Source organism: Zophobas morio, unplaced genomic scaffold (genome assembly GCF_036711695.1).
Source record: "Zophobas morio isolate AGI-343-1 ecotype UQ-CSIRO unplaced genomic scaffold, CSIRO_AGI_Zmor_V1 ptg000049l, whole genome shotgun sequence".
NCBI lineage: Eukaryota > Metazoa > Arthropoda > Insecta > Coleoptera > Tenebrionidae > Zophobas > Zophobas morio.
In genome coordinates this window covers 1,867,687-2,011,865 of record NW_026972154.1, presented here as the reverse complement: position 1 = coordinate 2,011,865, position 144,179 = coordinate 1,867,687, and the positions used below count along the sequence as shown (strand labels likewise).

Sequence of the window (144,179 nt, the reverse complement as noted above, 5' to 3'; positions counted from 1 at the left end):
ACTAAACTCCGCCCTTCAACTGATGATGCAGAAAACATTCATCACAATTGAGAAGGGGTGGGTGGGCGGGCCTTATATTTTGTCCATTTTTTCTTAATATACGAAGTCTTCTTTTCCCAACAAGAAACTGAAAACATGTTTAACTTTCCTGTTGAAAGAAAACTCTAGATGTTAAAAAAAACAAAGATAACGTTATTATACCGTGCAATTGTTTTTGCGAAAATTTGAACGTTAAGCGAAACAACTGTCTAATAAAAATAGATACAGACAGAAAGACAGACAGACGGAAACGGGGGACTACTTTTTTCGTACTGTAGGGGTTATGAAATGTCGAGAAAACATAAAAGTGTCAATTCAACCGATGGACTCGATTACTATCCTTCCTTAGCTTACTTAGAAGTCAAAATATAATGGCCCGCCCACCCACCCTTTTTTATGGTGACATAAATAATTGTCAAATTGAAATTTATTGTGTCGAGTTAGTAGATACCATCTTCTAATCACAGTTATTCCATGATTGACAACTAGGATATGTGAATTAAAAGCAGTGGCCAATTTTCACCCTAAATGGCAGCACCCGGTTTTATATGGTGGCACACATGACTGCCAAATTGAAAAATAGTGGTGTCAAATCCAAGTCTATCTGCCATCTTCTAATCACTTTTATTTCGTAACTGAGGTGAATTTTCACCCTAAAATGGCAGTCGTCTCTATTCTTTTTTTTTGTAAGTTGGTACTATGCTGCTTTTGTAAAAAATATGGTGTCTCGCCCACCCACCCTGTTTTTTTATGGTGGCATGATTGTCAAATTGAAATTTAGTGGTGCCAAGTCTTAATCTATCTGCCGTCTTCTAATCACGTATATTCCATAATTAATGTGAATTTTCACCCTAAAATAGCAGTCTTCCCTATTTTTATTTTAAGTTGGTACGGTGCTATTTTTATAAGTAAATATGAAGCCCCGCCCACCCTCCCTTTTTTTATGGTGGTATACATGAGAGTCAAATTGAAATTTACGGTGTCCAGTCAGTAGATGCCATCACGTTTATTCCAAAATTGACAACATTGCCTCTAGTAATTCAGAATTGCCAACACAAAAATTTGCTTCAACCATTAATATAATAGTCGAATTATTATGGAAATCAATTCTGATGTACAACGAAATCCCGCGAACTTCAAAATAATCGTTACCAACTCATTATTTTCTTTGGGATTTAAAAACAAAAAGTCCTGTATTTGTCTCCTAATTTCCCTCAGGCATTCCACACACGCACACACTCACTCACCCTTAAGTGGTTTTAAAGAAACCCCTCACCCGAACTAAATCAATCCATTATAAATGAGTTTTTACCCTAAACATCCAGATTTTTTACATTTTATTGGACGAGAAGTGGATTTTACATTGATAATTAGTGGAATCTTAATAAAAAATGTAAAAATAACCTCGCCCACCTTCATATTTGAATTTTTTGAATTTCGTTGGATTGTTTTATTTACTATGGAATGAAAATTGAATTTTATTTTGTCAAGTGGTCGAATCAAGGCTTAAAAAAATCAAAGTGTCCCCGCCCACCCACCCCGTTTTCTTCTTGGTGGCTCATTTTATTAGATTAGATGATTAGTGGAATGCTGACAAAAAATGTAAAACTAACCCCCCATCCACCTCCACTTTTTAATTTCATTGGCTTATTTTATGCACTGTGAGATCAAGATTGAATTTTGTTTTATCAAGTGGTCGAATCAACGCTAAAAAAACTCCAAATTTCGAAACTTAACCAAAGACATTATTTTGTAGATTTCGACACCCAGTTATTGTAGTTTCGGCCTCATTTCTTCCATAAGTACTACCATATTTACAGAATCGCCCATTGAAATATTGCAATTTTTTGGATTTTGAAAAAATCATCTTCAAACCGAATATTTCTAAAACTGTTCCCCGGATCATATATTTTATAAAAAAGAATCAAAATTGTGTAAATAACATTTTGCAAACGTTTTAAAGTTATCGTAAGCATGATAAATCGTTAATCTTAGTCCAAAATATTGAATACATCAACACAATACTTTTTAAATTTTTATAAAATAACATTCTCCTGCACTTGTGCTTTATTAATCCATTCCGTTGTCCCCCCCCCCCCCATTTGATGACGCCAATAACTTTAAATTTTATAAAATAACTTATTGCTGCACTTGTGATTTATGTGAGTTTTTACCCTTGACATCTAAAAAATATAAATTTTATAACAACATTTCACGATTAACTTTGGAAGCGAAAAACTTGATTTAAATTTTCTCCGATAAATCCCATCAAAAATTCATTCTTTTTAAATTTCGATCATTTTTTTTAATGTGGTGTCATTTCTCCTTTTTTTAAATATTTGGATCAAATCCTTCTTTGATACACTGGTTAAAAAATTAGTTAATAGATAAACAATTAAATTTACTAGACATTTATATATAAATATATATGTATAAATGTATTAAAACTAAGTAGTGTTTTTACTTACCGAGCGTAAGCTAAAGTATTGTAATAGAGTCTAACGGGCGAATACCTACATTTATGTTTTCTTGACGTTTCATGACCCCTAGACGACGTTTCCGCCTGTCTGTCTGTGTCTGCCGTCTGTGTTGATTTTTATTAGACAGATAATCTCCGAAACTACCGAAGCGTCAAATATGTTACGAATATTGTGCAGATGGTAAGACGCTAAAAGTTATAAAATAACATACTCCTGTCCCTGTGGTTTATGAATGCGCCTCGATTTTTATCATGATTACTTTACAAAAATTTTTGTGTGATTTACCCGATACTTGAGTTACGCGCATAACGAGCGCAACACACGACATTTAATTTGTTTGAATGTTTACTTTGGGTACGAGGGAAGTCTAAAATAACTTTAGAACTGTTTATTTAAGTTGCCAATCAGATACATACATTTCTACTTATTTTAAATTGATTATGAAGAAAATTAAAATTGAGTCTTTTATACTTCAGCTCATCATTGAACCAACGTATATTTACCAGTGCGCTTTCAGAGAATTGGCAAGACTATACATTGATTTATAGAATTATTAGAAATAAAAAGTAAAGGTCAAAATTGTACGGTTCTTTGGGGACTGTAGTCTAAAATTATCTTTAATATAATACAGAGTGTTTTTTAATTCCCAAGCGTAAGTTAAGCTTCCACAAAATATTGTATAAGACATACTTTAAAAATAACTCTACTGCGATTTTTTGTGAACCCTTTCATTGCCAAAAAAAAGATGCAATAACGTGGCATTGAAATTTTAGAAATAAACTAATTATGAATCCTAGAAAGAAGCTAATGAGGTGTGTTTCATTAAAAAAAAGTGTTTAAAACGGGACACTTCGTATATAGTTAAAAATAACTGTAAATAAGTTTAGTCTTTAAAGAACCGTACAAATTTGGTCTTTGACTTTTTATTGTACGACTTAATAATAATTATTAAATACGTACTTAAATATTATTAATATTATACAGGATTTCTATAAATAATTATACGGTCGAAGTAGGTCATGGAAACGTGCCGCCTCTCAATTTCAGACTTTACTAAATGCCTTCACTGTATAACTGGTTGCCTAAATGCATCATATCTTATTTAAAAAAAATAAAACTATTTCATTAAACAAATTTATTGCGGTTAAACATCACAGTAAATATTGAAAATGTTCTGTAACATCCTTTCGTCAATACTTTGGACCCATTGTTCAATTTCATGTTGCAACAGGAACTCTTGACTGTTGAGGAAATCTTGTCAAAGATCTTTGCGGATTCTGCACAAGTCGTCTCAAATCATCAACAATTTGCTCAGATAGTGAAAGTCTTTCAGGGGATTTCTCTTTGGCGACACCGCCAGTTCGAAAAATCTGTTGATTACATCACTAATGTGAGCCTCTAACGATGTTTCTTGAATTATCAAATAACGGTATTTGGCCAGATATTCAAGTGTCTTGTTCAACAGAATAAACCCTTTTCACGGTCTTCGCTTCCTAGCACAAAAATAAAAATCTTACGCACACACCAGGGGTTCTGAAAACGAGTATTTTGTGTTTGGGCTTGGATAAACCAGATTTAAAAAAAAAAAAAAAGACAACTATAAAACAACATTTTCCAATTTAATTTTGAATCTGTAAAACCGGACGCTTTGAAATCTTGCAGATGTTTTAAAGTTATGATGAGCATAATAAATTTTTAATAAACATATATTTGCTTATCCCCTCCAAAAAATTGATGACGTCAACTCAAAATTTTGTCGAATAAATCCTGTCTAAAATGTGCAATTGCAATTTGCTTTTACAGGGTGACTCAAAAAAATTAGTGAATCAGTCAATTTATTTTATTGAATAAATCAAGAATTGCAAAACTGAATGCTTTGAAATCTTGGAGACGTTTTAAAGTCATTCTAAGCATGGTTAACCAAAATAAATCTGTTTATTCACCCCAAAAAATGTATGACATCTCAAAATTTTGCCGAATAACTTCTACCCAAAATGTGTAAAATATGCTGAGTTTTTACTTGTGATTCATCATTTCATTCATGTTTTTTATTGATCAAATTAAGAACGAGTCACCCCATTTTCCCGAAAATGTGAAAATACAAACGTCTTTATTTAATAAAAAATTTTAATAATGAAGAACATTTTGTCGATTGTAGCTTACTACTTAGAAGTTTTGATCCTTGATTTTGAGGGGACGAACTCATTCAAATCAAACTAATCTCTACGTGACATTCTTCCGATGTATAAACGTAAACACTTTCAAGTTTTTTTCGTATCGAGGATAACCTAAGGACGTACAGAAATGGGGTAATTTGGTACTTGCATATTTTTTCGATATTTCATAACAAGGCCATAGTTAGGGGGAGGCTAAAGGATGCTGAGCCTCCCCCAGATCTAGACAAGTTATAATGTGAATTACGACATCTAAAATCAAAATAAAATGTACTATTTTAAGTATTTAATAAGCGGAAATAGAGCAATAAAAAAGTCTGGACCGTCAATACTTTTATTATTAGTATTACAATGCATCTGTCCAAACTGTCCTCGCGATATTCAACTGCTTCCATACTTTTTAGCGACCCTGTATGTGTATATAGATACTAAGATAAACTCTTCTACTGAATAATAACTCATTCACCTCTCCCGCAGCGCAAGTCGTGCCGGGCCTGCTCGTCCTACTCATCAGTTACCTCGGCTGCGACATCGACCTCGTCCTCGTCGTCTGGTTCCTGGCCGTCACCTTAATCACAGCCTCCTACGCCGGCGCCATGGCCAACGTCGTTGACATCGCTCCCAATTTCGCAGGGCCGGTCTTGGCCTTCGCCCAGACCATCCACATGTCCGCAAGTTTCCTCAGCCCGCTCGCCGCATTCCAGATGCTCAACGAACAGGAACACCTCATGTCGGCCTGGCGCATGGTGTTCTACGTCACGGCTTTCGTCTCGGTCTCCACGTACGTCACGTTCCAGATCTGGGGCACGTCAGAGGTGGGTCGTCGCATAAAAAAAATCAACAAATCGTAACGCGCGTGTTCGCAGATCCAGCCGTGGAACTACACCGACGGCGTCTCCAACGACAAGGAAGACAAGCTAGAGCGGGAGGAGCTGATGACGGAGAAGCCCGACGTGGTGGTTGCCAACGGCAAGAGCGACGACACTGTAGCGTAGTCCCCTTACTGCACACGGCACAACTAACTTAGGAGTCTGTTCATCTCCAATTTCCTCATTGATATTGTGATAAGTTTAGAGTCAGGGCCTTTAGGTTAGTGAGTAGGATTGTTGGCAGTTGCCCCCACCATTACGACAATCAAAAAGGCGTGGCCTGCGCGGGCGTGGCTCTCTCGATTGGTGGGGGTGCTCTGATGACAATAGTATATTGACAGTATTTCATATTCTCTATTTTTTTAAACGGTGGGCATTTCTGCTGCAGCCGGGCATTAATGTCGACTACTGTTGCACATTTAGACTAAGACCAATTTTCGATAAGTGTTGATAGTGAGATATTTTATGACCAATTTTGTTCGTCCTATATATGGTATACAGTCTTTTGTGGTAGTGTAGTGTTCGTTGTCTCAATATCCATGCATTTAACTCATTACTACATAAGCGTGTACTACCACGATATTAAGAAAATGATATCTATATACTTAATGTAGTTGTTCGAGTATTACAAGTTTCAAGTGTAAAGAGTTGTGTTGATGGTACTTAAGTGCAGGAGTGCCAAGTGCCAACTGTAGATGAAATTCGCCATTCCTTTTTGTAATATTTTTTTATTTTCATTACGTTGACGTAGGTTTTGGAAACAATATATTTTTTTGTGCACTTTGTGAGATTATTTACAGGGTAAGTCAACCACGGATTTTAACAATCGTTGAAAATAATTTATTAAAGTATTAAAATATAATTTTTTACTTATTCACACTCTTTTTATAAAAAATCTTATGATACATCAAGCTATCTATACTTTCTCCACGGAAAATTCCACGCCTCATACTCTGCATCAAAAAAAGGAAATAAGAAAGAGATTCAAATATACAAACATGTATGTACAAAGGAAGACGTTTGATAAACTGATTAATAAATAACACAATAAAATTAACGTTAATTGAGCTTAAAATAACCAAGTTCGTTGTTATTCCTTGCAGAGCGTCCTGTTCACGCTGCAATTTCACTAAAACAAAGTTAATTTGTTAGGGGTGTTCACCAACAACAAAACTATCACTCGTACCTCATTAGCTCTCTCCCCGTTATTAGCCCTGACCTTGACCGAGACCTAACCAACTGCGCTCGTCGCTCCGCTAAAATAAGAAAAATCATAAGTATATCTATCTATATACACCTATCCCACTTATCCCACTTCTGACGTTAACCACCAAAAAAATAAAGTAGGATTTATAAACTTGCTGTTGACGTTGCAGTTGCTGTTCCCGCTGAACTTCAATGTTCAACTTTTGCCGCATTTAAAGGGGTTGTAAAAGAAAAGGGTAGGATTGAAGTTGATTACTACAAAAATTTACCGTTTTACACATGTTTTAAGTGTCTTGTTGTCGAAATAAGTCTATACATATTAAGAAAAACAGGCAAAATGTATGCAATGTGATGATTTTTTTTTATTCGTCGTGAACCAAGGAGGCGGAGCTTAACTACAAAATCCTTATTTCGAGTATCGTGTTCTTCAAAGAATACATTGTATATTAAGAAAAAAATAACGCCAAAGACTAGGCAAAATATAAGCCCCGCCCACCCGCCCTATCTCAATTATGATGATTTTTTTTTAATCGTCGAGAGCCAAAGGAGCGGAATTTAATTGCAAAATTCTTAGTATTTCTCTACAAAAAAATTACCATGTACCACATGTTTTTGAGTATCATGTTATTCAAAGAATACTATGCATATTAAGAAAAAAATTAAAGCCCACCCCTACCTGTCCTGATCTAAATAGTAATGAAGTTTTCATCCGTTGGCAGATATAGGGGCGCAGCCTAATTGCAAAATCCATATTTTCTTACAAAAATTTACCATCTTAAACGAGTTTTAAGTTTCTAAGAATAAAAAAAAAAATCATCACAATTGAGATGAGGTGGGTGGGCGGGGTTAATATTTTCCATTTGTTTCTTAATATACAAAATATTCTTTGAACAACACGATACGCAGAAACATGTTTTTAATTTCCTGTAAAGAAATGAGTATTTTGCAGTTAAGCTCCGCCCTATTGGTTCACGTTAATAAAAAAAATCATCACAATTGAGATGGGGCGGGTGGGCGGGCTGACATTTTGCCTTTTTGTTTTAATATGTGTAGGCTTTTTTTAACAACATGAAACTTAAAACATGTTTAAAATGAAAAATTTATATAGGGAAACATCGATTTGCAATTAAGCTTCGCCCTATAATTGCAAAATCCGCGTTTCCTTGCAAAAATGTACCATTTTAACCATGTTTTAAGTTTCTTATTGTGGAAAGATGGCTATGTATATTAAGAAAAAAAAAACACAAAATATAAGCCCCGCCCACCCACCCTATCTCAATTCTGATGATTTATTTATTCATCGTAAGCCAAGTGGGCGGAGTTTATGTTTTGCCTTTTTTGTTAATATTTTATTTCAAAATTAATATACATAGTATTCTTTAACGACACGATGCTCAAAAACAGGTTTTTAACTTCTTGTAAAGAAATTTGGCAAATGACATCCTCTGAGAAATAGGGGGCGGATGGGCGGGGCTACTACTTGGTAAGGTAAGACTTATTTAGGCAAATGACATATATTCTGAGAAAATAGGGAGCGGGTGGGCGGGGCTAGTACTTGCTAAGATAAGACTTATTTTGGCAAAATTTTCTTCGTAAAGCCTCTATCTCCTTGCGATGGATTACGTACTTCGATGGGGTACCAAATAACTGCCTCGTACTCCAGCCTTGATCTCACCAAAGAAAAAAATAGTATAAGAGTTCGCTGATTCACAGATTCTCTACAATTACGATAATGAAAACCATACATATATATTGTAAGCCTTAACAATAACAATAAAACAAAAAACAAAAGAGAAGAGGTCCACAAGATTTGTTTAAATTCTTCCAAAAACAGAATGAGAAGAGAAACGCATAGACCCAAAAGTCTTCCTTTTTTTTCAAAAACTATACATCAGAGCTACAGAAAATTTGAAAATCTTCAAAAGAAAAAAACATCAAGGATCTCAAGATTTTTCCAAATCCTCCAAAGTTGTTCCAATTTTTTTCAAAAACACCGAAGCTCCTCAAGATTTTTTCAAATTGTTTAAAAAATATAATAAGAGTCTCCAAATATGCTTTTAAAATTTTCAAAAAAAAAAGATACGAAGGGCACCCAGGTTCTTTTAATTTTTTTCAGAATAGTTCTACAACAAAACACATTAGACATTAAAGCCCCCACGATTCTTTTTTTTTCAAATGAAAACAGCAAGGGGCATGAGGATTCTTCCAAATTCTTTTAAAAACACAACACCAAGGATTTTCAATCTTTTTTTCAAAAAGACAAAAATTCCTCAAGATTCTTCCAGATTAATCCCGAAACATAACCAAAATCCCTCCGTTTGTTTAAAAAATGAGACAACAAAGCTACCCAAAATTCTTTGAAAAACTTCAAAAAGAAGACACCAAGGATTCAAGATTTTTCCAAATTATTTCAAAGACAAAACACCAAGGTCCCAAATTTTCATTTAAAATCTTCAAATAGAAGGTACTAAGGACTGTAGGGTTCTTTCAATTTTTTTTAAATAATAGTTCTAAAACAAAACACATCTTAAAAACAAATACACTAGGGACTTCAAGTCAAAAATCAAACAAATAGGATTCTTTTAAAATCTTGAAAAAGAAGACCGCAAAGGTTCCAAGATCTTTTCAACTCCTTTCAAAAACAAAAGATCAGAGATCCACAAGATTCGTTTAAATTTTTCCAAAAGCAACACCAGGAGTCCCTAAGACCATTTCATATATTCAAAAAAAAAGAAGAAAAAAAAACGCATATACCCCCTGAAAATTCTTCTCTTTTTTTTTTCAAAAACTAAATACCAGAGCTACCCAAAATGATTTGAAAATCTTCAAAACGAAGACATCAAGGATCTCAAGATTTTTCCAAATTGTTTCAAAACAGAACGCAGGCCTCCAAAGATTCTTCAATCTTTTTTTCAAAAAGACGAAGACGTTTAAGAGTCCATAAGACTGTGAAGACCCAGTCTTTTTTTATTTTTGAAAAGCACTAGTAAAACTTGGTTCACGGCGAATAAAAAAAATCATCACAATAAAGATAGGGGGAGGGGGGCTTATATTTTGCCTTTTTGTTTTAATACATGTAAGCTTCTTTTCACAACATTAAACTTAAAACATGTTTAAAATGGAAAATTTTTATAAGGAAATCCCGATTTTGCAATTAGGCTCCGCCCCATAATTGCAAAATCCATATTTCCTTGCAAAAATGTACCATTCTAACCATGTTTTAAGTTTCTTATTGTGAAAAGATGGCTGTGTATATTAAGAAAAAAGGCAAAATATAAGCCCCGCCCACCCACCCTATTTCAATTCTGATGATTTTTTTTTTATTTGTCGTAAGTCGAAAGGCGAAGCTTAATTGTAAAATCCTTATTTTTCTACGAGAAATTAATTACCAAGGATCTCAAGATTTTTCCAAATCTTTCAAAACGGCCTCTAAAGTTGTTCCACTTTTTTTCAAAAACACCGACGCTCCTCAAGATTTTTTCAAATTGTTTCAAAAATATAACAGGAACCCCAATATTCTTTTAAAATCTCAAAAAAAAAAAATTAATACTAAGGTCACCAAGTTCCTTTCAATTTTTTTCAGAGTAGTTCTACAAAACATTGCTAAAAAACAAAGACATTAGAGTCCTCAAGATTCTTCCAAATTCTTTTAAAACCACAACACCAGGAGTCCCCAAGAGTTTCAATCCTTTTTTTTTCAAAGAGTCCTCAAGATTCTTTCAGATTAATCCCGAAACAACCAAAATCCTTCCATTTTTTTTCAAAAATGAGACAGCTAAGCTACTCAAAATCTTTGAAAATTTTCAAAAAGAAGACACCAAGGATCTCAATATTTTTCCAAATTGTTTCAAAACAAAATAAAAAGGCCCCCAAAGTTCTTTAAATTTTTTTTTTAAACACCGAAGCTCCGCAAGATTTTTCCAAATTATTTCAAAACAAAACAAAAAGGCCCCCAAAGTTCTCTCAATTTTTTTTTAAACACCGAAGCTCCGCAAGATTTTTCCAAATTATTGCAAAGATGAAACACCAAGCCCCAAATTTTCATTTAAAATTTTCAAATAGAAGGTATTAATGACTGTAAGGTCGTTTCAATCCTTTTTTCAATCATAGTTCTAAAACAAAATACACCTTAAAAACAAAGACACTAGTGTCTACAAGACAAAAAACAACACCAGTAAGATTCTTTTAAAATCTTTAAAAAAAGACCGCAAAGTTCCCAAGATCCTTTCAATTCCTCTCAAAAACAAAAAATCAAAGATCCACAAGATTCGTTTAAATTCTTCCAAAATCAGAACACCAGGAATCCCTAAGACCATTTCATATATGTGATAAAAAAAAATCAAAATTTCAAGATTATGTGAAAATCTTCAAAAAGAAGACACCAAGGATCTCAAGATTTTTCCAAATTCTTCCAAAAACAGAACACCAGGAGTCCCAAGACCATTTCATGTATGTATTAAAAAAAAATCAAAATTTCAAAATTATTTGAAAATCTTCAAAAAGAAGACACCAAGGACCTCAAGATTTTTCCAAATTCTTCCAAAAACAACACCAGGAGTCCCTAAGACCATTCCATACATGTATTCAAAAAAAAAATCAAAATTTCAAAATTTTTTGAAAATCTTCAAAAAGAAGAGACCAAGGATCCCAAGATTTTTCCAAATTGTTTCAAAACAAAACAAAAAGGCTCCCAAAGATCTTTCAATTTTTTTTAAACACCGAAGCTCCCCAAGATTTTTCCAAATTATTTCAAAGATGAAACACCAAGCCCCAAATTTTCATTTAAAATCTTCAAATAGAAGGTATTAAGGACTGTAAGGTCGTTTCAATTCTTTTTTCAATAATAGTTCTAAAACAAAACACATCTTAAAAACAAAGACACTAGGGTCTCCAAGACAAAAATCAACACAAGTAAGATTATTTTAAAATCTTTAAAAAAAGACCGCAAAGTTCCCAAGATCCTTTCAATTCCTTTCAAAAACAAAAAATCAGTCATCCACAAGATTCGTTTAAATTCTTCAAAAAACAGAACACCAGGAGTCCTTAAGACCATTTCATATATGTATTAAAAAAAAATCAAAATTTCAAAATTATTTAAAAATCTTCAAAAAGAAGACACCAAGGATATTTTTATTCGTCGTGAGCCAAGTGGGCGGAGCTTAACTGCAAAATTTTTATTTTTCCACAAAAAATAAAAAACATGTTATTGAGTATCGTGTTGTTCAAAGAATACTATGTATGTTATGAAAAAAACAAGCCAAAATTTAAGCCCCACCCCTACCTGCCCTGATCTAAATAGTAATGAAGTTTTCATTCGTTGGCAGACTTAGGGGCGGAGTCTAATTGCAAAATCCATATGTATTTCCTTACAAAAATTGACCATTTTAAACGTGTACGTAGCTACAGTGTAAAAAATGATGGCAACTATTTAAAATGTGAAGGATTTTCCTTCAAGTTGATATCACTGCACACTACCGCGATTTGATTGGTTGAAAACCTAACCTTCAACGGCAACGTCAACGGAGGATATAAACGACGCAACGTCAGCGACAAGTGTATAAATCGCCTTTAATCCACTTAAACATACCCAAAATAGTTTCCTCAAAGCAGTCTGTTCATAAATTACTTTCATTACATCTACTAGATTCACACAATGCACTTACCACCTGCAGGCCGACAACCTCGTTTCCGCTTTTGCTCCCTACTGAAGGCACTTCCTGTAGATAACGCCTCCAACAAACTATCCATGACGCCTTCCTGTGTTTCCGACGGATTCATATCGATCAGCGCTTTCTTTCTCGCTTCTCGCTCTTTCCTCTCTCGATCCGCCTGTTCTTTCGCTAGTTTCGCCTTCTCTTTCTTTTCCTCCAGCTCTCTCTCTTTATCGTTGTCTTTTTTAGCTTCCTACAATCCGTACCGTAACACAAAATGACCCACAGTCACCACTACTTACAATAAAACTGTCCTTGAAAGTCTTCAGGTCGCTGAAGAACTCCTCCAGAGTATATTTTTGTTTGTCAAATACGTAGTACTCGGAAAGATCGGTATACAAACTGTCCATTTTCTTAAACATGTTCTGTAAGACATCACACTGCTCTCGAGCATCTTGTGCGAATTTCTACAACAAAAAAAAAAAAAAAAATTACCATCGTCAGGGTTTGAACTCGTGACCGCATCTACCTCCATAACTTCCAAAAATTTATCATCTTCGCCCTGAGGCACCCTGTTGTTATTAATATCCGTTTGTAAGTTCCTAATGTTACTATCCATCTGTTTTAGAGTTTTCTGTATGGTGTCTAGCGAAACCCGACTGGCTCTATCAATGTGGGGCATCTCATCGAAAAAGTTCAACAAATCGGGGAACTTAGTTTCAGCAGTTTCGACGATGTAGTGAAGCAGCGTTTGTTTATTATTTACGTCCTTGGTACCAGTCAACTGCAAAACCACTCTGTTATAAAAAAGTTTTAGTTCAAATCTCCCGCCAACTCACCTTCGTTAGAAAACTCATCTCAAACCCGTACGCTTGCGCATTCCGACTCCCCGAATTCATGTAATTACCCAACAAGAGTATGAGTTCCAGCATGCGCGCGAACTTCTTACTCTTCTTGACCTCCTCACACGCCGCCGTCGCCGCCACGATATCCTGAACAATTTTGCTTAGCAACGAGCAACGCCACCCAGGACCTTTTACTCACCGGTTTGGTGTCGTTGACCATCTCAGTGTAGTGGTGTTTGAAGCTGAGCGATTTCAACCTCGGCAACAATCGCTTCACTTCGGAGATCTTCACGCAGAACTGCTCGGCTTCGGTCAGCTCCTTGTACTTGTCCTTGAATTGTTGCAACTTTGACAGTTGGTCGGCCGGCGGCAAGTACTGGATTAATTGCTCGGTCACGTTTTCCGTCAGGACTTGATCATCGCATTGCAGTAGACACTTGGTGATGGTATCGTAAGACATGTGCTTGAGGGAACCCCCTAACAATATACTGATGTTTTGCGCCGCTTTTCCGTCCAGAACCTTCAACTCTTTGACCTTTTTCAACGTGCCGGTGTGCGCGGTGCCGTTCTCTGACAAGTCTTCGAGCTTTTTCGCCGGTTTCGAAGAGAATTTTTTCGCAAGCCCGTCTAGGATCTCGGCGGAGGCGAGTTGCTCTTCTTGGACTTGAACCCAGAAGGCCTTTTCGGACATCTTGTGAGGCGTAATCTAAAACAATACGTTGACAAAAAATTGACTTGACACTCTAATGACGTCATAAGTACCGTTTTCCAATTCGCCTTCTTCAACGGTCCGGTTATGTCCCACTTCTTTTTGGGTTTGAGGCCGTGCGGCAACACGTCTGTCATTCCCGGCAGCGCCACTCCTCCTCTGGGGGCGCCGAACGGTGGCGGCGGCGGTCCCATGCCTGGCGGGGGAGGCGGTCCCGGAGGAGGCGGTGGTCCTCCCATTCCTGGCATCGGTGGCGGTGGCGGGCCTCCCATTCCTGGCATTGGTGGCGGTGGTGGTCCGCCCATTCCAGGCATTGGTGGCGGTGGTGGTCCGCCCATTCCAGGCATTGGAGGAGGCGGCGGTCCGCCGGAACCGGGCATTGGTGGAGGCGGCGGTCCTCCTCCCGCTCCCGGCATCGGAGGCGGGGGTGGCGTGTTGAGGGCGTTCGCGACGTGGCTTACCATCGATGGATCTAATTTTCCGCCGGCCTTCTCCGGGTTGCGCATTATCAATTCGAGTTTAGCTTCGGCTTCGGCTTTCGCTCCCAGCGCTTCTTCGAGTTGCTTTTTGAGGTCTTCGATTTTGCTGTTCTCGATCTCTTGGGGTTTATCTTTAGGGATTTAAATGGGAAATGTTGTACAAAAAAAGTAGTGGATAAAATTGTAATTTTAAATTTTTAAGTTCAATTTAAATTAACTACTGTCAAATGACGTATGACATAGTGATCACCTCTGAATGTTAGACAAGTGTCATTTAAAAAGGTCAATTGTCAGTCAAAATTTTACATTCATTTGTACAGCCGTGAAGTTTTTCATTTTTTAAATGACTACATTCCAACAACATAATCTATTGGTACCATGAAGTTATTGTCGTACAAAAAAACAATGAATAAAATGGTAATTTCGATGAGCGCAAGTCGTCATTTAAATTTGACAGTGATTTCTTAAAAGTCAACCAACGTTGAAAAATTTTGTAAAAATTTGACATTCCACCAATTAACTGATTAGGCACTGATTATATTACAAGTTCGCTTTAAATGAGCTATGGTCAAACAACGTATGACATAAAATAACGACTTCTAGATGTTCGACATGTCATTCAAAAATGACAACTATCAGTCAAAATTTGACAGTCATTACTCCAGTTTTCAAACTTTTCAGTATTAAAAAACAAACTATATTATTAAACCTAGACATGTTGCCAGTTCACATCTATACTTGTCATATTAAACTCGAATTTCAATCAATAAATGACATTTATTTCATTAAAAATTTTGGTTATCAAATGACAATTTCTTATAACACGAAATTTCTTTAAAAAACTTCTGTGTAACTGCAACGAACCGAATAAATAAAACAAATGACACCACGTGAGTTGTCATTTAAAAATGAGTTTTAACTAAACTGTGACGCTTATATGTTGAGCACAAAAATTAATACCTTCAACATCTACTCACTGCTAGATGTAATTAACAGCTGTCATTTTTTAAATGACACCATTCCGACTGGTGCCATCAAGTTATTGTATAAAAACAAAAATGAATAAAATGGTAATTTCGATGTATGCCGTCATTTAAAGTGCCAATTATTTCTTAAATCTAGACCACAAATTAAACTTTTGTAAAAATTTGACATTCTCACATAATCTATTGGTGCTATGAAATTATTGTCGTAAAAGAAAACAATGAACAAAACGACGATTTTAATATGCGCAAATCATCACTTAAATTTGACAATAATTTCTTACAAGAATGGAAAAGTGTGTCAAAATTGACAAAACAAATATGGTAACCAATTAATTAGCTTGGGAGTGCATATTTTATAATTCCACTTCAAATTAACGACTGTCAAACAACGTATAACAAAAAATGACTTCTACGTGTTGGGCAAATGTCATTTAAAAATGACAAAACCTGTAAAAATTTGACACTCATTATTTCCAGTTTTGAAATAATGAGTGTCAACTTTATACCTCATTTTAAACTCAGATTTCAAACAATAAATGACAAATGCTATTAAAAATTTTTGCTGTCAAGTGACAATTACTGGATATGTCAAACCGGTGTAAACTGTTTCTACTTTAATATTACTACACGAAATTTCTTGAGAAAACTCATCCGTAACTTCGCAATGAAACAAACAATTTAAAAGAATGACAGCAAGTGACAGTTGTCATTTAAAAATACGTTTTAGTTAAAATGTAGCTTTTCTTGTTGAAGACGTAAAAACTAATATCTTACATCTGTTCATTGAGATATGTAAATGATACGACAACTGTCATTTTTTAAATTACTATATTCTAACCATAAAATCTATTCGTGTCACGAAGTTATTGTCGTATAAGAAAACAATGAATAAGACAATTTTGATGTGTTCAAATCATCGATTTCTTAAAAGTCAATCAACAGTGGAAAATTTTGTCAAAATTTGGCACTCCGTGTGGGAACCAATTAATTAACTTGGTACCGCATATTTTATAATTCCTCTTAACATTAACGACCGTCAAGCAACGAACAACAAAAAAATGACTTCGATCTGTTAGGCAAATGTTATTCAAAAATGACAAAATCTGTCAAAATTTGACCATCACTATTTCCAATTCTGGCATTTTCGGGACCAAAATATCCCAACTGAAAATTCTGAATGAAACAAGCAATTTAAAAATTACAACAGGTGACAGTTGTCATTTAAAAATACGTTTTAATTAACATGTAGCTCTTCTATGTTGAGGACGTAACAAATAATATCTTCAACATCTGTTCACTGAGAGATGTAAATGACAACCGTCATTTTTTAAATGACTATATTCTCACCACAACATCTATTTCTGTCATGAAGTTATTGTCGTAGAAGAAAACAATGAATAAAAGGACAATTTTGATGTGTTGTAGTCATCATTTAAATCTGACAATGATTTCTTAGAAGTCAATCAACAGCGGAAAATTTTGTCAAAATTTGGCATTCCGTGTGGGAACCAATTAATTAACTTGGTACCGCATATTTTATAATTCCTCTTAACATTAACGACTGTCAAACAACGGATAAGAAAAAAATGACTTCTATCTGTTAGGCAAATGTTATTCAAAAATGACAAAATCTGTCAAAATTTGACCATCATTATTTCCAATTTTGACATTTTTAGTACCAAAATATCCAACTGTAAATTCTGAATGAAATAAACAATTTAAAAATGACAACAGGTAACAGTTGTCATTTAAAAATACGTTTTAATTAAAATGTAGCTCTTCGATGTTGAGGACGCATCAAATAATATCTTCAACATCTGTTCACTGATAGATGTAAATGACAACCGTCATTTCTTAAATGACTATTCTAACCACAAAATCTATTTCTGCCATGAGGTTATTGTCGTAGAAGAAAACAATGAATAAAAGGACAATTTTGATGTGTTCAAGTCATCATTTAAATCTGACAATGATTTCTTAGAAGTCAATCAACAGTGGAAAATTCTGTCAAAATTTGGCATTCCGTGGGGGAACCAATTAATTAACTGGGACTGCATATTTTATAACTCCATTTTATATTAACGACTGTCAAACAACGTACAACAAAAAAATGACTATTATCTGTACGGCAAATGTGATTAAAAAATGACAAAATCAGTCAAAATTTGACACTCACTGGTTTCACTTCTGAAATGTTTCAGTATCAAAATGTCCAACTATAATTAAACGAAGACGTGTTGCCACTCTATTTTAAACAATAAATGACACGATGCCATTAAAAATTTTTGTTGTGAAGTTAGTGACAATTACTGGATATGAAAAACCAGTGTAAACTGTTGCTATTTTAATCTTATCACACGGAATTTCTATAGAAAACACAACTGTAAATTTGCAAAAAAATTTAAACAAAATGACAATAGGTCACAGTTGTCATTTAAAAATACGTTTTAATTAAAACGTAACTATCCTATGTTGAACACGTAAAAACTAATATCTTCAACATCTGTTCACTGAAAGATGTAAATGATATGACAACTGTCATTTTTTAAATGACTATATTCTAACCACAAAATCTATTCCAATATGCTATTAAAAATTTTTGCTGTCAAGTGACAATTAATGGATATGTCAAACCGGTGTAAACTGTTTTTACTTTAATATTATTACACGAAATTTATTAGAAAACTCAACTGTAAATTCGCAATGAAACAAACAATTTAAAAAAATGACAGCAGGTGACAGTTGTCATTTAAAAATACGTTTTAATTAAAATGTAGCTTTTCTTATTGAACACGTAAAAACTAATATCTTCAACGTCTGTTCATTGAGAGATATAAATAATACTACAACTGTCATTGTTTAAATGACTATATTCTAACCACAAAATCTATTCGTGGCACGAAGTTATTGTCGTAGAAAAAAACAATGAATAAGACGACAATTTTGATGTGTTCGAGTCATCATTTAAATTTGACAATGATTCCTTAAAAGTCAATCAACAATGGAAAATTTTGTCAAAATTTTGCACTCCATATGGAAACCAATTAACTAACTTACTGCATATTTTATAATTCCTCTTAACATTAACGACTGTCCAACAAAGGGTTTCAAAAAAATGACTGAAAATAACACAATGTGTCAAAATTTGACCATCATTATTTCCAATTCTGACATTTTCAGTACCAAAATATCCAACTGTAAATTCTGAATGACTCAAACAATTTAAAAAATGACAACAGGTGACAGTTATCATTTAAAAATACGTTTTAATTAAAATGTAGCTCTTCTATGTTGAGAACGTAACAAATAATATCTTCAACATCTGTTCACTGATAGCTGTAAATGGCAACTGTCATTTTTTAAATGACTATATTCTAACCACAAAATCTATTTCTGCCATGAAGTTATTGTCGTAGAAGAAAACAATGAATAAAAGGACAATTTTGATGTATTCAAGTGATCATTTAAATTTAACAATGATTTCTTAGAAGTCAATCAACAATGGAAAATTTTGTCAAAATTTGACATTCCACGTGGTAACTAATTAATTAACTTGGCACTGTATATTTTATAATTCCAATTTATATTAACAACTGTCAAACAACGTATATATAAAAAAAATGACTTCTACCTATTGGGCAAATGTCATTTAAAAATGACAAAATCTGCCAAAATTTGGCACTCATTATTTCCAGTTTTGAAATTTTGCATTACCAAAATATACAACTATAATTAAACCAAGACCTGTTGTCAGCTCAGACAGACGTCATTAAAAATTTCTGCTGTCAAGTGATAATTACTGGACACGTCAAACCGGTGTAAACTGTTTTTACTTTAATATTTATTACACGAAATTTCTCGAGAAAACTCGCAATGAAACAAACAATTTAAAAAAGTGACAGCAGGTGACAGTTGTCATTTAAAAATAGGTTTTACACAATTAAAATATTCCAACCATAGAATCTATTTGTGCCACTAAATTATTGTCTTAGAAGAAAATAATAAAACAATTTAAATTTGACAATGATTTCTTAGAAGTCCACCGACAGTGGGAAATTTTGTCAAAATTTGACGTTCCATGGGTAACCAATTAATTGACTTGGTACCGCCTATTTAATTATAATTAAACCAAAATGATGTCATTAAAAATTTTAGTTGTCAAGTGGCATTTACTGAGAATGTATAAACTGTCATTACTTGAATTGAACTGTCATTTAAAAACATGTTGAACACGTAAAAAATACTGTTTTAAACATCTATTCACTGTTAAATGAAAATGACAACTGTTATATTTTCCCTGAAAAGTCGCTTTTATGGTTATTTTGACAACTGTCACTTCTGACTTTGACGTTATGAGAATTAACAACGAAATTTTGACACACTTACCTTTTAATTCATCTAATAGCGGTTGTAAATCTAAATCGAAATGCTTCCTAGAGAAATCTGGATCCAATCCAGACTTATGTAAAACTATCTGCGATACACATTCTTCTATAATTTTGAAGTAGGCTGGTCTGAAAACAAACGAATAACGTCCTGACAACGACAACCACAACAAACAAAACCCTACCTTATATTAATGTCGTCCCTAATAAACAATAAATGCTGCAATATACTTAAAAAATAAGGCTCTGCGGCAGTCTCTAGTGTTGTATTTTTTAATACTTCGAAGCAGTCTTGGATATCGTCCATATCTAACCTCACTTTGTCAAAACGTTCGTGTAATTCATCCAAATCGTTGTCTTTATGAGTTTCGAAAATCTCATACTGGTTTTTAATCACAGGGTTAGTTTCATTTTTTAACTCAACTAAAAACCACTCAAAAATAGTCAAAATTCTCGCCGATTTTCGACTCACCTAAAGAATCGTATAGTCCATTCCGGACGATCTCGTTGCGTAGATGCATCCGAAACTCAAAATCATCGGTTTGGGACAAAAGTGCGTTAATAAATTGAAAACACATACTCTGAAAAATACACACAAGATTGACGAAAACACCTTCAAAATCACAAACCACAAATTTAAAAATTCTTTTTTTCGAAAACTTCATTTTGTTGAAAAACCAATAACAAACTAAACCAACTTTAAACGAGACATACAAACAAACGATTTCTACCGTGAATGGGTTCCTTATCGACGTGAAAAAACAAACAAAAAGTGCCACTTTTTACCTGTAAGTCTGCGTTATTCCCAGATTTGGTGATGGCGTTGACGATTGGCAAAAACCTCGGCATGTTCCTGGAATCGGAGACTTTCGTAATGGCAGCTAACATCTTATCAACGCCGAAAGTCCCGGAAGTCTTGTCTTCCAGAAAGCACAAAGCGGCTAAGATTTTCAGGGCTTGAATCATCACTTGCGGTTTCCTGTGGTCCAGGCAGTCGGCGACGACTTCGTGGCCTTTCTCGTACTTCAAAAAATTCTTCAGGCCGTCGGTGTTGTTCATGAATTTTTCCACGCAGCGGAGACATTCGTTCTGGATTTTCGTGTCTTTTCTGCGCAAAAATAAGTGGTGATTTAGCAGTAAGTAACGTAAATGAAAATGCAGACGTACTCTTTCAAGCTCAGGTCCAGGATTTTGAAAATTGACCTCATTCCGTGCGATCCGAATTCTCTGACCCAGCTTAGAGGGTTGTTGGTTAAAGCTATTCTTAAAGACTCTACGCAGGTAAGTATTTTGCCTAAGTTAAGCATGTCGGGTTTTGAATATTGCTCTAAATACGAAATGTAGTCTTGGGGTTTATCGAATTTGTGGCCTACGTCTTGGTTGGAGCCTTTGCATTTTAAGATTAGCATGTTCCTCTTCTGCTCTAGGGACATTTTAGTCAGAGGCATTTTTTTGTCGTTGTTCAAGTTCATATCGCTCTGAAACAAGTACAAGTGTTAAAAATCAAGTTAGAAGGTTAAAAAAAATACACGTGTGTGTTATTCAGCGTGGGTGGTTGAATAATTATCAAAGTTTTTAATAATCTAATGGTGGAAATCCTAAACTACTGGACAAAAAATTTCGGGGAATTTTTTTTTTTTAATCAATCTCTATTCAGGAAGTAAAAAATGTATGAATTTTTAATTTACAGTTACTGATAAGTTTTTATCAACAATTTTTATCGATATTGCTTATTAGCAGTAACGTAGATAAAACGACGCATTTTATAGCCCATGGAATAAAACATATGTTTATCACAAACATTTTTCATAAATATTTAACGTTGTGAACTAAGTTGTTAAAATTTCATATCTACATACGTGTTTATTACTTGATTCGCCATGCAAAAGCCAGTATTTTTCTAAACATGTTTAGTTATTATTGTGAATAAATGGCTAAATTTTATAAACAGTAATAATCTTCCAAGTATATAATTTTAAATTAACTTAAATTTTTTGGATGGAATTTTGAGTAAATTTTGTTTAGAAACATTTTTATGTTCTATGATCCGTGGAGTATTACGAAAGCAAGAATTTAGACATTTATTAAAATAAGCCTGTTGTAATATGTCAGCCCTGTACGCATAATTAAATTTTGAAGTGCTGCCAAAATTTTCATTGGCACAAGCATGACAAGAAGTTTGTCAAAATACACTTTTGTATGACGATGCACTTCTTCATGGTTCTTTGACCCCTCGAATGTCTCTTTAACTCGGGTACGCCTCGACACAAAAAAATCTCGAGCACCAATGTTATATGTAAGCTTTTACAACACATCTATAAAATTTGTCAAATTAATAATTTTATGTTACGTGTTCGAAATATTTTGTTTTATGGCAATATTTCACTCATTAATGAAGATATTGACATCGAAATGGCAAATTGTACAACAAAAAAGACTTTGAAAGTGTTATTTATAATGATTTTTTGCATTATTTGCACAAAGTAAAAAATAACTTCAAAAACTTAGTATTAGTATTAGTACATTAAATATTTTTTATAATCTTCTTTTTAGTGTTCATCTTACAAAATTTTTAAGAGTTTTCAACCTTTTTTGCCTTTTTCTTTAATTCTTAAGTTTTGAATTCACCTCCAACTTTCAATTGCAATTTTTGTAAATTTAATTTTTTTTATCATATTGAATTATTGAATTATTTTGAATTTTTCGAACATTACATTTATTTAAATCTATCCATAAAATATTTTTTAACTATTTTTTGTTTCATAGATTTTTTTTTATTTTTGGCTCTTTGAATTCAGGAAATTTGAAATGTTGTCAATTTATTTAATTTTTTTGTATTTCCAAGTATTAACTTTAAAGGAATAACCTGAATTCCAGGTTTTCAAAAATTTTGTAAAATTTTTCACACTTAGCGTAAGATCCAGTGGCCCATTTTCAGCACTGTCCATTAAAATAATTTTTAACAATATTTTTCTGATATTTGTTTCTAATTTTTTCCTTTTTGACTTTTTGAATAAACGAAATTTGAAAACGTGTCAATTTAACTATTTTACTTTTTTCTACCGAAAACTGAAGAATCTTGAAAAATCATAAAACCGAAATATTGGAAAATCGAAAATCCTAAAAAAAATCGAGAAATCGAAAACCTGAAAAATCGAGAAGTTGAAAAGTCTAAATATGAAATATGGAAAAAATAAGTCATCCACAAATTGAAAACTTGGAAAATCGAGGAATTCAAAAATTTAAAAATCAAGAAACCAAAACTGAAATATCGAAAAGGCGAAAAACTGAAAAAATCGAGATTTCGAAAAATTAAAACAAACAATTGGAACATTGGAACATCGAGAAATTGAAGCATCAAAAAATCGAGAAATCGAAAAGTCGAGAAGTCGAAAAATTGAAAAATCCAGAAATCTAAAAATCGAGAATAGCACAAAATCGAAAAATTAAAATTTGAAAAATTGAAAACTTTCAATTAAAAAAAAAACGAAAAATTGAAACATCTAAATCTGCATAGGGAGAAAATTTATAAAACTGAAAAATCGAAAAATCTAAAATTTAAAAAATGAAAAATTGGAAAATCGAAGAAAAATTGAAGAATCGAAAAACAAAAATCGAGGAATCGCAAAATCCCGAAAAATTGAACCATAAAAATCGGAGAATCGAAGAACTGAAAATCTGAAAATCGATAAATCGAGAAGTCAAGAACTCGAAATTTCGAAAAATCAAGAAATTGAGAAATGGGAAAATCAAAATATCGAAAAATCGACATACCTAAAAGTCGATAATTAAAAAAATCGAAGAATCGATTAATCGAAAATTTTAAAAATCGGAAAACTGAAGTATTGAAAAATTGAAAAATCGAAAAACTAAAATATCGAAAACTAGAGAATTCGAAAAAAAAAACAGACATCGAAAATTTGAAAAATCGAGACATTAAAAAATCGAAAAATTGAAAAATCCAAAAATGAAATAGCGATAAATTGAAAACTTGGAAAATCGAGGAATTCAAAAATTTTAAAATCAAAAAACCTTCCCAAAACTGAAATATCGAAAAAGCGAAAAACTGAAAATTCGAAAAATCGAGATTTCGAAAAATTAAAACAAACAACTGGAACATTGGAACATCGAGAAATTGAAGCATCAAAAAATCCAGACATCGAAAAGTCGAAAAATTGAAAAAAATCGATAAGTCGAAAAATTGAAAAATCCAGAAATCTAAAAATCGAGAATAGCACAAAAACGAAAAATCCAAACATCGAAATCTGCATAGGGAGAAATTGAGAAATCGAGAGACCGAAGACCGAAAATGTAAAATTTAAGAAATCAAAAAATTGGAAAATCGAAGAAAAATTGAAGAATCGAAAAACAAAAATCGAGGCAAAATCCCGAAAAATTGAACCATAAAAATTGGAAAATCGAAGAACTGAAAATATGAAAATCGAGAAATCGAGAAATGGGAAATTCAAAATATCGAAAAATCGACATACCTAAAAGTCCATAATTCAAAAAATAGAAGAATCGATTAATCGAAAATTTTAAAAATAGGAAAATTGAAATATTGAAAAATTGAAAAACTAAAATATCGGAAACTAGAGAATTCGACAAAAAAACAGAAATCGAAAATTTGAAAAATCGAGACATTAAAAAATCGAAAAACTGAAAATTCCAAAAATGAAATGGCGAGAAACTGAAAACTTGGAAACTCGAGGAATTCAAAAATTTAAAAATCAAAAAAACTTCCCAAAATTGAAATATCGAAAAGGCGACAAACTGAAAATTCGAAAAATCGAGATTATGAAAAATTAAAACAAACAACTGGAACATTAGAACATCGAGAAATTGAAGCATCAAAAAATCGAGAAATCGAAAAGTCGAAACATCGAAAAGTCGAGAAATCAAAAATCGAGAATAGCACAAAAATGGAATATTAAAATTTGAAAAACTGAAAACTTTCAATTAAAAAAAAAAACGAAAAATCCAAACATCGAAATCTGCATAGGGAGAAATTGAAAAATTTATGAAACTGAAAAATCGAAAAATGTAAAATTTAAAAAATGAAAAATTGAGAAATCGAGAGACCAAAAATCTAAAATTTAAGAAATCAAAAAATTGGAAAATCGAAGAATAATTGAAGAATCGAAAAACAAAAATCGAGCAATCGCAAAATCCTGAAAAATTGAACCATAAAAATCTGAAAATCGAAGAACTGAAAATCTGAAAATCGAGAAGTCAAGAACTCGAAACTTCGAAAAATCAAGAAATTGAGAAATGGGAAAATCAAAATATCGAAAAATCGACATACCTAAAAATCGAAGAATCGATTAATCGAAAATTTTAAAAATCGGAAAATTGAAGTATTGAAAAATTGAAAAATGGAAAATTTGAAAAATAGAGATATTAAAAAATCGAAAAATTGAAAAATCCAAAAATGAAATATCGAAAAATTGAGGAATCGGAACTTGAAAAATCGAGAAATCAAAATCTGGAAAAACCGAAAAACTAAAAAAAAAATTGTACAATTGTACAAAAGTGGAAAATCGAAAAATTGAAACATTGAGCATTTGGAAAATTGAAACATCGAGAAATCCAACTATCAAAAAAGAAATCGAAATGGCACAAAATCGAAACATTTAAATTGAAAAAAATCGAAAATCGAAATATCGAGAAATTTAAAACCCGAAAAGTTGAAAAATCGTGTCACAAACAACATTTTTTTTGTTAAAGCTCCCAAAAACACCTCTATAAAACTCTTAATACGCCTAATGTGACCATAGCAAATATTTATCGAAAATACGTAGTGGGCTGTCACCATAGTAACCACATTGACCAAAGCAATAGTTGCCATGATAACTTTTTGGGATCGAGTCCGAAAAAGACCCATTTTACGGACTCTTTTGAGTCCGTAAAATAGCTGTTTTAGCTGCATACAAAAAAATAATTGTGACCTATTTTATTTTTTCAAAATGTACGTTGGCTTTTGAGTTATTTGATATTTGTTTCCAAATTATTTCATTTTGTCTCCTCAAACACACATAAATCCATATTTTCGAAAATTTTTACTAAATCTCCGATCTTAATATGAAGCTCCAGTGGCCCATTGTGAGAAGTACGTATTAAAAAATTTTCTGACCATTTTGTTTCGAATTTACTGTTTTTTTTTGAGTTAGCCATTTCGATTTTTTTCCTTTCTATAAAACACGAAATTCGAAAAATTGTCAAGTTATATCATTTTAATCTGTGTATATCTCAAAGTACTAACTTTACGTCATTTATTTAAATAAATTATATGATTTTCAAAATTTCAAATTTTCGAAAATTTTGGGAAATTTTTCAAACTTAATACCAGAGAAAATTTTCAAACGTAGGTAAAATGTATAAAGTCCCATTTCAACACAATCCATTCAGACTTTCTTTTTTTGTTTGAGTTTTTTTTTAAGTTGATAATTTTTCTCCTTTTTGACTTTTTGAATATACGACATTTATTTTGAAAAGTTGTCAATTTAATTATCTTATTTTTTATTGTCTTAAAGAGTTAAATTAAAAGTACAAAACAAAAAGATAACTGTTATTTCGAAAAAGAATTTATATGATATTCAACGTACCATATTTCCGAAATTTTTGAGAAATTTTTAAACTTAATCAACCACCCATTTTCACTACTATCCATCAATATTTCTTATTTTTGTTTCAGACTTTACGCGGTTTTTTTTGAGTCTCTATTTTTTTCGTTTTTTGACTTTTAAAATGACATTTGAAAAAATGTAAATTTAATTATTTTGTTTTTTTATATCTCAAAGAGTGAACTGAAAATACAAAACAACAAGATAACGGTTATTTAATCAACCCATATTCCTTAACATCTTGAAAAAAATTTCAAACAATATAAGAAGCAGCGATTCATTTTCAGCACTATCCATTCAATTATTTTCTATTTTTGCTTCAAAATTTACGCGTTTTTATTTATTCCTTTTTGGGTTTTTGATTTTTTTTTATCTCAGAATGTTAACTCAAAGTACAAAATAACCAGAAAACTGTTATTTAAATTAATTACACGATACTGAACGTTCTATATTTTGGAAAATTTCGACAAATTTTTCAATCTTAATATAAGAGACACTAGTCCATTTTCATCACTATTCTTCATCCACTCAATTATTTTCTATTTTTGCTTCAAAATTCACGTGTCTGTAAAAAACTATCGATTTAATTAATTTACATTTTTGTATCTCAAAAAATGTTAAATTAAGAAACTAATTACACGATATTCAACGTTCCATATTTTCGAAAATTTTGACAAGTGTGTCAAAATTAATATCGGTTTCAGTGGTCCATTTTCAGCACACTTTTTTCAGAATTTACGTCTGTTTTTTGAATGATTTATTTCCAATTTTTTTCATTTTTGGCTTCTTAAACAAACGGAATTTGAAAAGTATTAAATTATTTATCAAAGTGCTAACTTTAACTCATTTCGATTCAATTCCACTTTTCATAGTTTCGAAAAATTTAAGAAATTCTCTGAATATGCAGATACAATCCCCAATTTTCAGCACAATACATTATCATACATATTTTTATTTCAGAATTTACATGCCTGTTTTTTTTTAGCGTCTTATTCCCATTTTATCCTTTCTGACTTTTTGAAAAATTCAATTAATTTAATTAATTTGTTTTATCGTATCTCGAAGTTTTAACTTGAATTACAAAACCATAAAACAACTACTCGATTATTTAAATAAATCCATATTCAACGTTCCATATTTTCGAAAATTTTGAAAAAATGTTTAAATTTAATATAAAATTCAGGGGTCCAATTTCAGCACTGTCCATTAAAATAATTTGTAACTATTTGTTGTTTCAGAATTCGCGTTCGTTTTTCGAGTTATTTTTTGACAACATTTTTTTATTTTGTCTTTTTAAACACACGAAACATGAAAAATTGTCAATTTATATTGACTTCATTTTTGTATTATTTTTATTTAACTTGGCTGTCAACTTTTTTCGACTACAGCACTATGTGATACGTCGAATTAAATCGTTTCTAATATACTGCCATCTGATATGAAAAATTAATTTTAACTTTTAACGTTCATTTATTTGTGTCCATTTCTGCAATAAAATTTTCTATTTAATTATTATTTTTCAATATTTTGAGAAATTCTCGAATCTTAATAAGATCCAGTGGCCCATTTTTAGCACTTCTTATTAAAAAATGTATAACTATTTTTTGTCCTAATAATTTAGTTTCTTTGAGTTAGGAGTATTTATTCAGATTTTTTCCTTCTAGAATGGACGAAATTTGAAAAGCCGTCAATTTACATCACTGTTTTTTTTATATCGCTGTCAGACATTTTTTTTTATATCGCTGTCAGACATTTTTTTTTTTTTCATAGAATTTAAGAAGTTGTCAATTTACATTATTTTTTACATCTCAAATGCTACCTTTAAATTAAAGAAAAAAACACAATCAGCACCTACCAGGAGCTCATCGAACTTGACGTTGACTTCCTTCTCGGTCATCTTGTTGACCTGATCTTCGAAAGCCCGAATGGCGTTATCATCTGCCTCTGGAAAATCGCTTTCCGAAGTCGGCCTCAGCATCGACGACTGCGACGTAGGCCGCGACCCCGGCGCTTTCTTCGCGCCTCCGCCCTTGAACCATGACTCCAACTGCGAAACAGACAATTTTTTACCTTTCGATAATAAAGATGACGCGAGTTATTTTCTCGCCCGGTGGGTGTACGCTGCTCTGCCTTTACGTATAAAAATAAATATTGTGTTAGCGGGACGCGTGATCTTTATTTCTGGAACGCGCTTCCTCTGAATAATAGCGGATGGACTTGCGATTACGGGATTTTTGGGTAATGGTTATAACGTGCAGGTGATAGTTAGAGAGAGAAAACGCGATTTTTATGCGAGTTTGCGATTTGATGTTGCGCTAAGTTCGACATCCTGCTTTCGTGTTCGTGTTAAAATTAGACGAGGTTTTCTTTGCGTTTGAGTGCGAGTAGGCACTAATATACCTTGGGGAAATATACACCGAACGAAAAATAATAAACGGAGTGTCTATATTTTTCGGGAACTGAATTAAGTGTTGGGGAAATCGCATATTTTATTTTTATGCAGACGCTCAAACAAAATAAAACTTTCTACAAACAAATTTTCGGTTTATTTGAATGAATTATTATTTTTGAAATCGCGAAATATATATTGTGAGATTATTAAATAATAATCAAGCAACCTGTATATTATCAACTCTCATATTGCTATTTATTGATAACTGATAAGCAGGAGTGTCTGCAAACGTTCATTCGCGATTTCCAGGAATAAATAAATAGATGGTGAGACTTGAATCCACAAACTGATATTTCTCTATAAATACATACAGAAGTGATTTTTCTATTTATGGTTTCAACGGTTAACAAATAGAATTACTTGGAGTTAAAAAATTATTTCTGTTCGTCATTACAACTAATTGCCTTCTTTTGTCATTCCCTCTCTTTTTATCCCACTCTCTTTCTTTGTGTGTGACACAGTTAAAATTAAATTTCGCTGAAAAGAAATAGGTTAAAAGTAAGTTAAAAAAACAAAAGACACGCAATATTTATTTAAAAACACCCCAGCAACGATTTTCATTTATAAGAATTACAAATTAAAAATATATGTGAAGTAAGTCTCTGACTTACAAAAATTCTATTTTTAAGATGACGTCATCAATATTGCGACAGGGATGACTGAATAAATCTTAGTTCGTGTTCAGTAATCACGACATTAATGTTGTGTTCAGAGATCTAATATGTTAATAGAGAAAATTTAAAACCTACATTTGCTACTTACGAGCACACTATGCTATACTTCAGCCACTAATGAAAAGGTCAAGTTGAACACTTAGTCATTTCAATATTCTGTTAATCATGAGCTTACAAACCGTGTAACCGCCTATTAATATCATAGAAAAAAAATTATGCGCACTCGAAAAAAAGAGCTGCTTTATTTATCGTGTGAAAACACTCACTTTTTGTACTGTGACGTTACGTAATACTTAATCGCTATTTTTTATTAAATAATTCTCCTCTTTATTTCTAGTGAAAATCGAATTTTTCAACGAATTGCTAACAAATTTTTTTTTAATGACGTCATCAATTTTATGGGAGGGATGAATAATAAATTGTAGTTATATTACACAATCTTTGAAGCAATGTTACCAATTTACCAAAATTTCAACGAAATAAGGTTAAAAATAGATGTGAGTTTCTCAACCTACGTTAAATGTTGTACCTTTAAAGCGTGATTCACGTAAACGTATGTTGAGATGGCGTCAGTTTTGAAAGAAGCGCACAAACTTTCGTTAGCCTCTATCATTTAAAATACCTCTAAAATGTCAAAATAATCGGTTCTATAGTTTCAAAATTAATGTGTTTAATAAAATCAATTAATAAATGAAAATTACAATTTTCTTTGGTTTTATACTTTCGATGCTATATTATATTATAGTCAAGTCGGCCAAATAGTGAACATTGACTTTCTATTTCCAAAAGTGTTTATTGGAAGCCCCTTATAAACAGCTCCGAATTATAATAGTCTCAGTGTTTACCTGCTTTTGTGCATGATTCATAGAACCTTTCTGGAATTAATAGGCTTTAAATCATAATTTACATAATTCTAAGCCAATTATTAGTGACTTCCAATAGACGGAAAGTCCATCTTCACTATTTAGCGGACTCTACTTTAAAGTCGGATTTACACATTATCAACTTTTTTTTAGGAAGGTAAACAAACATACTTCGCTTAGTCCTTTACCATTTAAAATTCCTCATAAATATCAAAGTGATCGGTCCTGGAGTCTCAAAAATTATATGAGTAACAGAATAAAATAAATAAATGAACTCACAATTTTCTTTTTTTTCATACTGTGTATCACATTCACCTTCGTCATTAAAAAAAAATCTGTAAAATTATTTTCACAAATCATCCCTCATCTTTTCAGCACAACAAACACCCATTTTTCAACATTTTTTTAACGCTGTCATTAATTTTCTAGAACCTAAAGTACGACTGATTTTGGCAAATGATATACTCTTTAAAAAAATAGAGGGTGGGTGGGCGGGGCTAGAACTTGTTAAGATAAGACTGATTTTGGCAGATGATATACCCTCCAAGAAAACAGGGGGCGGGTGGGTGGGGCTAGTCCTTGCATAACCCAAACCGATTTTTCTGAGTAAACCATCAACGAACAAATTTTAATACACAGCTAAGTACGTACGTAAGTTTTAATAGTTATTTATGTATTAAGGGCATAATTAGGGATATTATAGCAAGGAAATGTTTAAAGCCCAACGAACGAAGGCTTTTAATTTGCCGAGGATCACAATCGGTAATTATGCCCGTGGTACATACAAGGTTTTATTCTATTTTAGTTTTTCTAAAATATTTTTAACGAAAAATTGAGTATTTCCGGCAAGATTGTGTGAATTGTACCGATGCGAAATTTAATACATAGCTGGCTATTATTTTGATGTTGTTATGGATACCACGTTGTTTATTACATTTATAGCCGAATCCACCGAATAGTGAACATTGACTTTGTTTCCGAAGGTGTACATATATTGGAAGCCACTAATAAACAACTCAGAATTGTATATAATAATCTCAAAGATTACCTGCTTTTGGGTTGCTTGTTTGAAACATAAATTATGTTCACCTATGTCTGATTCATAGAACCTTTATTCCTTACGTGGAACAATTGGCTGTGAATTATTATTTACGTCATCCTAAGTGGTGTATTGGTGGCTTCCAATAGACAAAATGACAGTGTTCACTATTTGGCGGACTGTACTTTAAAGTCAGATTTACAAAACATTATCAATTTTTTTTTTTTTTGAGGGAAAACAAACATACTTTACTTGGTCTTTTACCATTTAAAATTCCTCAAAAATATCAAAGTGATAGGTCCTGGAGTTTCAAAAATTATCTGTGCATAAAAATAAATTAATATAAATGAACTCACATTTGTTTTGTTTTCATATTCAGAATGATGACAATTAGGTGACAGGCGGTAAATAAAAAAAAAACATCACATTGCATTCCGTAAAAAAAATTTCTAGTGATTTTCTCAAATCATCCCTCATTTTTTCAGCACAACAAATACCAATTTTTCAACATTTTTTTTAACGCTGTCATTTTCTGGGTGGAATCAATCATAAATTTTAATTCTATTATATAAGATAGACTTAGACATTTATAGTCGAATCCGCCAAATAGTCAACATTGATTTTCTTTCCAAAGATGTTTATTGGAAGTCCCTAATAGACAGCTCAGAATTATATATGATAGTCCCAAAGCTTACCTGCTTTTGGGTTGCTTGTTTCATACATTAATTGTGTTCACCTATGTCTGATTCATAGAACCTAAAATACGACTGATTTTGGCAGATGATATACTCTTTAAAAAAATAGAGGGCGGGTGGGCGGGGCTAATACTCCCTAATGTACGACTGATTTTGGCAAATGATATATGTATTACTTTTTAAGAAAATAGCGGATGAGTGGAGGGCGCGGGCTAGTACTACTTAAGATAAGATTGATTTTGGCAAATGATATATTACTCTTTACAAAACAGAGGGCGGGGGGCGGAGTTAGTACTTGTTAAAATTTTGGGAAATGATATACATTCTAAGAAAATAGAAGGTGGGTGGGCGGGGATAGTACTTGCTAAGATAAGATTGATTTTGGCAAATGATATACCCTCCAAGAAAATAGAGAGTGGGCGAGGCTAGTACTTCCTAAAGTACGATTGATTTTGGCAAACTCTTTAAAAAAATAGAGGGCGGATGGGCAGAGCTAGTACTTCCTAAGATATGAATTGGAAAATGACACTAAATATTTTTCATATCTTACCAAAATTTCACAGAAATAAACTAAAAAGTAGATGTGAGTTTTTAAACCAACATTATGCTAGACATTTACAGTCGAGTTCGCCAAAGAGTGAACACTGTCTTTGTTAGACACTTCACTTTTTGGCGAACTTTACTTTAAAGTCAAATTCACGCAACTTTATCAACTTTTTTTTTAGGAGAGCAAACAAACATACTTTGCTTAGTCTTTTATCATTTATAAAATTCCTCGAAAATATCAAAGTGGTCGGTTCAGTAGTTTGAAAAGTTATTTGTGTCATAAAATAAATTAATAAATGAACTCACAATTTTCTTTTGTTTCATACTCCATACTCTGAATGACGACATGATTACGTGACAAGCTTTAAATTAAAAAAAATATATCACGTTTGCATTTGGTCATTTTTCAAAAAAATGAGAAAAGTTATTTTCACAAATCATCCATCATCTTTGCAGCACAACAAATACAAAGTTTTCAACAATTTTTTAACATTTTTTTAACGGCGACATTAATTTTCTGGGTGGAATGAATAATATTTTAGTTACATTATATAATCTCTGGAACATTTAGTATCTTTGGTATCTTACCAAAATTTCACAGAAATAAACTCAAAAGTAGATGTGAGTTTTTAAACCAACGCTATGCTAGACATTTATAGTCGAGTTCGCCAAAGAGTGAACACTGTCTTTGTTAGACAGAAAATCAACGTTCACTTTTTGGCGAACTTTACTTTAAAGTCAAATTCACGCAACTTTATCAACTTTTTTTTAGGAGAGCAAACAAACATACTTTGCTTAGTCTTTTATCATTTATAAAATTCCTCGAAAATATCAAAGTGGTCGGTTCTGTAGTTTGAAAAGTTATTTGTGTAATAAAATAAATTAATAAATGAACTCACAATTTTCTTTTGTTTCATACTCTGAATGATGACATGATTACGTGACAAGCTTTAAATTAAAAAAAATATATCACGTTGCTTTCAAAAAAATGAGAAAAGTTATTTTCACAAATCATCCATCATCTTTGCAGCATAACAAATACAAATTTTTCAACAATTTTTTAACATTGTTTTAACGGCGACATTAATTTTCTGGGTGGAATGAATAATATTTTAGTTACATTATATAATCTCTGAAACATTTAGTATCTTTGATATCTTCCCAAAATTTCACAGAAATAAACTCAAAAGTAAATGTGAGTTTTTAAACCAACGCTATGCTAGACATTTATAGTCGAGTCCGCCAAATAGTGAACACTGTCTTTATTTCCAAAAGTGTTTATTAGAAGCCCCAAATAAACATAAATTGTGTTCACGTACATCTGATTCACACAACATTTATTCCTTACAGTAAATACTCGTCTGCAAATTATCAGTTTATTGGGGGCTTCCAATAGCCAAAAAGACAGTGTTCACTATCTGGCGAACTCTACTTTAAAGTTAGATTTACACAACATTATCAACTTTTTTTAGGAAAGCAAACAAGCGTACTTTGCTTAGTCTTTTACCATTTAAAAAAACCCCAAAAATATATAAAGTGGTCGGTTCTGTAGTTTCAAAAATTATCTGTGCAATAAAATAAATTAACAAATCAATTTTCAATTTTCTTTTGTTTCAAACTATAAAAAGCGACATGATTATGTGACAAGCGTCAAAAAAAAATTGAAGTCGTCCTTCACCTTTGCAGCACAACAAATACCAAATGCATGTCAAGTCGAATTTTTCAACAATTTTTTATGATTTTTTTTTAACAGTGTCATACATTTTCTGGCAACGATGAATAAAAATTTTAATTATTTTATATAAAATCTGAAACAACTTAATATTAATTGCATGGCGAAGAAGAACGATATCACAGCTGTATCAATACGGAAAACTAACTGTCAATAAACGATTTGTTATCTAACGTGTTTTAAAAAGAGGTGAGTGGCCGTATAAATTTCCAATGTTAAAGCTGCGTTTTACACTGGTACCTGCATGATTATTAATGAATTCACAATTCTTGTACTATATCTGATAATAATAATTAAACATTTACGAAGATCTGTAGCACAGTTATTTATAAATAATTCATTAAATGCAAATTAACTGCTTTTCTTTAAATTACACCCAATCACACCCAAAAGACTGCGTTCGACAGAGAAAATAAATACTGACATCCTTGTCTAATACATTTAAATTGTACTGTGATTTTTTAATGTATTCTAGATGAGTTTCTTGACACTTTCATGCTACTTGACTCGGATAAGTGTTCCATTTTTCTAGAGTAACTTCTTTATATATTTTTTTTAATAAGCCGTGTCAGAGACGTAAAAACAAATATTTACAGTTGTAAATTTTGCTCAATTTTACGGCGAATCGCATATTTTAAGCCCGTTATCAAGAAACTGCCAAAATGATAACCCTTCCCGAGAATTCCTGCTGTTCTCCAAATACTTCAATCAAACAAATTTAATCTAATCTGAATTGAAGCATTCCAACACCCAAAACGCAACTTCATTGAACAAAAAAAAAAATAACAACTATTTCCACCTGATGACTTAACACGAATAACTAACTACCTTACTCACAACCTACTATTACGTGTCATTAAAAACACAAAAATTCACCTCCAGCACAGACCGACCTTGAACGTCATCTTATCTACTCCCATAGGCGTGCAAGCCACACCGCAATGTTTATTTTTATCAACAATCCTACGAATTAATATTTCCCGCATGATTCCTCCCATTTAATTAATACGCAACGCAATCATAAATTCTATCTTTACAACCGCAGTTAATCTACCCAGTTAATTAATGTTCACAACGCATTGTTCTCGCCATCATAAACAAAAACTATTCGCTCATTATTCTCGTAACCTAGTTTCTTTATCGGAACCTCGATGAATTAAACAAAATGTGGAAACCTTGACTTTGCAAGGACCCGGCTTGAGCCCACGTCTATTTGCTTTTTGTCGGTGCGAGCGTAGTAAATGTTGCTGCGTTTGGCAACGACCTTTCTCTTTTTCCTTTGGTGCTAAACCGTTTGGCGACGTGATGCGAATTATGAATGGCGATTCGAATCGTTTGGTTATACAAAGTCGTAATTTAGGTGGTTAGGACGGATTTGGAAGGCATCATAATGCAACGGACGTGTTACGAGAAATTAATTCAAAGATAATGGAACAGTTATTTAACGCCTTCTTGCACTGATTGTGATTATTAAGGAGAAAAGTCGAGTTTCTCTGTGATTATGTTAAACGCCGTGTGTAATTATTTTCTGAATAATATTCTCGGTAGAATTAAATGCAAATACTTTGTATACGATTTAGCAACACTTTACAATCGTGCAGAATCTGGTAGAAATTATGTTTTGTTTGCACGAAAGGTGAAATTATGTTTCATTTCGTATGCAAATTTGAAATTTAAGAATCGTACAAGAATTACTGTCGCTGGAGGAAGTTTTTTCATTTTTATAATTAGATATTCAAAAATATTTTTAGATAATTTTTTAAAATCAACAATGATACAATGGTATTAAAAAGATGATCTCACTAAGCGTCGCTAATCTTGACTATGACGGTTTACTTTGACTCATTATATTTCCGTAAATGTAGTTCTTATTGCGTTTAAGTAGTTTTTATTTTTTTGTAATCCAATTGGAATTTTAAGTAGACTTTCTCTGATAAATTCAAAATTTTAATTTTCGATCTCTCACTCAAATGATACTTCTATTACAACAATTATTACAAAAAACACCCCTAACGACAAAGAACCGAATCAAATTAATGACGTTTGTTATGTGAAAGTATAAAAACTGTTAAGACAAAATAGGTGATAAAAGGAAAAATAAAAAGAGAAATGGCTTCACTAATGAAAATGGAAAACGATCTATACCATAATAAAACTAAATATAACAAACTGCTTTTATATAGATGAAAATATCCACAAATACGTCTGCACCCAACCCATAAAACAACTAAAATCAATAATCGATTATATTATTGTTCGGCAAACCCCAACTATAAATGATGGATATACCGGGTGTCTCGAAAATGGCGGATTAACTCTTGTACGGAGGTTTCGGGAGTCCCAAAAAAATTATAAAAAAATTCTTTGATGTGGATTACGAAAAAAAGGAACAACTAAATGACCTACTCTCTAAGAAAATGAAGGAGGAATGGATGAGGCTGGTACTTACTAAGATAAAACTGATTTTGGCAAATAACATACCTTCCAAGGAAAGAGAGGGTGGGTGGGCGGGGCTAGTACCTGCTAAGATAAGAGTGATTTTGGCAAATCAAATACCCTGTAAGAAAAGAGTGGGCGGGTGGGCGGGGCTAGTACCTGCTAAGATAAGAGTGACTTTGGCAAATGAAATGAATTTTAATTTGGAAAAAGTTCATATTTCCTCGGTAGCAAAAATAAAAAAACCATTTTTTAAAATTATTTTTTAAAAACCCATGCAGTCAACGAATAGTCATCTGATTTTACCTCCTTACTTTTGTATTTTCAGATCAGAAAAGAAAACCACCGGAGAGTAATAGTCATGGACAACACCCCATCACATTAAAAAAATCCAAATTGAGCAAAGAGAAAATTTAATTTTAAAAACGTTAATATTTTATAATATTATTATTAATATATGGTTTTCAAAGATTGAGAATACTTCCTTGCTTTAGTATTTTCGGGTCAGAAAAGACAAGGAATTTTCACCTCATCTCGGTTAACGAATTTTACCACCGGAAACTGTGATAGTCATGGACAACGGACCATTACAATTCACGGTTACCTCAAAAAAAATCCAAATTGAACAACGACAAAATCGGACACTATTAGTTTTTTTTTAATTTGAAAAGCGTTAACATTTCCCGGTAACAAACATGAGAAGAAGAATTTTGGAAATACCTTTAAAAAATCCATACAGTCGACGAATAGCATAATCGTCTGGTTTTCAAAAACTGAGATTATAATCTCCTTGATTTTGTATTTTTAGATCAGACAAGAAAAACAAGTTTCACCTCATCTCGATTGAGAAATTTTACTACCGGAGACTAACAGTCATGGACAACGCTCCATCACATTCACGACTACTTCAAAAAAATGCCAAATTGAACAAGGAGAAAATCGGATACTATTAGTTTTATTTTAATCTGAAAAGCGTTGATTTTTCCTCGGTAGAAAAAATAAAAAAGCGATTTTTGGAAAGAAATTTAAAAATTACACAGTCGACAAAATAGCAGTCATATGGTTTTCAAAGACTGAGATTACCTCCTTACTGTATTATGTTCAGGTCAGAAAAGGCAAGAAATTTTCACCTCATTTCGGTTGGCGAATTTTGCCACCGGAGACTGTGATAGTCATGGACAACGCCCCATCACAATTCACGGTTACCTCAAAAGAAAATCCAAATTGAACAACGACAAAATCGGACACTACTAGTTTTTTTAATTTGAAAAGCGTTAATATTTCCCGGTGACAAACATGACAAGGAGAATTTTGGAAATACCTTTAAAAAATCCATGCAGTCGACGAATAGCATAATCGTCTGGTTTTCAAAGACTGAGATTATAATCTCCTTAATTTTGTATTTTTAGATCTGACAAGAAAAACAAGTTTCACCTCATCTCGATTGAGAAATTTTACCACCGGAGACTAACAGTCATGGAAAACGCTCCATCACATTCCCGACTACTTCAAAAAAATGCCAAATTGAACAAGGAGAAAATCGGATACTATTAGTTTTATTTTAATCTGAAAAGCGTTGATTTTTCCTCGGTAGAAAAAATAAAAAAGCGATTTTTGGAAAGAAATTTTAAAACTACGCAGTCGACAAAATAGCAGTAATATGGTTTTCAAAGACTGAGATTACCTCCTTACTTTATTATTTTCAGGTCAGAAAAGGCAAGAAATTTTCACCCCATTTCGGTTGGCGAATTTTGCCACCGGAGACTGTGATAGTCATGGCCAACGCCCCATCACAATTCACGGTTAGCTCAAAAAAAATCCAAATTGAACAACGACAAAATCGGACACTATTAGTTTTTTTAATTTGAAAAGCGTTAACATTTCCCGGTAACAAACATGAAAAGGCGAATTTTGGAAATACCTTTAAAAAATCCATGCAGTCGACTAATAGCATAATCGTCTGGTTTTCAAAAACTGTGATTATAATCTCCTTGATTTTGTATTTTTAGATCAGAGAAGAAAACAAATTTTCACCTCGTATCAGTTGAAAAATTATAGCACCGGAGACTAACAGTTATGGACAACACATTCACGAAGTCTTCAAAAAATTCCAAATTAAGCACCGAGAAAATCGGATACTATTAGTTTTTTAATCTGAAAAGCGTTAATATTTCCTCGGTAGAAAAAATAGAAAAGCGATTTTTGAAAATAAATTTAAAAACTTACGCAGTCGACGAAATAGCAGTCATATGGCTTTCAAAGACTGAGATTACCGCCTTGCTTTAGTATTTTCAGGTCAGAAAAGACAAGAAATTTTCAGCTCATCTCGACTGATTAATTTTGCTACCAGAGAATGTGAAAGTCATGGACAACGCCCCATCACAATTCACGGTTCCCTCAAAAAAATCCAAATTGAGCTAGGAGAAAATCGGACACTATTAGTTTTTTTTAGTTTGAAAAGAGTTAAAATTTTCCCGGTAACACAAATGCAAAGGCAATTTTTGGAAATAACTTAAAAAAACCCATGCAGTCGACGAATAGCATAATCATCTGGTTTTCAAAGACTGAGATTATAATCTACTTGATTTTGTATTTTTAGATCAGAGAAGAAAACAAATTTTCACCCCGTGTCGGTTGACAAATTATACCACCGGAGACTAATAGTTATGGACAACGCCCCAACACATTCATGAAGGCCTCTAAAAATTCCAAATTAAGAACCGAGAAAATCGGACACTATTCGTTTTCTTTAACTGAAAAGCGTTCAAATTTCCTCGGTAGAAAAAATAAAAAAGCGATTTTGGAAATAAATTTAAAAACTTTATGCAGTCGACGAAATAGCAGTCATATAGTTTTCAAAAACTGAGATTACCTCCTTGCTTCAGTATTTTCAGGTCAAAAAATACAAGAAATTTTCACCTCATTTCGGCTGATTAATTTTGCTACCAGAGACTGTGATAGTCATGGACAACGACCCATCAAAATTCACGGTTACCTCAAAAAAAAAAAACAAATTGAGCTAGGAGAAAATCGGACACTATTAGTTTTTTTTAGTTTAAAAAGCGTTAAAATTTTCTCGGTAACACAAATGAATAGGCAATTTTTGGAAATAACTTTAAAAAATCCATGCAGTCGACGAATAGCATAAACATCTGGTTTTCAAAGACTGAGATTCTAACCTCCTTGATTTTGTATTTTTAGATCAGAGAAGAAAACAAATTTTCACCTCGTATCAGTTGAAAAATTATAGCACCGGAGACTAATAGTTATGGACAATGCTCCAACACATTCACGAAGGCTTCAAAAAATTCCAAATTAAGTACCGAGAAAATCGGATACTATTCGTTTTTTTTTTCTGAAAAGCGTTCAAATTTCCTCGGTAGAAAAAATAAAAAAGCGATTTTGGAAATAAATTTAAAAACTTTATGCAGTCGACGAAATAGCAGTCATATAGTTTTCAAAAACTGAGATTACCACCTCTTTGCTTCAGTATTTTCAGGTCAGAAAAGACAAGAAATTTTCACCTCATCTCGGCTGATTAATTTTGCCACCAGAGACTGCAATAGTCATGGACAACGCCCCATCACAATTCACGGTTACGTCAGAAAAATCCAAATTAAACTAGCAGAAAATCGGACACTATTAGTTTTTTTTAGTTTAAAAAGCGTTAAAATTTTCCCGGTAACACAAATGAAAAGGCAATTTTTGGAAATAACTTTAAAAAACCCATGCAGTCGACGAATAGCATAATCATCTGGTTTTCAAAGACTGAGATTATAATCTCCTTGATTTTGTAACCTCAGATTAGTAAAGAAAATCAAATTTAACCTCATCTGGGTTGACAAATTTTACTACTCGGCACTGTGACAGTAATGGACAACGCCCCATCACATTGACGACTACCTCAAAAAAATTCCAAACTGAGCAACGAGAAAATCGGATTCTATTAATTTTTAAAGTGAAAAACGTTAATATTTTGCACTTTTCTAATAAAAAGCGCAAACAAGGTGAACATTGCTTTCACAGTATTCAACAGTGTATTTTATGCACAAAAAGTAAAAAACAACTTTCACGAAAACAAACGCTAAAATATTTAAATCATAGTTAAATTTGCACCAGCTGCGTTAACATTGACATAAATGTATTTGCAATTTAAAATAGACATTGTTCAGTTGTAAAAGGCGTTAAGCTAATAGATATTGACTTTTGCATATTTATGCAGAAAAAAGTTTATAAAAGGTTATGGGGAACAAAATGTACGAAAGGGAGGTTACAGACAAAATAAAGACATGTGACAAATATAAATATTTTGGGGTGAAAACACAGAGCAAAAGAAAATTCCTTGGAAATAAATGAACGCTCGAGAAGCTATAATATATAAATTTAAAATATATATATAAGTGTTCACCATACAAAATTTTACATATCCAAACATTCGTAAATAATAACTTAGGGAAAACCATCCAGAACTTTAAAAAAACGTACATTCTCAAGAGTTCTATGCTAAGGTTAGAAAATAGTCAACATTTAAAAAAGTAGTAATTCGGCGAACAAATATTGACTAAAAAAATCTACTTTTGTGACAGTTATATAAAAAGATTTGTTTGATATTGCCGTAACGAGTAAAATGTGTGATTTTTTTTAATTCACAGACTACTAATAATCACTTCATTTTGGATCGTCTCTTAAACAAATATGTATTCTTAATAGATACGTTAAACCATGTACAAATTCGTCTCGATAAAAAACGTAATCGACACTGTCTAGTACGAAAAAGCGGTGCTCCAAACTTAATTCATCATTATTTAAATTTTTAACTATCTGATGAAACCAAATCTTGGTAAACTTAAATATATAAAAGGCGCAGATTTAAAAAATGATACAAATGAATAAAAATAAATTATTTTCATTACCGTTACTTTATTTTACCCCACTCACATCTCTCACAAAAAAATTGACATTCTTCGTTACTTTCGATCCCTCTGGCATTGCAAGTGCCATATTAAGGCACGTTGAAGGATGGGTTTACAGTTATTACGGTTGCAAATGCACTTTTGCATACAATTAGCTCAGGTAAAAGTGCATTCACTCGATCGCTCGTAGAAAAAAAAATGTATGTGGGTCAATCGAACACGCATTTTATCCTAGTTATGAATTTATGAACGCACGTAACGTAAAACTGCCATAAATCATGCTAAACGGTCGTATGTCAGCTATTAATGTACGGAAAAATTTAATTGACATCATTAGTTTACTTAGGAGCGATTCGCTAAATGAGCAAAACTTGTTTTTTTTTTATTTGCAAGTGGGTGTGCCGGCTTTTGTGATACGATCCACGACTGTATTTGACAAGTTTTTGACACTGATGACCTTCAAGATAGGTTTATTTTAAACAAATAATAGTTCGAATGTTTTTTCTGCAGCTGTCATCTGCTTATTGTTATCTTATTATGGTGGATATAGTGGCCTTCGCCAGATAAGTTCACAAACTAACCTTATTAAGTTACATATTTACAATATATACTCTATTTTTGTTATTAAAGCAAATATAAATTTAAAAAACGGTTGTCCTTTATGAACTCACCGTGATTTCACTGAAAAAAATGTGTAGCTACGAAAAAAACAAAAAAGTACGACGAACAAAAGAAATTAAATTTTTACAATACTTCAAATTGAGGTTATGTTCAAACAAAAGTCCGTCACAAACGATAACTTATCACTAATAAATAAAAAAACAAGTCCATCCACACGACCCGCCACTGCGCGATGACTCACGATAACAACAAATTCCTATTAATAATCATGACAGCGGCAATAAATCGCGATTTCGCAAAAAAAAAGCGCAAAACACAATCACAAAACCCTACAAAGCCACTTTCGACCCCAAAATACATACATAAGCATACATTTTGCTGCTTCGCTGCGTGCACTACTTTTCAAAATAAATAACTGACACAGAGTTGGGGAAAAAAAGCAAAAAAAAACGGGTCACATGTAAGCCACAAACACAACAAATCTATTTTAACACAACTCACGACGTCGACCGCAACCAAATGATGTTATGTGCTGTGATGTCACACTGTTATTGAAAGTACTGGATGACATCACTTATGGTAATGAAAGTTTGAATGTGGAGGGTCAAGCTGGAACAGCATCGGTTGCAGACAAATAGGACTTACACCAGCGCCTGTTAAATATCGTTTGGAGCGTCTCTTCGAGTTTCGACGCCTTTCGAAGTCCATTACTTTAAATGACTTGATCACTAATCAGTTGCCGTACGAATGAGGAGGCGCCAATTCGCTTACCTAGTTCGTGATAAGATAACGACATTTATTTAAATATCTTACAAACACGAGTCATAAACAGCACAATAAATTGCAACTGACTAGAGATAAGGCGGTTTACGAAACTTATTTCCATTTGAACAGCCCACACTTCGAGTACTTACAAAGCTCCCGGATTTGGCCTTCTCCTGTCGGGACATCGTCGATTCTCATTCGCCGCCTAAAAGACAATAAGGGTAACCAAAACAATCGATCGTTTCCAGTTTTAATCGCTTACACTTCGCAAATAAACATAAACACGGAAGTGTTGACATAACCTCACTTTTTCCACTCGATTCAAATTAGCACTTTTTAACGTTCATTAGATCGGGCTTCGTTGTTTGATTATTGTTTTAGTCACTAGTCATGCAACATTTTCGCATTTACACTTACTGGTTTAAAAATTTGACCGTTGATTCTTCGTTAACCTGTCATGGCGCTCTCTTCGCTCTAACACTAACTAAAGTTTAAACTGGTAAATCTACTTCCGGTTCGGTTATTAAGTCTATTTTTAAGATTTCGGTTAAGTTTGCGGTTTTCTGTTATCTAATGTACTTGAAAAACGAATTTGCATGGAACGCCCGCATTTACTACCGTATCACTTTTTTATGGTATGTGGGTTCATTATGGTCGTGATGGTAGACAGATAATCAAAATTATTATTACCGTTTATCAGTACCTGGGCGATAAACTATATGCAAAAAAAAAATACAAAAAACTACGTTTGGAATGGAATCAGTCGATTTTCGGGTTTTAACAAAATGGCGGATGTATAGGCAACCAACAATACACCGAGACGTTCTAATAAATAACAAAAATAGATAAAAGTGGAATTAATTTAAATACTATTGTAATCAATGTGTTTATTTTGATCGTCAGAAATTCATATACAACGTCAGCAAATTGTATTTGATACTTAAGACGCTATAGAAATATGGCTTTTTGTTACGCTCCGCCCCTCGGTCTGACAACGAATGAAAAATTCATCACAATTGAGCTTGGGATCGATATGGATGGAGTTTAATTTTTGGCTTGTTTTTTTCTTAATATACATAGTATTCTTTGAACAACACGGTTCTCAAAAACACACAATTGTTTTTTGTTAATATGTGTAGTCATCTTTTCACAACAAGAAACTTACAACATGTTTAAAATGGTGAATTTGTATAGGAACATATCGATTTCGCAATTACCTACGCTCCGCCCCCCGGTCTGACAACGAATGAAAAATTCATCACGATTGAGATCGAGACGGATGGGTGGGGCTTCTCTTTTGGTTTTCTTTTTTAGTTAATACATTTAGTTTTCTTTGTATAACACGATTATTTAAAAACATATTTCACATGGTAATTTCTCGTAGAAAAGTAAGAATTTTACAATTAAGCTCCTCCCCTCGGCTTACGACGAATAAAAAAAATAATCAAAATTGAGATAGGGCGGGTGGGCGGGGCTTAAATTTTGCCTTCTTTTTCTTAACATACATAGCCATCCTTACACAACAAGAATTTTAGGACATGATTAAAATGGTACAGTTTTCCAAGGAAATATGGATGCAATTATGGGGCGGAGCCTAATTGCAAAATCGATATTTCCTTATACAAATTTTCCATTGTAAATATGTTTTAAGATTCATGTTGTAAAACGAAGTCTGCACATCTTAAAACAAAAAGGTAAAATGTAAGCCCGCCCACCCGCCCTATCTAAATTGTGATGATTTTTTTTTATTCGCCGTGAACCAAAGGGGCGGAGCTTAACTGCAAAATACTTATTTCTTTACATTTAAAACATGTTTTTGAGTATGGTCTTGTTCAAAGAATGCTATGTACATTAAGAAAAAAAGGCAAAATATAAACCCCGCCCACCCACTCCATCTCAATTGTGATGATTTTTTTTTTAGAAACTTAAAACACGTTTAAAATGGTAAATTTTTGTTACGAAATACGGTTTTTGCAATTAGGCTCCGCCCCTAGGTCTGGCAACGAATGAAAACTTCATTACTATTTAGCTCAGGGAAACACGAGCAACGTACGGTAATTTCTTGTAGAGAAATAATAAGGATTTTGCAATTAAATTCCGCTAGGGCGGATTGGCGGGGCTTATATATTGCCTTTGTTTTAATATACGGAGTCGTCTTTTCAGAACTTACAATTAAACCCCGCCCCTCCATCTGACAACGAATGAAAAATTCATCACAATTGAGAATTGAGATCGAGGTGGGTATAGTTGGCGCCTAATCTTTGCCTTAATTTTTTTCTTACTATACATAGTATTCTTTAAATAACACGATAATCAAAAACATGTTTTTAATTTCTCTTATAGAAATATGGATTTTGCAGTTAAGCTCCGCCTTCTTGGCTCACGACGAATAAAAAAAAATTCATCACAATTGAGATAGGGCGGGCGGGCGGGGCTACATTTTGATTTTTTTCTTAATATACGTAGTTTTCTTTTCCCAATAAGAAACTGAAAACATGTTTAAAATGGTAAATTTTTGTAGAGAAATATGGATTTTGCAATTAAGCTCCGCCCCACGGCTCACGACGAATAAAAAGAATCATCAGAATTGAGATAGGGCGGGTGGGCGGGGCTTATAGTTTGGCCATTTTTTCTTAAAATACGACCTGTTCTTTCCACAACAAGAACTTAAAGCATTTACAAAATGGTAAAGTTTGTACAAAAATGTAGATTTTGCAATTACTCTCCACCAATCGGTCTGACAAAGAACGAAAAATTCACCAATGAGATCCGGGCTGGTATAAGTAGGGCTTAATCTTTAGCTTGCTTTTTGACTTAATAGATGTAGTTTTATTTGAACAATGCGATTACTTAAAAACATGTTTCACAAGGTAATTTCTTGCAGAAAAATAAAAAAATTGCAATTTGCAATTTTTGCCCTTTTTTTTCATAATACATAACGAAAGCAAATTAAACGTTCTGAATCAATGCAAATATTTGAAAATCACAAATTTAATACAAACAAAGCAAAGTAAAGTAACTGGACGCAAGTTATTACAGACGTGCCTGGTGGCAAATTTAAAATTATGGCAGTCAACAAAACAACAAAATTTTAATAAAAACCTATGCAAATTTCATTCTAGAGCACAACAAAAATACCCATCGGCCACGTTGTAGCACGAACGGCGTTTGGGGTTCCTGGTCGTGGCTGTTCTCCTATCCACGACGGTGATTCTATCTAACTCGCAGTTGGGTCCCGGCTATTGGGTGGAAGCCGACAGCGTTACGTCATCTCGAGCGCGTCTGAATTCTATTCTAACCTGCATCTTTTGTGCAGTTGGCGCGATAAATTCCGCCAGATCCACTAGGAACCGCGCACTCCGCTTCCGCCTCGTGTTTCTGTGTTATTTAACCTCAATTCCATTTATATGTTCAGTTCACGATATTATATTATGAATTCTGGTGCATTTTCTACGGTCTTTTTCTACAGTGGCGCAACGTTAGGTAACTGCCATAATTGAGCTGTTAGCAATCTTGTGTGAAGAATTAAGAAGCGTTATAAAGTAACACGTAAGTACTAGCATCCAGAAACTTATTCATAACTTTGTTAAACAAAAGACTGAATCCTGACTAAGTGAATTTCACGAAATCTCCTAGTAAGTGATTTATCTAAATAAATTCCTGATTGTTAAATTGTGTTAGCACCAGTCAACGACCAAACTCCTAATATGAATTGTGAATTTACGAACAACGAATTAAATTTACACGTGTTAGCGGCGGTCGAAAATTCACATTTTTCAGCTTCAAAAGCTGCAAGAATTAGCTACACGCGTTGGGGAAACTGAGGCGTCGTCGTCGTCGTCGTCGTTATGCAAATTAATTTAACCCTTCTAACTCATCGCATTGTTACACTCACAGCACACACACACCAAAAGTGCCACTTTCACCACCCTCCACCAAGCAGCCACCTTGTCCCTACTAACCTTCTAACTAAAAATTCCAAGCAGAACTACCAACTACCCAAAAAGCGCTAACGTGCACATGGTTGCCTATATCTAATGATTTTTTTATTGAATTTTTGTTCAAATTCAAATTATTCAAATGTGATTTGGCGCCGCTGTTAATTTTTTTCAGCGCGAAATTTTAATTCAAATTCGGTGACCACAATGTTTTTGAATTCCGAAAAAAACCGATTGTTTTTAACTTTGCGAAAGTGTGATGGGAATTTCGGAATTTCGATGCTACCGCTCGTCTTTGTGGTAGGCGATACAATTCCTTCTAACTAAACATTTAGAAAACTTGAAAAAAACTTCAGAGAAGTTGACCAACTTAAAAAAACTAAAGTTAGGCGTCGTCGCGTCGTACAGTAATAACGCCAGAAAATGAAGCTGCCCTGATTGAAATTATAGTCGAAGCGGCGGACATTAGACTGATCCGCCTCCTCACTGCGGGTTTCCATAATCTCTAAAGACTGACAGAATAAAGTGGACAAGCATCAAAATTTCCTGGGGTGCGATTTTGTTTCTCGATCGAAAAGAACTCGATAGCGATAAAATCTCGTTTGCTGATTGGTTGAGATGCTACATTTCTGTCACATTTCTCGATTCTGTCACGAAATCAAGTCTTCATGGAGTGACATTGTCTCGATAGCTCTGAGTGAAGTGATAAATTTTGGAGACATAACCTCGAAATTTATGTCAAAATAGAAGTTCAAAATCGTAGATAATTCTGAGTTATAAGTTCTTAAAATTAAGGTAACTGTAAACCTTTGAGCATTCAATAAGCTTATATGCAAAGAATAAATGCAAACTTTTGCATTTAAAAGCTACGCAATGACATTTATCGCAAGTGATAATTTATCACTTCGATCGAGAAAAACTCGATAGCGATAAAATCTCGTTTGCTGATTGGTTGAGAGGCTGAGTTGGTGAGATATTTCTGTCACATTTCTCGATTCTGTCACGAAATCAAGTCTTCATGGAGTGATATTTTCTCGATAGCTCTGAATGAAGTGATAAATTTTAGAGACATAACCTGGAAATGGATGTCAAAATAGAAGTTCAAAATCGTAATTCTGAGTTATAAATTCCTAAAATTAAGGTAATTGTAAACTTTTGAGCATTTAATAAGCTTACATGCAAAGAATAAATGCATACTTTGCATTTAAAAGCTACGCAATGACATTTATCGCAAATGATAATTTATCACTTCGATCGAGAAACAAAATCCCACCCCAGGTCTGATTACAGAAAATTTTGAATTCGAAAAGAGAACTTTTTGACACAATATTTTAAACCAAACAGTAGACTGATTTTTTTAAACAATAATGAATCTTTATTTAATAAATTTATTACGGGTATATTTTAGATGGGGACCAGTATTTTTTTTATTACAGATCAATCTGACCCTGTAAGCAATCGAAAAAACTGACGAATATGGACAGTTTGAAAATTACACAGGACGAAACTTCGGAATGAAATGTATAACAATTAACATAAGGTTTGCCAAAATCAATCTTATCTTAGCAGGAACTAGCCCCGCCCACACGCCCTCTCTTTTCTTAGAAAGTATCTCATTAGCCAAAATTAGTCTTATCTTAGCAGGTACAAGCCCCGCCCACCCACCCTCTCGTTTCTTAAACGATATGTCATCTGCCAAAATCAGTCTTATCTTTAAAAATTCTGCTAAGGACTGTGTCGAAGTTTGTATAAATGAATAAAGACCAGCGAACAGTAAGATAAATGTATATTGCTAGTGACAAGTGTTAGATAAATAAGAATAATAAGAATGGAATAGTATATGACCGTGCAGTCGAGATAGTTGAATGTTAGTTACGAATTGAGAATTGAGAATTGAATGTGTATGAATGAGCTAAGAATTAAGAATGAATGCTACCCTGTGTTCCAAGGTGGGGGTGGCTCTGGCTCCCACCCTTACGGGTGGGGAGGGGTGAAACAGGTCCCCGCCAGAGGCTCTAACATAACCCCCCGCCTTGAAACAATTACATTGTTTTAAGATCAAATAAACTATATGGAATATTAGAATGATAATATGATGTAGTAATGATAAATAATACAGATGAAAATACATGAATTGGATGGACATTGTTACAGAAGCAATGAACATGAAGAAACGCATTAACTAAAAAAGATATCTAAAACAAATTGCATGTGTACAATATCAGTGAATACACAATATTTACAATAGACCTAAAAGTAAATTTACAATAATTATAATGTACCAAATCAATGAATAATACGATGAGTAAATAATATGGCGAATGAATATAACAATGGTACAAATATGAATACATAGAACATAGTAAAATAAATCAACAATGAGATGTAACAAATTGACAAGATGTATGCAATATGGTTAAATAGAATGATAATGCATGCGATTGCGAAATTATCTTTTGCACTTCACCGACACTACACACACCACCACTTCCTTTCCAAAATGATGTTGGAGGGCCGCGTCCTAACCGCCACTGTAGACGCGGAAATTTCTCCTCCTTCACGAGGACCCATGTTGCCATTCCTGGAACGTTGGAAGATGGCCTTTGCCACCCTAACCTGCCTTTCAGTATGGTCAAATATTCGAGGTACCACGACTTCCAGAAGTGTTGCTGGTAAGCGTGGATGAGGTGCCAAGGGATGGCCTGTTGATGGGAACGACGGCGTGGTCTTTTTCTGAGGGACCTGTTGATGGCTGGCCGAAAGAGGCATTGGCCAGGTATAAATGCGACCAAATTATTGCGGTCGCTGGACAGAAGCTTCGAGAGGTGCGAATTCAGGACGGCTTTAACCCTGACAGTGAGCGCATACACGCCCTCGCCCTCAAGATGGTTTTTATCAGTAATTTCGTTATACTTCCGGCTATTCATATTTAAACTTTTTGAACTAAGATTTAAACGGTCAGCAACCACGCAGAGTTTAGTGGCAGAAATGTAAAGATTTAAAACATAATTGTGTTGCAGGTAAATGGAATTATTTAACGAATTTTCGTTAAGTACCTTCAGGTGCACAAGGTCTAGGTACTTCCTTTGAGAGACAATAAAACCCTCGTTACGTTTATGATTATGCCCCTCTGCTAACAATAGCAGTTGGAGAGCGAGTTCTGGGGAATTTCCTAATTTAGGTAGATTTTCGAAATAAGGGACTGTGGAATGCCCCAACTTCCTCTCGACTGATAATAGCCACTTTGGATGCATTTGTGTAAAATTCTCTAACCGCGGCTGATTTTCCGAAAAGGGGTGTTTGACCATGAAATAGCCATCGGGTGAATGGCCTGTGGTAGTATACTGAAAAGGGGTTGCACAGAGATCGCTTTTAAACCCTTTGCTTAATGACCTGCTTCCGGTTTTGACGGTTTCAGCCTCCAAGAACCGAGAAATAATTTGGGCTGAACTAATTTTGTGAGGATGGGAAGTATTATTTTTTAAATATGCAAAACTGCCGCTAAGAATCAACCCCAGCGCGGTATTTTGAAGCACCGGTGGGTTTTTACTGAAATGATTTTTTATTTTGGGTTTAGTATTTTCGGAATGTTTTTTGTTGTCGAGTATTGCTACGTTTAACGTATTGTCTTTAATATTTGAGTCTACGGATTTACATAAATATTGAGATCTACATTCAAATGGGTTACAGACTAACAATGAGTCACAGTTTTTCGAATTAACTGTAGGATTTTTTATTTTGTCTAGTGCGGTAAATGACTCTGCATTAGAAGTTTTATCTAAATTAATTTGAGATACGCCTTCGGAGTTGTAACAATCATTAAAAAGATGATTTTTATTTTCATTGGGTATTGAATTTGGGAATTTGGGACAATTCGATATTATAATAGGAGTTTTTGAATCAATGGAATCCGGAGGAGATTTTTTACCAATAGTGAACCGCAATTTACGTAGAGCATTGAAATGGGTTTTGTGAATTTTGATGGGTTCTCCATTTCTTAATTTGTGTACCTTTAAAGGCTTTAAATTTTGACAAGTTTTTTCCAGATCCGTGGTTGGTACGTTATTGTTTATCTTACATGAATTCGAGAAAGTACACAAAGGATTAGTTTTCTCAATGAGAGCCTTATATAATTCGGATATTTTTTGAATATAATTTAGCACGTCTCTGATATTATAAATTATAGGTTTGATCGTTTCCGTGTTACTCGTGTCATTTGGGACTACCATTGTTTCGGATTTTTGCTGAACTACAAGCATTTGTAATTCTGAATAAATTCGCTGTACGTCTTCATATCGACGCTTTAAGTGGCCTCTTTTTTGATGATTTGCAACATTTGATATAAAATTAGAATGTGAATCTATTTCGCTGAGAAGAATTGAAAATTTAACAAAAGTATTGTCTTGGATTACCACCATCTTGAGTACGAGAATAAATGTATTACACCAACCAAACAGAATTAAAGCTTACTTGGAATCCTGGATTCCTGGATAGAATTATCTTGGCTGACGCTGAATGATACTTGAGGATTTTGCACAGCACTCGCGGTCGTCACCGATAGTTGAACACTGCGCGGATGATTTCTAGGTGATGTTTTGATAACTACTTTGCTGAATTCCAGCCGATGAATGATATGTTGAGAATTACACTTATCACTACCACTGTTATTCTGTCGCTAATCCGGCTCGAAGGACCATGTCGAAGTTTGTATAAATGAATAAAGACCAGCGAACAGTAAGATAAATGTATATTGCTAGTGACAAGTGTTAGATAAATAAGAATAATAAGAATGGAATAGTATATGACCGTGCAGTCGAGATAGTTGAATGTTAGTTACGAATTGAGAATTGAGAATTGAATGTGTATGAATGAGCTAAGAATTAAGAATGAATGCTACCCTGTGTTCCAAGGTGGGGGTGGCTCTGGCTCCCACCCTTACGGGTGGGGAGGGGTGAAACAGGTCCCCGCCAGAGGCTCTAACAGACTGTATCACTTATTTTCCACTAATATTTTGAATTAATTTATGGTATATTTCGTTTTAATAAAGACATTATTGTTTTAATAAATAATATAATAAAAAAAACGAAAATAACTGGAGTAAAAAATTATAATATAGACATTAACTTTTTTTTTAAACTAACCAACAATAACGAAAACGCTATTCGGCAAATAGTTTTCAAAATAAAACTTCCGACCAAATCTTCGTCCACTAAGAATCGATAAACTCTTTTTATCAACTACATGAATACCAAGTACCTCGCGTGCGCCCATCGCTATGGTAACAATTGATTCCGCACAAATGTACACAATCAAAAATTTTAGATCGCAAAATGCACAAAACTTTTATTGCCATTCTTTTATTTTTCTGTAAATCATGTGAACTCAAATATATAGAAGGGGAAATCGATACCAGCGACGTAATTATCTTCTTTCCCGCACCGGTAACAATCAGGTAATTCACGTTATGTTCGCAGAACTGGGCTTTTCTCGCACGTTTCTGTTTCCTTTCCAAACAAGGCGAATTCGAGTATTATTTAGAGTTCAGTGAGGACCAAGGGGTCCCGAATTTGCTGCTTTATTATGACACCGACGACCAGTGGCCTGCTGTGTACAAAACTAACAAGGTATGTAACAATACAAAAATTTTAAATGTGACCATTAAACTTGCAGAACTGTTTCGAAAAAGAATCCGTTCTTCATGTCGAAAACTCCCAAGTAATTAATCTCACCATCAGCACCCAGTACCTCCGAGAATTCTCGGGATGTGCCATCAAGCCCACCACCCCCACCACCCCCACAACCCCGAAATCCACAACCACCACCCGCCTTCCCAAAAAAGGCACCACAAAAAAGCGCCCGTTTCTGACTAAACCGACTGTAAAAACCACAACTCCCGAATTACCGACTCCCAGAAGCACTACTCCCACCCCTTCCAGTGACGACACAACCACGAGTTACGACGTCACCTCACCTATTAGTACCACCTTCGCGGAGGACTTCAGCTACACGACCGAAGACTTGAAGAACCAATGGGAGAACATCTTCGACGTGGGAAACTGGAGTTCGCATAAGGAGCCAATCAAGAAGCGACAAGTGGGGGAATGGGAGGAGTTTTCTGACGCGGCAGACCACAGTGATTTGAAAGCGCCAATCACAAAACGGGCGGTAGCGGCGCCGTCATGGCCGAAAAAAGAAAACAGGATTATTCATTGTAATAATGCGAGGAAGTTTGACAGTTCGAGGGAGAGGTGGTGGTTTATAGCTTTGAGTAACTGTAATGGGTCGAAGGGTATTCACGTGAAGTATAAAATTTTGATGACGAATGGACCACCCGGGGATTACTGGCACGAGCATTTTTCAGCTGATGAGTTTTGTAATACTTTTTTTAGTGATTTAGGGTGTGATAATGGTGACTATTGTTTTAGATATTTTGCCAGTTTTAATGGCGTTTTCTATAGCGTACTCGTTCTTGATGTTGGGGATTATTATGTGCTCCATTGAGCTAAAGTCGAGACAATTGTTGCACACTACCTACAAGATTTTCGTGGTGTCTGCAATTTTTCAACTTTTTGGAATCATTTTAACCAGTGCTGCTTATTTGAAGTACGCTATTAATGGTCTAGGACCGAGCAAAGTCAAAAGATTTGGTAACTATTATTTAATTTTCTTGTTTTAATTTCATAAATACTTGAAATATTCTAGGTGCTATATTTATGAGTTTGTCTGAAACCCTGTATCTCCTTCTCTTGCTCCTATTGGCCAAAGGCTTCACCATCACGCGTGGCCGTCTCCCATTGGCTGCCAGTGTCAAACTCACGATCTTCATGTGTTTGTACGTGGTTACCTACATATCTATATTTATCTACGAAGCCAATGTCTTCGATCCTGGAGAAGTACTCTACCTCTACGAATCACCAGCAGGGTACGGATTAATCATCCTGAGGGTACTAGCCTGGTGTATGTTTATTTATTCGACGGTTTTCACTCTTAAGCACTACCCAGAAAAGGTACGACCTGTCAAACTTAAAACCATAATCTCAGAAATTCCTTCTAGGCGAACTTCTACTACCCATTCAACGTCTGTGGTACCATGTGGTTCATAGCAGGTCCCGCGTTTATTCTCTCCGCTAACACTTACATTGACAAGTGGGTCCGAGAATCTGTAGTGTGTGCTGTTTTACAGTTTATTACGTTTGGAGGGCATCTGACATTCCTTGTGAGTATTCTAAGTACCACCCGGAATTTTTCAAATTTTTCTCCTTCTCGCTTCCAGATCTTGACCATGCCCTCCGTGGCAAACAAAAACTTCCCCTACCACGTCCGCACCACCCAGATCGGCATCATGGAACTCACCGGTACCTCCGGTGCCAGCACCATCCAGCAATTCAGCCACCACATATACGAACCCACGGGTGCCGTAAGGGAGCAAACGGTGATAGTACCGCTGACGCGTCGAACCGAGGAGATATTCGAAGGCATGTACAATCAGCCAGTGCACAACATACGAAGAGACAGCTTGGAAGACATCAACAACACCAGGAACATGATGATGGAGAACGTCATCAACTGGTCGCTTGCCAAGAACGTGGCGGCTTTGGAAGTACCGAATTTCCAGAGGAACAAGAGGAATAGTTTTGGTAAGTGGTACCGAGGAGTGTGGTTGTATGTTGGGGTGTAGTTTCAGATGATTCGAACGAGTCGGTTATGACCAGTCGGAGGTCTTCGCTGCAGCCGGCGAATGGGCAGTTCGAGGACTACGTGAGGGAAGTACCGATTCAGTTGTTTACGGTCAGTAGGATGGTGGCCGGGACTGAGAGCAATAGTAATGGCACTCCCAATGGGAAAACTGTTTAGGCACTTTTTACTTGTTTCGGTGAAGCACAAATTTTATACATATTAAGAGGTTATTTTGGATTTTTTACAAGTACAAAATAAATGATGATTGTTAGAGTAATTGGGGTTGTTTGTTCATTCTAGGAAATCGCGTTATGCTTTCACTTAACAATGTTATTTGTTGGTTGCCTATACAAAAAAAAAATACAGGCTACATTACACTGCAATTTTCTACATTTTTATTATTTTATTTTCGAAAAATTGCGAAACAAAATGCTGAAAAATGTAAAAATAGAAAACATGAAAAATTCTAATATCTAAAAATTGAAAAACCGAAAAGTGAAGAAATGAAAAATTGAAAGCACGAAAAATTCAAGTATCTAAAAATTGAAAAATAGTACAATTATAAAAATTGGAAAATTAGAAAATTAAAAAATTGAAAAATGTAAAAACTAAAAACTCGAAACTAAAAGTGGTAAATTGCAAATGAAAAAATTAAAATTAGAAAAATTGAAAAATCGAAAAACTACAAACCAAAAAAGCGAAAAAACGAACAAACTGAATAACTGAAAAATTCAAAAGTTGGAATGATAAAAAATCGAGAAATTGTACAACCGAAAAATTCAAGAAATGAAAAGTTGAAAAAAAAAACGAAAAAATGAAAACTCGAAAATTGTAAAATTGAAACTTAAAAATTGAGAAACTGAAAAACAAAAAAATTAAAAATCGACATATTCAAGAAAAAAAAAAAAATGATACTTCTTAGAATTGAAAAATTTCAGGAACGTAAAAGTAATAATCTAAAAATTGAACAAACGAAAAATTAAAAATCCAAAAATCGAAAAAATAAACAAATGAATAATTGAAAAATTCAAAAGTTGAAAAATCAAACACTCAAAAATTTAAAATTTTAAAATCGAAAAATTGAAGAATCAAAAAACTGAAAAATCGACGAACAGAAAACTCGAAAAATTGGAACATCAAGAAATTGAAGAAACAAAACTTCGTAAATTCGAAAATTTGCAAATGGAAAAATTAAAGAAACAACTGAAAATTTGAAAAACTGAGAAGTAAAAAATCGAAAAATTAAAATTTAACGCAACGAAAAGTTAAAAATCCAAGAACTGAAGAAACGAAAAGTTAAAAAAATCGAAAATTTAAGAAAACCGAAAAACTGAAAATCGAAGAAACGAACGAATGAATAATTGAAAAATTCAATAGTTGAAAAATCAAAAATTGAAAAATTTTAAATTTTCAAACTCGGAAGATTACAGATCGAAAAATCTGTCTAAAATTCAATCAATAAAATTGAAGAAACGAAAAACTGAAAAATTGAAATTGAAGGACCGAAAAGTAAAAAAACCGAAAAATTTAAACAAAAATTGAGAAATCAAAAATTATAAAACCAAAAAAATTAAAAATCAAAAACCCTAAAAATTTGTAACATGGAGAAATTGAAAAAACAAAACTTCCTAAATTCGAAAATTTGCAAATGGAAAAATTAAAAATTTTAAATTCTGAAACTCGAGAAATAGCAAATCGAAAAATTTTAAAATTGAGAATTCATTAAAAAAATTGAAGAAACCAAAAACTGAAAAATCGACGTACAAAAAATTCGAAAAAATGTAAAAAATGCGCTAAATTAAAAAATTGTAAAATCCAAAAATTGAAACATCAATTGAAAAATCAAAAAATTATGCAATCAAAAAAATTAAGAATTAAAAAACCTAAAAACTGTAATATTCGTAATTTCGAAAATTTGCAAATGAAAAAATTAAAAATTGGAAAATCTGAAACTCGAGAAATTGTAAAATCGAAAAATTAAAAATCCAAAAACCGAAAAAATAAACAAATGAATAATTGAAAAATTCAAAAGTTGAAAAAATCAAACACTCAAAAATTTAAAATTTTAAAATCGAAAAATGGAAGAATAAAAAACTGAAAAATCAACGAACAGAGAACTCGAAAAATTGAGAAATCAAGAAATTATACACTAAAAAAATTGAAAAATTAAAAACCTAAAAATTGGAACATCAAGAAATTGAAACAAAACTTCGTAAATTCGAAAATTTGCAAATGGAAAAATTAAAGAAACAACTGAAAATTTGAAAAACTGAGAAGTAAAAAATCGAAAAATTAAAATTTAGCGAACAGAAAAGTTAAAAATCTAAGAACTGAAGAAACGAAATTTAAAAAAATCGAAAATTTAAGAAAACGAAAAACTGAAAATCGAAGAAACGAACAAATGAATAATTGAAAAATTCAATAGTTGAAAAATCAAAAATTGAAAAATTTTAAATTTTCAAACTCAGAAAATTATTACAGATCGAAAAATCTGTCTAAAATTCAATCAAAAAAATTCAAGAAATGAAAAACTGAAAAATCGAAATTCAAGGACCGAAAAGTAAAAAAACCGAAAAATTTAAAACACGAAAAATTTAAACAAGAATTGAGAAATCAAAAAATTTTAAAACCAAAGAAATTGGAAAAACAAAACTTCGTAAATTCGAAAATTTGCAAACGGAAAAATTAAAGAAACGAACAACTGAAAATTTGGAAAACTGAGAAGTAAAGAATCGAAAAATTAAAATTTTAGAACAGAAAAGTTAAAAATCTAAGAACTGAAGAAACGAAATTTGAAAAAATCGAAAATTTAAGAAAACGAAAAACTGGAAATCGAAGAAACGAACGAATGAATAATTGAAAAATTCAATAGTCGAAAAATCAAAAACTGAAAAATTTTAAATTTTCAAACTCGGAAAATTACAAATCGAAAAATTTTAAAATCTAAAATTCAATAAAAAATTTGAAAAAACGAAAAACTGAAAAATCGAAATTGACGGACCGAAAAGTAAAAAAACCGAAAAATTGAAAACACGAAAAATTTAAACAAAAATTGAGAAAGCAAAAATTTATAATACCAAAGAAATTAAAAATTAAAAACCCAAAAAATTGTAACATGAAGAAATTGAAAAAACAGAACTTTGTAAATTCGAAAATTTGCAAATCGACAAATTTTAAAATCGAAAATTCATTCAAAAAATTGAAGAAACGAAAAACTGAAAAATCGACGTACAAAAAACTCGGAAAAATGAAAAAAGAACGGAAAATTAAAAAATTGTAAAATATAAAAATTGAAACATAAATTGAGAAATCAAAAAATTATACAATCAAAAAAATGAAAAATTAAAAACCTAAAAACTATAACATCGGAAAATTGAAAAAGCAGACTTCGCAAATTCGAAAATTTGCAAATGGAAAAATTAAAAATTGTAAATCGCAAAAATTTTAAAATGGAAAATTCAATAAAAAATTGAAGAAACGAAACTGAAAAATCGACGAACAGCAAATTGGAAAAATTGAAAAAACCGAAAATTTATCGAACAGAAAAGTGAAAAATATAAGAACTGAAGAAACGAAAAGTTAAAAAATCGAAAAATTTAAAACATCTAATAATCCAAAAATAGAAAAATTCTAAATCTACAAACGCTGAAAAAATACAATTGTGAAAATTTGAAAAACTAAAATAACATCCAGAAATTGAAGAATCGGAAAATAAAAAATCAAAAAATTAAAACTCGAAGAACAGTCGAAAAAATCTAAAATTGAAAAATTGATTGATAAAAGGAAAAATTCGAGGCAAAAATTAAAAAAGAAAAGTTGAAAAACCAAAAAATTAAATAAACGAAAAAGTGAAAAAATGAAAAAGTGAAAAATCGTAAAATCAAAAATCGAAACTGAAAAGCCGAAAAAAGTAAAAATCGAAACAGAAAAGTTTAAAGATCGAAAACTGCATAAATTGAAATATTAAAAATCGAAAAATTGAATAAACGGAAAATTTGGAAATTGAATAATTGAAATTCAACGAACAGAAAAGTTGAAAAATTCTAAAATAAAAATTGAAAACTTAAAAATCGAGAAACTGAAATATAAAATTCCGCAAATTTGAAAAAACCAAAAATTGTAGTTCTTCGAGAAACTGACAAATCAAAAAATTAAAATAGAAAAATTAAAAATTGGGAAACTTAAGAAAAAATAAAAAAAAATTATACTTCTTAAAATTGAAAAAATTGCAAATGGAAAAATTGAAAGAACGAAAAATTAATAAATCTAAAAATTGAATAAAAAAATCGAAAAATTGAACATATGAATAATTGAAAAATCAAAAACTCAAAAATTTCATAATTTTGAAACTGGAAAAATTGCAAATCGAAAATTCAATCAAAAAATTGAAGAAATGAAAAACTGAAAAATCCACGAACAGAAAACTCGAAAAATTGAAATCACAAAAACTTGGAACAAAAATTGAGAAATCAAAAAATTGAAAAATTAAAAACCTACAAATTTATCATCCAGAAATTTAAAAAACAAAAATTCGTAAATTCGAAAATTTGCAAATAGAACATAAAAAAATTTAAAGTTTGAAACTCGAGAAATTGTGTATCGAAAAATTTTAAAATCGAAAATTAAAAATAAAAAAATTGAGAAAACCATACTGAAAAATCGACGAACAGAAAACTTTGTAAATTGGAAAAATTGCAAATGGAGAAATTAAAAATTTTAAATTTTCGGAAATCGAAAAATTTACAAAATCGAAAATTTAATGAAAAATTTGAAGAAATGAAAAACAGAAAAATCGATGAACAGAAAATCGAAAAATTGCAGAAAGGAAGAATTGAAAAATCCAAAAAATGGAAATAAAAATGGAGAAATCAAAGAATCATACAATTAAATAAATGAATAATTAAAAACCCTAAAAATTTTAACATCGAAAAATTTAAAAAACAAAACTTCGTAAATTCGAAAATTTGCAAATAGAAAATAAAAAAAAAAATGAAAAAACTAAACTGAAAAATCGACGAATAGAAAACTCGAAAAATTAAAAAAACGGAAAATTGAAAAATTAAAAATTTGTAAAATCGAAAAATTTTGGGAACGAAAAGTTAAAAAACCGAAAAATTGAATAGACGGAAAATTAAAACAAAAATTGGGAAATCAAAAAATTGAAAAATTAAAAAACCTAAAAATAGTAATATCGATAAATTGAAAAAACAAAACCTCGTAAATTCGAAAATTTGCAAATAGAAAATAAAAAATTTTAAAGTTTGAAACTCGAGAAATTGTGTATCGAAAATTTTTAAAACCGAATATTAAAAAAAAAATTTGAAAAACTGAAAAATCGACGAACAGAAAACTCGAAAAATTGCAGAAAGGAAGAATTGAAAAATCCAAAAGTTGTAAAATTGAAAAATTAAAACAAAAATGGAGAAATCAAAAAGTCATACAATCAAATAAATGAAAAATTAAAAAACCTAAAAAATTTAACATCAAGAAATTTAAAAAACAAAACTTCGTAAAATTCGAAAATTTGCAAATGGAAAATAAAAAATTTTAAAAGCGAAAATTCAAAAAACGAAACTGAAAAATCGACGAACAGAAAACTCGAAAAATTGAAAAACCGGAGGATTGAAAAATCCAAAAATGGTAAAATCGAAAAATTTTGGGAACGGAAAGTTAAAAAACGAAAAATTGAAAACTCGAAAAATTAAAACAAAAATTCGGAAATCAAAAAATTATACAATCAAAAAATTAAAAATTAAAAAACCTAAAAATAGTAATATGGAGAAATTGAAAAAACTTCGTAAATTCGAAAATTTATAAACAGAAAAATTAAAGAAACGAACTGATTTAATTGAAAACTGAAAGTCGAAAAATCAAAAATGTGAAAACTCGAAAAATTACATACCGAAAAATTGTCAATCAAAAAACTGAAGAAACGAACATTTGAAAAATTGAAAAATATAAAATCGAATAAATTGGATAAACGAAAACTAAAAATTCGAAAAAGTAAAATTTAAGGAACTGGAAAATGAAAAATCCAACAACCGGAGAAACAAAAAGTAAAAAAATCGAAAAATTCAAAACATCTATTAGCTAAAAATTGAATAACCGAAAAATTAAAAAAAAAAAAAAAACGAAAAAATGGCAAATCGAAAAATCAAAAATCGTAACAGCAAAACCGAAAAATCAAAATATTGAAAATGTGAAATATTGAAAATCGAAATATGTATTGAATAAACGTAAAATTAAAAAATCGAAAAATTGAAATTGAAAATTGAAATTCAACATTCTGTTCGTTGAAAAATAGAAAAAATGAAAAATCCAAAACTCTGAAAATTTAAAAATCGGGAAACGAAAATGAAAAGCTGAAAAATAAAATTCCGAGAATTTGAAAAAACTAAAAATCGAAAAATAAAAAACACAAAAATAAAAAATAGAGGAAGTTCGGCTTTTACTTGAATTCATAAAAAAAATCACATGATAGAAAAAAATTCTATGAAATTTATCTTTAAAATAATGATGTTGACATTCCACTTTATTTGATAGTAACAGTCAACGAAGGAACGCGTCGGTATTGCCAATATAACTGCCGTGTCATTTATAATTCACTCGCATTTTAGAGGTCCACCAAATCTTGATTTATGTTGGCAAAGCACTAAATATCCCCACCGACTGACAGTTTAAATGTCACAATTTCACGCAAGCGCATTAAACATCAGAGTAAAAATTAAAATTAAGTGTTGGATTTTAACAGTTAGTTGATAGCAAAATCAAATTCCCACCTTTTATTTAAAAATCCACTCATTTCAACACCGTGAAAAAATTGGAAACTGTCGAAACCGTCTCACCATCCTTGCCTACTAAAAAAATACCTACCTTACTAGGATCAGGAAAAGGTGGGTTAAACAAAAAACTGCACATTTTCACCGCCTTCTTTTATTTCTCTTACACTACCACAGCCTTCACTCCACCACCTTTACTCTAAAAGTGATCTTCTGGTCCAACCCAATATATGAATCACACAGGAAGTAGCCAGAATACCGGTACACACCTAAACCGAACCATCAGACAACAAACAACAACTCCCAACACACTCACCTCTCTCCGCAGGAACGTCAACCTGCACATCCACATTTTTGTTCCTCTTGACAACGAATCTCTGCATCCTTAACAAGACATCTTCAGAACTCATCAAGAAAAACCACGACTCCTCCTTCTGTTTGCTGAACTTCTTGCTGCACACGTTAAGATTGCTGGTGCCGTCTCGGAAGACGTCGAACTCGAAAATGCACTTCGTCTCGGGCTTGACCTCCACACAAACCACGCCTTCGCTGCGGTCAATCCTGTAATCGAGCTCCTTGTTGTCGCTCGCATCCCTAATTTTGAAGCGCACTTCCAGGATGGGTATCCTGGATATCGCTTTGAGGACGTCTCCGGATCTTTGTTTATCGAACTGCTCCTCGATTATCCCTATTAGAGCTTTCTTGTTGGTCCTCATGGCGACTTTCAGGAGTGGGATTGACACTTCTTGGCATGACTCTGGTACGAGTTTGTGGGTGATCATTTTTCGTAGTAGGCTGTTGCAGGATTCTTGGGTCATGTGGGGAAGCATCATGGCGCTTCCGGTTTCGATCATCACTCCTTGGATTAGCATTTGACATAAGTAGATGAGTTTGATGGTGCAGTCTTGCCAACTTTTGTACGATGTCAGGCTGATCATGGCTTGGATGATACGAATGATTTGATCGAAGACGGTTTTCAGGTCGACTACGTATTCTTGGTTGGGGAGTTTCTTGTCGGAGAGGTAGCATTTGATGAGGAGGAGGACTTTTAAATGTGGAGAGTCGAAAGGTAGTCGGGTTTTTATGTTCATGTCCATTACTAAATGTCTGAAAAATAAATAAATTTATTGTACAATGAGTATAGGCAATAGTTGTGTGGAATATGTTGTGCAGATGAACATTCTGGTAATTAATTTATTATTTATTTTTTTAACATAATGTATAAACAATTTCTGAAAATACAAACATCTAATATGAAAGCGCAAAAATTATCATCTTGAAGCACACTTTTCACAAAAATGTTTGTTAAATTTTTGCGATGACATCATTGATTTTCTTGAGGGAACGAATGATAAAAAATGAATCGTTGTTCTGAAATCACTACAATGTTAATAGTATATTCCCAATTAATTCATATTTCGGTATAAATTTCCAACAAGACTTACTAAACAAAAATTTGAGATGATATCACCAAGTTATAAAATATTAAAAAAAAAACAAATGTAAAAACGAAAAAAAAAATGGTAACGTTAAAACGAGAAGTTAAAAAGATGAAATAAAAATTAAAATAATAATTGGTTACACAACAATAAAAAATGAAATGAACGGGTGAAAAATTAGTATTGGAAAGAGAATATCTGATAAATCGGACAGTAAATAGAAATTGAGGACAATAAGGCACTAAAATAAGAATGAAAGAAAGGTAACGAGAAAATAATACGAGTGAAAAATAGAAAGAGGAAAAAAACGAAAAGTTGTGAAATGAGTGAAAAGCAATAATGGAAAATAAATCGATAGAAAAGAAGGGAAATAATAAAATATGGACTGAGGAGATGAGAAAAAAAAAAGCAGAAAAAAAGCGAGATAAAAACGTGATCAGAGACTAGCGAGAATGGGAGGTCTGCGAGAAAAAGAAAAATAAGGAAAAGATAACAAATTCTTCAAAAGATATTTATTAATTAAGTTCTTAAAACAGCCTATACATGTATTCGTATGTCACATTTACTTAATAATTCTTTGAATTGAGAGAAAAAATTGATAAAAAACCAAAATAGCGAAAAAATAAAAAATATACCAAACAGAAGGGATGCAAAAAACCTCACAAAAAATGCATTAAAAAAAGACAATGAAGTAGGCAAAAAGTCCACAGGCGGTAGTAAAAAAATTAAATAGAAAACAAAAATTCATAAAAAAGGAGAAAAAGGTCGCTACAAAAAGGTCATAAAAATGTGACCAACAGAAAGGAACCAAAAAAGGTCACAAAAATTTAAAAAATGAGAAAACAAAAACAAAAAGTACACAAAGAAAGTGACAAACATATAAAAAATGAATAAAAAATGCAAGAAAGCGACAGTCCCCAAAAAAAATCACTGAAAAACTAAAAAAATGGCGAAACGCGAAAAAAATCTATATAATGCGAAAACAGACGAGAGAAGAAAAATCATTAAAAAGGCGCAAAAAAGCAATGACAAAAAGAAGAGTCAAAAAAAGCGGACAAAAAGTAAGGCACAAAAAAAAGTCAAAAAGATTACAAAAAATACACAAAAAAAAAAACGATAAATCGCAAACTCGAAAAATAGAAAAATTGAAGAATCGAAATACGTATTGAAAAACCTCAAAACTAAAACATGGAAAAATTGAAAAATGAAGGAAAAATTGTAAAATGAAAAACTGAAAAATCCTAAAACTGAAACGTCGAAGAATTGAGAAATTGAAAAATTCAAAAATCAAAACCATTAAAATTGAAAAACTGAAAAATCAAAATATTGAAAAGTCTAAAAATGAGAAATGGAAAAATAAAAAAAAATATAATAGAAAAATTGAAAATTCGGAAACGTGAAAACTTAAAAAATTGAAAAATTAAAGAGTCGAAAAACTGAAAAATCGTAAAACTGAGAAATCAAAAAATGAAAAAATTGAGAAATCCAAAATTTGAAGAATCGAGAAATTTAAGAATCCAAACACTGAAAAATTCGAACACTAAAATGCCTATAGAAGAATTGAAAAGTTCAAAAATTGAAATGTTGAAAAATTAGAGAAAAATGAAGAAATCTAAAAATCGAAACGTGCAAAAATTTTTTAAATCGAAAAACCGAAATGTCAAGAAATTGAAACATCAAAAAATCGAAAAAAATTTTTATTTGAAAAATCCCAAAACTAAAATATCGAAAAACTGAAAAATCCAAACAATGAAAAATCCGAACAGTGAAATATATATATAAAAACTGAAAATCATGACAATGAAAAATCGAAAAATTGAAAATAAAAAACTGAAAAATTCCAAAATTGAAATACATCGAAAAATTGAGAAATCGAAAAGCCGAAAAATGGAAAAAATTTATCAAATCTACAAGAGTCGAAAAACTGAAACATCGGAAAACTAAAAAATCAAAAAATTCAAAAATCAAAAACTATTAAAATTGAAAAACTGAAAAATCAAAAGATTGACCAAGTAAAGAAATGAGAAATAGAAAAAAAAAAAGATTAGTAGAGAAATTGAAAAATTGAAAATTCAGAAATGTCAAAGATTAAAAAATTGAAAAATGAAAGAGTCGAAAATCTGAAAAATCGAAAAACTGAAACATCGGAAAACTAAAAAATCAAAAAATGAAATTTGACAAATCGAAAATTTGAAGAATCGAGAAATTTAAGAATCCAAACATTCAAAATTGAAAAATTAAAAATTATTAAAATAGAAAATTTAAGAATCTAAACACTGAAAAATTCGAACACTAAAATATAGAAAAAAATCCGAAATTGAAAAGTTCAAAAATTGAAATGTTGAAAAATTAAGAGAAAAATGAGGAAATCTAACAATCGAAAAGTGAAAAAATTTTAAAAGTCGAAAAACCAAGATGTAAAGAAATTGAAACATCAAAAAATCGAAAAAAAAATTTTCGTTGAAAAATCCTAAAACTAAAATATATCGAAAAATTGAAAAATCGAAACAATGAAAAATCCGAGCAGTATAATATATAAAAACTGAAAATCACGAAAATGAAAAATCGAAAAATTGTCAAAACTGAAAAATTGAAAAATTGAGAAATCGAAAAGCCGAAAAATTATCATCTTTACAATTTTGATTTTTTTTTTCCAAAAATCTCCATATTTAGGATAAAAATTCAACACGGATTCATAACATTTAAATAATATTTATTCGACAAAATTGTAAGATGACGTTCCTGGTGGGTCATGAACAGATAAATTATGATTCTCGATAATTTAAAAATTAAATGGATCTCGAATCGAATCGAAAATTAAATAAACGAAAATTTAAAAATTCCAAAAAATAAAAATCGACGAACTGCAAAGTAGAAAAATTGAAAAAACGGAATACTGACAAATCAAAAATTGCAAATCGAAAAATTGAAGAAATGAAAATTTAAACATCTAAAAATAAAACAGTTAATACACGAAAAATTAAACATCTAAGAATCGAAAAATCCACAAATTAAAAATGGAGAAACTGAAAAGCCCCAAAAAAAATCAAAAATCTGAAAAACAATTTGTTTTTTTTTTTTTTAAATTGCAAATCGAAACAAAAAACTGAAGAAACGAAAAATAGAAAAACTGAATAAATGATAAAATTAAAAAGGCGAAAAATTATACACGGGAAAATTGAAAAAACCGAAAAATTGTAAAATTGAAAATCGTAAATTGAAAATTGAAAAACCGAAAAATTGAAAAATTAAAAAATGAGAAACTGAAAGACAAAATATTAGAAATCGAAAAATTGAGAAAATAAAAAATTTAAAAACTGAAAAACTAATTATTGTAATATTCAGAAATTGAAAAATCCAAACTTATTAAATTGAAACTGAAGAATCGAAAAACTGAAATTCGAAAAAATTGTGGGATCGAAAAATTGTAAATCGAAAAATGGTAAAATAAAAAACTGACTAAACGAAAAATTAAAAAATCGATAAACTGTAAAGTTGGAAAATCGAAAAAAAAGGAAAATTGAAAAATTGTAAAATCTAAAAGTTGAAATATCGAAAAATTAAAAATCGAGAAACTGAAAAGATATAAAAATAAAACATCGAAAATATTAAAAAACAAAACAAATTTTTGCAATGCGAAAAATTGTACATTGAAAAATTTTAAAATCGAAAATTGCCAATCAAAAAAATGAAGAAACGAAAAATTAAAAATCGATGAACAGAAAACTCAAAAAATTCAAAATAAAAAAAAATGCGCGTAACAGAAGGGAGCCAAAAAGATTACAAAAAATACAACAACAAAAAAACACTGGAAAAGAACAAAAAATCCATTAAAAAGGCCACCACAAAAATTAGGCCAAACACACGAAAAAATGCAACTAAAAGAAGGGAACCAAAAAAATGCGATAAAAAAGAACAAAAAAAAAGAGAATAAAATAATCCCTGGAAAAAAATGACTAAAGTCCAAAGTCCACAAAACAAAAACACTACAAAAAAAGGGCAACTACAAAAATGTCAAAATTTGCAACAAAGAGGCTATAACTATACCTATAGGGACAAGTCATAAAAAAAATAAATGAAAAGAACAAAAAACGGCCATGAAAATAGACAATGCAAACAGGAGAAAAGGTATAAAAATGCGAAAATGCTACGTAAAAAGTGAATAAAAAAGATCAAAAACGCAGCCAAAAAAAAAAAAAGAATCTAAAAACGCAACAAAAAAAGGCACAACAAATGCATCAAAAAAGACCCTGAAAAAAATCCACAAAGAAGGCGACAAAAAATACCAAAAAAATCCGTAACAAAAAAAAGAGAAAAAGTCTGCCACAAAAAGTCACAAAAAGTTTACAAAAAGCGACTAAAGAGGAGGCCAAAAACTCGACACACACATGCAACCAAATAAAGGTCAAAAAAGCGACAAAAAGTCCCCAAAGAAGGCGATAAAAAAATCCGAAAACAGAAAAGAAAAAATCCGACAAAAATGAGAAACTTTAGCAGAAAAGCGACTTAAAAAAAGATCAAAAAAACGCGACTTACAAGGAGTCAAAAAAAAGGTGAAGCCAAAAACGCTAGAAAAAAGCCAAAAACAAAATCACAAGAAGCGCACAAAAACAGAGGATAAAAAATATCACAAAATGACAAAAAAGTCGACAAGAATAACAAGAAACGCAACAACAAAGTGGACACAAAGAGGCAACAAAAAAACCGGTTGCAAACAGTGACAAAAAAGTCAAATAAAAAAAATAAAAAAGGGCAAAAAATCCACTAAAAAATAAGTAAAAAAAGACAAAAAAGTGTGAAAAAGAGGGCACAAGAAATACTGGCTGAGAAAGGGAACCAAAAAGGGGACTAAAAGACAGGAATAAAAAAAGAGGGAATAAAAAATAAATAAAAAAAAAACGCTACCAAAACGTGGCAAAAAGTTAAAAAAAGTTACAAAAAGGAGACAAAAACAGAGAACATAAAATCAACAAAAACCGTTGACTGCAAAAAGTGGTTAAAAAAAACAATTTAAAAAACGGCTACGAAAGCGACAAAATATCACAGAAAAAAAAATAAAATTCTATAGAAATATATTTGGGGGCATTAAATAATCTTTACTAGGCAAAATTTTGGTGGCGATTATCAGACAAATTTTGGTAAGCGTTTTACCATCGACACGATATTCCTAACATACATTAAAATTTCACAACAATCAGTCCGGTAGTTTCGGAAATTATTTGTCTAATAAAAATCGACATAGATAGACAGGCACACACACAGACGACGAAAACGAGAGACCTATAACTAGTAGGGCGAAGAGAAGGATACAGTAACACACAAATAAAGAAGAAAAGAAAAAATAATTCATAACAAACCATTTAAAACAAGTTAATGAAGTGATAAAAAAATAAACATACATAATACTATTATATGAAATAAAATCCAAAATCCTCTAAAATGCTAGTTTGTAGACATACCATAAGTTGTATGTCTAATTTAAAAAATCACCCGGTATAAACAACCCATAATTTCTTTGAATAAAATTAAAAAAAAAAAACACCTAAAGTTAAGAAAGGTACTGTATGAAACCCATTGTAACAAAAGTCGAATTTCATATTCTCTTAGGATTTAATTTAGTATAATTACATGTACTTCATTATCCAGTAATTATTATTGACTCTTTCACTTTCTGTATTGTCATACTTCGCTCGTTCTCGTTATACACCAAGTACGTCAATGTTATTTAATTACTTCACACTGAATTATTAAATTTACGACTGCCACAAACACGTAACTAAAATTTAACAAGGAATCTACGTATGTACGGTACTAGAAAAAAAAAAGATGAAAATTATCCAATTAATAATTGATTGAAATTTCCTTACACTTTTTCTATTTGTATTTTTTATAACGCGACCTATGGACTTTTCAATTTTAATACCGAGTAACTATAATACTGGTGATTTTTTTTGTCAGGTTGGGAAGTTGTTTAAAATTCTATGATGCCATTGTCAGAGTGACACTTAGAACAGCTGCCATCGTCTCAACCAATCAACACGTTAGTTAGGCGTGCTTATGTCAGAATTGACAACTATGGTATGGCATGGATGCCAATAATTCAGAGTTGCCAACACAAAAATTTGCTTCAGTCATTACTAATAGCCACCCGGTATTATATCAATTATATTGAAGAATACACATATGCAACCAATTATACACGCAATCGAACATCGTTCTAGAAACGTTAAAAAAAGAATCATAAGTAAAACACAACTTTAATAAAACTCTAAAATCTCCTCAAATATTCACCCAACCCCCAAACCACTTACCTATTAATCTTATCCTCATTATGCCTCACCGGAAACAGCGCATACTCCTCCACCTGACACATATTCAAAACCAAATCGTCCAGCGAACTATCCTCCATCAAATTCTCGTGCAAATACAACATAGTCTTACACGACAAATAATACTGCGCCGCCAACTGTCCCAAAAACGTACTCTCATAAAAATCTTGAACCTCCTACAAACCCATCAAACAATACACAACACCCTCCCTCAAACCCTCCAAACTCACCTCATTCCTAATCGCGATACACTGAGCATCCTGCAGCGTCACCGACACCGACTCCGACAACTCCTGCAAGTACACATTCGCGTTCTCCACGTCGTTCATCTTGTAGTACGTCGGATTAACCAACAACCGCCTGAAGAAGAACGTCGAACAAATAAGATCCACCAGCTGCGAGCGACAAGTGACCGTGCCGTTGGCGATCTCCGCGTTCACGTGCTCGGGCAGCACCTGCAGCAGACTGGACTCGACGGGGAAGGGCTCGAACAGGAACTTCCTGTAGAAGTTCTTCTTGCTTTCTTGCACGAACACGCACGCCACGCCACTGGTGTCGAACTGGGGGCGACCAGCGCGCCCCATCATTTGAAGAACGTCGGTGACGGGCATGTCCACGTAGCGCTTGGTGGCGCCGTCATAGTACTCGGTGCCTTTGACTATGACGAGGTGAGCCGGGAAGTTCACACCCCACGCCAGCGTGGCCGTGGCTACGAGGACCTGGATTTTCTGGTTGACGAAGAGCTCTTCCACCACTTTTCGGTCGTGCTCTTGCAGGCCGGCGTGGTGGATGCCTATGCCGAAAAGAAGTAAGTAGCTTAAGTCGGAGTCGGTTACAGTGGAGCGGATGTTTTCGATTTCCTCCTGGGGGCAATGGAGCCACTGCTTCGGGTTGGTGTCACTGAGGAGACACTTGATCAAGTCGTACGAGGTGATGCGGGTTTGTTTGCGGGATGAGACGAAGATCAGAGTGGGACTATCGGGGGCGTACTGACAGATTGCTTGGTATGCAGGTCGGTTCATTGTGGCCATTCTAGGGCAGTAATTTTTAGCCGAGAAGCCCTTCAAGTGGATTTCGAGGGGCACGGGGCGGACTGAAGAACTGAAGTTGAAGAGACCTTTTCGTTCAATACCTATTAAAAAATAATAACTAATTTTTCACATTTAATTATTTCAGTTGTGATATATCTAAAGTTCAAGACGATTTTCCCTAAGTTATTATTTACATTTCGTAAAACTTTTTCATTTTTTAATTTACCTAACCAGTTGGCCAAGTCTCCCGCGTTGGCCATGGCCGTCGACAGACCGACGATCCTGACTTTGGCGTTCTTGACGCTGTTGATGTAGTTCATTCGCGATACGATGACCTCGAGGACGGGTCCTCTTTCTTCGGCGAGGAGGTGGATTTCGTCGATTATGATGAGGCCGACTTGCTTGACGAAGTCTTTCTGGAGCCAGTTTCTGCTCATTCCGTCCCATTTCTCGGGGGTTGTGATGATGATGTCGGCGGATGCGATCAGGGATGATCTTGGGGTGATGTCGCCGGTCACTTCGACTACTTTTTTGTTGATTTTGGTGAACTTGGCGGTCCAGTCGGAGACGCGTTCGCGGACTAGGGCTTTCATGGGAGCTATGTAGACGATCTGAAATACATATGTAAAATAGTACCGAAGTACAAATACATATTTTTCAGTGACAAAAAAAAAGTGGTGTCATCAGCTTTTTGGTATCTTAACGATCCACATATGAGCCTATAAAAAAATTTGGTATAACGAAAAATTGCCCAAAAATACTACACTAAAAAGAATACACAACCAGTTATTTCGTGTGTTTTATTAAAAGTTTAAGAGGTTTAATAATCTTATTTCGAAAACAATAGTAAAATTTGGTTGTACAAAAAACAGGCGACAAAAAAAGGAACAAACACACGCTACAAAAAAAAGTCAGTCCATAAAATCCCTACAAAAAAATTGAAATAATGGTAAAAACAAAAAAATAGCACCAAAAAAGTAAAGGACAAAAAAAGTCTACAACAAAAAAACACGAAAATAAAAAAAATCATTAAAAAGTGCAGAATAAACGGCTACGTCAAAAAGTGCCTAAAAAGGAGATAAAACGAGACAAAAAAATATATCATTAAAACAGAGGGATCAAAAGTGACAAAAAAAGATCATAAAAAATGCAGAAAAAATGACAGTGGAAAAAAGACAATAAGTCTACAGAGAAGGTGACAAAAAATACGAACACAGACCAAAATTCCAAAAAAAAAAAAAATTAGAAAAAAACCATCACAAAAAACCAAAATAAAGTAGGGCAAAAAATTCGATTAAAAGAAGATAGTAAAAAAATGCAAAAAAGAGTAATAAAACGCCACAAAAAGTTTACAAACACGTACAAAGTTAAAAAAAACTCCACAAAAAATGCCCAAAAACCCAATAAAGTATCAAAAAGACGACAAAAAATGGCTACAAAAAGCGACAAAAATTAAACGTAAAATTTGGTCGTTGAAAAAAAACTGTCTTTTTTTATAAAATGTTATCTTTTTGTTTGAGAATAAAACAAAAATTTTGATTAGCGTTCCACAATCGTCGATAATCCGAAATTATCCGCAAAATTAAACATTAACCAATACAATGATTGCGGATGTTGTTTTGTCAAAAATACAGTATACACGCCGAAACGGTCCGCCACTCGGAAAAAGTAAACCTGTATTTTCATATTTTACTTAAAAAAATGCGACAAAAAAGGGAACAAAAAGAGGCTACAAAAAAAGCGGCAGAAAGTCCATAAAAAGCCTACAAAAAACAATGGTAAAAAACACGACAAAAAGTTGACAAAAAATGCAACAGATAAACGAACACAAAAGTGGCAAAAACAGAAAAAATAGCAACAAAAAAATAAGGACAAAAAATCCACAGCAAAAAACACGAAAACAGAAGTAAAATGCGATTAAACAGAGCGGTAAAAAAGTGACAAAAAAATGTCAAAAAATGCAGCTACCAAAAGGACGTCAGAAAAGATCACGAAAAATTCAACAAAAATGACAGTGAAAAAAGAACAAAACATCTACAAAGAAAATCACAAAAAAAGTAATCACAAAAACCAAAAAAAGTAGGCCAAAAAATAACATTAAAAGAAGATAGTAAAAAAAGGCTAAAAAGAGAAATAAAACGTTACAAAAAGTCACAAAAAGTTTAAAAAAACAGATAAAAATAAAAAATGCGACTACAGTGGCAACAAAAGAAAGGTCAAAAAGTAACCAAAAAAGGCAATAAAAGGTTGTTACAAAAGCAACAAATGACGACAAAAAACGACAGAACGCCCACAAAAAAATCTACAAAAAAATGCGAGAACAGAGGAAAAAAACATAAACAATATAACAAAGTGCGAAAAAACGACCACGACAAATCGACTAAAAAGACAAAAGTGCAATTAAAAGAAAGGAAACTAAAAAGGCAAAAAAAAAAAGAACAAAAAATTGCTACAAAAAGCGACAAAAAGTAAATAAAAAATGCAAAAAAGGGTAACCCCAAAGAAGTATCAAAAAGACAACAAAAATGGTTACAAAAAACGTCATCTTTTTTGAGGATAAAACAAAAATTTTGATTAGCGTTTCACCATCGTCAATAATCCGAAAGTATCCGGGAAATTAAACATTAATCAAGAAAATATTTACAGATGTTGGCTTGTCAAAAATACAGCATATACACAGCGACGAACACACTGTAACAGTAAACCTGTATTTTCGTATATTACTAGCTGCAAAATGTCAATTAATATCCATCAGTACAATGAGATGTATTATTATTTAAACAAGAAGTCTACAAAAAATGCGAAAACAGAGAACAAAAAATCCATCAAAAATGAGAAAACTATCACAACAAGCAACAAAAAAAACACCAAAAAAACGCGACTAAAAGGAGGAAATAAAAAAAACTACAAAAAAAGTTCACGAGAAGTGTACAAAAACAGAGGATAAAAAATTTCACAAAAACGGTGACAGGACTTCCTTCGCCCCCGAAGTACAGTGCCACAAATCCCGCGTCTTTGAAAAATGAAAAAATTTGATTTTGCAAATCTGTATTTACTAAAACAAATACAAGAGTATGCTATTTTATAAAATTTACTATAAAAAATGTAAGAAATGAAAAATCGCTGATCGAAAACTTGCAAAATCTAAAAATTGAAACTTGGTAAAAATAAAATTATTGTATTTAATGTAGACCCACCCACTCTCTTTATTTCAATGACTACTTTTAACATTGTTCAGTCTTATCTTAGAAAGTACTAGGCCCGCCCACCCACCCTCGATTATTTTAGAGGGTATATCATTCACTAAAATCAGTCTTATCTTAGCAAGTAGTGACAAAAAAATTAAAAACTGCAAAATTGCAAATCGAAAAATGAAAGAAATGAAAAACTGAAAAATTAAAAATTGAAAACTCGTAAAATTGCTAATCGAAAAAGTGCAAAATCTAAAAATTGAAACAATTTAGTAAACATTAAATTTTATAAAAAAAATGTAATCCTAGATTCATCTTCCGCTCTTCAGCAGAGCCAATAAGAATGGATGATCAAAATGCAAAAAGAGTGGATGGGTGGGGCCAGTTTTTACTTGGTTTTAAATCTTAGATACTAAGATTTGTTAAAATAGAATCCAATTTCCATTTTACAATCAATAAAATGAGTCAGTGAAATAAAGAAACGAGATTGGCGGAGCTGAGTTTAGGGTTTTTTTCTAAAGAGTCTTATAAGCAAGCAGTAGCCGCGCCCACCTACCCCTTCTTCATTTCAATAAATACTCTTAATATTGTTCAGTCTTATCTTAGCTAGTACTAGACCCGCCCACCCGCCTTCTACTTTTTCAGAGGGTATTTCATTCGCTAAAATCAGTCTTATTTTAGCAAGGACTAACAAAAAAAACTGAAAAATTGCTAATCGAAAAATGGAAGAAATGAAAAATTGAAAAATTAAATATTGTAGGTACATTAAAAATTAATTGTATTTAAAGAATGTAATCCTAAATTCTATTGTGTATCAATATAAAATTCGACTTCCGTTCTTCATAGCCAATAAGAATGAATGATCAAAACGGAAGTGGGGTGGGTGGGCGGGGCGACTTTTTAATTTGTTTTAAATCTTAGATTCTACAACTTGTCAAAATCGAATTCAATTCCCATTTTATAGTAAATAAAATAAGTCAGTGAAATAGCAAAAAGAGGTGGGCGAGGCTTAGTTTAGCTTTATTTCAATGACTACTTTTAATATTGTTCAGTTTTATCGTAGCAAGTATTAGGCCCGCCCACCCACCCTCGATTTTTTGGAGGGTATGACCTTCGCTAAAATCAGTCTTATCTTAGCAAGTACTAACAAAAAAAAAATAAAAAACTGAAAAATTAAAAACTGAAGAAAATCTAAAAATTGAAACAATTTAATAAAAATTAAATCTTATTAAACAAAAATGTAATCCAAGATTCTATTATTTATCAATATAAAATTCATCTTCCGTTCTTTAGAGCCAATAAGAATGGATGGTCAAAATGCAAAAGGGGTGGGTGGGCGGGGCCACTATTTAATTTGATATACTATTTCCAGCGATAGATTGGAAAATTTTGAATTCACAATCGCCAACCGGAGAATCCAAAATATACTAGCATTATACGCTTAAAGCAGTTAAAGAGTTGTAGTTTAGGTTGGCAACCAACGTTCCTTTTCCCGCGCAACGAATTTCCTACGCCTCTATGCTTGCGCCAGTCGGCCGGTTTCGTTTAACCTGTGTTTTGGTCGATCAGCTAATTGACGTTAATTTAAAATTTTGGTACAAAAAGTTAAAAAGTGTGTTTTTTGCGTTTAGTGTTTGTGTTTTTTTACTTGTTTTGATTTGTTAGGTATGATATTATAGACCTTTGTGCTGTTTTTTGTATAGTGGCTGAAGTTTGGACATTTTAGGTTAAGTTGTTTGTGTCAAAAAACGTTTCATATGGACCCCATGAAATACGAATAAAATTCATAATTACGCAAGAGTGAGTTGTTGATTTATTCTGTGCAATCATTATATACCATTATATTTTGTAGCCCTCTTCAACCCGGTGCAGTATGACTGTTGTTGACAACATCGTGGCACAGAAAATGATTGCCAATGCGTATTCATTCTTCAAGAAGGAAAATTTTAATTTAAGATGCCCTACTTGTTACTTCAATATAAAGTACGTAATGTTATTCGAAGTGTATGTTCCAGTATAGATAATATTGTCTGTTGGAAATAAATTGTGTTATTAAAAGTAATTTTACGTCGTTCAACATTATTTTCAAATCTCCTTATATTTCAAATAAAGCGCCTTTGGCACTACTTTTTATAGCGGTCTATTGGTGACTTTTCTGTCAGCTAATCTATCGGTGGAAATACTATATAATCCTAGATTCTACAATTTCTCAAAATAAGTCGGTGAAATCGAGAAAAGAGGTGGGCGGGGCTGAGTTTAGTTTTTTTCTAAAGAGTCTTGTAAGCAAACAGTAGCCCCACCCACCTACCCCCTCTTCATTTCAATGACTACTCTTAATATCGTTTATTCTTATATTAGCAAGTCCTAGGCCCGCCCACCCGCCCTCTATTTTTTAGAAGGTCATTTGCTAAAATCAGTCTTATCTTAGCAAGTAGTAACGCAAAAATGAAAAACCGCAAAATTACAAAGCGAAAAATGAAAGAAATGAAAAATTAAAAATTGAAAACTCGTAAAATTACTAATCGAAAAAATGCAAAATCCAAAAATTGGAACAATTTCATAAACATTAATGTTTATTTAAAAAAAATTATCATCTTGCGTTCTTCAAAGCCAATAAGAATGAATGATCAAAATGCAATAGGGGTGGGTGGGCGGGGCCACTTTTTAATTTGTTTTAAATCTTAAATTCTACAACTTGTCAAAATAGAATTCTATTCCCATTTTACAGTAAATAAAATAGGTCAGTGAAATAGAGAAAAGAGGTGGGCGGGGCTGAGTTTTTAGTTTTTTTCCAGTGACTCCTCTTAATATTGTTCAGTCTTATCTTAATAAGTACTAGCCCCACCCACCCGCCCTCTATTTTCTGAGAGAGTATGTCATTTGAAAAAATTAATCTTATCTTAGCAAGTACTAATTATTTATTTTTTTACATATGATTTATCATTGCATTTATATTTTTTAGATTTGCTTAAACAGGTGGCTCTGTCGGAACAACTTTTGACCAATTTTTTTGACAATAAAAGAAAAATTTTGATTGGCGTTTCACTATTGTCCATAATCCGAAGGTATCCGGAAAATTTATCAGATATACTACTTATGCATTAAAAACAGTCAAAAATTTACACATAAACAACATCGTATGGCGAGATATTTTTAGTATTAATGTTATAATAATTCTCTGTTTTGTAATACTTCGATTGTTGATAGTGTCCTAGCAAAATAATTTGCAAAACTTATTTGAACTTTGGATTTTTAAAGAAAACCGCTATACTAAAACTTAACAATTTCCACCAAGATTTACAGTTTTAGCATTTTAACGATAGTCCATACCACGGTGGTCTATACAAACACCTAAAATTTCAAAGTAATACGTTCGGTAGTTTAAAAAATTAACTAATCAACTAAAATCGCCAAAAATCGTACAACTGACAGACGAAAGCGAAAAATGGCAACACAATTTAAAAAATTGGGTATTAGGTATTAGACACAAATTCCCTCACCCCTACGAGGAATTTTAAATTTAATTGTATTTTTTTTATAACCCCTACAAGTTAAAACAAAATTTGTGTGGAATAGACAAGTCAGGTATGTTTTTCCATAAAAGAAAATATTAACTAAATAATTAATATTAATGTATATAAATAATTAATATTTGTGATTGTTTGTCAGGTTGGCAACATATTTAAAATTTTGTGACATACCTGATTGTCAAAATATATTTATAACATCAAGTCAGTGGCTGCTATCGTTTCAACCAGTGAACACTTTATGAGGCGTACTCATGTCAAAATTGCCAATTCTGAACTCATACTCGCATGACTGCCAATAATTCAGAATTGCCAACACAATAAAACTATTTCTCTAGTTCAAATTAGAAAAATTGTCAAGAACACTCACCTTCCTGTCTGGTCGACGCGTAAACAACCTCAGCATACAAATCTCCGACACGATCGTCTTCCCCGACCCCGTCGGCGCCCCCAACAACACATTCGAATCGCTGTTATAACAACAATGAAACACCTGACTCTGCACCGCATTAAAATGCGTAAAACCATACAACTTCTCGAACTCCTCATTATGCAAAGCCGTCTTCGGCAACGGCCTCACACTCAAAAACTTCGTCTGGATGGTATAACTCGGCAACATATTGATCTTCTCCAGATCGATCCTGTACGAACTCTCCGCATCTGAAACCCACCACAATCAGCGCCACCTCGCGCACACCCACCAAACTTACGCATGTATTTACTGTTGGCAACCGTCACGAAATACTCCATAGAGTGTGGTTTTTGTAACGGAACAGTGAAAATTAACTCCACCGGTTCTTTAGCGACTACGAGTTTCTTAGTGACCACGAAAGACTCAAAATGGTAGATACTATCATGCGCCGGATCTTCCACCCAAGCGTAGTAGTGTTGCACGTTACCGTGAATACTAGTGTCCCAGCTGAAGTTAGCGTTAATCAGTACCTGAATCCGAATAACACCTTCAGTGATTGGTTTAACCGTAACGTCAAGGTTAACCCGCGGAAACGCCTTACAAAAATGGTGGACACGGTTGGCAAGATGGCGGCTTCTGATTAAATCGAGGACTTCGCGCTCTGACATATCTTGGAGTTCTTCAATCGGTATATTCTGAAGCACGTCAAGGGCTTTGTAGCCCTTAACCTCGAGTTCTTTGAACTGTAGAAGCGGGTGTCGTTCAGCCCACGCTTGTTGTTCGACCATTTGGGACACCTGTAGACACCTATACACCTGCACACTGTAGTTTTTATCCACAGCGATCTCGAAAAGTGCCCTCGCTAGTCTAGTGACGCTCTGCATTATAAATTCGCAGTCGGAAACTAACGAAGATACTCGAATTTTGGCACGTGATACGTTGGCTTGGATCAAAGTTAGTACTTTGAAAACTACAGAGCTGGGGTCAGTGTTGAACTCGAACTGGCTGTAGTCTTCGTGAAGGCGGTCCAATTCGTCGAGTTCGTCGTTACGGACCTGGATGTGCTGGAATTCCGACGCGTTGCTGACGAGGTTGAGAACGTCGGCTTCCATCATGGAACGTTCGAAGTGGTCGTGGAAGTACTTCATAGTTTGATGAGAGATATAGTAGAAGCTGGCGATTCTGCCGTAGTTAGTGGGGCGAAGCTCGCCCAAGGTCGTGTTAAAACGGATCATTTGGGCGGTTTCTAGGGTCACGGCGGCGTCATACAGTTTGCGTTCGAGGTACTGGAAGAGCTTCTCTGGTTCCTAAAGAGAAAAAATACAAACCTGTATTATTTACAACTGTGGGTTTTTCTAAATACTATACCCAAATCTCCGTAAACGTCAACCCATAAACCAGAGGGTTCTTCTTAATCCGGCAATACACGAAAGTGTTCGTGAGCCACTCCATCGCCTCCTTTAAATTAGACACCGTTCCCAGAACCACCTCGGCGTTCAAATGATCGGGAACGTTATTCAAAAATTGGCTTTCAATGGGCGCTTGCGACGTCAACAAAGTCATATAATTCGTCATATTGGGCATACTGGTAATGATCATGCCATGACCTGACGTGTCATACTGAGGTCGTCCAGCCCTTCCAAAAATCTGCATGATATCTAACATATCCATATCGACGAATGACGATTTTTGAGCGTCATACCTCGTCGTCCCCTGCAAAAACAACAATTAACAAATGTAGAATTTTTAATTACGTCATAAATATGTTGTCTACAAAAGATCGTACATCAAGTTGGGTTTGAAATTTAAATTTACTACTTAAAACTCTTAACAGAAGCTGTTTATGGAAATTTCGAAACACGATTTTCACCACTGTTTTCAGTTTACAAAACTCAACACAATAAATCGTACACACTACTTTATTTTCTGCGTGTATACGATAATCGTGCTCAAATGTTAATACGATTAACTAGAGATGATATTTTGAGTACGATTTTACAGCAAAATAGATTCTTAATTTATCAAGAGATTAAATAAATATAAAAAAGTACTTTACTAGTTCTTGGTAATCTTAATAAGACTAGACACAAAGGTAGTTATACATTTCTATAAAATAGTAACAAACATGGTCGAAGGTTATTTCGACAGAACTTCCGTCGCCCTTGAAATACAATAAAACAACCAGCTTTTTCGAAAAATCACAAAATTTGTTTTTTTTTCATGGCAACTCTTGTAAGTTAAAATAAAGATACGTACGTATGTAAGATTAAAGCAACTGTAAAGAAGCGTGCTACGCGTATGTTTCAAATGAGTTTTTGCTTCACAAAATTTTGTGATCAACATTTTTCCAAGGGCACGTAAAATAAAATTAATATTAATATACAATTGTTTTAGAACTTCAAAGTAATCGGTTCTGTAGTCTTATAAATTATCTGTCCAATGAAGTAAAATTGAAAAAGAATAAATTTTCTTGGTATATTTGTAAAACGTCCCATCCATCTTCATCAACTCCACACCAGTATTACAAGCAAGCAGTAGCCCCGCTCAACCACCCCCTCTTCATTCTAGTGACTACGCTTAATATTGTTCAGTCTTATCTTAGCAAGTACTAGTGCCGCCCACCCGCCCTCTATTTTCTTCGGGGATATATGATTTGCCAAAATCAGTCTTATCTTAGCAAGTACTAGCCCCGCCCACCCGCCCTTTATTTTCTTAGAAGGTAATTCATTTGCTATTATATTATTATATTTAATTTTATATCAATTTGGATAATACCAATGTAATACTAACAGTATTGTACTCCTAATATTTCGGGAAAATGGAGCTAGCGGTTTCTGATTAATTCAATTAAATAAATTGACTCATTCTTTAATTTCTCTGGGTCACTTTGTGTAAGCAATTGTAAAAAATATTAATGGAATGAAAATCCACATACAGACTTATCATATTTTGCCCAGTTTGGATAGGATTTAGGGATAAATAAAATAAGTTTTCCATTAATTAATTAATTAATTAGGTAAATAAATAAATATATTTTGATTAAAAATTTACCATGCTTACGACAACTTTAAAACGTCTACAAGATTTCAGAGTATTCGGTTTTGTAGTTTCAAAATTAAATTGTAAAATGTTATACAGTTTTGATTTCTTTTCCAAAAATCTAGATGTCTCGAGTAAACAATCAAGACAGATTCATAAACTGCACGTGTAGGACTATATATCCATATAAAATTTGACAACAATCGGTCCGGTAGTTTCGGAGATTATCTGTCTAACAAAAATCCATACGGCCGGCGGACATACGGAAACGAGAGACCTATGTTGTTGTAGGGGTCATAACACATCGAGAAAATGTGAAAATAGCCAGTCGCCCGATGGACTCGATTATCATGCTTCCTTAGCTTCCTTAATAAAGACGGATTCATAAACCACAAGTATAGACGTATGCTATTTTATGAAATTTAGATACCATTTATTTAGAAAGCAAAATTTAAGCTGACGTCATCACATTGTTGGTGGGGACGATTAGACTAATTTTGGTTACGGTTTAACCATCTACGCGGTATTACTAAAATACATTATATAATTTGACAACAATCGTTCCAGTAGTTTTGGGAATTATCTGCCTAATAAATATTGACACAGACAGACGGAAACGGGAAACCTTTTTTTTCATATTCTGGAGATCATGAAACGTCCAGAAAACATGAAATCACCTTATTACATACTTCTTTTTACAAAATGCGGTGACCATTGTTCATAAAGTATGGCGCTCATAATATAAATGTTGATATCATGTTTGTCACCTTTGTTTTTATCGGATTTTTGGCCCTTTTTTCGACTTTTTTTGTTGCCTTTCTTATCTCCTTATTTGTGTTTTTTTTTGTGTCCCTTTAATTTTAGCTGCCTTTTTGAGCTTTTTTCTATCGGCTTTCTTAAAGAGTTTTTGTTGTAATTTTTTTGTCGCCTTTTTTCTGTCTTTTTCCCTATAAAATGGAAGAATCTAAGATCTGTCCTGTCTTTAAGTCCGGTGATGTAACTAAAGTTGAAAATTACAAATCGATTTCCCTCCTTTCCAATTTTTCTAAAATTCTCCAATTAATTCTACATCCTATCTATTTATATTCTATCTATCTATCTATCTATCCTGTAATATATTTATTTCAGAGAATCAGCATGGTTTTTAAATTGTAGATTAACAATAAACCTTTAACAAAAAAACAACATTTAGCAAAATCAGTCTTATCTTGGCAAGTCCCGCCCACCCTCCCTTTATTTTCTTAGAGGATATGCCATTTGACAATCAGTTTTATCTTAGCAAGTAGGGAAAAAGACGGAAAAACGCGACAAAAAAATGATAACAAAAACTATAAAAAAAAGGCTCAACATGGCAGTAAAAATTAAAAACGACACAAAAACGGCACAAAAAAAAACAAAAACAAAACGATAAATAAGAAGACAAAAAAAGGCAACAAAAAAAACGGTGAAAAAAAGGGCCAAAAAATCCGATGAAAACAAGGGTGGCAAAGATGATACCCACATTTTGCCATATATTTCAGAGAAATATTTGGCCCCGCCCACCCACCCTACATTTCATTCATTTCATTTGGCAAGGATAAGGAAAACAAAAATTTAAAAAGAAAAAAATAGAAAAAAAAGTAATATAAACGAAAAAATCGGAAAATACAGAAAAGGGGAACAAAAACAAAAGGTGAAGAAATCGCGCCAGAAAAGATCAATTTTACTTTTATAAAATTACGTTTTTCCCGTAATTTACATCATAAAGAATTTTTTGTAATATTTCTGGGACTCCCGAAACCCCCGTACATAACGTACTGAAGAGTTAATCCGCCATTTTTCAGACACTCGGTACTAAGCAGAGTATCCGTGCTTCATAAAGTAAGATCTTCGTACGACTTTCAACATTCAAAAACAAGAATTACAAACAATATATACACATTTTCCCATATATTTCAGAGAAATATTTAGCCCCGCCCACCCACCAATTCTACATTTCGTTCATTTCATTTGACAAGGATAAGAAAAACAATAAAAAAGTTAAAAAAAATAGAAAAAAAAGTAACAAAAACAACAAAATGGGAAAAATACGGAAAAGGGGAACAAAAAAAAAGGGTGAAGAAATCGCGCCAGAAAAGATCAATTTTACTTTTATAAAATTACGTTTTTCCTGTAATCTACATCATAATGAATGTTTTTATTATATTTTTGGGACTCCCGAAACCCCCGTACATAACGTACTGAAGAGTTAAACCGCCATTTTCTAAACACCCGGTATTTCAGAGAAATCTTTGGCTCCGCCCACCCTCCCATTCTACATTTCATTCATTTCATTTGGCAAGTATAAGAAAAACAATAAAAAGAAAATAAATAGAAAAAAAAGGTAAACAAAACGGGAAAAATGCAGAAAAAAGGGACAAAGAATTGCGGCGATCATTCATAAAGTATGGCTTCGCATACACTGCTAATACAAAATTTAAAAAAATCTGGATAGCCAAGGTAAAAAGTAAAGGCGGATTCATAAACCACAAATACAAAAGTATATTACTTTATTAAATTTAAATAAAATTTCCTTTGCACGACTTTAAAGTGACGTTAGCACATTGTTGGTGGAGAGGATTAGACAAATTTTGGTTAGCGTTTTACCATTTACATGATATTCCGAAAATACGTTCAAAATTTGGCAACAATCGGTCGGAAATTGTCCGTCTAATAAATATCGACAGACAAGAGGCAGAAGGAAGGTAGGCAACCAATAATTCAGCTCAAAAGATCTACCATCTCAACCGAACGGGAAATTTTCAGATTTTTCAAAACTTTTGCGCATAATTAAATTCAATAATAAGACATGAAACCTGTAAATATGTCCTCTTTAAAAAAAGCATCAGCACAATCTCGTATTTTTACTTCTCGAGCGTAAGCTAAGGAAGTTCTCGACGTTTCATATGTCTGGTAAACGTCATGTACATGTTATAAAATATACTTATACATGTTATTACATATACTTGTAATTTATGAACCTGCCTTGATTTTTAACCCTTGGCATCCCCATGTTTTAGGATGAAACAGTTAAAAAATTCAAAAAACTTGTGAAAAAACAAAGTAAAATGTAGTTGAAAAGGCAACTTTATTTTCAATTTATATTCTTCTAAAAAATAATTTTCAAATTGATTCTGCTTCTTTTTATTTTTATATCACGATAATTTATTTATTTATTTTCATTCGTGTTCATTTAATTACTTTCATATAAAATTCTCAGACGATGAATTATCTAATATCACATTAAGTTTTTTTTTTTAATTATAAGAACACGAAAGTACCATTTATTTCAGTACGTCACAAGGCCGATCAATGTACGATTCATTATAATCACTTTTTGATTTCCTAAATACGACCAACTCACCCTTATGATCACCGCATGCGCGGGCAAATTCACCCCCCAGGCCAGCGTCGTCGTGCACACGATGACCTTGAGCACCCCCTGCCGGAACAGACTCTCCACCTCCAGCCTGTCGCTCCTGCACATCCCCGCGTGATGGCACCCGAACCCGTTCGGAATCAGCAGCTCCAGCTCGCTACTCTTGACGCTGCTCCTGATGGCCGCCTTCTTCTCTGGTGTGAACAACGCCAGGTGCTTGTTGTTCTTCGCGTGAGCCAACAGGTTCTTGGCGACGGTCGCCGTCAGGTTGCGCGACGTCACGAACACCATCACCTGCTGGCCCTCCTTGATGATCGGTATGAGTTTGTTGTAGCAGATGAGGTCCATCGCGTCCTGGTCGTTCTTGTTCTTGACGCCGATGAAGGTCTGCGTGAGCGGGACCGAGCGGAAGCGGTTGTCGAAGAAGAACAGCCCGGTGTAGGGGCTGACCTTGAGGAAGTTGGCCACGTCGAGGTAGCCGGGCAGCGTGGCCGAGAGGGCCACTATGCGGATGATGCTCTGGCTGCTGAGGACCTGGCGCAGGGTGCGCGCGACGAGGGCTTCGATCACGGGGCCGCGGTCGGAGTTGAGGAGGTGGACCTCGTCGAGGATGAGGAGTTTGACGAGGCTCGTGACCTCGGTGTCCACTGAAAAATAAAATCATCAAAAGTAGTATCAATTGATAACGATTAATAAAATTATTAATACCTGCTCCTTTACGTGAAATCACATCCCATTTTTCTGGCGTAGTCACCAGCATTTGGGTCTCAGCTATTTCCTTCTTCGTCAGCTGCATATCACCAGTCAATTCCTTCACCACAATACCAATGGGGGCCAATTTTTTACTAAAATTAGCTACCATTTCTGTTGCCAATGCTTTCATGGGACACACATACACGATCTATACAATTAACAAAAACAATCATTTTCATTCTAGTAAAACTTTCAAAATACTAACCTTAAAATCGTCCTTCCGGATCAACCCTCCATCCATATGCACCTTAATCTGATGTACAATAGCCAACAACGCTATATTCGTCTTCCCGGCACCAGTGGGGGCACAAATTAACATGTTTTCGTTTGTATTATACGCCACTGGGAACACTTCAGACTGTATTCGATTAAACTCTTTAATATCTTTGAAAACTAGTAGTCCTGTTGAATCCAAACTACTAACTTTAACCAAATCTATGTCATCATTTTTCGGTCTTGTGCCACCCGGTAACGTAAACTCGACATGCGTAGAAGCCTCTTTTTTAATGGTGTTTTCTGGTTGTTTCAACGTTACACCATTAAATTTTGCTAAAAGATTTTTCTTTCAACAAGAGAAAATACAAAAGAATTTTAAATTAAAATAGTAAAGTAGGCGCTGACCATTGACAGACAGTGCTGCCACACACGCAGCGTGTATGCCCACTAAACCAACTTAATTAATAATAAATCGATAATTACTTGTGATGGAGACATTCCTCAGCTGGTCATGCACATGGGGGTAATAATCAACTTTATCTGCTCCTTTCCTAAATATTGGCTGGTGTTTAATATAACTTAAATCATCTTCAATGTCAGTCCTGCAAGCCGATAATACAGATTCCTGTAAAACCATCATTTCTTTTCTACTCACAGCAACTCCTGCTGAACCCCCTTCTGTTTCTTCTCCAACTTCCGCAAAGTCTTCGCCAAATTCTTTTCTTCTTCGCTTTGAACAATTACCTGACTTGCCAACGCCGGAGCGTACCGATTATTACTACTTTTCGGTTCAACCCTTCGAACCACTGGCTTCTCCTTCTCTCCATCAGTCCAATCAATCTGCGAGTTCCGGTGCTGGATAATCTCGTTCAAAAACTCGAAAACTTCAAACCCGAACGTGTCCAGAAAATAATTAATCAACTCTTCGTCCGATTTTGGCGATGTTAAACCAGTCAAAACGATTTCTTTGAACTCCTCGAACGGAAACTCCGCCATTTTGGTTTTAAAGTAGTCATAGCGCTTTTTGATGGAGTAGGGGGCCCCAGTGGAAGCCGCCGTGGCGAGGGACATCTCCTCAACCTCTTCTTCCACACAAGGGTCATCTTCGGTCATTGGAATGTAAAAAATTAAATCTAAGGCTTTCTCTTCCGGTTTCTGGATATCAGACTTCACATACTGACTAGGATCTGGTTTCTTTTTAAAAAAGTCAGGTGGGAGGTTGTCGTTGACATAATCTAAGTCAGTTTTGACTCTCTCGAGCTGCTTTTGTGGCAACTTTTTTAAAACGCCTTTAGCGTGTCGAATGTTCGCATTGTAGTCTTTTAAAACTTGTAACAAACACATGTTGACAACGTTGTCTAATAGTCGCTCACTAACTAAGTCTTTAAGATAGGTTCGAAACACTTTTTTGATTTGTTCCATGTGAATAATACAGCTTAATCCAGGGTCGGGCTCCTCATACTTGAAATATCTATATAATCGTTCCAATTTTTGCCTACGATGGGGATTATAAAATGAATGAAAGGGAAATTTGTATACTTACTTTCCAGCAAATTCTGGTTCTGGGGGCGCCACGTTAAGACGTTGAAGGCCGTGAAAGTCCGTAAAGAAGTTTCGAATGGGGCCATTTTGGGGTGTCAACGTGTCCACTGGAATTAATTCCATATGCAAGGGGGTTCTAACCTCAAAATTGAATACTTACCGACAACCATTTTTCTAATGACTTGATGCTAGAATAAGTTAAAATGGAATTATGTACAATAAAACTATTGAAGAGTTAATAAAGTTTTTTTTAATTTGTTACATTGTGCAATATTAACAAACGTAATTGACTAAACTGACGTTTCTGTTGACTGCCACTTGACAGCACCGAAAATCAACAGTTGACAGGTTTATCACAGAGATAAGATGAATAGAAATTCCGCCATCTAGGTAGATGGCCAGAAATACATCAATTTTGACATTTGCATTAATCCCATTAAACATATCGTTCTCATATAGTGTTTTTGTTTTATTTTAAAATGTTACGTTTGTTTTCTTTCATTCTTTTAAAAATAAATTATTACTGACCGCCAAGATTTGTTCGTATTCTAAAAAAATACACTATGGCCCTCGAAGTATTTCCAATTTTTTTTCAAAAATAAAACACAAACGTCCTTGAATAAAACAAACAACAGTGACGCATGTTACACCTACTGTAAACCACTGTAAACAAGTGAATTTCACCACCAACCCTCTCACCAGATACTGTCCAGAAATTCCTTAGAAGAGCTACCAACTACCAGAAAAAGAACTAAACTTGCACAAGGTTGCCTATCTTTAACGATTATAGTAATTTTTTTTTTTTTTTTCAAATTCAAATTATTCAAATGCGATTTCGGGTAGTTGTTTTCTTGCACACCAATCTAAAATTCTTTTTTCGGACTCTTTCAAGAATGAAATAATAAGAGTTTTCGAAGTTTTTTCCACATGTTTAAAAAGAGACTAGGAGACCCTTTCAACCACTTTTAAGCATAAAACACCAAGAACCTTAAAGATATCTGAAATTCTTTCAAAAATACAAGTGGCCTTGAAAAATAATAATAAAAGACACTAATCAGATTCTTTCAAATTCTTTCGAAAACAAAACACAAGGACCTCCCAATTGTTTCAGACCCTATTAGGAATAAAATAACAGGGATTACTGAGTTTTTTTTTTTTAATTCTTTCCAAAATTAAACACAAGGGGTTGGAAAATTGTTTCACACCAAAAAAAAGCTAGGGGTCCCTAAGATTCTTTCGAGCACTTTTAAAAGCAGAACACAATGAATTCCAAAATTCTTTTTTCGGATTCTTTCAAGAATGAAAATAATAATAGGGGTTCCCGTGTTTTTTTCAAGTTCTTTCAAAAATAAAACAAGGGATCCTTGAGCATTTTCCATATTATTAAATAAAGACTAAGCGACCCTGAGATTCTTTCAAGTACTTTTAAAAATCATACACCGAGTTCTCAAGAACTTTTGAAATTCTTTCAAAAATAAAACACAAACGACCCTGAAGAATCTGACATTCTTCAAAAAAAAAAATCACTAGAGAATCCTAAAATACCTAAAATACTTCAAATACTTTAAAAAATAAAACATCAAGGGCCCTGAAGTTTCCTTCATATTCTTAAAAAATTACTAGAGGTCCCTAAGATTCTTTCAAACACTTTCAAAAGCAAAACACAATGGATCTTTAAAAATTATTTTTTCAAGCTTTCAAAAATGAAATACTAGGCGTTCCTGACGTTTTTCCAAGTTCTTTCAAAAATTAAAGGAGGAGTCCTAAAGTTTCTTCCTCATTTTTAAAAGAAGAAACACCAGTAACCCTCAAAATCTTTTCGAATTCTTTCAAAAACTACATCAAATCACAGCCCTAAATTCACATTTACAAAGCCAGCTTGATTCAAGATCTTTTGAAATTCTTTCAAAAACAAAACACAAGGGCCCCCTAAAATTCTTTCAAACTCTTTCAAAAATTACAACAAGGGTTACAAAGATTTTTTTCAAAATTGCTTAAAAATAAAACACAAGGGGCCTTGAAGTTTATTTCGCATTCTTAAAAATAATCACTAGGGGACCCTAAGATTCTTTTCAACACTTTTAAAAATAAAACATCAGGGGTCCTCAAGGCCTTTTAAAATATTTTCAAAAATAAAACACAGAAGACTCTTAAGACTAAAAAAATATATAACCCTTTCAAATTCTTTCAGGAATAAAATAACAAGGGCTAACGAGTTTTTTTCAAACACTTTAAAAAAATAAATACACAGGGCCCTGAAATTTCTTTCACATCCCTAAAAAAACACTACAGGTCCTGAGATTCTTTCAAACACCTTCAAAAACAAAACACAAAGGATTCTAAAAATTATGACGTTTTTTCAAGTTCTTTCAAAGATTGAACACGCGGTCTTGAAGTTTCTTCCTCATTCTTAAAATAGAAACACCAGGGGACCCTCATATTCTTTCAAACACTGCTAAAAATAAAACAGAAGCCTCCAGAATCTTTTGAAATTCTTTAAAAAACAAAACACAAGGACTCTGAAGATTCTGTCTCGATCTTAAAAAAAAAAATGACACCAAGGGTATCCAAAATTCTTGCAAACGCTTTCAAAATCAAACACGGGGAGCCCCAAGATCTGTTCAAATTCTTTCAAAAATCGAACACAAGGTGCCCCAAAGATTCTTCCACATTTAAGAAAAAAACAACATAGAAATCTTAATACTCTTTCCAAATTTTCAAAGAGGAAATACCAGTAGTCCTGAAAATTCGTCCACAATGTTTAAAGAAAACCCTCTCGGAGACTCTTCGATTTGTAGGTAAGCGAAGAAAAACGTTGCTTCTCCTGTGCTTGCCGGGCGGCTGCCCTTACCACTAGACTACGGAGGAGCTTATCTTTCTTCGCTTACTACTACTTATTATTGTGTCGCCACAGATTCTATTTTTTTTTTTTTTCAAAAACCGGACACTGGGGGGGCCTGATCTTTTCATATTCTTTCAAAAACAAAACATAATGGGCCTCAGAAACGGGCACTAAAAACCCCTAAGATTTTTACAATTCGTTCAAAACAAATATCTGGCGTCCTCGAGATTTTTTAGAATACTTATTTAAAAATTAAAACGTGAAGTTTCCCTAAGACTCCTTCCCATTCAACAGAAAATTGGCCCATTCAACAGAAAATTGGCCTATAGTATACTACAGTACGTTATATACGGGGGTTTCGGAAGTCCCAAAAAATAACAAAAAAATTCTTCATGATGTAGATTACGAAAAAAAATAATTTTATACAAGAAAAATTGACAACACTGTACGCACCTAATGCGTGAAGCTAAATATTAGAGAAGATGTTCAAAATTCCTGCCTTGTGCATATAAGTCAGCCTGTAATCTTCTAAATTTGAATCATTTTTTGCAAGAATTAGTCATCAGTATTTGCTAAGGTAAAACTGATTTTGGCAATGACATACTCTCTAATAAAAGAGACAAAGAGAGGGTGGGTGGGCGGGGCTAGTACCCGCTAAGATAAGACTGATTTTAGCAAATGACATATCCTCTAAGAAATCGAACTAAATTATTATAAGAAAAGACACTAAAGGCTCCAAAGCACTTTCAAATAATGTGACTCGATCTTAAAATAATGTGTGGGAAATAGCAACTTTTATGAAATAGAAATGTTGATTGTTAAGAGCGCAGCGGAGAGTTAATCCCTTAGATCATATAATAATCATCTTTGTTATATGCATTTCATCTGTATATGTCTATTTCACTTCCATCCTGGTACCGCACCCGCGCAACAAATCGCTTTTGACAGATGTTTCTTCTAACCTCTCTTTCGAGTTCTTGTACGAAAAACAATTTTAGAAATTAGAACAAAGATTCTATTTTAAGTGATGTAATCATAAAGGATCACAATTGCTGCCCAATAATTTACTATTTCTTTCGTTATCTACTGTGAATTATTTATAAAATCAAGCTGTCAACATCTTTCGTACGAAATTAGTTCACACATACTTCCTAAAATTTAGGCGCGCAAAATTCAAATAGTGATCAGGCAAGGATAGCTTGATTGTAATCCCTCTGTGCAGAAGAGAGATGTGTGACAGGAGGATGTCGTCACAGGCTCTGCCAGGGAAAGAACACGGCGTAGTGGTATCTATTTATTATATGATCTAAGGTTAATCCGCCATTTTCCAGACACTCGGTATATAAAATTAGGATTTCATTACTAAATTAGTGATAAAGCATCTGTTTTCTACGTTCGACGCAAAGTCCCTAAATTAGTACTAATTGTAATAATTAAAAAATATATATATATATAAACACTCTGTGTATGAAAATTTCATTTCATTTCGCATCTCCCCACAAAATATTGTAACAAAGATTTAAAAAATAGCCCTACTACGATTTTTTGTGAACACTTCTATTGTTAAAACAAAATATTCAAGAACATTGGAACAACGTGGCAACGTCGCATCAGAATTAAAAAAAAATATGAATATGTAAAAATATATAGCCCTTTTTATCAAAAAAATGCAAGACTGTATAGTTAAAAATAATTACAACTTCGGGTATCTTCGACTTGAACCCGAACCCCAACTTTTGTTGTTTGCTGATAAGATGAACAACTGTCATGAGTATTTATAGGTTAAACTACGACTTCACATTTTTGGAAAATTCGAATAAATTTCCACCACAACTAGGGTGAAAATACGTACACGTACGTCCCCATTGTATAATAACGAGCGATTAAACTTAGAAAAACAAGATGTCTGTTGCGGAATACTGCGAAAAATTTACAACTTGGGTGAATTGGGCGAAGTCACCGAACCGTACCCCGACTTGTAAAGTTTGTCCGGATTTCACCCCATCGAATTTTCTTATGGGACACCACGCCAGACGTCACCGCTCCTCGTCAATGCCTTTCAACTGCGAAAAAAGTGACATTGAAATCTACTACTGCAAGGAATGCAATTTCCAAACAGAACTGACCCTGCTGTTCAAACAACACGTCGAAACCTATCACTGCATTAAACGAGAGAACGACGAAGATTCGGACTACATCGTCAGAAATTATATTTGTGACAAGTGCAATTTCGAAACCCACTTTTCAATTAAGTGGCTTCAACATAGTGCAGCGTGTCTGAGGAACGAAGACAATTCTCGCAGTTCGGTCAAGGCTAGTGAAAAGACAAAACTGACGTGGTATCGGTGTGATCAGTGCGAGCACAAGTGCAAAGACAAGTACAATTTGAAGCTGCACAAAATCGCGAAGCACTTGGACAGTGACGAAATCCAGTGGTACCACTGCCTGAACTGCCCATACAAAGCTAAACTAAAAAAATGTTTAAAAAGCCACATATATTCGGTGCACTTCAACGAAGACAGTATAAACTGGCACAAGTGCCCAATGTGTCCGTATAAAGGTAAAAGAAAAAGCGATTTGAAAAGTCACCTAAAAAGGCGTCACAGACCGGAAATTAAATGGTACCAATGTACAATGTGCCCCTACAGGACCCAACGAAATTTCGCTTTAAAACGTCACATAAACAGCTACCATTCGCAAGGACAGTACGTTAAATGGTACGAATGCACCCAGTGCTTATTTAAAGCTAAACAAAACTCCAGCTTAACGCGTCACATAAACATGAAACACTTAGACGAAAAGGACGTCAAGTGGTATGAATGTGACAAGTGCCCGTATAAAGCTAAAGAGAAAGGAAATTTAAACAGACACATAAACGCGCGCCATTTGAGTGAGCATGAAATGAAATGGTACGAATGTACGCAATGCCCATACAAAGGTAAAGAAAAAACGACCTTAAACACGCACATAAAAGCGCGCCATTTGGACGAAAAGGACGTTAAATGGCACGAATGCCAATACTGTCCATACAAAGCTAAACAAACGGGGACTTTAAAAAAACACGTGACGGCGCGACATTTGCACGAAAAAGATATAAAGTGGTTTGAATGCGCGCAGTGTCCGTATAAAGCCAAGCAGAACATTCTGTTGAAACGTCACACGATTTTGCGTCACTTGAATGAGCAAGATATTCAGTGGTATGAGTGTAAGGAGTGTACATATAAAGCTAAAGACAAGCTATATTTAAAAGAGCACGTGATTGCGCGGCATTTAACTGATGAGAATATTAAGTGGCATAAGTGCAAGCAGTGTTCGTATAAAGCTAAAACTGCAGCTGGTTTAAAACACCATGTGGATAGGCACCATATGGAGGAAAAGGATATTAAATGGTATTATTGTAAACAGTGTTCATATAAAAGTAAAATTAGGTGTAATTTTAAGAAACATTTGAGCAGGCAGAAGCATTGGAGTGAAGAGAATGTCAATGTAAAGGGTGCAAATTTGAATTTGTTGTGAAGTTTTGAAGTTGCAGTTGATAATAAATGTGTTCCAAACTTTGTAAATTTTGTTTAATTTTTTTGCTTAATTAAAACTGAAAATGTTTTATGTGCGTATTGTGTGTTGCCTATCCGTCAAATTATGACTACTCCAAATACTACGCTCGTATTCAACGTTGAGCAGTTTTTAGCATCAGATCTTGCTATTAATAAAAGCTATATTTAACGATATAAGTGTTCTAAATTTTTAAAATTTGCTTTTATATAGCTTAGTCAAAACTGGTGTTATGCAGGAAGGTATTGTGTGTTGCCTATGCGTCAATTTGTGTACGCTGTCAACTTTGAAATTGATATAACCTAAATTTTGAACTTTCAACTTGCAATAGAATAATTATGTTATATTTTATTCTAAAATTCAACCTGACTAAATTTAACGGTCTATGTGTTATGGTGTCCCGGTTTGAATTTAAATTTCGCGCGAAACCGTACTTGCAGAAATAAAAATAAGAATATCAGCCTAACGTAATGTTCCTGGTGTTTTATTTTTAAAAGTGGCAGAAAGAATTCTAGCGCCCCCTAGTCTTTCTTTTTAACAATGTGGAAGAAACTCAGGATCCCTTGTTTCGTCTTTGAAAGAACTTGAAGAAATCTCGAAAAGTTCTATTTTATTTAATTCTTGAAAGAGTCTTTTAAATTTCATAAGATCTTGAGAGCTCAGAGTGTTTCGTTTTTAAAAGTATTCGAAAGAATGCTAGGCTACCCTAAAATAATCTTAGAACACTTTGTGGCGCGAAATCACATTTGAATAATTTGAATTTGAGAAAAAAAAAATTCAAATCAAAAATCGTTAAACATAGGCAACCAGGTGCACGGTAACGCTTGCTGGATAGTTGGACAGTTAGTAGCGCTAGGGGATTTTAGTTAGAGGGTTGGCTGGTAGGCATCAGAGGGCAGCATGCCGAAACATCAGTCTGAATGTGTTTTTGTGAATGTAAACACGTGGTAAGAGCTAGTTTAAATTAATTAAATAAAAGGGACGAAGCCTTTGTTTAACGTCAATCAATCGTAACTTCTATCAAGACACAGTTTTCCCCCAACTGGGGAGTGTAGCTAATTCTTGCGGCTTCTAATAACTAGGGTATTTAAATAAACAATTTAGTAGGAGATTTCATGAAATTCATTTAGTCAGGATAATAATTCTTTGTTTAATAAATTAGGAATAAGTTTCTGGATGCATATGCGTAAGTGTTACATTATATCACTTCTTAATTCTTCACACAAGATTGCGAATAGTTCATTTACGGCAGTTAAACCAAATTCATTATACTGCGAACTGGCGGGGGGTTAAAATAATTTCTTCCCTTACACGGTTATCATTGTTATTATCGTCGTTATTATGATTAGATCACTGAGGCATGTCCTCGCAACGCTAAAGATTGATTACCTCATCGATATTTTAGAAAAGTTGTCTAAAAATCCGCAAAAAATTCTGGAATGGAGATATGAACGTGCTGTTTCCAAAAATATGGCATGCTGATGCTTTGGTACCAAGATTTTCGAAGTATTCGCTTTCAAATTCAAAATTTTTTAAAAATCCAAAAATTTGTCATTTTATTTGATGATTCTGAAAAGACGGCACGAATTCTTCGAAAATCAACACGAAAACGACTTTTACACGTCGCAATCTACCAAAGTTCCCTCTAAATAATTTTCGAAAATGATCAAAAAAAGGTCGAAAATTTAAATTGAAAAATCGACATTTTGTAAAGGTTGTCTAAAAATTCATAAAAAAATTCTAGAATATAGATCTCAATATGCTGATCCGAAAAAAAATTGCGTGTTTACTTTTTCCGACCAAGATTTTTGAAATATTTGGTGTTAGAATCAAATATTTTGAGAATTCAAAAAATTACCATATTCTAATAATCTTTATTTTCCAACGGTATTACATCCAATTACAGGAAAAAGAGAAAAGAAAACTGGACAAAATTAAAAATTATTTATAACAATTTCAAGAGCGTAAAACTAAAAACAAAAGAAAAAAAAAACAAAAATTTTGACGATTCGGGAAAGATGATACGAATTATCTCAGAACTAAAGCTGAAAATAACTTCTAGATACTTCAATTTACAAAAATATCCCTTTAAGTAATTTTCGAAAACGGTATAAAAAGTTGGGACCACGATTTTCGAAATATTCGCTTTCAAACTCAAAATTGTTGAAAATTCCAAAAATTTGCCATATTTTATTTGACGATTCTGAAAAAACGGTAAGAATTTTCGAACAACTGAAGCCGGAAACGACTTCTAGAGGTCGCACTCTACAAAAAATCCCTGTAAGTAATTTTCGAAAATTGTCAAAAAAGGTCAAAAGGCAGGAGTATTGAAAAATCGACATTTTCGAAAAGTTGGTTAAAAATGCGCAAAAAATCTAGAATATAAATGTCGGTGCGGTGATTCAAAAAACAGTGTACTGATGCTTTCGTACCAAGATTTTCGAAAATATTTGCTTTGAAATCCAAATATTTTGGAAAGTCTAAAAATTTTAAATTTATTTTGCGATTCTGGAAAGATGATACGAATTATCTCAGGACTAAAGCCGAAAATAACTTCTAGATACTTCAATTTACAAAAAAATCCCTTTCAGTAATTTTAGAAAACGGTAGAAAAAAGTTGGGACCACGATGTTCGAAATATTCGCTTTCAAACTCAAAATTGTTGAAAATTCCAAAAATTTGCCATATTTTATTTGACGATTCTGAAAAAACGGTAAGAATTTTCGAACAACTGAAGCCGGAAACGATTTCTAGAGGTTGCACTCTACAAAAAATCCCTGTAAGTAATTTTCGAAAATTGTCAAAAAAGCTCAAAAGGCAGAAGTATTGAAAAATCGACATTTTCGAAAAGTTGCTTAAAAATGCGCAAAAAATCTAGAATATAGATGTCGGTGTGGTGATTCGAAAAACAGCGTACTGATGCTTTCGTACCAAGATTTTCGAAAATATTTGCTTTGAAATCCAAATATTTTGGGAAGTCTAAAAATTTTAAATTTATTTGACGATTCTGGAAAGATGATACGAATTATCACAGAACTGAAGCCGAAAATAACTTCTACATACTTCAATTTACAAAAAAAAATCCCTTTCAGTAATTTTCGAAAACGGTAAAAAAAGTTAAAAAATTTCATATTGGTAATCGAGATTTTAAAAAGTTGCCTAAAAATCCTCAAAAAATTTAGAATAGAGATGTCGACGTGCTCGTTCTAAAAATATAGCGTGCTGGTGCTTTGGAACCAAGGTTTTCGAAAATTCGCTTTCAAATTCAAAATTTTTGAAAAATTCAAAAATTTGTCATTTAGTTGGACGATTCTGAAAAACGGTACGAATTTTCGAAGAAATAAAGCGGAAAACGACTTCTACATGTCGCAATCTACAAAAAAATGCCAAAAAATTTGCAAAAAATTCTATCTAGAATGTAGATGTTAACGTGCTGAGTCGAAAAATATAACGTTCAAATGCTTTCCGACCAAGATGTTCGAAATATTCGCTTTCAAATCGAATTTTTTTGAAAATTCTAAAAATTGTCACATTTTATTTGACGATTCTGAAATAACGGTAGGAATTTTAGAAGAACTGAAGCCGAAAACAACTTGTTGATGTCGCAATCTACAAAAATTCGAAAATATAATTTTCGATAATTGTCGAAAAAAGTTCAAAAATTTCATATTGAATACTAATGGCCTAGTTTCGGACGGCATGCTCGTCCTAGAGATGTGTAATATACTGTACGGATAGGCTTGCGATAGATAGAATCACCGTCGTGGGGGGAGAACAGCCCCGACCGGTAGCCCCAAACTCCGCTTGTGCTAGAACGCCCCAGGGGTATTTTTGTTGTGCTCTGGTTAACTGCCGTAACTTTAAAAATCTGCCGCCACACGCCCGTAATGACTTGTGTATTTGCATCCAGTTACTTTAATTCAAATTTTGCTTTGTTTTTGAGTTAAAAATACTGTATCTCTATTTCTAATACTTACCGATGCAACTTTTTGGATCATCACCAAAAGGTAAATATGTATAACCATTCATGCTCTAAAGTGTATTCCTACTTAATCTTCAGAAATAACTACTCTGTTACAAATAAAGGACAAATAATAACTACAAGACTCGCCTCAATTAAATTTTTATTGTTCGCCCATTATGTATCGATGACTGCTCAGAAAATCAATTACCGACATACAAAAAATTATTTAACAAAGTTTTAGCCGACCATAGCTACAAATAAGTTAAAAGTTATTAGTCGCAAAATTCGAGATTCAAAATCTGCCCGACTTTGATTTATGCAATCTCTCCATCACGGAAATCGTGGAGAAAAAAGTTTTTGCCATCTGTAATCAAATAATTTAATTTTCGCCAGTATTTTCATTCAGGTGACATACTCACCTGGACCCCCATTTCATAGTTAACGGAAATATTTTCGGAAAATTTTATTTTAACCGGTTTCGACAAATGTATCAGCAACATCAAATACATTTTCTTGTTGGATTCGTCCCAGTCGTACCACTCGACTTCAACTAATGCGTTGGATATTTCAATCTTCTACAAAAATTGTTAAATATTAAAAAATCAAATTTTGACACTAGCCAGAGAAACGATTCTTTAATTCGTCTGGTCACTGTATTTTCTGTTCTTACATAATCTTCGATTGCTTGACCAATACCTGCAGTCCCCAAGAGTGTAGTGAACGACATAATCGTTATCGCACAGATACGAAAGTACTGATCCCTTAGCGAACTCTCAAACTAATTTGGTTTTCACTTAAAAAATAAAAGACACCGTGACTTTACCCAAAAGTAAAAAACGACGATACTCATCATAAACGCAGAGCCCATAATTTTCAGGGGCAAAATTATAAACTGCGTCCGTTTTACTGCCTCCCAGGCACTACTGAAAATGATCAGATTTTCATCAGAAAATGCTCATATTTGACGCTACTTACTTCTCACTGAACGAAAGACAACTTAAGAAACTTTTCAGATTTTTGGTGATTTCCCTCTGATTCGTTGCCTTTGTAGCGTTATTTTTTTTTATTTGTTGCAGGCACCTCTGAACCTCAAGATTGACAACTTGATACGAGTACAATAAGTTGAAGCAAGCTATAGTCGCGCCCACGAAACTTAAGGGAATAGTGAAACACCTGCAAAGAATTTTAAAAAAATTGTTCCATTTTGACAGATACATGTTTGATAGTTTGAAAAGAAAGAAAAGATTATCGTCATCTTTGGTTGGAGTCATTAGCGAAATTGCCACTAGTACGGAAGTCATCGTAGTCCAAATTACATAAATGAAGGAGTAGAAGGCACTTTTTTTTGCTCTTTCCGGAACGGATTTGATGATGCTTTGGGGATTATTTTGCTCCACGCTTTCTGCGATGGATTGTACCGTCTCTGTTACCAAAGGTTGTGCTAAAAGACAGGTTAGTATCTATGAACCCAAAAATAATTTTGTAAAGTGGCAAAATTTTGGACGTTTTACGTATAATGCGACGAAATATGACGGCCCATCCTGAACGAAATAATCGACTTCGAATCGAGCTAAAAATTGGTACGTTTGAAGGATCACTGCAAAAATTACACCCAGTTTGGACGAAAATAGCACGAACTGCACACATTTTAAATGGTACACATCGATGACTAAAAACCGACAAATCTTCATATAATCGTCATCTACAAACACTAAGTTATTCAAATTTGCGCCTTAATTACAGAAATCTTACAATTCATCTTGTATCACAAAATGCTTTGGGTGTTAGAAGAAAACCCACACTGAACAGAAGCACGTAGACATTAATTAGAATAATATCGGTTTTTTAAATTCAAAAACTGTTTCCATCTATTATTAAGCAGTGTAATGGTCGTTAAAGCGTAATCGATAGTTTTTTGTATACCTAAACCATAAAACAAATAACATTATTAACAGAAAACGATTTCTCATTACGCGTAAAACATCAAATATAAATCTGCATACGAATTTTTTACTATTTGAAACTTGAAGAAAGCTTACAATAAAAGAGTTTTAATTTTTAAATAATCTAAAAAAATATCGAGGACACCTGATATTTGTTTCGAAAGAGTTGGAAGAATCTTAGTGCCCTTTTTTAAGAATATGAGAAAGTCTTCAAGGCTCATTGTGTTTTGTTTTTGAAAGATTATGAAAAGATCCGGGGCCCCTAGAGTCCGGTAAAAAAAAAAAAAAAAATAAATAAATAAAATCCAAGAGTTTCCGTGTTCAGTCTTTGAAAGAATTTGAAAAAACGTTATCATTTTTCTTCAGGGTCTTTTGTGTTATATATTTTTTTAGTCTTAAGAACCTTCTGTGTTTTATTTTTGAAAATATTTTAAAAATCTTGAGGACTCCTGATGGTTTATTTTTAAAAGTGTTGGAAATAATTTTATGGTCCCCTAGTGCTTCTTTTAAGAAGCGAAATAAACTTCAAGGCCCCTTGTGTTTTATTTTTAAGCAATTTTGAAAACAATCTTTGTAACCCCTGTCGTTATTTGAAAGAATTTCACAAGATCTTGAGGGCTCTTGGTGTCTTCTTTTTAAAAGTGTTTTAAAGAATGTTAGGGTTCCCTGGTGGTGTTTTTTTTTAAGAATGCGAAATCTTCAGATCCATTTGCTTTATTTTCGAAAGAATTTGAAAAAACCTCGTGAACCTCTCTTATATTGTTCTTGAAACAGTCTGAAAGAATTTTAGTAATTCCTTGTGTTTTATTTTTGAAAGAATGGAATAAGACAAAACAAAATAAACAATATTTGAACGACATATTCAACTGACTTATTAATGTAAAGTCGCGATCTTTTCTATAGAACCACTCCCTAGTGTGAATTTTCAAAATTTGTTTGGTGTAAGTGACCTTGACGGGTTTCTGGGGGAAAACATATGTGTCAAAAATTTGACAGGTTAGATGGCCCCATTGTCAATGTAGATATTTTATTTTAATAAATAGATGAACAGAACATACAGTCTGCACGGGATACAGTGCGGCATAGCTGAGGGCAACCGAAACATTCGTGTTGTGCTAATTTCGATTGCCATGTCAACTACCGCTACCAACTGCGTTCGGCGTAAAGTACTAGATGACAGGGCTACCAACTTGACTTTTTATCGAGTGGTTCCGTAGAAATGACCGCTACTGTACTGTTAAAATTAAAAATGGTGTCAAGCTGTAAGGTGTATTGTGTGTTGCCTACACATCATAATACAAGTTGTCAATTTTAAATTTACATAACCTAAAAGCACAAATCTTTAATTTTTCTCATGTACAAATACACTAACTAATTACAATTAATTGTTGTAAACACGAATAATTTTTCTTAATAAACCACGTCACTAACAGCTGTTTTTAAATATAAATCGAAAAGCAAAGAAAGCACTTTTGAGGTTAGGTTTGTGAGTGATCGAATCAAAACTTTGGTAACACAATACTCTTTGAATCTACGTTGTAATAAACAAGTTAACTGTTTCAGGTGAACTTGGAGCGCCAAATCTGAAAGCCCCCTTGCAAAAATTTGTCCCCACATCAATTTTTCTATGGAAAACCACGTCAGACAGCACTGGCCACAATCAACCCATTTCAACTGCGAAAACAGCGCCATTGAACTATATTTCTGCAAGGATTGCAATTTTCAAACCGAACTAACAATTTTTTTGAAACAGCACGTCGAAAAAAGCCACATCATTAAACCGGAAAATGTAGCATTAAATGTAGATTACAATATTCAAACGTACGTGTGTAAAAAGTGCGCTTTTGAAACACACTCGGTGATCAAATTGCTTCAACATAGTGTGCAGTGTCTAGACCATAATCAACCAAATTCCGACAAGAATATTTGGTACACGTGCGACCACTGTGCCTACAAGTGCAAATTTAAATACTCCTTAAAAATACACAAAATTGCCAAACACGTCACCGACGACGAAATTCAGTGGCATCAGTGTCTGAAATGTTCATACAAAGCGAAATTAAAGTTTCTTTTAAAGCGTCACATAACCCGGCGCCATTTAGACCAACAAGATATAAAATGGTATGAATGCAAAATGTGTCCGTATAAAACTGAAAGAAATCCGTTTTTGAAACGCCACATAAGCAAGCACCACTCTGGTGAACCATACATTAAATGGTATGAATGCACGCAGTGTCCATACAAAGCTAAACATAACTCACATTTAACAGTCCACATAAATTTGCACCATTTGGACGAAAAGGACATTAAATGGTATGAATGCAACAAGTGTTCATACAGAGCTAAAGTTAAAGGAAATTTAAATCGGCACATAAATGCTCGACATTTGAGCGAAAGCGATATTAAATGGCACGAATGCCCGCATTGTCCGTATAAAGCTAAAGAGCGAACGACTTTAAATAAACACATACGAGCGCGACATTTAGAAGAAAAGGATGTTAAATGGCACGAATGCAAACATTGTCCTTATAGAGCCAAAGAAACGACGACTTTAAAAGAACACATGAAAGCGCGACATTTAGACGACAAAGATATCAAATGGTATGAATGTGAACAGTGTTCGTATAAAGCTAAACAGAAAGAGCAGTTGAAACGGCACACGATTTTGCGACATTTGGATGAACAGGATATTAAGTGGTACGAGTGCAACCAGTGCCCATATAAAGCTAAAGACAAGCTTTATTTAAAAGAGCACGTGATTGCGCGTCATTTGGATGAAAAGGATATTAGATGGTATGAGTGCAAGCAATGTTCGTATAAAGCTAAGTCGGCTTCTGCTTTGAAACATCACATAAATAGGCTCCATGTGGACGAAAAGGATATTAAGTGGTATCATTGTGATCAGTGTCCGTATAAAACTAAGACTAAGTATGATTTTAAAAAGCACATGAATAGGCGCAGTCATAAGCGGAATCGTTTAAAAGAGGAGGATATAGATGTAAAAGACGATGTCATAGGGATGGATATAAATCCTATTTGAAATCTCTTGAAAATCAAAGTCAAGACTTTGTTAGTGGTGAAAGATGTTCACAGAAATATAAATATTCTCTGTTATTTAGAATTTTTTAGATTGAGAAATTTAAAAAAGTAATAACTGAAGTAATAAAAAATGAACAATGTTCCAACTGTGACAATAAAGAGCTTAACATTTTTTTAGTATTGTGTTTGTTTGTTATCTTGTAGCAATTATGTCCCTGATTATCCAAAATGGGAAAACAAATATCTTATTAATTTGTTAATAAATGTATGATTTCGCTTTAGAAATATCGTGTTAAATACATAAGTTCATTAATGATTAAAGATATCTTCTGGAGTATATGCAACCAAACATACACGTCGAAAATTCAAATTGGAATTTTTATCGTCATTAAAGTAACTGGACGAACTCGCCAAACGTTTACGACATTTCGATTAGAAAATCGCTAATAAACTGATTATTACTAATTTGTGTTATCTTTTATGCGTGTCGTGACTTGAATGTTGGATGTATATTTTCGGATAATCCTCTCACAGCGATGTGTGTATTAAAACCACGGTTTAATGATTTCGATAGTGCCTAATATATGTACGTCTGTTGTGTATATTTCTTGTGTGTCTTGTTTATATGATCTGGGTTTGGATTCAGTAATTTTGATGAACTCAGGTCTATTTAATTAGTATCTAAGTTAAAAATTATGATTTAACATTTTTTAAATTCTTTGTTGTTTAAAACAACCTAGTTATTACAGTTTTTAGTTAATTGTTTTAACTTTGGAAGTACAAGTTTCAGATTAATACGGTGAGATGATAAGAGAATTGGGAATTTTCGGAGTGTCAGTGATAACAATCGATAATAATAGATTTTCCAATTCGGCTGTTATATTTTGAAACTGAAATTTATGATATTGAACTGAACAAATACAATGTTAGTCCTGATTGATTAAAATATCATCCTTTATTTTTCTTCCCAAAAAATAAAATGAAATGCAAATTTAATCGAAAAAAAAAGTGATAAATTAACACAAATATAAACATACAAGGCGAAAAATTGAAAAATTCAAAATTGGCCTTGGCTGTAATTGTCTGACAAAAGGGAACCCTACGTTGTGTTTTGAAAAATGGCGGGATGCGTTCAGATGCAAATGTGGACCCCAAGGTTGGCAAGAGCCGCTAAATAAAACACAAAATGTATGGAGGACACAAAATTATTTATTCCTCCATTGACAAAAAAAAAGTAAAAAAAGCTGTGTGCGAGGGTGACTCGTGACGTGTCCTCGAATCGCAATCGCTTTTCAGCTCCAAAAAAAAAAAACTAATTGAACTTTGAATGAAATTTAAATGAAATCAAATCAAACATTCTGAATCAATGGAAATATTTGAAAATCACAAATTTAATAAAACAAAGCAAAATCTGAAGTAAAGTAACTGCATGCAATTACACAAGTTATTACGGGTGTGTAGTGTCAAATTTAAAATTATGGCAGTCAACAAGAGCACAAAAATACACATAGGGGCGTTCTAGCACAAGCGGAGTTTGAGGCTACCGGTCGGGGCCGTTCCCCCCGCGACGGTGCTTCTATCTATCGCAACCATTGCCGCCTAGCACGAAGAACATGCCTAGAAGAGCAGGCTGTTACGGTCGCAAACTCGCAGTTGGGTCCCGGCTAAGTCGCGCGATAAATCTCGTCAGCTCGACTAGGAACCGCGCACTCCGCTTTTGCCACGTTTTCTGTGTTATTTAACCTCAAATTCGTTTATGTGTTCAATTCTTATAACTCTGATATTAACGACAACTGAACAAGTGTTAAAGTTTCAAGAAGAGCAATAAACAACATTTAAATCCGACACTTGTTAAGTTGAGAACAAATTAGAAAACTGTCCGCGTGGACCTATAAACATTTACATTATTGTTGTTAAATGGTATTAGAATCATCAAGAGTCTGAGAATTAAAAAAATAAAACAAAAATAGCACGTGTTGACGAATCCGTCACATGTTTACAACAGTTTAAACTAGAAAATTGTTAATAAACTGATTTTGCGTTAATTCCACTCGTTGAAACTAGACGGTGGCGTCGAATGCGGTTCATTGTTGTTTAAATAATCGCTCTTTTAAATTTAATTACAAATTACATTTGAATTGTCCATATTTGAAGAAAACCGGAGTTAAAAAGTTTTCAATGTAAAATTGTATTTTACGAAGTGTCAAATCTGTCATTTATGTATTTGATGCAGGCTTTTCTTAATTTTTTATAAAATACCAAATAGGACATTTATTTGTGGACAAAGATGTGTGAAAAAATCACTAAAGTATTTGCACACACTTATACTTAGAAAAAATAATAAATTAGGATAACAGTTACTGAAATCATTTTTTTCATATTTGAAGATCTACCGTGTCGTGTCTCGGTTAAAATTAAATTGAGCCCTAAGAAAAAAAAAACAAATCTGGGAAACACCGTAATTTTTTTCAATAACGTAGATAAGTGAATTTAAAACACGTAGTAGAGAGCTGGATGGTTTTCCCTAAATTGTTATTTACGTTTCATATCTTCTTATGTGAGAGTTTGAAAATATTACATTGTTATGTAGTGTTCAAAATTAGACGTACTTAATATGCGTCTGTTGTGGTTATTTGGGTTGGACTGGATTCACGAGGTAATCTTGGTGAACTCAGGTTGGTTTAACCGTTCCTATTATAAATCACTTTAAAGAAGAAGTATTTTATTCCAAAAAATAAAATACATTGAAATTTCGGATCTAATCTATTGCAGTATGACAGTTTTTAAAATTTACACAGGACGTTTGACGAGTAATAATAGTCACAGAATTGGAAACACAAATCAGAATACATTAGCAAATAATTCGTAGACGTACCTACCTATTTAAGAATATTATTAAACAGAGTTACACATCATAATTTTGAAAAAAAGCATCTTCACTTTTAAAGTTTACAACAGAAAAAATCTATATATTGTGGTGACCGAATTTGAATTAAAATTTCGCGCTGAAAATTTCTAACAGCAGCGCGAAATCACGTTTGAATAATTTGAATTTGAAAAAAAAAATCAATAAAAAAAATCGTTAAACATAGGCAACCATGTGCACGTTAACGCTTTTTGGGTAGTTGGTAGCTCGCTAGGGGATTCTAGTTAGAGGGTTGGTAGGGTAGAAGATGGTAGCTTGGTAGAGAGGTGAAAGCTTCATCGTTGGTTTGGTTCTGTGTGTGAAAGCATGGTGAAAAGACGCGATAAGTTAGCTGGATTTAGTTGGTTTGGTAGTTAATAAAAAAGAGGAAGCCTTTTTTTAATGACAATTAATTGTAACGACGAGGCCGCCACAGTTTCCCCAACATGCATAGCTAATTCTTGCGGTTTCTAATCGAAAAAAATGCTTATTTTCGACCGACGCTAAAACGTTGTGTAAATTTGATTTATTCATTATAAATTCACAGTTCATGTTAGGATTTTAATCGTTAACTGGTGCTAACACAATTTAACAGACATTAGATGTATTTAGATAAATACTTGCTAGATTTCATGAAATTCACTTATTAGCCAGGACTCGTTTGATTTTGTTTGTCTCATTATGAATGAGGTTTCTGGATGCTAATATGTATAACACTTATGTAAGTGTTAGATTATAACACTTCTTAATTCTTCACACAAGATTGCTAATAGTTCATTTACGGCAGTTAAATTAACCTAATGTTAATGTTGCCCCACTGTCGAAAATTCATAATATCGTGGACTGACGGGGAGGGGAGGGGGATTAAAGATTTCTCTCCTTATGCAGTTATCATCATTATTATCTGCAACCCCTGATACATTTTCTGTTTATTTATCATGTGTTTTGTTTGGGGTAAACAGTCCACGATATAAACCCTGAAAACAAATTGTTTTAAGTAACCACTCACTTGGATCTTGGTATAATGTAACATCGTATAAATTTGTTTGAATCGTTGATAAAGTGTGGCATAATTGCACATAATGTAAACTCTTTGTTTGAATCGTTGATAAACTGTGGCAAATATTAATCTCATGTAAATTTGTTAGCTTTGCAATTTTTACCCCATAAAATATTCCTCTATCTCATAATTTTAACTTCAGCAATTTTCTTTGTTGTATAATTTAAATTAAACGTAAACTACACAGTCTACGCCAGTTTTATTTCACGCCAGACTTTTGTTTTTATAAATCTTTGCTAGTTTTTTTTATGTAAATACCTTGTTGATGAATGTTTCCATCATATAAAGTATCTGATGTCCAATCTTAATCTTAAATAAGAATTATTTGTTGTTTAAAATTTCACAAGATTGTATGGTCAATTTAAATGTTGTTTACTGCTCTTTTTGAAACTTTGACACTTGTTCAGTTATAGTTTAATATCAGAGTTATAAGAATTGAACATATAAATGGAATTGAGGTTGAATAACATAGACACACGTGGTTGAAGCGGAGTCCGCGGTCCCTAGTCGAGCTGGCGGGATTTATCGCGCCATCTGCACAAAAGATGCAGGTTAGAATGGAATTCAGGGGCGGTCGAGATGACGTGTCAGGCGATGACAGCCCAGGCCAAATTTTTGAATTTTTGATTTTCGCGGGCTTTCATTTTTTTTTTCACATTTCAATTTAAGGCGGGATGTATTTGGGTTATCACAATATGATCGTTTTCCGGGTTGGGACCGTGTCAACTAAGTTTTTGGGCTAACGGAAGTGTGCGAAACGATCATATATTGACTCCGACCGTGGAAGCCTCCGAAATTAGAAAAAATCTAAATGCGTTACATCTTAATTTTCATCTTATAAATGGTCACATTTAGGTAATTTCGCACCCTGATAGTGCGCAGGAGCACAGTTCTGTTGAAACTATAAATTCTGTCGTGTTTCGAAATTAACATTTCCGAGTAAAAATGGGAAATTAGTTTGAATAATATTTAAATAAGAATTTGCGTTCATAATTTCAATATACAGAACCACACCGGCATGCCGAAAAACTTAAAACCTGCCTCATATTAGACTCTCAACCTTATTACTCGTAAATGACCCTATACTATTACGATTGTTTACGAGTGTATTATGTACCGCCTAGTGAAGCTCCTTCTAGACATCTTTGAAGTAGAAATGTGTTCTGTGCCCTTGACATGTTGACTCTGAAAACGGAATTCGTGCCGTTAGTGTGTGTGTGGTGAGTTCTTTCCAATAATTTGGTTTTATGGTGTTTTTTTAGTGAAACTATTAAAAATTCTTGGGTTCACTATTTAGGGAGTGAGTAGTTGATCCTCCCGAGGGATTGGTGAGTCCGTAACCCAACAAATCAACGCCGAAATTAATGAATATTATTAATATGTCATAATTAAACCGAAAACCGCTTTTTTACAAACATGCGGTTATTAAAAACAAATCAATTTGTTTAAATATTGTTAAATTAACCCCGAAAATATGCAATGAAAAATAATTTTTGCAATCTCATCGTGACGTACGATAACGTCACTGTCATGTGAGCCATCTGAGTAAAGATAGAGTTTTTCGATCCTTTGTATCAGTGTTGATTTTGGCAGCAACATCAGAGCACTCGGAGCTCCGTTTTGGCTTAAAAGTAGCACGTATTCGCGAATTTCTAATTTATTGTTAACAAATAAGTATTAGTGAAAATGTTTTACGTTAGTGCTGTGAACACGAAGAAAGTGGATATTTTTCATTTTTTCCAAAAAGTGTGAAAACGGGATAAGTACGATTTGAGTTTTAATTTATCGGGGTCTGTGATTCATATATTTGACAAATATAAAACAATGAGAAATTATCATGACATAATAAACAATATTTAAACATAGTTACCATTATCTGTACTGTAAATATCATAATTAAACCTAAAACCGTTTTCCTACAAAGATAAAGATATAAAACTCAATTCAATTTGTTTAAATAATATTATTAAATTAATCCCGAAAATGTGCAATTTTCCGACCAAACTGAAAATAATTTTTGCAATCTCATCGTAACATACCAGTTCTGTTGGCCTTTAAACGCTAGGACGCATCATTCTACGAATTTGCTTTGGAAATTTATGAAAACTGACAATCCAATGTTGGTACTACAGATACTATGCATCTTGCAGCTGGGAGAATCCGAAGCTCTACACAGGGCACTGGTTTCGCAGGTCGTCAGCTACTTTGCTTGTGAAAATAGTGGTGATTCCTACCACTGAAAGGTCTTGAAGGTTAGAACTTCTCTGTGTGATCGCGGAAACAAGATCACAAAATAACTATTTCAATATTGTCAAGAATTTTTAGATTTTATTACCATTGCTAGTTGTCGAGTTTCTATTATTAGAGATTACAAATTTTCAATAATAGTAGCTGCGAATTAAATTTTTATATTTATTACAATAGATTGATATGTATGTACCATGTTGTTTACGTCTAAAATTTGACAACAATCAGTCTAGTAGCTTCGGAGATTTTCTGTCTAATATAATTACCAACAGACAGACAGGCCGAAAAGCTATAAGCAAGGACACTTGTATCAATTTGAGTAGGTGCAATCTAATATTAACTTAATATTTGATAAATAAAAAAGCTGAAATCCGACATTGATTCCCAGACCATTCATCTGCGAACTGGGCGCGCTACCACTAGACCACGATTGTGCTTCTGGAGATTTGCATTATATGTCCAAAGAACAAGACGGTTTTAAAAAAATAAAATCAAAGTAGATTCATAAACCACAAGTACAGGAGCAGTTATTTTGGTCATGAAACGTCGAGAAAACAAGAAGCAGCCATTCGCTTCTTCGGTAAGAAAAAAATAGGACACATACATTGTTACACATTAATGACAAGATACTAACTTAAAAACAACAATTCTTCTACTTGAGATAACAAACTAAAAATATCGCGCTAAAAACAATTTTTGAATAAAGTAATTCAAATGAAACAATAAATTTTCCCAGAATAAATTGTCTATAAAAATTAAAATACCGAGTGATACTAAATGATTGTGCTTTCTTTTATTAAGTTCGCAATAGTTTTTTCATTTTATCACAACCAATACAAAATTTATTACAATTGGAATCGTCGGGGCGGGGATTTTTAAATATATATATAGTTTTCTATTAACAACACGATCCATCAAACATGTTTCACGTGGTAATTTTTTATAGAGAAATATAAACTTTTCAATTAAGCCCCGCCTCCCGTCTGAAGACCAATAAAAAAATTAATCATAATTGAGATGGGGGCGGGTGGGTGGGATTTATCCCCCATCTCAACTGTGGTTGATATTGTATTCGTTGTAAGACGGGGGGCGGAGCTTAATTGATATTTCTTTGATATTTCTCTTCAAGAAATTACCACATGAAACATTTTTTAAGCATCGTTCCGTCCTCTGGGCTCACAATGAATAAAAAATTAAATACAATTGGGACTGGGATGGGAGGGTGGGGCAAATTCTTCGGCATCTTTTTCTAAATATATATATGGTTTTCTTTCAACAACACGATACTTAAAATTAGTTTCACATGGTAATTTCTTATAAAGAAATATAAACTTTTCAATACGACGAATAAAAAAATTAATCACAATTGAGATGAGGGAGGATGGGTGGGGCTTATCCTCCATCTCAACTGTGCTTAATATTGTATTCGTTGTGAGACGAGGGGCGGAGCTTAATTGAGTTTATATTTCTCTTCAAAAAATAAAAAAAGTAAAACATATTTTAGTATCATGTTGAAAGAAAGGTGGCCTCTATTTAAACTCACCTTTCCCTCCTAGATATCCCACGATCGAGGTTTTTCTGCAGTACCCATCGCGACTTCCGCTTCCAGGCTTTTCTTTAGCGGACGCCGTCCGGGCGCTATTATCGCAGTACATACTAAAAACCCGCGAGAAAACCCATAGACATCGTACCGGGGCAACGCATGAGTTTATTCGTAATAATATATTTTTACAGTCGTCTCCTTTTCGCGAAATAAATCGATTCTGAATATCGCAAGTGCGTTAAAATATTCAGAATCGTCAAAATAAGTCAAAATGTAGCTCAGAACTTCTAAATTTCGACAAAATATGATTTGTAGCTAAAATTTGAAGATTTCCTAGGTATTTTCTAGCCCGCGGACTACCAAAAACGCTCGAAATCACAAGAGAAAACTTAAGAAGTTACTTTCTGAAATTTTTTGAACGCTAAAACATGGAAAACATACCCAGTCGTCTTCTTTTCCTAAAATAATATTAACTGTATAAAATTAGTTTATTTTACATTTGATCGCTTAAGTGCACGACAAATCCATTAGACTGACTTAACTTTTAATGTCGCCGTAGAATTACTATAAAAATATGAACTTCTGTCAAATTACGTTTATTACTTTTCCCCACTTCTAATTTTTCAAGGTGTTTTTTTCATAGATAGAAGAATTTCGCAAAATTTCGCCGAACAGCAACATTATCAAAATGGTTTCAGTTTTCAAAGTTGGTGTTGCGACTAATTCTTTTATTGCGAAACATATTTTGATGTAATATTAACCACATTTTTACAAGTTGTATATAAAAAAAAAACTTACATTCGGGAAAGTATACTTCTCTCTTGAAATTAAACAGACCTGTGAGAATTTAAAAGGACTTTTTTGGAGCTGAAAATTGTGTAAACTCAAATCCATAAGGTTGTAACCACTCCCTAGTGTAAATTTTAAAAAATTATTCAGTGTAAATCTGTCTTTTAGTAGCCTGGTGACATATCTGGTGACCTGTCAATATAATGTCAGTTCATTCATGTATTCGCGACACATGATTACGTTCGACTTCACTGCAATTCTTGCACTCCTGCACAGGTTATTTCATAATTATCATTGTAACTTGTCGCAATATTGTAAAAATTGATAAACAATTTTCAGTGAAAACAGGATAACCTGAGTCTTCATGGTAATTATGATACAAGAGCAACGATAAATAGAAACGTGTTTTATCTTTCATTTGTAGAAAGAAGAATGCCACCTCCTGTAATTTAGACTTGCAGTTGATACGTTTACGAATTACGATAAAATGAAGCCAAAAATATTGTGGTCACGAATGAAATCAAATGTTGGGTTGGTAAAAAAACAAGGTGAATTGATTTATTTATTGTTGCTGCTTCATAAAAATTACTTTACAGATGGGGAATAACTGAGATATTCAGAATTTGTTTAAATTATTGTACATGAGTATACGTGATAATTATATGTGTGGCTAACTATGATATGATATGACTCGAAGGACCAGCTCTCTCGGCTGAAATGATCAATTTCGCGAGCAACACCAAAATTGTCTATAATGGGTAGATCACCTTAATTAGTCGCAACGGATGACCAATTTTTCATCAAAAAAATGGGACACCAACAAGTCTTTAACGTTATCTTTAATAACTCTAATATTTGGTACTACTTATTATTTACAAAGTGTACAAGGAATTTGGTTGAAGGCAATAGGTCTGGCTATGCTCCTCCGTCCTGAGGATTTTAGTGGTAATAATGAACAAAATGGAACTTCACAAAATTCAGAGGCTAAAATAATACGTATGTTGAAAATAATTTGACTGCTTATTTAAACTAACTGTTACAGGAGTGGTTAGAAACATTGGGAACACATAGACCAAATAACCAAAAAGCAATTATTTTTCTGTTGTTAACTTTCTTAGATCTGGATCCCATGGATTTTAATACTCAATGTAAAGTATTTAAACTTGCTGTATATTCTGGATGTTCTTTCGCAAAAATAAACAAATCCTGAAGAGTAAAAAACTCATTTTTTTTTGTTTTTGTCAAATATACGGTAGGTTAGATCTTTAAATTCCAAATTTGAATACCACTGCGATTTTTGTTTTGGTTTCCACTTTGCTTCTTGTAACGGTTCTCCAGATTGGTGTTGGGTTATAATTTTGTGGGCTTGACATCGGGAACACTATGAAAAGGATACGAATTAATGATAAGTTTACAGGGAAAGTCGGAAAGTTTATGCAGTGTTTGAATTTAATGAGGGACATTTAGTTGTATTGTGTAGGATATAAAGAGTGGGTATAAAACATGAAAAGACAATGTTGTACTAAAAAGCGAGATATACACTTTCAACTTGAGGTAGTTAAAACTAAAAGTCCTTCGACAGACCACCGTGTTGTAATAACATGGAAAAAGTTCCGAATGTCGATACGTTACTCTCATAGTATAGTACTCTCTTTCCATGGTATAAGAACAACTACATACTGAAAAAATTTTGCAAGCTTGAATTCAAGTTCTCGGGACGATGCTTAGGGATAAGCAAGTTTCAATTCATTGTGGCAGTTGGCAAGTGCCATTTTCATCTGCTTATTTATCACAATATGCCGTGTTGGTACCATTTTTCAATGATATGGTTTAATAACAAACTGTGAGATATTTAAATAAAACTCTCTCATGCGTAATTGTCAAATTTTGACACATGCGCCGTTACCAATCTGTTCATGTGAAAAACACCATTGGCTGTAATGCCAACCTTACAATTTAACGAGTGGTTACAACCTTATGGATTTAACTGTATTGTGAGACGCCTATGGTCAATTTCAACATTACCCAGTCAAATCTTAAATGCCGGTTGCCTATACTACGCATTCATTTGTCAATTGTCATTTCATATTCATTTCCGATTCCTCGATGACAAGTAACAATGTCTAAATGTAAGTTATCAATTAAATTAGAACGGCAGCTTAAATCAGAGAATTTCCATTTGGTCAACGCTACAAACGGCCTTTTTTTAACAAAACCGGCACCACTAAATCCATTATTAGTCTAAAAACCCCAGTTATGAATTTCCGTTTTGAGGTTATGTTTCGATGACTGAATTTTTTACAATTTATTGCTCGTCTGACGATTTTTTGCAAATTTGAAGTAAACAAAGACACATATACGACGCCCTACTATACAGAAAAACATATGTAGTCAAGCGAGAATGCCGACTTTGGAATTTTTCGATTAAGTTTGCCCACGTGGATTCTATTTCCAAGTGTACTTAGAACGAAAATTTTGTCCACAGTTCCCACGATTTCTGCCACCGCCGTCAATTGTTAGTTCTGTTCAGAAATTGCAGTCCTTGCAGTAATTTATTCTGCAAGAACTGCAATTTCCAAATAGAGCTCAACGAACACTTCAAATCGCACCTCCGAATCAGCGTGAGCGTGAAGGAGGGAATTAAGAAGAGTTCCAACAACGTTTTTGTTGTCTATTTTTATTTGCAAGAGAATACTGTGTCTATGTTCAATTTAATTTTAGTTTGCCAAGTGTATTTAAAACAGTTTTCGCATTGAAATAAATTTCGTTTTACAATTTAATATAGTAAACGAGGTTTAAGTTTTAGCAATTTGAATAATAATAATAATCAAATTTTGTATAACCATGGCCGACTAGTATAAAGATTATGGCCTGTCCAAGAGGTACGATACGTGTTGCCATCTATTAATAATTACACTTAATAATTTAGCAAAATTTTAATTTGACTTGACATTATAGGACTTCAAAACGTGTAATGGTGGTTTGTTTCGGTATGAATGCCTTTGTGGCTTTCAAAAGGTGTTAATAATTCTTTTGTCGTTTTTGAATTATTAATAGATGGCAGCACGTAATGTACCTTTGACATTCCTTTGGACAGGCCATAATCTTTATACTAGTCGGCCATGGTATAACAATAGCACAGTGACGAATTGGTTGCCTACATTACAGGGGATACGGATAACTTTGAGGTTATGTTACGACTGTTTTTTTAATTTATCAGTATTTCGCCGATTTTAATTATACCACACCAAACGTAGGTACGAAAAAACACAATTATGATAGTAATATATATAAAATGTTTCTAAATCACGCAAAATGTCGTTTTTGGAGTACTCAGAGCAGTTCACTTGGTTGTATAATCCCCTTCGTTGTAAGTTTTGCCCAGAGATTTCTTAGTAACCTAGATATGGCTATGAGCAGCAAAGTGTGGAAGAACATGTATGAAAATAGTGTCGGCATACTTTCAGTTGTCTGTCTTTCTCTTACTCGTTGTAATGTACACTACATACTAGTGTTATCTTCTTCTAATTCTAGCGACTGTTAACATTGGTTGATAATTTGGCGCACTGATTTAAAATGGTATAAAAGAGAATCAAAACTCGAGTTTTTTAACAAGTGGCAAACGAAAAGTTTCTAAGCAATCTCCAAAATGATTTGTAATGTTAAGATTAAAATATTACACCGACAAGACCGTTGGAATAAATTTGACTGTCGACTTCCCTTTTTTCGTACTTTTTCTTTATCATTCACACCGGCGAAACTCTTGAAAAATGACATAATACAATTTTCTTATAGTCAAAAGTTTTTGTTGCCACGAACGTTTCTAACATAAATAGAGAATCGTATTGTATTTATTTGCATGCACAATGTTGAGAGCTTAAAACGAAAAAGAAAAAAGACGTACAGCTGTGGTATAAATTTATTAACATTATTATTAAATATTGGTGATTTAATGTAATCTTAGTTACTCATTATTAAATAAAATGTATTTTACTAATTTACTTCTTATTCTCGCCTGTTTTGAAGCAAAATTTACCAGTTTTGCTTCGTGATGCAAGCGGACTTTTAAATACATTTGCGCTATTGCCTTCATCAATTGTATTTTGTTGTTATCTAGTAATCCCTGAGAAATGCAATGATTGTTCATGTCGGGATTATTAAAAATCTTTGTAATATTTTTGCGAAACAAAATAATTATTAGATCTTTCTTTGCATACAACACACACTCTGTAACCCATTTGTAGAAATTCTATGCAATTTAAACTTATAACCGTGATATAAATCTTATAACCTAAGAAATCTCTTAGAACAAACTAACAAACACACAAGCACCGGCGATTGTATGAATTAAGAACCGACTTGCGCTAGCAGAATTTAAGGGTTTACTGCGCAAAATCGTAAATTGCTAGGTTTAAACAAAGACCTACAAAATCATACTCCTGCGTTCCCATGCTGTAAAAGAAGATGGAAAGCAAAACGCATAGTGTACATGTTGGCCAAGAACGTATGTTCGCTTTTGCATAGGATCACCATATCTAGGTTACTAAGAAATCTCTGGTTTTGCCCATATTATCCGTTCACGATCTTTATATAGTAGGGTTGGCCATGAAAATCTAGTGAGTTTGTTGGTATTCGATGCAGAAGAATAAAAATTCCCTGAACTTTTTTCGTTAAGTTATGTTTTATTAAATTAAAAGTTAACAAATATGCCAGAACTATAAACATTGTTGCCGATACTTTCAGTTTTCAATAGCAATGACCAAGTTAACGGTATCCATTTCTTAGAAAGCATAAAACTTTACGCTATTTAAAACAGTCATTCGGCTTTTTGTAAGTGTTTATTTCATATGTAAGGAACAAACACTAAAATTTCACTTAAACATTTTTTTTATATGAATGGGGGTTCTACGTACGACTATTGTCGCATGCCACATTTAGCATCTCATCTTTAATTCTCAATCATCAGTTCGTTCTGCTCGCCCACTCTTCTTAGAAATGGAAATTTCGACCTTTGTGAACAGCCTATTTCAATATCTTACAACTTCTTTTTTCACTTTTCTAAGAATACTAAAAAGATTGGTAAAAGACATCAAGCTTGCTCTAGTGCTTTGATGAGTTTAGCTCTTCTGAAACATTTTTCTGGCCTTAAATTGAATGATTTATCTATATAACTATTACTAATGCTTACGTAAGTGCTCTTTATTTGCGTTTACTAAGTATTTCCAAACGCTTATTAATAAGAACGTTACTATACGCCTTCTCCAGGTCCATGAAGAGTTACAAAAAAAATGAAAATGCTTAAAATTTGGTGCAAAGTAACAACGTGGATGATCTAATTAAAATTATACTTATTTTGTTGTACGTGAGGTAGTTTTTCACATACTACCTACATACTACCTTGGTAAATTTAGAACGAAAGATGCGTAAAAATATCACCCCCCGACAAGCTACAATTCACTCCATTTCCATTATTCCGCTATGAAAATCTGTATCATCACCGTCATTTTCAAATTCAGATTCTGAATCAGATCCACCTAGCGAAATAATGAAAGGAGGTATAGATTCGTACGAAAGATTTCCCATATTTTTTCCCAATCTGCCAAAATAAGTTTTTCACAATGTTTACAAAAATGTTACATGCTTGAAGTACATTTAAAAAGCGCCTCAAGCCATATTTTTTAATTAAGGTTATGCTTGTTGTAATAGTTCTTACAAAATCCTCCTATTTGATTATATTGACAATGGTACTGAGATAATCTAAAAACTTCATGCCCACTTTCTCTTAATGTCTCGTCTACCAAATACCTTTTTTTTCTATTGTTTCTGAAGGGTTTAATTAAATCCCACAACTGTTTCTTCGAAAATTTTTTGTCAAATTCAACACTATTTTTAAAGAGCCATTTTTACATTTCACATTTTTTACTAGAAAAAGTGGGTGATTTATCCAACTGAACCGAATGATACGGTGCATTGTCTAAAACCACCACACATTTTTGGTTCTATTTTGCCAGAGCAGGAATGAGCTTATTAACCACCCAATTTTGAAAAATTGTCCTGTCCATCGTTTTATGATAATCTCTATCATTATTTTTTGAATTTAAAAAATTATTACAACCATCCAAGAACCCCGTTGAACAACCCGCGTGGAGAATAGTAAACCTTGATCCTTCACTTTTAATTTTGGTGGGATTGCTTTTTAGATCAGTATCGTGCACCCAGCGACGAATGGACGAACTATTTTGATAGATCCATGTTTCATCCAAATATACGAAAGTCAAATTTTTCCAAGAATTTAGAAACTGTAAATATGTTCTCAAAAAAGTAATTTTGGCTGCAACGACATGTTTTTGTTCACATAGAATTTTGCGACCATTTACTTCCCTGTGTTTATGACCCATTGACTTAAGAATTTTGTATAATGTGGTTCGCCCCCCTTTAAATTCCAACTGTTCCCTAGAATATACCAAAAGAGTATCTACAGTGAAATATTCGTTTTTTTCATTAAGTTGCCAAATTTGTCGTTGCAGGTCTTTCCGAGACATATAATTTGTAAATAAATCCGTTGGTTTTCGCTTGCCAGATAGTGATGTTTTTAAATTTTAGTCCCCTGTTGATAAAATTTTCGCCACAGTTGATGTTCCCACCCATGAGAAAAAAAATTAAAAAATATTTTACAGCGTACCTATTTTCACATTACAGAAAATATGTTCGAGACCCTCATAGTTACTTCTTCGAAAGAAAGATCGGGCCTGTCTTTTCGAAACTACAAAAAATATCTTTTTTTTGCAATTTTTTGTTGCAGTAAAACTATTTTAGGCATTTTCTTTTTAAATAATGTCGCAATGATCTGTGAATCTGTCACAATCACAAATTATCTATGCTGACAAAATTAAAACATTTGTTTGCTTGCTTAAAAAATTCCGTCTAATAATTCTGATCTAATAAATGAAGTAGAAAAGTGGCAATCCAGCTGAAAGCAATTGTCAGTGAGACTCTTGACAGACAAAAAACTAAATCATCAAATCAGTTTATCCAACTTAAAGCAAAAATATCAAAGCCTACTTTACTATATAAAGATCGTGAGTGGATAATTAATAGGCAGCATGCAGAAGGAGAAAATATTAAATGGTATGAGTGTGGTAGTTGTTCCTCTAGGGGTAAGTCACATTCGAGTTTAATTTGGACGAACAGGATATTAAGTGGTATAAGTGTGAAAAGTGTCCATATAAAGCTAAACAACCATATAAGTGTGCATCATACGGAAGAACAGGATTAAATGGTATAGATGTGAACAGTGTTCATCTAAAAGTAGGAGGAAATATGTTTTAAAAGTTCATATAAATTTGCCACATATGGAAGAAGGTGGTAAATAGTACAGTATGAATGAAAAAAGCGTCTGTTAAATATTTGTTTTTTAATCTTGAGTTGGCTTCAATAATATGAAATTGTATTCGTGAATATTTTGTTGACTTGACTGCTTTCATTCATCAAAATTTTACAAAAAGAAAATTAAATTTCAGTATAGGCAACCAACAATACAATATTGAGACCAACCTGTACAGCTGCTTATATTTTCGATTTATTTTGTGAACAGCCCGACGTTTTTTAAAAAACAAGCCCAAATTTTCATTTATTAATGTCCGTTTTACACAAAATGCGCATTCTTTTGTGTAGGGACTTTGTATTTTTTTACCACCCTCAAAAACGAAAAGTTCCTTAACATTTTGAGGTTATGTCCGAAATCTCCCAAACAAAATCTTCAAATTTTGATAATTTGAAAATTAAGTAGGAAGAAAGGACTAGCTTAATAGTAATAAAGGTTACGTAATTAGTTTAGGTGTACCAAAATGTCAGGTGTTGAATACCTCAAGAAGTTCGATGGTTGTTTGAAATCCCCCAACAGTGACTATAATTGTAAAGTTTTCTCATACTTTTCAGGCTTCAACTGTGAACACGCAACAATTAAGTCATTTGACTGCACGTATTGCCCTTTTCAAACAGAATTAACACTTATTTTGAGACAACACATCGAAAAGTGTCACCACTTTAAAAGAGAAAATGGGGATTTATCAGTCCAGGGAAGGAACGTGAAAAGCTACGTGTGTGAAAAGTGCGGTTTTGAGACACACTTTTCACTGAAATGGCTTCAACATACCACAACGTGTTCAAAAAATGAATCAAAACACGAAATTATGAGCACTGGGATGAAATTCAAATACGACTATTTATTGAAGATACACGAAATTGCGAAACACATGAATGACGAAGTAATGCCATTTCAGTGTGAGAAGTGCCAATATAAAACGAAGCAAAAGCAATATTTAAAGGACCACATAAAAAATAAACACATGGATACACACAGTATTAAGTGGTACAAGTGTGCAAAGTGCCCATACAAATCTAAACAGAATTCTAATTTAAGAACTCACGTAAAAATACACCACTTGGAAGAAAAGGACATTCAGTGGCACAAGTGTAAAAATTGCCCTTTTAAAACCAAGTACACAACATCTTTAAGTAGGCACGTGATTATACACCATGTGGATGACCAAAACACTAAGTGGTATGAATGCAAAAAGTGTCCATATAAAGCTAAAGAAAAACGGAATTTAAAACGGCACATATTTACGTTGCATTTGGACGAAAATGACATTGAGTGGTACGAATGTAAGCAATGCCCATACAAAGCTAAAGAAAAAAGATATTTAAAGCAGCATGTAAGAAACGTTCATTTGGACGACGACAATATTAAATGGTATGAATGCAAAGAGTGTCCATACAAGGGGAAACAAAAGTCGCATTTAAAGAGCCATGTGAGGACGCACCATTCAGAGAAAGAGTATATCAAAAAAATTCTGATGTAAGATAGTGTTCAAAATTGTAATAAATCAAATTTCTTTGCAGCGTTTTCTTTATTATTTAGAGAGTAATAAAAAACACGAGCAAAGACAGCCATGGTTTTTGTGTTGTCAAACCACTGTCAATTTTAATGTTTGAGTTGCAAATGCTCAAAGACAAACTTTCAAAAATTAGTGGCTGTCTTTGATCATTTTTTTTTAAACAACTTACTGTTGGCTACACTGGCGGGTTGTTTATATTTGACATTTGATTTGAATTTTGGTCACCACAATTTTTTATTTCTTGTTTTTGTTATTAATACCTTTGCCATTTTGCTGTTTCCTCAATATACAATTGATCCCATGGACGAACCGCCACTGACAACAGGCACCAAAGCAATAAAATGCGGTCAAAATTAAAGTAAGGAGAATAAATGTTCAAATTCAAGTTGTAAGAAAATGTGCAAGCGGTGCCCCTGCAAAGCTAAAGAAAAAAGATTAAATGGCCTGAATGCACAAAGTGTCCATACAAGGTCAAACAAAAGTCCCATTTAAGGAGAAAAAGATTAATCACAATTGAGATGGGACGGGTGGGTGGGGCTTATCCTTTGAATTTCTTGGTACACTGTGCTGTGGTGACCGAATTTGAAAAACAAAACAATAAAAAGAATCGTTAAACATAGGCAACCATGTGCACGTTGGCGCTTTTTAGGTAGTTGGTAGTTCTGCTTGGTAATGGCTAGTTAGAGGGTTGTTAGAAGAGGGTGGCTTGGTAGCGAGAGGAGAGAGGGTCAGTGTCTGTTGTGTGGTGTGAGTGAAAACCACGTGGTTGAGTTAGAGTTAGCTGTGTTAAGTTTAGTTGGTTTGGTAGTTAATAAAAGGGAGGAACGACGACGATGCCAGCTTCTAATTGGAAAAATGCGAACTTTCGATCGACGCTAACACGTTGTGTAAATTTGTTTTAGTGTTTGTAAATTCACAGTTGATGTTAGGACTTTAATCGTTAACTGGTGAGGAGATGTCATGAAATTCACTTAGTCAGGATTCGGTCTTTTGTTTAACAAAGCTATGAATCGGTTTCAGTTCACGATATAAACCCTCAGAATAAATTGTTTTAAGTAACCAATCACTTGGATCATGGGATGATGTAACATCATATAAATTCTTTGTTTGAATCGTCGATAAAGTGTGGCATAATTGAACATATGTAAATTGTTTATTTTAATCGTTGATAAAGTGTGACAAATATTAATCTCATGTAATTTTCTTTGTTGTATAATTTAAACTGAACGTAAACTTTCATGCTCTGCTGTTTCTAACCTGTGTTTCTAACCTCACGTAATTTCTATCTGCACAAGTTTATTTCACACCAGATATTTTGTTTTTATAAATCTTTCCTAGTTTTTTGTTTTGTAAATATTTTGTTGATGAATGTTTCCATCATATAAATTATCTGATGTACAATCTTAATCTCAAATAAGAATTATTTGTTGTTTAAAATTTCACAAGATCGTATGGTGAATTTAAATGTTGTATACTGCTCTTTTTGAAACTTTGACACTTGTTCAGTTGCAGTTTAATATCAGAATTATAAGAATTGAACATATAAGTGGAATTGAGGTTAAATAACGCAGAAACATGTGGTGGACGCGAAGTGCGCGGTTCCTAGTCGAGCTGGCGTAATGTGACTCGATTTGGAAGTGTGTGGCAATTAGTAACTTTTATGAAATAGAAATATAACTGTGTCTTTGTTATGCCCCGTCTTTTCGCCACAAGGTATTTTTTTGCTTCCAGTATGGCGATCCTGTTACTGTCATTTGGCTGTCAATTGCTTTGCTGGTAACACGTCCTCTACGACTGTTTGCCGGTTACCGGTGACGCTCTCTCGTTGTATAGGGTTGGAGTTACTTTGGGACTGGAATAGTGTTCTTTTCGGTCCGTTAACTCGATAATTCTAGTACAGTCTATCGTAACCTCAAATCGTAAACATATCAAACTTTTTTGACAGTTCCTACATTTGATAGCGAAAATTACTAGTCTCGCGCTATCTTTGTTTAACACATAGCAATTTGCCGTACTTTCTAAAAGTAATAATAGATCTAGTGACTTTAAGCTGGCGGGATTTATCGCGCCATCTGCACAAAGATGCAGGTTAGAATAGAATTCAGGGGCGATCGAGATGACGTAACGCTGTCGACTTCTACCCCATAGCCGAGATAGATAGAATCATCGTCGTGGGGGGAGAACAGTCGCGACCAGGAGCCCCAAACTTCGCTCAGCTTAGTTACTTTACTTCGGATTTTGCTTTGTTTTTATTAAATTTATGATATTCAAATATTTGTATTGATTCAGAACGTTTAATTTTATTTTATTCCAAGTTATTCAAAGTTTTTTTTGGAGCTGAGCACAATTTAGTCGCAGCTTTTTTTTTCTTTTTTTTTGGCAGTGGAGGAACAAATATTTTTTTTCCTCCACTGCCATATATTTGGTGTTTCATTTGGGGTAGTTTTTCAACTTTGGGGTCCAGCCAAATGTTGAATTTTTGAACTTTTCGCAGGCTGTTCAATTTTTTTCAATGTGTCAATTTAAGGCGGGCCGCCCCTATCTCAATTGTGATGAATTTTTTACTCGTTGTCAGATAGAGGGGCGGAGTTTAATTGCAAAATCCGTATTTTTCTACAAAAATTTATTATTATAAACATATTTTAAGTTTCCCCTTCTCTTCTCGTCAATTAAGGTAGTACTTTTTTATGTAAAATTAATCACCGAAATGGAGGCGGATGGGTGGGCGGGGTTTATTATATGTTCTTCTGCAGAGTGGGAGTGGTAAGTAACTGATAGAAACTAGGCTGTAAAAAAAGCGTTAATCGTAACTTTTTTGTTGTATTTCAGAAAAAAAATGAGAACGGGTGGGTGGGCGGGGCTAAGTTTAATTTTTTCCGAGAGTCTTTTATAGGTAAGCAGTAGGCACGCCCACCCACCCCCTCTTCATTCTAGTGACTACTCTTAATATTGTTAATTATTGACAATATTATTGTCTCATTAAATTCTTCGACAAATCTATTAAACCGTTGGTGATAAAATAGATAAATTGTTATTTTCCTTCTATAAATTATTCGATCTACACCTTATATTTCAAGGGATTTTTCTTCGTTTATAGTGATAATGATGTTTTAATCCTCCATATTACATCTACAACATAGGTTAATGGCACATCAGATAAAAACACAAAAAATAGAATGTGTAATAAGGAAAATATAAAATATAAATGTAAATATTCAAAACTAATCTAAACAAACCAAAATTTTGGTCACCACAATTTTTTATTTCTTGTTTTGCTTATTAATACTGGCATTTTGCTGTTTCCTCGATATACAATTGACCCCATGGACGAGCCGCCACTGACAACAGAATCAAAATTAAAGTAAGGAGAATAAATGTTCAAATTCAAGCCGTAAGAAAATCACACATTATATAAAACAAAATAAATATAAAATACACCTCCCATTTCGAGTCCACAAAAATAATAGTTTAATTGATGATAATTTTCAAAGTCCTTTTTCTAAAATGGATCAACATTTAAGGTTAGTTTAACTGTCATAAATGAAATCATAATAAAGGCATCTAGAACTTTAGATATCGTTAATTATTGTCGTAAAGACGCGTTAGAACAATGAATGATTAAAAATCCTATAGGGTGACATTGAAAAATCTCGTAAGGTGATTTCCTACGTTATAGGAATGCTTTTTATTTTTCAACTGCGGTTTCATGCCGTTGTTTTGTTTTCTCAGCGCGAAATTTAATTTTTAAATAGGAACACCATAGCATCTATTTTCTGTCTTGTCTAATTCTTTAAGAAAAAGTGTGGTTTTTCATTATTGTATTTTATCCATCACAAAATAAAAAAAATCTACAGTAATGAGTTCGCAAGTTTATGATTATCATTTTTTCTCAATTTTTTACATATTTTATTCAGATAAGTAGGTACAAAAATGGTTTAAGTATTGTAACCAAACATACACTTGACAGGTGACAAACATGTATTGTTTTGTCTGTAATCTGTCAATTTTGATTTTGTAACGGAAGAATGGGACATAGAAATGTAATGACAAAAAAGTATACTTGGTTGCATACTTTATTTTTTATTTTCTAACCAACTCGTTCGTTAATAACATTCTAATCAAACAAGTGTTTCAATTTTTGTGCATTTAAGTCACTTAAGCAAAGTAAAGAAACGTAAGAATTAATTTGATAAAAGTAATTTAATTTAAATTTAAGTTGTAAATAAATCGAACGGAATAAAACGACGCTTGAATAATTTGTTGGTTATTTATTTTTTAGATATTTTATTAATGAATTTAAACACGCTACCCTGTTTTTTAGCCTAGTGTTTCCTTGTCGTAAAGTAGCTTTTTTCTTCTCTGAGTTATAATTATCTGTCTCGCTTTAGCAAGATCATTTTCAATATCATCTATAGTTCTTTCTTTTTTGAATTTTCTTCTTCCTTTATTGTTACTTTGCATTTCCACATGTATTATTTCTTCTTGGTGTTGTATAGTAGTTGAAGGTGATATTGGATCCTGGGGAAATTGTACTTCATTTATTGGAGAGTCCGTGATCTCAATCTCTTCTGCAAAATCAACACAGTTTTCACCTGCGGACTCTGTAGGGGAAGGAGCTGGCGACAATGATGTAGTCATTACTAATATAAACCCAGAATCAGACTTTAATATAGGTTCAATCTCATTAGGGTCAATCTTAGTAGATTCAATTATAGTAGGTGCAATCTTAGTAGATTCAATCGTAATTGTTTCAATATTAGTAGGTTCATCTTCCACAGTTGTGCCTGGAGAACCTTCACTTGCAGTTTCTGTTGTTGCAGAAGTTGCCGGGGAAGGAGATCTAACAGGGGTCGCTGGTGTCGCGTCTTTTCTTAAAACTCGCCGACCTTGCGGCCGTATTAAAAATTTATCAGATGTAAAATGATCCGAACATAAGTATAAGAATCTTGCTCCAGTAGGTTCAACACCTAACTTCTTAAACCATTCATGTCGTAGACTCACATCATTTGGAAACCTATAAAACACAATTTGTTATCAATTATTACCAGGTTCGGCAACAGCAGCGCGAGAAAAATTTCTCAGAACTGTTAATGCTGTTGCCAACTTAGTAGTATTTGTGGATCACTCTGTATATGTATACATACAAGTGGTACGAACGCGTCGAAGCTTTTTCGAAAGGTCTTTTACACATAAAACACACTTTCACCATTTTTGTCTTTTTTATTTTAAATCCAGTCAACGGAAATTGTAACTCGAGGGGGTAGTAATGTTTTGTTACGCCACTGCCTAGCCGGAAACTTTTATCCGTGAATCCACGACCACGACACAGAGAGAGCAGAGGGTCACGTAAGAACGAGTTTGGCTTAATGCATGTCACAAACAAAACCTCTTTCGAAAGCATAACCTCAAAAACAATAATCGGGCGACGTAGTAGGGAAATTTTAGTTTTTGGAGAGTAGTGTTGGTGGCCTGGACTTGCGACCTTGAGTGCCACATGTGACTAGTCATAATCAGCTGTCATAACAATCGTGTAACTTTAAAATTTTGTGATTCAGTTTTCGTCGGTGTTTGTAGTTGTAGAATTAATAGCTGCGAATAAAATGCGTATTAGAGAATTGCCTTATATGGCTAAACGTGATGTGTGCAAACTCTTGGAAATTAACGGTTGTTTCCATGAATTGGGGTCTGTGCACATGCAGTTTGAAGACTGCTTTCTACAGGTAACGAGTAATTTAATTTGAATTGTTCGGTGTTTTTTTTTTCGAAAATAGTTGTGATGATAACAGGCAGCTTATTTTTATTTCGGAGTATGTTATTTAGTCGGGGTTATGTTAAAAAAAGCAATGATCTTGGGTGAAACCCACTGGGAAAACCCAACGGATTTATTCGATAAGCTGTGTAATCTGCTCCTTTTTTTCCTTGTATTCGTTTTGCTTATCTTTATTTCTTCGGTTTAGTGCTGGGTCAGTGATTTTATTTTTATGATGGTTAGGTAACAAATATAATTAAAAATAAATATAAGTAGTTTCAACAGTGGAAACTGGAAAACAAAGTTTACTGTGATTGTTACTACCGTTAAAATTTTGACAAGTTGAATACTAAATAGAAATTTTAAATATATTTTAAAACTGTCGTGATACACCAATCACAATTTGTCTGTTTACTTACTTAAATTAAAAAAAATAACAACAAAAAATCTGCATTCATAAAATACAGATGGTATTGGTTTACTTTGGAACTTTTTATGAAAATATTCAAAATTATTTTTAACTATACAGAGTGTTTTGCTTTTGAGGCGTAAAATGCAACTAGTTTTTTTTACTACAATACTATATTTTTACATATTATAGTTTATTGACCTCGTTGTAGGCTTCATAATCACGGTTTATTTAGGAAATTCCGATGCGACGTTGCCACGTTATTCCAATTTTCTTGATATTTGAACAATGAAAGAGTTCACCAAAAAATTGAATTAAATTAGACAATGCATTTTTTTTTAAATAGAAGAGAGTTTTAACATTGGTCGAAAGTTATTTCGACAGAACTTCCCTCGCTTCTGAAGTACAGTCCAACAGATACTGCTACCTCTATCCTTATGTTTGTATTAATAATAATAAATTAATTAATTAATTTGGAACCCTCGAGAAGGTTTCACATTCTTAAAAAAGACAGTTGGGAGCCCCGCGAAGATTTCACATTCTTAAAAAAATTCATTTAGCCCCCCCCGAGAATGTTTCCATAAAAAAAGATATTTGGAGCCCCCAAGAAGGTTTTAGATTTTTAAAAAAGACAGTTGGAACCCACGAGGAGGTTTCACATTAAAAAAAAGATATTTGAAGCCCTCGAGAAGGTTTCACATTCTTAAGAAAAGACATTTGGGGCCCCCGAGAAGGTTTTACATTAAAAAAAAAAATACATTTGGGACCCCCGAGAAGGTTTCACATTCTTAAAAAAACTACATTTGCCCCCCCCCGAGAAGGTTTCACATTAAAAAAAGACATTTGGAGCCATCGAGAAGGTTTCACATTCTTAAAAAAAAAACACATTTGGGACCTCCGAGAAGGTTTTACATTTTTAAATAAAAAAAGTGAGAAATTAAAAATTGAAAAGTCGAGAAATTGCAAATAGAAAGATTGCAAATTCTGAAAACTGAAACACCCAAAAATTGGAACATCGAAAAGCTGAAAAATTTAGAAATAAAAACTCGAGTCGCATATCTTAAAAATGAAAAAACAAAAAAAAAAAAAATAAAAATTGCAAATCGAAAAATTGAAGAAACGAGAAACTGAAAAAACAAAAGAATAAAATCGAAACACGGAAAAACCGAATAAGTGAAAAAATGACGAAAATGCAAAACCGAAAAATTGAAAAAATCGAAAATTTTTAACTTGAAAACTCGAAAATTTGAAGAAAAAAAAACTGAAGAATTGAAAATTTGAAGAAAAAAATCGAGGCGACGGAAGTTCTGTCGAAATAATCTTCGACCAATTTTTTTGATTTGCTTATTTCAGGGTGATTAAAAAAAAATGAATCAGTCAATTTATTTTATTAAATAAATCAAGAATTGCAAAACTGAATAGTTTGAAACCTTGGAGACGTTTAAAGTTATTGTGAATATGGTGAATTGTTAATCAAAATATGTCTGTTTATTCCCCCCCCCCCAAATGGTGATGTCATGTCAAAATTTTGGCGAATAAATTCTACCCAAAATGTGCAAAATATGATGAGTTTTTACTTGTGATTTATCACTACATTAATTTTTTTAGACTTGCTCAAACAGGTGGCTCAAATAAATGAAATGTATTTACCTTCCATCAATTTTTTGATATTAGAATTCTTTGTTTTCAAGTTCATGATTCTTGTTTTTCACATTCTCGATTTTTTTATTTTCATTTTCTCGATTTCGTAACACTCTTTTTCCTTTTTACAATTCCTTAATTTTTTCAATATTTCTGTCGATTTTATAATTTTAAAATTAAATAATGGAAAATTGAAAACTCGTGAAATTCTTTCTCCAGAACCTATAAAAATCAATGATGTAAATGGAATAAAGGTGGGTGGGAGGGGCCTTTTTTTACTTTGTTTTAAATCTTAGACTCTACCGCTTGTTAAAATAGAGGCAAGAGACAAGAAATGGACGGAGCTGAGTTTAGGTTTTTCTAAAAAGAGTTTTATAAGCAAGCAGTAACTCCACCCACCGACCCTCTCTTCATTCTAGTGACTACTCTTAATATTATTCGATCTTATCTTGGCAAATACTAGCCCCGCCCACCCACCCTCTGTTTTCTTGGAAGGTATGTGATTTGCCAAAATTAGTTTTATCTTAGCATGTACTAGGCCCGCCCACCCTCCCTCTCTCTTCTTAGAGGCTATGTGATTTGCTAAAATCAGTCTTAGCAAGGACTAACAAATAAAAAAATAAAAATTGAAAAATTCCAAGTCGAAAATCCAAAAAGTGAGAAATTAAAAAATGAAAACTCGAAGGGTCGCCTATCTTAAAAATGAAGAAACAAAAAAAAATGAAAAATTGAAAAATTGCAAATCAAAAAATTGAAGAAACGGGAAACTGAAAAATCGAGTAAGTGAAACAATAACGAAAAAAAAAAACCGAAAAATTGCAAAAATCCAAAAAGTTAGAAATTAAAAATTGAAAACTCGAGAAATTGCAAATAGAAAAATTGCAAAATCCCAAAAACCGGAACATTCAAAAAATTGGAACATAGAAAAACCGAAAAATTTAAAAATGAAAACTCGAAAAATTGAATAAACGAGAAACTGAAGAAAATAAAATTGAAAAAATAACTAAAATAAAAAACCGAAAAATTGCCAAATATAAAAAAAATCAAAAGTTGGAAAATTGAAAACTTGTTAAATTCTTTCTTCAGAGCCAATAAAAACGTCTGTTGAAAACGGAATAAGGGTGGGTGGGAGGGGGCCTGATTTTACTTTGTTTTAAATCTTAGATTCTACCGCTTGTTAAAATAGATTTCAATTCACATTTTACAGTAAATAAAGTAAGTCAGTGCAATGGAGACGAGAAGTGGGCGGGGTTGAGTTTAGGTTTTTCTAACGAGTTTTATAAACAAATAGTAGGCCCGCCCACACCCTCTTTATTCCAGTGACTACTCTTAATATTATTCAATCTTATCTTGGCAAATACTAGCCCCACCCACCCACCCTCTATTTTTTTGGAAGGTATGTGAATTGTCAAAATTAGTTTTATCTTAGCATGTACTCTTCGAGAAAGTGGGGTAATTTCACCAGTTGGAACCCACGAGAAGATTTCACATTAAAAAAAAGACATTTGAAACCCTCGAGAAGGTTTCACATTCTTAAGAAAAGACATTTGGGGCCCCCGAGAAGGTTTTACATTAAAAAAAAATACATTTGGGACCCTCGAGAAGGTTTCACATTCTTAAAAAAACTACATTTGGGCTCCCGAGAAGGTTTTACATTCTTAAAAAAAGACATTTAGGGTCCCCGAGAAGGTTTCACATTCTTAAAAAAAGACAGTTGGGATTCCCAAGAAGGTTTCACATTCTTAACAAAATACATTTGGGCCCCCCGAGAAGGTGTCACATTAAAAAAAGACATTTGGAGCCATCGAGAAGGTTTCACATTCTTAAAAAAACACATTTGGGACCTCCGAGGAGGTTTTACATTTTTAAATAAAATGGGGCGTATTCTCACTCTTCGAGAAAGTGGGGTAGTTTCACCAATAAAAAATCTGTTATGACGGCATAAATATAGATGATACACAATGCGAGAGAAAAAGGGAGAAAAAAAAAAAACGAAAGGTCAAGTTTGGAATCGAACGCGCGACGTCCAGTCCGCATTCCTAACTCGTAACCACTATACCACGACCGGGATGCCTTACGATAGTGGTAAACTGTTATTATACTGTGCATTATGTTTTTGCAAAAATTTGGACGGCTAGGGAAAAACTCAAAGCGGATTCGTACACCACACTTATACGACTATATGTATTGTTGTAAGTAAAACAATTAAATCAAATGAACATAGAATTCTTTGAAATGACGGCATCAAATTGTAGCTGGGGATGATTAGCAAAATTTTGGTTAGCATTTAACCATCTACATGATATTTCTAATGTATGTACATATAAAATGTGACAACAATAGGTTCGGGAGTTTCGAAGATTAGGTGTCTAATAAAAATGGATTCAGACACCCGACAGACGGACTTTACAAGTTTTTTTTCCCACTTTTGGATGTTTTTTAATTTTTAGATTTTGCAATTTTTCATTTTTTCAATTTTCTTTTTTATTTTTTCAATTTTTTGGGTTTTCTATGTTCCTGTTTTGTGATTTTTCTTTTTTTCAAGTTGAAATTTTTTAATGTTTGGACTATTCGATTTGCAATTTTTCGGTTTTCAATTTTCGATTTTTCAACTTTTAGATTTTTTAATTTTTCGTTTTCTTAATTTTAGATTTTTCAGTTTCAACATTTTTCAATTTTTCGTTTCTTCAGTTTTTGATTCGCAATTCTTATATCTAGTTTCCATTTTAAATATGTAATAATGAGTATTTTTTAATTTTTCACTTACTTAATTTCACGATTTTATAATTTCTCCAATTTTTAATTACTAGGATTTTAAAGGATTTTAAAACTTTTCGACGTTTCAATTTTTTAATTCACTAATTTTACACTTATTCAAATTTTCGATTGACATTTACGTTTCGACTTTTTATTGTGTTTATTTTTACAAATTTTCAATTTTTCAATGTTCCGATTTCGTAAGTTTTTGTTTTTTCAATATCGATTTTTTAAATTTTTGGTTTCTTCAAATTTTTGATTTGCAATTTTCTGTTTTGTTCTGATTTTTTAAACTTTTTTTATTGTGAAATTTTGCAAATTTTCGACTTGCAATTCATGAGTTAATTTTTCCATTTGTAATTTTTCGGTTTTGAGCGTTTTTAGATTTGTCAATTTTTCGTTTTTTCAATTTAAAATTTTTAATTTCTCGATTTTTCAATTTTTAGTTTCTTCAACTTGTGATTTGCAATTTTCCTAGTATTTATTTTAAATATATATTATTGGAAAACCCAAAAATTGCAAATTCGAAAAATTATAGAATCGTCAAAATGCTGAAGGCAAAAACGAAAGAATTAAATGTCGAGACATTGAAAAATTAAATATCGAAAAACTGAAAAATCGATTAAATGAAAGAGTTTTAAAAACCAATTTTACAGTTTTATGTTTTTCCGTTTTTCAGTTATATAATTTTAAAATTTGATCATTTATTTGACTTTTCATAATTTATTTTTTCAATTTTTTGATTCTTCAATATTCCATTTCTACATATTTCGGTTTGCAATTTTTCGTTTCAGTTTTTTATTTTCTTTATTTTTACAATTTTTCGATTAGCAATTTTTCAATTTGTCGTTTTTAAATTTTTCAGTTCTTCGATTTTTCAAATTTTCAATATTTCAGTTTTTACATTTTGCAATTTTTCGATTTGCAATTTCAGGAGTTTTCAGTTTTAAATTTTTTGAATTGCGTTTTTTCATTTCGGTTTTTTATTTCCTTTATTTTTTCAATTCTTCGGTTTTTCAGTGTTCTGATTTTCATTTTTTTCCATGTGAAGCTTTCCAATTTTGAATTTTTCTGTTTGCAATTTTTCGGTTTTCGAATTTTCAACTTTTAGACTTGTTATACTGTTATCATTGATAACAGTATTGTATGCAATGTATTGAAACATTCATTAATTTTTATGACTCACCCTGTATAAAAAATTAAACTTTTAATGCAATGATAAATCACAAATATAGACTTATCATATTGTCCACATTTTGGTTTAATTTATTCCATAAAAATTTCAGATGACATAAATTCTTTGAGGGGAATATATATTTTGTTTAAAAATAGAAGTTTAAAACGTCTGCAAGATTTCAAAGCATTCGGTTGTGTAGTTCCTGATTTAATCAATAAAATAAATTGACTCTTTCATTAATTTTTTGAGTCACCCAGTATAAGTAATTCTAAAAACTATGAGGGCGTTAATAAATCACAAGTATGCAGTCATAATATTTTGCATATTTCAGAGAGGATTTATTCGGCAAAATTTTGAGATGACGTCATCAATTTTTTGGGAGGGGATAAGCGAATACATTTTTCTTAGCGATTTACGATAATTACAATAACCTTAACATATGTACAAGATTTCAGATGTTGATACAGTTTTTAATTTTTTTACAAAAATTTGGATGTCTAGTGTGAAAATTCGACACGACTTCACACACAAGTGCAGGAGTATCTTATTTTATAAAATTAAATTGGTGGTGGGGATAATTAGCCGAATTTTAATAAGTGTTTAACCATCTACATGATATTCCTAATATACATATAAAATTTGACAACAATTGGTCCAGTAGTTTCGGGAAGTAGAAACTAAAAAAAAATGGAATAGCGTCACAACGCCGCATCGGAATTTTAAAAATAGACTACGATTTTAAAGTCTAAGAAGAGGCGGAAGAGAATATGTTGAAATATATACGGGGGTTCCATAAAAAAACTAGCTGTGTGTTATTAATTTTTTTTATGTTCAATCATTAATGAGATGTCAATGAACGCGCACTTAGTGAATCACCCTGTATATCTAAATTTCTTTCCAGCAGTCGATTCCATAGATGTCAAAATTCGGAATTCGGGATCAGATTTTTTCTTTTTTAAAAATGGACAAAAATTAGGTTGATTAAAAAATACTAGCAATAGAGAAAAAAGTGTCGGAATTGACATATGTGTCCTTGCTGAAATAATGTTGATAGGGACATTCTCAAAAGAGAAAACTGTTTATAAAAAAAATAAAAAATGTCTTTCAAAATATGTATTGGTATTTTAGTTTTTTCAAATCGACTGCCCAATATTTTACTACGACTTCATATCATATTTTTACTTCCCGAGCGTAAGCTAAGGTCGCATCCGAAACTACTGGACCGATTGTTATTAAATTTTTTCATGTATGTTGGGAGTTTCGTGTAGATGATAAAACATTAACCCAAATTTGTCAAATCATCCCAGCAACAACGAGATGATGTCGTCTCCAAAATTTACAGTTATAAATGTTTTTAAATTTTAGAAAATAAGTACTTTGGCCCTTGTAATTTATGAATTCGTGTTGAATTGGGCATCCAGATTTTTGGAAAAAAAAATCAAAATTGTGTAAGAATATTTTGTAATTTAACTTTGAAACTGCAAAATTGAATGATATGAAATCCAAATCTTGCAAACGTTTTAAGGTTATCACAACCATAGTAAATCGTTAATAAAAATGTTTTTATAGGTTCCATTTATTTATTCCTCAAAATATCAACGTCATTTTAAAATTTTGCCGAATAAATGTTCTCTAAATCTTAAGTGGGATTTATAAACTTACTGTTGACGTTGAAGTTGCTGTTCCCGAAATAAGTCTACACAGAAAAAAAAAGGCAAAATGTAGCCCCGCCCACCCGCCCTATCTCAATTCTGATGATTTTTTTTATTCGTCGTAAGCCGAGGGGCGGAGTTTAATTGTAAAATCCTTATTTTTCTACGAGAAATTACCATGTGGAATATATTTTTAAGTAATCGTGTTATTACCTTTCTTGTTGTGAAAAAAAACCTACACTACACATTTAAAAAAAAATGTGTTTTTGAGATGAATAGCAATAAATCTTGTTGATTTAAACGTCGAGAACTATCTTTAACAATGCCTAAATACTGACAGAACGCTACAGTGTAGAAAATGATGGCAGTTATTTAAAGTATGAGGGTTTCGATGAACAGTGTTGAATGTGAGGATGCGTAGCGATAGCGGCGCGAAGGGCGTCTCCTCGTAAAGTTCTTATTTACTCTAACCACAACCATCATACGCGCTAGTATTACAATTAAAGGAACGAAACAACATAATAAAATAGTACATCACAATCTTATTTTATTACATCAGTGCAAAATTTTAAATACATATTTTAAGATTATCTTTTATGTAAACAATTTTAGCATTTTTAACCCGTTGTCTTTTTGTTTTCACTCCAGAACATCCTTCTTCGCTGCAAGGACAGCAACACCTGTCCAACAGAAAAACTACTCAATGAATGGGACACCTACGGCCATACCGTTCTAGAACTCTTCATCGTTCTCAACCGTATGAAACAGTACAAAATCATGAAACTTCTAAAACCCTACATCGACGCAAAATACCACTACCTGATCAAAGAAGTACCCACACCTCCCAACGTTCTGAGCGAAAAAATCTTGAACGCTCCACCACAATTCCCTGTGATAAGCCGAGACGATAACATAACCACCCCTCAACAGAATAACCTTCAAAAACTGAAGTCCCCAGGGCTCAAAGCGAATGGTGTTTCAGATGTATCGTCCGTGATGGAGTCGGCAGGAGCCATTCCGCAAATTCCCTATGAAGAACTACAAAAATCTACGAATAACTGGGACCAAGCGAATATTTTAGGGAAAGGTGGGTTCGGGATGGTGTTCAAGGGGATATGGAAGTGTACGCAGGTGGCTATTAAGAGGATCGAGAAGAAGGAAGACAGTCCGGAGTCCAGTTACCAGCAGATTGTGCAGTCGAATACGGAGTTGCACTGTCTGAATGCGTATAGGCATGACAATATATTGCCTTTGTATGGGTAAGTCGATACATATAAGAATGATAAATTAGTAATAAGTAAATAAATTACGCATTCCAGCTACAGCATCGGCGGCCCCCAACCTTGCCTCGTCTACCAATTCATGTCCGGGGGTTCACTCGAAGACCGCCTCCGCGTGCACGACCCCTCTCGCGTCCTCCCGTGGCCCACGAGACTCACGATCGCCACCGGAACAGCCCGAGGCCTCCAGTTCCTCCACACCATCCGAGACAAACCCCTCATACACGGAGACATCAAGGCCGCCAACATCCTTCTGGACCAGAACGACATGCCTCGGATTGGTGACTTCGGTCTAGCCAGAGAGGGTCCGGCGAGTGAATACGTCAAAGTCACGAGGATACACGGAACGAGGCCGTACTTGCCCGACGAGTTCATGAAATACAGGAAGTTTTCGACTAAAGTGGATACTTATAGTTTCGGGGTGGTGCTGTTCGAACTGGCGACGGGCGCCAGCGCCTATTCCACCAAAAGGGAACACAAGTTCCTGAGGGACCATGTGGTGAAGTGCGAGGAGGGGCGGATTTTGGAGCTGAAAGACCCGCGAGCGCCGGGGGGAGAGAGTTATTACAGGAAAATTGTCAATATCGGCCGGGGGTGTGTGCATTCGAACGCGAAAAATAGGCCCGAAATGGTCAATGTGCTCTTGATGTTGGAGAGGGAAAATTGATGACGTTGTGCGTGCGTGCGTGTGATTTTACATTGGGATTGTGCTTTATATTTCTATATTTATAAGTTAATGAAGAAATAAATATGTATTTTTATAATGCAGCATTTTTATTCATTCATATTAAAAACGAACAAAATCCTTGTCGAAGCGGAGTTTGGGACTCCTGGTTGTGGCTGTTCTCCTACCACGACGGTGATTCTACTCTATCGACAAGCACATGTCGCCTAGCATCCCTCTATCTAACGAAGAAACGTTCCGCGCTTACAGGCCGGTACGGTCGCAAACTCGTGGTTGGAAATCCTGGCTATTGGGACAAGCCGCGAGCGTCATGTCATCCCGACCCCTCTCCTAACTTTTATTCAAGATTCGCGATTTTTGTGCAGATGGCGCGATAAATCCCGCCAGCTCTACTAGGAACCACGCCCTCCGCTTCTGCCACGTGTTTCTGTGTTATTTACCTCAATTCCATTTAAATGCTCACTTTCAATGACTCTGATATTAAACTACAACCGAATAAGTGTTAAAGTTTCAAAAGGAGCAATAAACAACATTTAAATTCGCCATACAGTCTCGTGAAATTTTAAACAGCAAATAATTCTTATCTGAGATTAAGATTGGGCATCAGACAATTTATATGATGGAAACAATAGTCAACAAAATATTTACGTGGTCAACAAACTAGCAATTGGTGTGAAATAAAACTTGTGCAGACAAAAAAAATTACGTGATTTAAATTATATAGCAAAGAAAATTACTTTGGCAAAAATTGTGATATAGAGAAAAATTGCATGAGGCGAAAAATTGCAAAGCTAACAAAATTACATGAGGTTAATATTTGCCACATTTATCAATAATTCAAACAAAGAATTTACGTGGTGTTAAATAATGCCACACTGTATCAACGATTAAACAAAGAATTTACATGATGTTAAATTATGCCACACTTTATCAACGATTCAAACAAAGAGTTTACATGCCTTGATCCAAGTGACTGGTTAGTTAAAAATATTTAGCTTTGAGAGTTTATATCATGGACTGTCCCCTGTATATCCCAAACAAACACATAATAAATAAACACAAAATGCATTCTTCGTTGCGAGAATTACGTCTCGTTGATGTCCAGGTGATAACTGCCCAAGGGGAAAAATTTAATCCCCCCGTCCCTCAGTCCACGATATTATACATTCTACATTTCTACCGCACTTTGCATGGTCCTTTTCCCAAAGTAGGACAACGTTAGGTGGATTTTAACTGCCGTATTTATTGCTAGTAGTTCATTTGAACTACTAGCAATATTGTGTAAGGAAGTAAGAAGTGTTATAATGAAACACTTAAGTATAAGCATCCAGAAATCTTATTTATAACTTGAGAACCAAAGGAGTCCCGACTAAGTGAATCCCATGAAATCTAGCAAGTGCTTTGTCTGAACAATCTCATGACTGTTAAATTGCGTTAAAACCAGTTAACGATTAAAATCCTAACCTGAACTGTAAATTTACAAACAATAGATGAAATTTACACCACGTATTGACGTCGGTCGAAAATTCACATATTTAAGATTAGAAAAGCAGCAAGAATTAGTTACGTTTGTTGGGGAAACTGTGGCGTCGCCATAGGTACGATTTATTTTCGTTAAACAAAGGCTTCCTCGTTTTTTTTTAACTACCAAACCAACTAAACTTCATCTAGCTACCTTATCGCGTGTGTGTTTACTCACACCAAACAAAAAACAGTGACACAATATAATTTGAGCTTTTTTGACTGAACTTTTAAAGGATCTTACACACAAAGAACATCGAAGGATCGAACACATATTAAATACAGAGAAATCAAAATAAGTTGGTTTCCGTACACACGTGGCCACAAGAATTAGTGTTCAAAGTTAGATCGTAAAACAAACCCACATGAGTAAAAACACAACAAAAGTGGAAAATACCATTCCCCGCTTCGAATTCACGATGATATTAATTTATGTGATTAATTTTCAATGTTCTTTCTTTCCAGAAGGGATCAATATTTAAAGTTAATTTTAAATGCTACCAAAGCATAATATAACTTAGGGAAAATCATCCAAAATTTTTTATATTGTTATTAATACAAATTAAGTCTGCATCAGTCAATGTCTGGCACGTATGTTTACATTAATCTATCCATTATTGCCACCAAATTGTATTAAAAGCATGAATAGTTGAAAACGCAAACAATGAAAAACTTCAAATTGAAAAATTCCCTCTTTCTCTCTCTCTCTCTCTCTCTCTCTCTTAATAATATGTTTATTTAATGTAACGACTTCCTTCGTTTCTTTGTTTCGCTGCTTTCTTCAAATGACGGCCTAGGTTCAAACAATAACTACAACATAATTATGTGTGAAAAAGTACTCACCTTGAAATATACTGTGCTTTGAAGTAAAGGGTTTGTATAAATGATTATAGGGTCGCAGTAGGTCATGTAAACGTGCTTTTCAGATTTGAACTATACAAAATGCGCAAGGACGCATGACAAAGACCACACGCATCTGTATAACTGGTTGCTTAAATGCTGCATAGCATTTTAAAGAATAAAACTAATTCATTACAATAAAAAGAAACAAATTTATTGCGGTTAAACATCACAGTAAATATTGAAAATGTTCATAATTTTCTTCAAGTCACATGTTAATTCTGTTTTTAATTTCAAAAATGTTATGTGTTAACATGCTTTCGTAAATGTTTTGGACCCATTTCATGTTGTAACAGCAACTCCTCACTGCTGAGGAAATTGTGTCAAAGATGTTTGCGGATTCTGCTCAAGTCGTCTCAAATCATAAACAACATCCTCAGATGCTGAAGGTCTTCCACGGGATTTCTCTTTGTTGACACTGCCAGTTCGAACAAATCTGTTGATTACATCTCTAATGTGAATTATTAAAGACAATGTAAACAGTTTTACAACCAGCAATAACTAATGGTACATAATTTCTCAAACATTTGGACGTCTAGAACAGGTAATATTGTTTAGAAAAACAGATGTTTATTTTTCATAATTTTGACTCACTGTGCGTCGGTGCGATTAAGTTTCGTTTAAACAAAGGCTACTTTATGAAATTACCAAACCAAAATAAACTTAACCTAGGTAGCCTTAATGGTTACCGCGTGGTAGCACCCAAGGAGGTTTAAATGTAATGAGAGAGTATTGGGTTCATTGTTTTGTATCGCACATATACAAACCCTCTCTGCTGTTCGTATCGTGTTCGTACCAGAGATATGTAGATGTGGTCATAGCTTTCCCGATCTGGGGCCAACATGTATGATCTAAGAATAGCAATACTTTGTGTCGTCTATCCTTTTCTATATCAGAACCGGTACTATAGATTGCCAAGTGCTTGTCTTGTTATTGGCCCGTTCTAATGGCGGCAGTTATAAATAAATCATAACCACCCACAGTCTGACAGGTTCCGGCACAAACACAGAACGGCATCAACTGATTGGTTGCGGCGTACAGAGTAAGAGCTTCAGACATCGGGTTACCATTATACCTGCTAGAGAAAAAGAAAGAGATATAAACGTATAGTGGCCCTTGACGTATGTCCACGAGAAGATTAAATATCTGTATCTAGTCTTTTACGTATCTCTGGTTCGCACACGTTCGTGAATTGACGGATAAGCGGTTGAGCGAGTTAGTGGCGGAACTAGATTTTACAGGTGTCCATTAGTTTTAATACAATTGTCAGTGTTCTAGATTTTAGTGGATCTTTCCAAAGACCATATACGCGAACGTGTGGGAAGTGTATTAACCACACATTTTGTTTAAAAATCAATATTTTTTGTTTTTCTTGAAATTGTATGAAAGTAAAATTCGTCAGCCACTGCACTGCGGTGCAATAAACCTCTCGCGCCTCACTCCTCTCACAAGGGAGATGTTGGTCACACTTTGATACTATGGAAAGCAGTAGCGGCTCGTGGTCTTTTCATTAGGTGAGGCAACAATTTCGTTTCAAAATCAGCAGGTATTAATTAACATGTTGGCAATTACTTTTGTTAGAAGACAGATTGTTTATTCCTTTTTATGAAAACAATACAAATAGCTCTGAGTCAGTAACATAATATCTCTATTCTATATGGGTACACTTCTCGAATAAAAAACATTTAATTGCTTCACACAAACCAACAAGAAGGTTTAAAGACTACAGAATTTGCGTTATTAGCATTAAATATTAATTCATATGGTCTAGGGCTAATTTAAATATATTAATCAATTAATTAATAAAGTTCTGCTCAAATCTGAATGAGAGGTTCTAAAATTTTAACATACAATTGTTCGTCGTAAGAAAACCGTGCTTAAATATTTAACCTTTATAAGAAATTCTGGAGATTATAGATTCTTATGTTCCTATCAGCATTGCAAAACTGACATTTTCATTGTCCTACTGCTTTCAAGTTAACTTAAAAATTTTAATACATAACCTTGGCAATGTACATGCAGTGAACACCTTTCCTCGCGTCTAATTAATGCACAACTAAATGCACTCTAAATGCATTCAGCATCCCTGTTCAGCATTGTGCAGTTTCACCGTGAGATTAAAAAATTCGATCTGGTTGGCTTAAGGATGGTAGGCGTTGGTGCCTCCGCTCGCGCTTTGATAAAGCACTGATGACTATTGTCTTACTCAAAAACATATTAGCACCACTGACTAATCATTCTGAAGATATCCGTCTATCTGAGGCATGCCTCCGTCTGAAGCTGGCCTACACGGCGATGATCAGCGCTTATTCCCGTCGAAAGCGCGTACTTCAAAATATGTTACCAAGACGCGTTTTAATAAATCACAGTGTTCCATAAAAGTTATTTGCTATATCTTTAAAATATATTTGAAGTTAACAGATATTAAAACAAAAATTAATAGTCATTTTTTCCAGGGGAGGCACTGGTAGTATTGTAGTAACGGCAACGTTACTACAATACTACCCACAAATTCGTTAGACGAGCTCCCAAACTACCAGCAAAGAAACTAAAGATCCATAAGGTTAATCCGAAAAAGCCATGGATTAAACGTGAACTAATGAAGGCTATCAAGATTAAGAAAAGACTTTGGCAGAAATTTAAAGCTACTAAATTGGAATCTGACTACAGGGAACATCGTAAATTTTCCAACAAATTGTCTTTTGATTTGAAAAAAGCAAAAACTCAGTATGAAAATAGTTTAATTGGAAAAGGTAACAAGGCAATTTATAAATATGCACGACAGAAAATGTCGAGTAAAGTATCAATGCCGCTAATCAGGAGACCTGACGGATCTTTAAGCGAAAGTAATTTGGAAACTGCGAACTTGCTAGCTGATTACTTTGAAAGTGTCTATGTTACTGAACCACCAGGTGTACTACCTATAATTAATACACCTCGTCTCACGGAGTGTCTCGAAAATGTGATCTTAACAGAGGAAAGTTTACTAAATGAGTTATCAGCTTTAAAAATTGATAGTGCGCCGGGTCCTGACAACATTACTTGTAATGTGTTAAAGAGTTGTGCCCATGAGATTGTAAAACCGTTGCTTCATATAATGGCAAGGTCATTAATCGATTCGCGTTTACCATCGGATTGGCTTAAAGCGTCTGTTACAGCTATTTTCAAGACAGGGGACAAAACATTAGCTTCGAACTATCGTCCCATAAGTCTCACATCTGTGTGTTGCAAAATTCTGGAGAGAATGATTTGTAAGCAACTGAGAGGGTGGGCACTTCATCACAATTTAATTCCGAATACTCAGCACGCTTTTGTTCCAGGTCGGTCAGTCACTTCATGTTTGTTAAAATGTGTAGATGACTGGGGTTCACAAATCGATAACAAGAATCCTGTTGACGTGATCTATTTGGACTTTGAAAAAGCCTTTGATCGGGTACCGCATCCATGGTAGAAGGAGACATGGTATAGGCATCCGATGTACCAATTTAAAAATGGTCTGCGCATCCATTTGTGACGTTAGGTGGCATCAACGACCTTGTGACTCTTGTGAGCTTCGCTAGGGAAGTCTAGGGAATTTCAGCTTGAGTTGTCATTGCTCTGTCCAATACGTCAATTAGTTGTCAGATAACGAATTGTATTTTAAATTTCGCGCTAATTTCACCCCACTTGACGTCACACCCGATGCGTATGCCTATACCATGTCTCCTTCTACCATGACCGCATTTTCGTTTAATTACTAAATTAGAAAATTTTGGGATTCGAGGCCCATTATTGAAATGGATCAGATCATTTCTTCATGGTCGTAAGTTTTACGTCAGAGTGGGCGATTCGGTATCCTCTGAACGGGTGGTTGTGTCTGGTGTCCCGCAGGGTTCTGTATTGGGACCATTGCTTTTCATCCTCTACATATCGGACTTACCTCATTTAATTTCGTCAAATCATGTTTTCTATGCTGATGACTGTAAACTGTATGCTAATCCTATTCAAAATTATCGAGAATTGCAAACGGATTTAAACACTGTCTACCGCTGGTGCTTAGACTGGTTCATTCCGTTGAATAACGGCAAGTGTAAAGTATTGCACTTGGGTACCAACAACCCCAAACACATTTACATGATAGATAATGAGGCAGTAAAAATGGTGGATAGTCAAAATGATTTAGGTGTTATAATAACATCTGATCTATCTTGGTCCAATCAAGTGGCTTACGTTGCACGAAGAGCAAATTCTGCATCCTATATGTTATTCAATGCATTTAGACACCCTTCACGAGATACATTTCTGAAATTGTTTAAGTCGTATATACGGCCAATTTTGGAAGATGCCAATGTTGTGTGGTCACCAATTTTACAGCGGGATAAGGAATTGCTGGAAAAAGTTCAAAGAAGGGCTACAAAAAAGGTATTGGGCTATAGAACACAAAATTATCAAACCCGATTAAGATGTCTAAATCTTACATCATTGGAACAACGACGGAAGAGGGGAGACTTGATATTGGTTTACAAGATTTTTCACAATCCAAATATGTGCCACCTCAAAACCCTTTTTGAATTGAATACTAACCAATTGCGAGGGCACGTTTACAAATTAAAAAAGCAATCATTTAGAACTATTGTTCGAAGGTTTTTCTTTCCTAACAGGGTGTTTGAGGAATGGAATAATTTGCATAGTGAAATCGTAAATGTGACAAGTGTTAATATGTTTAAGAACAAATTGGATCAGTAACTCTACTTAGGGAAATCTATTTGAAGGAGCATAATAGGTCTCTGACCTCTGCTCCATTTTTTCTAATAATAATAATAAAATAATAATAATATAGTTGCCTATGTGTTAACGATTTTCTTAATTCATTTTTCAAATTCAATTTATTCAAATGCAATTTTGAGCCGCTGTTTTTTTTCGGCGCGAACTTTAAATTCAAATTAGGACAGCACAAGATTTAATGTATGTATGTAACGTAAAAAAACATTTAAAATGTTTCTAATCAAAATCTTAATAAAAAGATGGCACAAAATATAACACATAACAGAGTCTGACACAAATGCTACAAAAACGGACTAACAAAAAATAGATGTATATACATTCACCGTTATACTACGACACCCAACTAAACCTCGACTAAATAATACACGTGTTCATAAAAAACTGGTCCACTTTTAAATTTGTAAAGGCAACTGATACCATTTAACTACTGTTGCTTCCAAACAGCGCTTATTTATATGAGGCTTTAAATATTCACTGCGGTATCTGAGATAATCACACGGATACTATTTGATCTTCAAATGGATTTTTACATGCCTTCTTAAATCACTGTTTCTTTTACTTTTGTATGAACAGTCTCCACATTTATACCACTCAATTTTTGTGTCGTCTAGATGCATGTGATTTACGTGTCTTTTTAAAGATAGTTTTAAAAACTAAAGTTGTTTCTGGAACAGATAAAATTCAGTATGTGTAGCGAAAACCAATGACAGAAGTTGGAACAAAATTTCTTCATCCAGTGAAAAAGAAGTAAATATTGTATAAATATCGTTCGGTTAAAATTTTCCATTGTTTATCTAGTTATTTTTTAAACAATTTCTCTCGTTATGAATAACTGTTATACTTTGTAAGTATATGTAATGTAGAATGTTCATTTGGTTCTCTTCTTTGAAAGTGAATCTATTATTATTTAAATATTGTATTCATTCATTAAATTTTTCATTATGTAATTCATTTTACAGTCTCATGGTAACGTCATGTGTTAAACTTTATGTTTTGCTCTTGCGTATTAATAATATATTGTTATTTCTTAAAAACGCGAAAAACTTGAAAAGATGGCGATGTTTAACGATTTTCTTAATTCATTTTTTAAATTCAAATTATTCGAAAGCAATTTTAGGCCACTGTTTATTTAATGTATGTAATGTAAAAAAAAACATTTAAAATGTTTCTAATCATAATCTTAATAAAAAGATGGTCACAAAATATAAAACATAACAGAGTCTGACACAAATGCTACAAAAAACGGACTAACAAAAAATATATGTATTCACTGTTATACTACGACACCTAACTAAACCTCAACTAAATAACACACGTGTTCATAAAAAAAAGGTCCACTTTTAAATTTGTAAAGGTAAGTTATACCATTTAACTACAGTTCCTTCGAAACAGCGCTTATTTATATGACGCTTTAAATATTCACTGCGTTATATGAGATAATCACACGGATACTATTTGATCTTCAAATGGATTTTTACATGCCTTTTTAAATCACTGTTTCTTTTACTTTTGTATGAACAGTCTTCACATTTATACCACTTAATTTCTTCATCATTCAAATGTATAGATATTTCATGCCTTTTTAAATTCTCTACTCGTTTGGTTCTGAAGGAACAATTGTGACACTTGTACCATTTAATTTTTGTGTCGTCTAGATGCGTGTCATTTACGTGTCTTTTTAAAGATACTCCATACTTAGTTTTGAAAGCACACTCATTGCATTTGCGCCATTTAACGTCTTTGTCGTTCAAATGCAAGTTATTTATGTGAAGTGTTAAATTCATCTTTCTTTTACATTTAAATGAGCACTTGTCGCATTCATACCGCTTGGTCGAATGGCAATCCCGAATGTGACGTTTTAAATATTTTTTGAGTTTACCTTTGTAGGAACATTTGGCGCAATAAAACCAATCTACTTTGTCAGTTTGCTTGAAGTCGGAGTTGTATGTGGTATTCTCTTTCAAAGAACTCACACTTTGAAGATTTTCTTTCGTTTCCGTGCATGCTGAAGTATGCTGAAACGACTTCAACGACAGATTTGGCTCAAAGCAATATATTGCGCAACCGTAGTTTTCTATGCTGGAATCCTCACTAGATGTTTCCTCACTAGATTCTCTATTAGAGCCGTAGTCCGTAGAGTGATGAGCTTCCATTTTGGCGTTGTTACAAGTAAATGTTTCGTGGAGGAATTAGTGTCGTCTCATGTGGTTCACCCTAAGGAAAAGCGAAGTTGAAAAATAAGGGCACAACACACAGGTGTATACGTTTTTCCGTGAAGACCTCCCAGCTGTTGTGATTACTTCATTCATAGTATTTCAAAGTTGAAATTTTGAACACCTAAAACTGTTTTATCACACTGTAGAAGAATACTGCATTTTTCTTACCCAAATGCCGGAAAGTTTGAAATA

At 33.4% G+C, this 144,179-nt stretch overlaps 10 protein-coding genes and 2 long non-coding RNA genes across 16 annotated transcripts in view; 8 read left to right on the top strand and 4 right to left on the bottom strand.

Annotated features, from left to right (window-relative positions):
* The window catches only part of LOC135142676 (putative inorganic phosphate cotransporter), a 33,754-nt gene extending 27,412 nt beyond the window's left edge, over nt 1-6,342 (top strand). For both annotated transcript variants that reach the window (XM_064074425.1, XM_064074426.1), the window contains 2 exons: nt 5,171-5,508; nt 5,560-6,342. In XM_064074425.1, the coding sequence (XP_063930495.1) occupies nt 5,171-5,508; nt 5,560-5,688 (467 nt within the window). In that variant the 3' untranslated portion in view covers nt 5,689-6,342. The remainder of the gene's footprint in view (nt 1-5,170; nt 5,509-5,559) is intronic.
* A 37-nt stretch (nt 6,343-6,379) lies between these two features.
* LOC135142674 (protein diaphanous) lies at nt 6,380-43,691 on the bottom strand. 3 transcript variants are annotated; one of them, XM_064074422.1, is made up of 16 exons: nt 43,445-43,691; nt 43,332-43,387; nt 28,302-28,493; nt 20,991-21,301; nt 20,610-20,931; nt 20,296-20,404; nt 20,009-20,246; nt 19,825-19,952; nt 14,027-14,583; nt 13,464-13,970; nt 13,259-13,411; nt 12,949-13,203; nt 12,722-12,886; nt 12,432-12,672; nt 6,749-6,818; nt 6,380-6,691 (listed from the first exon to the last, which is right to left on the bottom strand). In XM_064074422.1, the coding sequence occupies exons 2-16, from the start codon at nt 43,365-43,367 to the stop codon at nt 6,676-6,678; spliced, it is 3,300 nt and encodes a 1,099-aa protein (XP_063930492.1). In that variant the 5' UTR covers nt 43,368-43,387; nt 43,445-43,691; the 3' UTR covers nt 6,380-6,675. The 3 variants fall into 3 exon arrangements, with proteins under 3 accessions (XP_063930492.1, XP_063930491.1, XP_063930493.1); XM_064074421.1 differs by lacking the exons at nt 43,332-43,387; nt 43,445-43,691 and adding an exon at nt 43,063-43,187; XM_064074423.1 differs by lacking the exons at nt 43,332-43,387; nt 43,445-43,691 and adding an exon at nt 42,780-42,910.
* Nucleotides 43,692-52,450: 8,759 nt separating this feature from the next.
* Nucleotides 52,451-55,012, top strand: LOC135142629 (transmembrane protein 145-like). The gene is made up of 8 exons (XM_064074373.1): nt 52,451-52,537; nt 52,595-52,744; nt 52,791-53,493; nt 53,546-53,767; nt 53,823-54,127; nt 54,175-54,336; nt 54,394-54,757; nt 54,799-55,012. Exons 1-8 carry the CDS (start codon nt 52,451-52,453, stop codon nt 54,972-54,974), a joined length of 2,169 nt encoding a protein of 722 aa, XP_063930443.1. The 3' UTR covers nt 54,975-55,012.
* A 6,702-nt stretch (nt 55,013-61,714) lies between these two features.
* LOC135142521 (activating signal cointegrator 1 complex subunit 3-like) lies at nt 61,715-86,758 on the bottom strand. The gene is made up of 15 exons (XM_064074239.1): nt 86,613-86,758; nt 86,454-86,559; nt 85,566-86,405; nt 85,394-85,512; nt 84,900-85,243; nt 84,650-84,842; nt 83,927-84,588; nt 78,874-79,218; nt 77,804-78,812; nt 77,464-77,753; nt 70,602-70,986; nt 69,575-70,476; nt 69,327-69,520; nt 61,893-62,683; nt 61,715-61,845 (listed from the first exon to the last, which is right to left on the bottom strand). The coding sequence occupies exons 1-15, from the start codon at nt 86,620-86,622 to the stop codon at nt 61,757-61,759; spliced, it is 6,279 nt and encodes a 2,092-aa protein (XP_063930309.1). The 5' UTR covers nt 86,623-86,758; the 3' UTR covers nt 61,715-61,756.
* A 4,312-nt stretch (nt 86,759-91,070) lies between these two features.
* LOC135142589 (zinc finger Y-chromosomal protein-like) lies at nt 91,071-92,857 on the top strand. Its single transcript, XM_064074318.1, has one exon. The coding sequence runs from the start codon at nt 91,197-91,199 to the stop codon at nt 92,808-92,810; it is 1,614 nt and encodes a 537-aa protein (XP_063930388.1). The 5' UTR covers nt 91,071-91,196; the 3' UTR covers nt 92,811-92,857.
* A 7,145-nt stretch (nt 92,858-100,002) lies between these two features.
* LOC135142602 (zinc finger X-chromosomal protein-like) lies at nt 100,003-101,949 on the top strand. Its single transcript, XM_064074341.1, has 2 exons — nt 100,003-100,263; nt 100,317-101,949. The coding sequence occupies exon 2, from the start codon at nt 100,381-100,383 to the stop codon at nt 101,791-101,793; it is 1,413 nt and encodes a 470-aa protein (XP_063930411.1). The 5' UTR covers nt 100,003-100,263; nt 100,317-100,380; the 3' UTR covers nt 101,794-101,949.
* Nucleotides 101,950-110,433: 8,484 nt separating this feature from the next.
* On the top strand, nt 110,434-111,561 carry LOC135142592 (uncharacterized). Its single transcript, XR_010282564.1, has 3 exons — nt 110,434-110,703; nt 110,761-110,884; nt 110,933-111,561. It is a non-coding gene; the product is annotated as an uncharacterized LOC135142592 (long non-coding RNA).
* Nucleotides 111,562-112,284: 723 nt separating this feature from the next.
* Nucleotides 112,285-113,116, top strand: LOC135142657 (uncharacterized). Its single transcript, XR_010282580.1, has 2 exons — nt 112,285-112,465; nt 112,822-113,116. It is a non-coding gene; the product is annotated as an uncharacterized LOC135142657 (long non-coding RNA).
* A 4,763-nt stretch (nt 113,117-117,879) lies between these two features.
* On the top strand, nt 117,880-119,204 carry LOC135142610 (zinc finger X-chromosomal protein-like). Its single transcript, XM_064074350.1, has 2 exons — nt 117,880-118,217; nt 118,275-119,204. The coding sequence occupies exons 1-2, from the start codon at nt 118,184-118,186 to the stop codon at nt 119,198-119,200; spliced, it is 960 nt and encodes a 319-aa protein (XP_063930420.1). The 5' UTR covers nt 117,880-118,183; the 3' UTR covers nt 119,201-119,204.
* Nucleotides 119,205-121,959: 2,755 nt separating this feature from the next.
* On the bottom strand, nt 121,960-124,637 carry LOC135142625 (uncharacterized). 2 transcript variants are annotated; one of them, XM_064074369.1, is made up of 3 exons: nt 124,381-124,637; nt 123,546-124,250; nt 121,960-122,022 (listed from the first exon to the last, which is right to left on the bottom strand). In XM_064074369.1, the coding sequence occupies exons 1-2, from the start codon at nt 124,635-124,637 to the stop codon at nt 123,554-123,556; spliced, it is 954 nt and encodes a 317-aa protein (XP_063930439.1). In that variant the 3' UTR covers nt 121,960-122,022; nt 123,546-123,553. The 2 variants fall into 2 exon arrangements, with proteins under 2 accessions (XP_063930439.1, XP_063930438.1); XM_064074368.1 differs by lacking the exon at nt 121,960-122,022 and having other exon boundaries at nt 123,485-124,250.
* Nucleotides 124,638-124,736: 99 nt separating this feature from the next.
* Nucleotides 124,737-134,665, top strand: LOC135142624 (serine/threonine-protein kinase pelle). The gene is made up of 3 exons (XM_064074367.1): nt 124,737-124,956; nt 133,270-133,880; nt 133,941-134,665. Exons 1-3 carry the CDS (start codon nt 124,837-124,839, stop codon nt 134,566-134,568), a joined length of 1,359 nt encoding a protein of 452 aa, XP_063930437.1. The 5' UTR covers nt 124,737-124,836; the 3' UTR covers nt 134,569-134,665.
* An 8,557-nt stretch (nt 134,666-143,222) lies between these two features.
* Nucleotides 143,223-143,924, bottom strand: LOC135142573 (zinc finger protein 64-like). Its single transcript, XM_064074292.1, has one exon. The coding sequence runs from the start codon at nt 143,922-143,924 to the stop codon at nt 143,223-143,225; it is 702 nt and encodes a 233-aa protein (XP_063930362.1).
* Between the last annotated feature and the right edge of the window lie 255 nt (nt 143,925-144,179).

Bases quoted from the DNA above. Each gene is read 5' to 3' on its own strand.
- LOC135142625 (XM_064074369.1), bottom strand. From the start codon at position 124,637: ATGCTTTCGAAAGAGGTTTTGTTTGTGACATGCATTAAGCCAAACTCG. The intron at 124,251-124,380 runs GTATGTATACAT...TGTGTTTTATAG, and splicing joins TCGACGCGTTCGTACCACTT to GTTTCCAAATGATGTGAGTC.
- LOC135142521 (XM_064074239.1), bottom strand. The intron at 78,813-78,873 runs GTATAGTATTTA...TTTTCTCTTTAG, and splicing joins TGACGTTTACGGAGATTTGG to GAACCAGAGAAGCTCTTCCA. The intron at 77,754-77,803 runs GTAAGTTTGGTG...GGTGGGTTTCAG, and splicing joins TGCCAACAGTAAATACATGC to ATGCGGAGAGTTCGTACAGG.
- LOC135142589 (XM_064074318.1), top strand. From the start codon at position 91,197: ATGTCTGTTGCGGAATACTGCGAAAAATTTACAACTTGGGTGAATTGG.
- LOC135142674 (XM_064074421.1), bottom strand. From the start codon at position 43,125: ATGGACTTCGAAAGGCGTCGAAACTCGAAGAGACGCTCCAAACGATAT. The intron at 13,971-14,026 runs GTACTTATGACG...GTATTGTTTTAG, and splicing joins AGAAGGCGAATTGGAAAACG to ATTACGCCTCACAAGATGTC. The intron at 6,819-12,431 runs GTAAGTGCATTG...TTCTTATTTTAG, and splicing joins AGGTTGTCGGCCTGCAGGTG to CGGAGCGACGAGCGCAGTTG.
- LOC135142624 (XM_064074367.1), top strand. From the start codon at position 124,837: ATGCGTATTAGAGAATTGCCTTATATGGCTAAACGTGATGTGTGCAAA. The intron at 124,957-133,269 runs GTAACGAGTAAT...TTTTCACTCCAG, and splicing joins TTGAAGACTGCTTTCTACAG to AACATCCTTCTTCGCTGCAA. The intron at 133,881-133,940 runs GTAAGTCGATAC...TACGCATTCCAG, and splicing joins AATATATTGCCTTTGTATGG to CTACAGCATCGGCGGCCCCC.
- LOC135142610 (XM_064074350.1), top strand. From the start codon at position 118,184: ATGTCAGGTGTTGAATACCTCAAGAAGTTCGATG. The intron at 118,218-118,274 runs GTTGTTTGAAAT...CATACTTTTCAG, and splicing joins ATACCTCAAGAAGTTCGATG to GCTTCAACTGTGAACACGCA.
- LOC135142573 (XM_064074292.1), bottom strand. From the start codon at position 143,924: ATGGAAGCTCATCACTCTACGGACTACGGCTCTAATAGAGAATCTAGT.
- LOC135142602 (XM_064074341.1), top strand. From the start codon at position 100,381: ATGGAAAACCACGTCAGACAGCACTGGCCACAATCAACCCATTTCAAC.
- LOC135142629 (XM_064074373.1), top strand. From the start codon at position 52,451: ATGCACAAAACTTTTATTGCCATTCTTTTATTTTTCTGTAAATCATGT. The intron at 52,538-52,594 runs GTAATTATCTTC...TTATGTTCGCAG, and splicing joins GGGAAATCGATACCAGCGAC to AACTGGGCTTTTCTCGCACG. The intron at 53,768-53,822 runs GTAACTATTATT...GAAATATTCTAG, and splicing joins GAGCAAAGTCAAAAGATTTG to GTGCTATATTTATGAGTTTG.